Below are 143,462 nucleotides of genomic sequence, written 5' to 3' on the forward strand. Positions count from 1 at the left end.
GCGTGTTTATCTCAGTGAATCTGAGGTGAGATATAAAGACGCACTGTGGCTTGTATGTGTTGAACAGACGGTCTTAAAATCAGAGGGTGGTTAGTATGATGAAGCTGTTCATAAACAAGACAAGAGCTGGACAGTTTAAGACAAACGTACAGGGGAAAGGCAAGTTATTTTTAGCTAATGTCTCATGTGTGAAGATGAGTTAAGCATCACAAAGGGATTATTAAGTCGTTCCATTCTTCTCGGGTTAGATAACTTGAGGCAGTTAGAGGATTAAACATTAAAAAAAAAAAACTGCTTTGGTGTTGCATAAAAAATGAAAGGGAATAGAGGATCTGAGGATAAAAGAAAAAGGGAGGGTGGAGGAGCAGAGGGATAAGGAGGCTGGCACACTTTCATCATCAGGCCAAAGATGGAGGAAGCAGGATGATGCGAGGCGGAAGCGAGAATAGACACAGTTGAGGAAAAATGTGCAGGATACTGGAATAACTTTTTCCACCTCGCTGTGCTTGCTGACCTTATATACTACATACACTGAAACGAGAGAATTATTGGACCAACTTAAAAATTACACTCGAATGGATACGGTCAAACCAAATCAACAATTTAAAAGAAAACAACCGCTTTACTTAATAATCTTTCAAATCAACAGTTTACATTAATGCAGCTTAAATTTAAAGGATTGCACATCTAAAAAGGGAGTGCTACAGTCCAAAAAGCAAGCTGGAGCCAGAGATGGTATTTTAAATAGATTGAAATCATATTTAAAAATACTGTCTGTAGCTCCAGCTCACTATTTGGACTGCAGCACTAATTTTTGGACGTGCAATCATTGCATACTGCTCCATTAAACAACACAGTGCATTCAGTTCAGGTGGAACACATTATTTGATCACAAATTATAATCTTGTCTTTCATTAGCGTTAACTTCTTTCTGCGTCACCAAAAGAAAACCGTTGCTCAGTTGAGTCAGATGTGGACGTCATGACGTCGGCTGCAAGCCAAATTTACTGGTCAGAAATAAAAATAACAGGTTAAGGGAACAAGGTGTGATTTAAAGTTGTTTTAATCTGCAAAAGTGCATAAAGACTGCCATCACTGCCATCTCCTGATTGAGACTCATTCAAAACTTGACATAACTACTAATGAGATACACTTTTTAGAGTGTATAGGAGGAATATGTCACAGTGTTGTCTGTGCCCATGTGTGATCACTTGTCAGTCGCACTCACTTGGGTGTAACTGGGTCATGTTCACATGGCAAACCACGTTGATTCACACTGGAGATAAACACTGCCCAGTTGCTGTGGCAACCTCCTGTTATTCTGACCGCATCTTTACATGCCATGTATATGTATTTGCATCAGATCTGAAGAGATAAAGTGGTCCCGGACATAAGATGCACAGGTTTTTTTTTTCCCACTATCTGGCAAACGTGTGTAAAGTTCAGTGCTATCACTACTGATTTCATTACCAGGTCACGACTTGTCTTTTGTTTGATAATGTGCATTGACACCTTCAGCAAATTGAACCTCTAATTAAGGTTATATAATGCCTTACCTACATTGAGCTTTCATTACAGTGCATGTGTCAACAATGCAGAGGCTCTCCCTCTATTCAAATGTCTGTGGGTGTGGATGTTGAACCTGCTCTGACAGGAACAAAGGCAGAAGGACGTAGAAGGGAGAATGACGGAGGGAGAGATTTGTTCTTGATTGTGTTTGTCAAGACAAGTCTGGACACACTTTACAGATTTAAACACGTGTGTGTCAGCATGTCTTTTACATACGCAAACAGCCATGGAGAACATTTACAGGCTGAATTTAGCAACACGTCAGAAGGATACGTCCTGTTTAGGAGACATGTGGCGGAGATTTAGAGAAGTGGGCTCCTGGTCCGAGGGTTGCTAGTTTGATTCATGTGACTATTTGTACAGAGTAAACAGAGAAGAACCAATCTTCCTCTGTGCAGCACTTACTGTATTGTGGAGTGTCCTTGAACAGGCACCGAATGTTCAGCTGCATTAATAGTAAAATGCTGCGGTTCCACTGTGCAAATATGAGACCTCAGTGCCAGTAATTGTGTTTGCAGAAAGCAGGCTTGTGCTGACATAAATCTTTGATACATTATAATTAAACTGAAATGGTGTGTAAACATTCATGAACTCATGCAGTTGATTATATAACTGGAAGTAAAATAGCTAGTGTGCAAGATTTATGGGGATCTATTGTCAAACTATGGAAGAATCTTAATATTATATTCAAAAGTTAGCCAATTGGTTAGCATTTTAACTTAATTAGATATGTCTCAAACACAATACATAGATGTCTTTAATATAAATAACACCAAAACTGATATATTAATATAAATATTGTACCTTTAAAGGTCCAATTTAGAGGTAGCAATAGGCACAAAATGTCAGGAATGCAATATAATATTCAGAAGTATGTTTTCATTGGTTTAATCACCTGAAAATAACAATCGTTGTGTTTCGTTACCTTAGAATGAGCTGTTTACATCTACAGAGCGAGCAGGTCCTCCTCCATGTTGCACAGAACAGTCAAACCAAACTCTGGCTCTTGACAGGGCCTTTTGTGCTTTTCATGATTTTCTAAGTCACCTGGTCTATTTAATACATTTTTTTAGAGGAGCCAGATTTGAAAAAATCAAACGCCAAGAGCCGAGTATGCTTACATTTCCTATGTCTGACCTGTAAAGTTAGGAATTTAAATGTATAAAACAAAGCATATATTAATATATATCCTATATTAAAAGTAGCATATTGTTGTCTCTATGCTTAACAACAGACATGACCAATAAAATGGCTAACTAATAAAATGATCATCTTAATGATAAATGCCCATAAACTACTACTTATGAACATATTTTTTCATATTTTTAAAAAATCAAAGAGCTGGATTTGGTCCAGTGGTCGTCTGTTGCATGGGCCTGTTGCATAGGTGGAGAGGGTGAGGTGAGGTGTTTGCAATTTGCAAGCTCACCACTAGATACTCAATTTATCTCCTGCAAGAAAAATCTGGATGATGATGAATGGCCCTCTGACCTTTTTCTAATTCACGCTGCTGTGTTTCCCAGGAAGGAGAGGCAGTTGAATATGACAGGATAAATGAGGCTGTTAGTAACAGAGGAGGCTGATCTGTGTGTGGCGGCATTTCAGGCTGTGCAAAGTGCACCGGGATCTGACAGTGAGCAACGCAGGAGAAGACTATTAGCTGAAGAGGAGCAAAAGTTAAGCAGAAAGGAGGATGATTCCAATCACATAAATGGGTATTTAATACTAAAAGAGCTTAAGTAAGCTCTTTATTCTGTCCCTATCCCGTTTACTCATTTGATCATATAAATAACCTTAATTATTAATGTTTATGTATGTAATGTGGATGTGAATCTCCACTAAATCCTATGCACTGGTCCTTTAAAGTCTATGAAAACTAGATTTCAAATCTTCAAATCTTGTGTTTCTATTTAATATTAAACATTCATGACTAAAAAAGCTTTAAGTGATATTTCTGACAGATTTAAATACTTTAAAACTCAGTTCTCCATTATTAGTGTCTGTGCAGGTGTCCTTTTTTCATGTTTGAGTGACTGTAACCAAACAATTCACCAAATGTGAATGTCATCCTAATTCAAGGTTGCTAAATCCTGTTTGGTCCACAGAAATGTAAATCCCACCTCCTCAAACCAGTGAGAAAATAAAATACGGAAATTTCTCCTGTAAAATAAGCAAATTGCTCAGTAGGAATCTGATTGAGTTAATACATTTTTGGGGCCTTTAATGTTTAACAGCCATGAAGTGATCAGGGATTGAGTTCAGGTTAAAAAAACAAATATTAAGAATATGTTAAGATGTTGATGAAAATTATTAGCATTGTTGGTCTGTTCAGGTTTGGACGCTACGTTCAGGTTTTACTTCAGTTCAGGTTGTGCTCGACCTTCCTCTTCTTATTTTTGATGTTTGAATGTTCTGTAATAAAAAGCATAAGAACTGTTTCTAAACCCTTCACGATAGCTGTTTTTCAGCAGCATAACTGCGTGTAAGGCAGGCCAAGGACACTACAGGAGCATGCTGTATGCATGTGAGCTGGAGGAGTGTGAATGCTCTGTGAGATTAATCTGTACCTAATGACCTGTGATTGAACTCATATCTTATTTATTCTGCAGCCTTTATCAAACTCCAGAGTTGTACAATGTATGAAAAATGAAACTGATAAGGAGAAAACTGTGAGCGGGGAAAAAAAGAAACAGATGTGCTCGAGTGTGGAGCGGTAACGGGAGCTGGGGAGATAAAGTGAACGGGGAATGAAAAATAGAAAAGATGGAGATAGGAGGAGGAGGTAAAGTAGAGTCAAGTGAAGGAAGGGAACGTTGTTTGTGCGCTATCTGACACACTGACCCAGTGACGCAGCAAAGCTCACAGCTCACAGATTACAGAACCATGGCTGGAGGGGAGGGGCGGAGGGGAGGGAGAGGGATTAATGGTGCCTCCAGAGAGGAGAAAACAGGGAGATTAACTGAATGAGGGAAGAGGGAGCGAGGGATTACAGCTCTGTGGATGGCAGGAGCCAGAAATAATCCCAGCAAACTGACTGGCACAGTCCAGTACATGTGTATGAGCATGTGTGCCGCTGCCTTTTTGTGCGTGTGATGTACAAATTAGTACAAATTAGGAGATATAAAAGACTCGCTGTGGTGAATCTTATCTATGGTCGACGTAGATTAAATTACCCCATTCACATAAAAAATGCACGCCAGCAATTTACAATATGGCGTGTGAGAAGATGGACTGGAATGTAAGGAGTGGATGCAGCTAAGGCAGAGAGATTGGCCATGGGGCCCCAGTGAAACCATGTGCAGCCAATCAGTTACAGTTAGTCCCTCATCCCTACAAAGACTCTTTGATGTGAGCGAGGCCTTTAAATTCAACCCTGGGGAGTCACAAGGCTACACTGGCTTTGATCTGAGTCAGGAGAAACCTTATGCGATTCCTCACAACAAGACCTTCTGCACAACAGCAAAATGTCTGTTTGCCTGACATTAAAAGCGTTACGGATGATGTCTACATGTGTCTGCACAATGTTACGTGTCAAGGTAACAGCAGCGAGAGTCACTCTTCACCTGCTGAAGCTGTACTACACCTCCCATCCTCTGTTTTCTCATGCACATTAATGAGAGAGATTTCGTCCTTTCAAAAAGACTCTTCCAGTGTGTTTTGACTCAGAGAGCCTAAAATAACCCTGGCATGTCTGAACTGTAAATACATCAAGGTATCAAGGTCATTTATCATCATTACACAACACAGGGTTGTACAACAAAATAAGAGTTGAAGTTCGTTCGTGCTACACACAAATAATTACACACGTAGAAAAGGATAAAAACAAAATAAAATAAATCAATATATACAGTTATTTACATATATACATGTACGCGTATACAGCCTGTCCACTTGGGCTCAAAGGTGAACTGATTAGAGTTTGGTGGTCAAAGGTCAAAGGTCATTGTAACCTCTTGTGAACACAATATCTCAGGGATGCTTGTCGAGAATTTCTTCAAGTTTGATATAAATCAGCTTGGGCTCAAGGATGAACTGCTCATATTTTGGTGGTCAAAGATCGCTGTGAACTCAAAAAACATGTTTTTGGATTTAACTCAAGAATTCATCTTCTTATTATGACAAAATCAATCAATATGTTCGTGATGTTTGCATCTCAAATCAATCCTTTTCCTTGTATCAATTCATCTGGTTGCCTTTTCACTATACATTAGGTGTAATGGTTTTTGTGCGCTTTTGTACAGGTATGGTTACAGACTCTCTCCACCTCCCAACGCTCGTAATTTAGGTGCAAATGATTTGCCTAAAAAGAGACGAAACACACAATAAACAGAGATAAAAATGCATTTGAATGATAGCATTTTTCCCAGAGTCTCCCATACGTATCATAATAATATGGCTATCATGAATTCTTCTGGCCACAACAATCATGTAGTGAAAATCTGACATTGTGACAGCTCTGATACACAGCAGTCGAAGAGATTTTATCGAGAAAGACACTCTCTCCAGTGCATTTTATCTCAGAGAGTCTAAAATAACCCCTGCAGATGTGAACTGTTAATGCATCATAATGCTTCTCTGCTCAGAGATCTTTTCTGTCCATCACCGGCTCCACAGGGCTGTCAGTCTAAATGATTGTGTTGCTTCGGCAACGTTTTTCTTTACTCGAAAAGACTCGAGGCAAAGTGGACATGGGCTGTTTCACCTGTGTGTGTTTGCTGTCACACAGTCTATGATATAAATATCCGTCCATTTATGGATCATTTTTGTCGGCCTCCCCCATCTGCTCCCTCATCCTGTTATGCTGCTGCTGCTGCTGGCAGACTCCCAAAATCCTCCAGCTACTCCTGTCTCTAAGCTCCTCTTCTTCTTCCTTGCCTCTTCTTTCACCTCTTTTACTTTATCATCGGGCAACAAAATGTCTGCCACATACGAGCCAATGCTGAAGCCCTCCTCCTCCCACTCCCTCTCCCTCTCTGTCTCCTTCATCTGCTGTCTAACCGAGCTGCACAGCGGTTACGTAAGAGCTAAGGTCAAAGTGTCACTGCCGTTGTCAAGGGAGACATAGAACAGAGGGGCTTTAGAGGAGATTGTGCACTGGGCGAGAGAGGGAAAAACAGCACACACACAAACGGCTGAGAGGAACGGCTGTGCAGAAAAGGCGAGAAAAATAAGGATTTGAACGTGTGCATGAATAAAAACATCGAGCTGTTGGAATACGTTTCACCTAGGCTGCAACAAAGGAGACGAGGAAGTGTATAAATGTAAGAGATAAGCGATTACGTATGAAAAACAAGGAAGAGGAAAAGGGCTGGAGAGGAAAAAACAAAGAATGTGCGTGCCTGTGTCTATCTGTGGGTGTGTGTGTGTGCGTGTGTGTGTGAGGAACAGAAAAAGAATCTGTGACTGTAGGTGCTCTGTGCTCTGCTGCTCTACTAACCTAGTTTGAGTAATCTCTGCCTTCATGCTGTTTCATAACACTGCTGCCAGAACATTGCATCATAAGGCCACCCGCTACAGCAAACCCTCCACCCCCCCAGCACCCACCCACCGCTTCATCACAGTCACACACGCCGTCCCGAGCACACATTTACATCAGAATCTGAATGTGACAGTACAAACTGTCCAAAAGAAAGAAATGATTCACACAAGGCAAAAAAGAAAACAACGCATTTGCTGCTAAAATGTCCCCCGCTGCAGCTATCATACGAATACTTAAGTTAAAATAAATGAGGTACAAATGTCACAGCAGTGTTTAATATGTTCCTGCACAACTGAAACAGAAATATGAATTCGAAACAGGAACCAGACTGCTGTGAAACAAACTTCTGCAGGGTCACTGGGTGTAAACCGGTGAGTAATCACTGGGAGAACGGCCAAGGATATTCTTTTATGATACTCAGATCACTGCTAAGCAACAAAGCTTATTTGAAAACAACAGCTCATTCAGCAATGAATATTTTAGAGGTCCACAGAATGAGTCTCTGAGTTATTGTAATTTCTTCTTCTTTAAGAGCTGCTCATTTTCATATATAAAAAAGCATTACTGAAGGTGGCAGGTACATATACAGTCTCAACTGAGTGGAATTGTGCAGTTAGGAAAAAAGTCTTTGGAGTCCTTGTTCAGAGGTGTTGGGGATTCTGCTCTCTGACTTTTATTCTCTTAATCGATAAATCTACTGATTACTCTCTCAGTGCAAATGTCTCGTCCAACAAACTGTCCAAAACAATAAAGAAAAACTGACATTTTAGTAGCACTGAACGGATTTGAAATTGCAATTATTTTGACTAATATTGCAATTGTGATATTAGAGGAGATATTGTGATATTAATAATTATGTTGTGATTTTTGTGGGCATCTCTGCCAAACAACGATGTCATTGTGAGTCACTCTAGGGTCCCGTCTGCTTTCAGTCCAACAACACTGAGGTGGTTTTGTAGTTGGGTTTGGCTCCTGGCACCCCATGGATGATCGCCCTGCTCAGAGTGCTATCTACTGCCGGACTTCCCTCTTGCTCCTCTCCCACTTCCGCCTCTCCTGTCACCGCCCGAGCCCACCCTGTCTTCGTCAAACTATAAATCACCCCAGTACTGTATTTCCCGTCGTCAAGCTGATATGCGTCAGTCTCGGAAGCTGTGCTCGGTTCTGATTTGGCTGGGTTCACTGTGAGGCTGTTTCTGGTGCACACCCCAGAGCCACTCCCCTGCCAACATTTCCCGCTGGACCCCCCCCCCCCCCCCCCCTGCCCTGCCCTGCCCTGGGCCTGAAAACATCCTCTGCTAGTACGGGTCCAAAGCTCCCATGCTAGCGGTGTAGCCACCAACACTCCTCGGTGCTCCAGACCACCAGCTGCATGGCTACCTGAGCTAACTAGCTACAGTTTGCAGCAGGTACTCTGGTGGTATGTTTCCCTGAATTATTTTGGATTAAGAACTCAACAGCTGGCTGGTTCTTACATATTACACCTTTAAAAAAAGTTAGTGTTGTTTAAAAGTCCAGAGTGTAAGATTTACTGGGATTTATTGGTAGAATATGACAGAAATCTAAAATAATATTCAAAAGTATGTTTGCATTAGTGTATAATCGCCAGAAAATAAGAATTGTTGCTTTCGTTACCTTAGAATGAACCATTTATATTCAGGCTTCGGAAGTAACAGATTATATACAACAAGATTATGTAGTTGGGATTCAAAAAGAAAAGTAACTGTATTCCATTACAGTCACAGAAAACACGGTGCAATCAGGGATTATTAGCAGGACTGCAAATTTAAATACATTATGATGATATATTAACAATTACAACACTTCATAAGCATCATGACGCCACTGTGGTTTCAGTGAAACCAGCTAATCAGTTTATTATCATGTCCTCAAGTGAAGAAATGCTTCACTGGATGGAAATTTCAACACTGTTTTGTCTTTAAATCAGAAAAGAGGGACAACATCACAGTACAGTGACAGTTTCAGTACTGTCACCATCCAAGAACTCGACTTCTAATTTTAAGAAACATTCACAGGTGAGACCAACCGCTAACGTTAGCTATGCCGAAATCCAAACATAGACATAAAAATTAAACTTTATATTAGGCTGAACAATTTCACCATATGTGGTATTAAGGTAATCCAAGAGTAATGGAAGGTATTCATGTCACATTACTTTGATATTGTTGTACTCGTTACATTTGTAACAGGTAATTAGTGGCTGTATCAGCATACGTTTTTAAAGTAACCTTGCAAACCCTGTTTATATCTACGGTCCTCTTCCTCTTCACACTGGCTCTAGATATGGCCAGGGCCGTTCTGTGCAAGTTTCACGGCCACGGTCGGTTCTCCGACACATTTGGAAGGGGAGGGTGAGATGAGATGTTTGCAATCGGCAAGCTCATCGCTAGGTCCTACAGGCCGGTCCTTTAAAAACGAAGTTGATTAATCGATTATCAGCTCTACATTATGACACCTTCCCTACTTTCACTTCTGCAAACCAAATGTTTACATAAAGTCATTTAGGTCAACTGCAAAATGCAAATGCAATATATAACAAGGTTGACAGCAAACAAAAGAACCTGTTTGATCGCTTCATGCTTGTTTTGTAACAACATCTGATAACACAAGTATGGATCTCACTGACATACATTACACTCCCCACTGTTACAGTAACTGGTGTAAATTATATGAAGCGAGAGAGGAAGGGGGGAACAGCTTTACATTAACATCTGCTTTAAAGCAGAACTGGTTGTTGGGGCTAATTACCTTCCTAACTCTGACTGGAAGTAATAATCTTTATGTCTCACTGTGGAGAGTGAGTAAGTACTGAGCGCCTGTCAATGATTCGCCCAGCCACCTTAAACTCGCTCCCGACTGCGCGCCCCCGCGAGTGCTGCGAGAGGAGCTGTCGGCAGTGAGATCATGGGAGAGTCCACGCTTTGAGAAAGTAGGCTAGCAGGGTAGACTGAGAGGAAAGGAAAGCAAGCAGGAGAGTCAGAGCGCAGAGGGGGGGCACTGAACACCTCCCGTCCACCGTGGGACTATTCTGTCAGAGAAAAAGTTGAGCCAAATCTATTCGCCGACACCTTTACGATGCCATCCAAAGCGACTTTCTGTACTCTTTTATTCCGCTCGGACTTGACCGAGCGCTAGAGGAGTTTCGGGTAGTTTTTGCTCCCTGTTTTTGTTTTTTCCTGATCGTGCTTTGCGAGAGCTGTCTGCAGCCGGACGGGACGAAGTTGATATTTACGGAGCCAGCTCACTCTGGCTCCAGCGCTGTTATTTCTCCTCGATCCTCCTGTCACCTGCATTAACCACATGTAGCCGAGTTTTTATCGTCCACATTAAAGAAAGAACACATCAAAATGAGAGGTAAGTTGATTTTTTTTTTTAAATGTCACATTATATCCGTGCATGTTTAGTTTTTGAACTTGGTTGTGGGTTTTTTGAACGGGGTGGAACGACCACATGTGTGCGCACAGGGCACTTGAGTGCGCCTGTTTTCCTCCCAGTGCGCATTAATCCCTCATGACTGGATTATCTCTGCACAGAGAACCTGGCTGCATGCTTCACGCTCAACTTCAGCATGCAAGGATAACGAGCTGAAGGCATGCTGTCCACTCATGAAAACTAGATAAATTCAGTAGTTTTATGATTATAATTATGATCCCTGGTCTGTTTATGGGGAAATCAGTCCAAGACTGTCATTGCACACATGCGTAATTTTGCATTTGTGATTCGTGGCTGTGCCAAATGTCTCTGTTTTTGAAGATATATGAGTCATATCCCACCTGGGTGTCCTTCTGTAAATTTTGTCTGGGGATCCATGTTAGAGTTATGCAATGAGTAGAGGGAGGGGCATGAGAGGAGGTTGTTGTTAACCAAAACTAGAATTATGTAATCGAGATTATCAGGTTTCGAATCAGGTGAATAAAAACCACAAATAATGAACATTCTGCGCACATTTCCGTAAAAGAACACCTAATGTACTCAGCTGTTTTTCTGGCATTCATTGGTGTATAATCATCTAATTTGTGATATTTTATGTTTCTTGAAGATAAAACAGGTCCTGATATTTTTTTTCAGACTTTATGTTTTTGTATAATTTACTTTACAAGATGAGTCTGTGCAGTGTGGGTGTAGTTGTGATGTTGTTGTGATGTGATGGCTGTGCCAGCATGGCCGTCAGTGTGAGCGTACTGAGGCAGAGGGACTGGCTGTTCCACTGACCTAGTTATTTCACCCAACATTATACAGCATACGCAGCAGCGGAGGGAGGGGGAGTGGCTCTGGGAAGCGCCTTGCTGCCGGGCCGTGCAGCTCCATGTGCGGATACAGGCGGCCTTCAATGTGTCTCTCCACAACACAGACTGAGCCTGAACTTGGCCAGAGGCTGAGGGCAGCTGATAATTATTACCAGTGCAGGTGGTTTACATTCAGCATGAGTGTATTTTTATCCACAACATCCCAAATATTTGTAAATAAATTAGGCCTATGATTAAAAAAATGCAGAATATGATAACCTCAAATGTATTTCTTGTATAATGGAAAGACGTTTCTTTCCATGCACACATCACATCCTCCCCAAATTTTCATTGAAACTCATTTGTATGCAGATCATAATGTAAATCACCCTTGTTTTAGACTGGGTTTAGTATAAGATTAGTTCTAATCAGAATTTAGCAAAGCTAGGCTTAAAATGAGTGAATCAATTTTTAGCTCCATTGCACAACTAACAACTCAGTTTAGTAAATCCAAGTTAAGTGATTTAAACTGAAATGAAAGAGTTTAAATGATATGAGATGCTTAAATAAATAAGTAAATAATAAATCCAAGTGCTGTTTAGACAAAGCAAGAATAAAAGACAGGTGGGGAAGAGAGCTAACTTTTGGCTGATCTGTATTCCTTAACAAAATGTTGCATTCTTTGTTACCTGCCTAAAAAGTAAAAACAAAAAAAAAAGCTTTTGTTGTTTACTAGCCTGCTAAAAAGTTAGTTAGCCTACTCATGATGTTGGATTGAATCATGTACGTTAACTTTCTTAAACTTGATTATTTTCCCCAATACATCTAAAAAAGGCTCATCAAGTTTAACTTTACAGATAACACTGGATCACAGTTTAAACAGGAGTCTAAAGTTTTTGCAAGAAATTTGATCCTAATTTAGAGTAAACACTAAGCCGAGGTTTAATGAAAACCTCCTTAACGTAGTTTAAAAGTTTGGTTTAAAAATTAATCCTTGTTGGTGCAACCAAGCCTTAATGTTTACTAATGTTTGGTTCTATTCTTGTGTTGCCTTTCTTTGTCTTTTTTGGCTGCGAGCACAGCCAACGTTTACAATCCTTTGTTGTGCAGGTCAGGAGATAAGCTGTGAGGAGTTATTTTTTTCAGCAGGGGAGGAAAGTGATGAATTTTTGCACTAAAAAAGGGGAGGGAGGGAGGGAGGGAGGGGAGTAAGAAGCAGAGGGGGCCTCTGGTGGAGGGAGGTTCCATTTCTGGCAGGATATCCAAATGTAAACAAACCACGGCCAGTTCTTGGCCCACTCACTGCACTGAAAATGTAGGTTAGTCGCTCAACCTGCCGCTTCCTCGCTAGAAAAAACCCGTCAGCAGTTTCATCCCAGTTTGAACATTCGTATCTGCAATCATAATCATTTGTACTGTAAATTGTTTAGTCATTCCAGCAGCTTTTTGGCTCAGACGTTTAGAAGCCACGCTGTGATGTCTGGACCTCTGACATAAGATAGCAGAGTGCACTTGTGCAGAACGCATTAGTAATTATTACATACAGACATAGTGAAAGACTCACAGGACTCATGTCACACACTGACACCCAGTCGAAGAGGCCTATGGAATTCTTAGCTCTGTTGTAATCCTCCCTCTGTGGGCCTCGGCTCGGCCTCTGCTGGTATTTCCATCTTTTAAAATAGAGCCAGTTGATTTGAATGCACCGGCGGCCAGACAGCCAGATTTTTTATGTGCATTCAGACTTAAATCTCACCTGTTTTGTGTCCTCAGAGAGCAAAATACTAATATTTTGCAAGAGCTGCTGTATGTTAGAGAAGGAGGCTATGTGCTGCAGAGTGTCAAGTATAATCAGTATGACAGTTGCAGAAAGAGGGTGCGAAAACAAACAGGGTTTTGTTTTCATATCTGAGAATGTATCTGCTCTCCTTGGGCTTATCTCGGCAGGCCTTGAGGCTTTGCGAGCTCCTCGTCTTACGGGAACAGAGTGATGTGGAAAACACTGCCGTGCTCTAATAACACGATTTCAAAAGAGCCCACAAGGACGACCACAGCGGATTGTTGTGATACGGCTCTGCGCTGCTGCATTGTAAGCCTACACCCGACTGTGTGAGGCGTGACACAACAAGTGCTCCGGCATTATACTGATACGTATGGATCTCAAGTACAAGGCCCCCGCCTCCTATTGAGCGTTTCTTCTCATTCTGTCAGTCATTCTCGTGAAGAGGTCATGGAAAGAGTCAGCTTTCTTTGTGATCCTTGTGTCAATCTGTTGCTCAGGGGCATGTGGCATTGTGTATATTATTACAATTTGCATAATAAGAAAACAAGAACAACCTGTGCTTGTAAAAGACAACAAGGAAAAAGAGGTTGTACAAGAACTGATGTGTGTGTTTGCACTTACGTGTCAGTGAACATGTGGAAGGTCAAAATTCATCTTCGTCATGCTACTGACACACTGACATACTGACTGCCTGACACAGTTACTGGGGGGCACCTGTCAGAAAGTTATAGTTCCACGTTTGTTACCAAGATTGAACTGTTGGAAGCACACAGTCAGTGATTTTTCTCTGCCTGTCTGTACTCCACCTATACCGAATTAGCCTTTCCTAGAGATAACACTGACACATTTAAGTGGCTGATAAACACGCTGGGGCCAACGTGTTTGTAGCCAAACTGTTAAAGTGTCAGCTCTCAGTTTATTTTGTGAGAAGGCTTTGGGTGTGCCACGCGAATTAGCTGTCCCTATGCTCAAACACCAGCCTTTGTTTGCCTTTTGGCATAACTTCACCTTATTTATTGCTTCTTTTTTTTTTTTTGTGGCTTACTTGGTTAATGTGTTTGTGGGTGAGAAATGCACGCAGCCATCACGCGTCATGTTAGCGAAAAAGCAGGACTGTTATCGATCTTCTTGGAATGCCGGCGCTCTCCGGAGAGCTAAAGGTCAGATGCCTAAGACTTGTGTTTTAGCACAGGTCACCAATGATATTCAGGGTTAAAGGTAAATGTTGCTTTAACATTTGCGCGGCTACTGCTGCTGCGTCTCTGTCAGCATTCTTCGACAGCTCAATCTGTCATATCTGCTAATTAGGCTAAGCTCAGTTTCACCTGGGTGATTAATTGTTTGAGGCACATTTCAAGCAAAACATTTGGTGGTTCCAGCTTCTTAAATGTCAGAATTCATTGCTTTTCTTTGTCATTTATGATAGTAAATGAAGAGTCTTTTAGGGCTGGACAAACAATCTGAAGATATCACTCAGGGCTCCAGGAAATGTGATGAGCATTAATTATGGATATATTGTTGCAGCCTACATAACAGTAGTGTTATTTGTAGTAGAATTAAATCAATCAATAGGTATATAGAAAAGACGTTCTTTAGCAAATATAAGTCACTTCTCAAGCTCCTCAAACAAGACATTTGTGTTTTCCTTAATATTTTATGAGAGTTAAGAGAATACTGTTGGGTTGTGGACAGGTGGTCTAAAGTTTAAATAAGTCAGCTTGGTCTTTTAGAGCAAACGATTCATTGAACAGTCAAGAAAATAATGGCTAAGTAATAAATGATTAAAATAACTGTTACTTACATCTATTGCAAGACTTAGAGACATGTATAATTATGTTCAGTACTTAGTAATTATTCATTTACCAGCTTACGGACGAAAGAATCCCATTAAATAAGCAAACATTAAGTAGATGGATGTTTTACTGTGTCTGGTTTGTGTCTGGATATCTGCAGAGAGTCATAGAGGAGAAGTGAGAAAGCATGTACGTGTGTGGTGGTTGTAGCATGAGGGGCGGGTGGCTGGGCATTTGTGTAATTCTGGCTCTCAGCACAGGACAAGAATAGAACGGGGTTGAAGCAGAAGCTCAATGTCAAACACCGGGGAGAGGGGTGGGTGCTGAATGGCTGACATTCAACTTCAGAGTTTGTCTGGTTCAAGTGGACCGCAGCCACGTACAGTACGGGCTGTAACGGTCAAATCAAACGTGGTTCCTCATCATTAAAGAGTGAAAGGGTTTTATTATTGCATAATAATCGGTTGATACAGAAACTGACTCATGGGAAATAAGTGAATATCTGTGTTGGGTATTTACTGACAGAGGCTTTTTTTTTTGTCTCACATCCTCTGTTAGTTAATTTTGCTGTTACGTAACACAGCCAGTTTTCTGATGTATGCTACGAGCCTTCAGGGAAATGTTTTATGGGGAAGTCTGAGCATTGTTCAGCTCCACCTTAAAAGCGGTCTGCGGGAGAGCCGGGATCGCGCACGCCTCCCTCCTCCCTCTCCCCCTGCAGTGGGAAAGTGTGTCAGTAGGACAGAATGTCCACATGGGCTGACAGGCTACAGCGCCCGAGTGACGGATGACTCGGCCAATGCCGAGGAGGCTGCGAGCGCCGCCCAGCCAGTGGGAGAGAGGCAGTCTGAGGAGGGCGGGGTGTTGGTGTTGCTAGAGTGAGCCCTGCTGAATGAGTGTTGTGAGGAATGCTCACAGACGAGAGTTATATAACTGCGAGCTGAGGGAGGGGTGGAGGGGGAACCTGAGAGAAAGAGAGGAAGGGAGGGAGGGAGGGAGGGAGATATTTTTCCATTGCATGCCTGCAGCTGCCCTGATCAGTTGGAGTATTTTAGTCAACTGTTTTAGAGAAGAGACAGCCGACTGTGTCATTAAAGAAAAAGAAGTGGAAAGTTGTGTTTTCCAGTACCTAAGAGTGCAACAATTCCTCCTCAATCGCACAGTAGACTAAGTAGTTTTCCATACACCGACCTCAAAAGTCGTACAAAAGGGATTTAATAAATCAGTCAACAGGGAGGCTAAGAAACAACTTTATCTTATGACATATATCTGCTGTTGTTTTTCTCTTTGGTCAAGAAAGAAGGAGTCTTTGTGCATGTGTCATGTGCAAGTGTCATGTGATTGCCTATCTGTTTGTGTACTCTGTTCCCTCATGGGGGCCACATGCAGGGTGCAGACAAACAGTTCATGGCAAGTTATCTTCTCTAGAACAGTATGTGCTTATTGCATATAGTTTCTCGATGGATGCATTGCGAGATGTGGTTTTATCTTTGACTGTTATGCTCCGGTACAAAGTGCAGGACTGGTCTCTGTTTCGGTTTCTACAATGTGTTAATAATTACTCAGTAATAGTAGTGAAGCATGACGTAGAGCGTGCTTTTCAATTAATCACGTGTTTTACAAAACAAAGTAAATGTTAGAGGTCGTTAAGAATCAGAAAACATATGAATATAAGATCAGTTGAAAGTAAATAGTTATTTTGTGCAAACAGTGGATACGCTGGACACAGACGGGGAGTTTCAAAGACACATGAGGCATTTTTTAATCATAAACACTCAGACTCAAATATAACTGTGTATCTAAACTAAAGCATTCAAAATCTTAACTTAAAGGTTTCCTGGAGAAGGGAGGTAAGGACAGCAGTCATACAACAACTCAGTGAAAAGCCTCAGTATCAGTTGGAGGCAGGAGGCGGCCTTCTAATAGAGCTCAGAGCACAAAGAGTAACAGCAGTCTCACTGTGACAAGATAAAAGCAAAAGTGACCTTTTCAAGGTCTGCAGAAGATACAAAGGACCTAATTTAGGACAAGGTTTATAACTGGAAAAAACATGATAGCAAGCCATAAATGACCAGCGAAAGAGAGAGACAAAAATCATGCCTGAAATATAGCTGGCCTGTGTTATAGTGATGGGAGAGCTGCCAAGAATAAAATAACATTATGTGTCATAAGTCTGGAAGATGTTCTGTTAGGTCCAGGGAAAAAACACATGCAGCACAGGATAATTAGATATTAGATATTCTTGTTTGGTTTAAGTGGGACAAAAAGTGCAAGGGTGCTGCATGAATTAATCAAAAAGTCGATCAAAAGAAAAATAAAAACAAAGTGCTTGTTTCAGCCATTTGTCAGGCATAAATGTCGCAACTTTGCTGGTCCTTGTTCCTTCTGTGTATGTATATGTACCCCTTTAAACTTGTGCAATAATAAAAAAAGGAAGAGGCCCCTTCAAATTACAAAAAAAAACGTGTGCGATAAGAGCAAGACCAGTCAAAAAGCTTTTCAAGAACTGTCAAGAGTTCAAATCAAGGAGGATTAGAAAATCATCAAAGGAAGTGCTGTATAGAGCACAGACTTCCAAAAAATATTCAGACAGAAAGTCTTAAACCAAGTCTTTGTTTTCAGCCAGTGTAAAACAGCTGGTGCTGAATACACAGTGTGCCAGATGTGCACTGCTGTGGAGGGGTGTGTTATGTTTAAATTGATGCATCATGTTACTTAATGTTGTGTTAGTGTTTATGAATTAACTGTCTCTGGCAACAGTCTGTGGAGTTACACAACAGTGTCAAACCTGTCGAATATGTAACTGCTGCACTTCACTACGCAGATCTCATGTTCATGTGTTTTTATGTAAATTTGAGCCATTCTCATACAGCAGTATTCTGACCTCTCTCATCAATTGTTGTCCCTGTCCCTGCAGCTCAGATCGAGGTCATCCCCTGTAAGATCTGTGGGGACAAGTCCTCAGGAATCCACTATGGAGTCATCACCTGCGAAGGCTGCAAGGTGAGTAGGAAACACACACCAACCGAAACTTCAACCAACCTGTTTTGTCTCAAGTGTCATTTACGATATTTGTTTGTGCGCGCTTTGTGTTTTTCTAGGGTTTCTTCCGTCGCAGCCAGCAGAACAATGCCATGTACTCTTGTTCACGGCAGAGGAACTGCTTGATCGACCGAACTAACCGTAACCGCTGCCAGCACTGCCGCCTACAGAAGTGTCTGGCTTTGGGAATGAGCAGAGATGGTAAACACACACAAAGAACGCTCTGTCCTCTCTTTACACTCTACCTTTAACCATGAAATTCAGTGGTTGGGTTAGAAATTTACCACAAATGACTTTTGTTAAACTTTGAACACTTCGACTTGCGGGGCGGGGATCCAGCAGACGTGTTTGTCTTGTGAATCCCAGCATGCGTGTTCCTTTAATTTCAAGATGATACCTGGAAAGTTTAAAGTCCTCAGCTGTAAAGTTCCACACCAGCTGTCATGAGAGGGATCGCCACTTGTTGCTGTCTTCTATATGTTGAAAAAAATACAGTATACAGTTTGAAGAAGTGACGAGCTGTCATCATGCAAACTGGATATAGGCACGGGAACATGCAGTACTAATGGATAAGATGTCAGCAGTGATCTGTGTGGGCCAGAAATATCTTAACAGATATGAAACTTATTATGTTTCCCTAAATATGTCTGTTACTCTTTATCTGAAAGGGTGTGCATAAGTCATTACACTGTTATAACCATGTCATGACACCTGTACTGAACATAAAAGATGATGTTTATGACTGTTATCATTAAGTGTCATTTAGTCGACTGTGTCAATGACATTGTTTGAGATGTATTTTTATGAAAACCTGACATTAATCAAGACAAAAACATCTTTGTTATGACAATTTTACATCATCAAAATTAAAGAAGAAAGACTGCTTTATGTTCATGACAGGTGTCATGGCAGTCTAATGCACACCCCTTCAGTCAAAGTGTTAACAATATTAATTAGATATTGCATTTATTGACATCAATGTTCATTTAAAATATTCAGATACTTGTAAGATGTCTGTGAACTGATTTATTTGTCTCTTTGCCGACTATAATGAAATGTATTTTCTCTCTGCAGCGGTCAAGTTCGGTCGTATGTCGAAGAAGCAGCGCGACAGCCTCTACGCTGAGGTGCAAAAACACCAAAAGTCCCAGGAGTGTGTGGGCTCCGGAGGCGGAGTCCCCACCACTCTGTCCCTACCCAAGGAGGAGGGCGTTTGTGGCATTGGCGGGGAGGACGGCGAAGAGGGTCTGAGCCGGTCATACAGCACTGGGGGCTCCAGCTCCACCCTCAGCGACCTCGATGACATTGCGGCGCTGCCTGACCTCTTTGACCTGCCACTGACCCCCGAGGAGGCCAGCGAGTACTGCAGCCTGGAGCTGCTCGGCGGAGGGGCCAGCACTGGGAACACCTCCAACTCATCGTCCTCTTCTTCCTCTTCATCCTTGTCCAATCAGAATTCCCCACAGCAGACTATACTGGACGGGCCAGACAGCAACGGGATCCAGCTCCTGCATACACACTCTCACACACATCCGCTGCTGGGACACACGCATGCACTGCTGGACCATCTGCCTGATGACTGCTCAGTAACGGACCTCGGTGAGTACAGACAATCATAAATAACAAATGATATGTGTCGGAGAGTCTACGACAACACCTTAAAGCGACCGTTCAGATGTTCAGATGATTGGAAGTGGGGTTGTATGATGTAATTATCGATAGTCAGTGTAATACCTGCAGAAAGAGTAGCAGAGAGGAGTACCTGCATGGAAGCTAAGCATTGAACTGCTGTGGACAGGGTCAGCAACAAAAAGCATTTTAGCCACTTAAAAAAGGGCCACCTTAAAAAAATTCATATCAAGTTAAGTGTAAGTTATATTTTCACCGGTTTACTTTGCCTTCAGACAGGCTTTTTCTGACAGGAAACTGCTTTTATACAAGCAACAATATCTCTCTCTCCAAGCCAACCAAACTCCATAGGCAAATTCAGAAATTTTATCTCGCAGAACACACAAGCTGGTTAACTACCACTGCCTTGATCTGTTAGTTTGTTTGTGTTTTTGTATGATGTCGGTGAACCCGAACTAACATTTCAAAACACCAAAGTCACACAATAATGCAAACAAACTAACAGATCAAGGCAGTGGTACACCAGCATCTCCCATGCTGTGAGAGGTAAAAATTACTCGTTTTGCCTATGGAGTTTGGTTGGTTTGGAGAGAGTGGTTTATATAACATGGTTTCCCATCAGAAAAGGCTGTCTGTCAAAGTGAAGGAATGAAAATATTCTAAATATAGCGTACTCAACACTTCTTACAACTATGTCACATTAAAGCACACAGGTCTTTTCCTTGTGAGGCATTTGCCCTAAGTGTTGAGTTTCAGTAATACCACCTTACTTTGAGGAAACTACGGTAAATAGAAGAATCAATCGTAAATTAATGAGTATAGTGTTTCTGGTAAAAACAGCCTGGCCTGAGCATGTTTTACTGTTGGATATCATGCTATAAAACTGTAGTATTGTAACTGTTGTGGTAATTTTCCCTCTGGCCATCATCTGTTTTCATTTTAGAATTTACAGTAAACTATCAGCAATGCTGTCCTGGAAAGAGACAAAACGGGTGGAAAAATCAATGCGATGAGACTAAATGAAATAAGAGCAAATATCATTTGAAAAGCAAAACTGAGTCAATAAAAAAAAGCAAAGATGAAGCACGAAGATAAGAACAAGAATTATATGTGATAGAGAGGACAGCAAAACTGCATAAAATAGACGCAAGCTGCACAAATGTAAAATTCAATGGGTGAAATAAGCGGGAAACAAACAATATAAAGTAAAACAGGGATAGATAAAGGGATGATGGTGTGGTGGTATTTATAGAGGTAAGGAAGCACAGGCATTTTTAGAGAAGTGTCTCTGGAGACCTTGAGGAAGAATAAATTTGTACGTTATTTTACATCTTTGCGGTTACTGGCAATAATAAACTGTGAGCAGTCTTTGAACGAGGCTCTGGGGACTTTTAAAGGAAGCAGTGAGTAAATATTGTGACTGGGGGATATTATTAGTATAAGTGCATGAGGTGGAAAAGATCCTCACGGCTGCGGAGATCAGATGAGTAGATGAGCCATTAGCATTTAATCTCACCGAGGGCATCGGTGGCAAACTTAACAGCGGAGTGGTGCAAAGCATCTGGTGATTCAAGGTCACACCGCCGTGATCTGTGGATACACAAACAAGACACTCTGCTCCACTCTGTGTTAACCTGAATGAGAAAAAACACTCATGTTTATGTGTATCTGCTTTTTTTTTTTTGTTTTCACAGAGCGCATCACTCAGAGTATTGTTAAGTCTCACTTGGAGACGTGTCAGTACAGCGCCGAGGACATGAAGAGATTCACCTGGGTACAATACACACCTGAGGAAACACGGGCTTTTCAAAACAAGGTACGCGATGCACACTTTAAACCCCATACGTGTAAAATCCCCGAATGGCGTTTGGCGGTAGATGGCGGTTGACACGCCCCCAGTTTGGAGAAGCAGAGAGGAGCACCAACATGGAAGCTAAGCGATGAACTGCTGCTCTTTTTTTCTTTTTTTTTTTACGACTTTACTTTGCTGTTAGACAGCCTTTCCTGACAGGAAACCTCCGTGATCCAAGTCAAATATCACTCTCTCCAAACCAGCCAAACTCCATAGACAAAATCAGTAATTTTACCTCATAGAAAACAGGAGTTTCTGATCTACTGCTGCCTTGATTTGTTAGATTGTTTGCGGTATTGTGTGACTTCAGTGAATCCGAACTAACTAAATCACGCAATAACACAAACAAATGAACAGATCAAGGCCTAGGTAAGAAGGCAACTTCTGTGTTCTGTGAGGTAAAATTACTGATTTTGCCTATGGAGTTTGGTTGGTTTGGAGAAATAGTCTACACTGATTTAGATTTTTTTAGGTGGACCTTTTCTCAGTGGCTAAAATAACTTTTATTGCTGATTTTGTCCACAGTAGTTCATTCCTCAGCTTCTGTGCCGGTGCTCCTCTCTGCTCCTCCAATCCTCCGTCAGATAATCCAAACTATCACTTTAACAACAAAATATTGAAGATACAAAACTACTACTATGAAGGTTTATTGCAACTGACTTATCTTTTTTTTTGTGTCACTTTTTCAGTCAGCTGAGTGGATGTGGCAGCAGTGCGCACACCACATCACTAACGCCATTCAGTACGTGGTGGAGTTTGCCAAACGCATTGCTGGCTTCATGGACCTGTGCCAGAATGATCAGATTATACTGCTGAAAGCAGGTCAGTGCACAGTCTAAAAATACTCAAATACTTAATGCACTTAGTTTGATTCTTCAAAAGTAAACTTTCTGAAACTTGCTAACTTTAGTTTCTTCCTGTTTTTTTTGTCTCCAACTCTCTACCTTTGCCTTTTTTTTTTTATCTGTTTGTGTTTGAATAAATGGCACACACCTGGAACGAACATGGGGGAGAAAACCCAATTCTGAAAACAAAATTTTCACTTACTTTCTTTATCTGTTCAACACATATATATATAAATATGTATCTGTGACATAAAATGCATATATTTGACAACGTGTTTACTCTGTAAATCTTTTGAACATTTAAAAAAAATCTTTGTGGGTATCCATCGATCTTGATTTTTAAACTGTTCAAAAATGTCCTATATATGCTGTGCGCCAATCTGGGTCAAAATTATTTACATTTTTGTTGTTTTGTTCTGTGCATGTTGGAGTATCTTGGTCCCTCTCTGTCCCTCCCACCCCGTCCTCCTCTTTGTCCATCTCTCCATCTCTCCATATGTTTGCCTCTGTCTGTGGCTACCCTTTCAGGCTGCCTCGAGGTCCTGCTGATACGCATGGGCCGAGCGTTCAACGTCAACAACAGCACCATTTTCTTCAACGGGAAGTTTGCCCAGGCTCACTTCTTCAAAGCGCTCGGTGAGGATCAGATCTAAAGCATTTAAATAATTGACAGGGTCACACGTAAAAAGCTCAGTCCTTTCTCACATGCACTGTGCAGTAATTACTATTAATGCCTATGAAAATGCCTCTGCGCCTGCTGTTCTGAATTAATTACTGACAGACTCCAGAAATACCTCTGCATTGACTAACATAATTCATTATTTTAAATGACCTGACTGTGGTAATTGCTCTTTACATAAAACTGCGGGACATTCGTTTCAGATTCAATCTTGTCAACAGCAGTTTCTTAAAGCCAGAACTGGCTTTGAAGAGAAGTAATTGAAAGTCTCCCGCTGGATGTTACTTTCCAATCTCTGAAGCACCGTCTTGCCTCTTAAGCACCACCAGAACTGTGTAACAATGCAACCCTAATGGAAAACGTCAAGACAAACGCCATTAAACACAGCAGCAAACACTGTGACAAACTCGTTAAAGGGAAAATTACACAAGTTGTGTCATTTAAAAGATATGTCAGTCAGTGCAGCAGCGTTTCTCTTTGAGCTGTTTTTCATTGATTTTTTTTTTTTTTCAAACACTTGGATCGTATGACAGTAATTACCTCTGGTTAGAGCCGTCTGTTTGTTTGTCTGTCTGTCAGCAAGTTTACAGAAAAACTTCTGGCACGATTTTCATGAAACTTGGGAGGAAGGGTGTAACATGTGACATGGAAGAACACATTATGTTTTTGAGCAGATCTGAATTACAGGGTGGATATATGCTTAAATTAACTTGGTGCAATAGATCAACTGTAACACCAGTGTCTATGGCAAAATGAACAGATCTTGTGGCGCATGAACTCATCGTAATTAAAGTGAATGGTGTGCCGTAACTAAACACACAAACAAAACATAACAGCCACCTCAAAAATCATCCATTATTCTGGATCCTTTGCTGTGTTTGCACATGCAAACTTGCATATCTTACAAGACTGGGCTGTTGGCTTTGGCAAAACATACATCATTCAAAATAGTTTTGTATTAATTAAGGTGGAAATTCAACAATATATAATAAATAATAAATGAAAATAATAATAAGTCCAGTATTAATAAACCTTAACATGTAGCGTCATGTAAGTCAATCTTGAGGGTCTGTCAGTGGCATGATGTCAAGAAAAGGGCCTTTTTCTCCAGGCAGTACATACATCCACACAAGTTCATTGATCCAGTGTTTCTACACCTGGGATTTTTCACATTTCAAGCTGTTATTTATTTATTTTTTTTACATTTAATTTATCGATTTCCTGTGTTTATGCAGGTTGTGACGACCTGGTCAGTGCAGTGTTTGACCTGGGAAAAGGACTCTGCCGTCTCCAGCTGTCAGACGAAGAGATGGCTCTGTTCAGCGCTGCCGTCCTTCTATCTCCTGGTGATTATGTTTTCTTTTATCCTATTTATCTTTCTCACTTATCGAATATATACATAACCCCAAACATGCTCAAGTGCTCACATAGTAGTCTATTCAGTGCTGTTCTGTCCTTGGTAAAGAACGCCACACTTATATTCAAGAGTTATCTCTATTTTCAATACAGTACATTTATATTATACTTATTTAGCATATTTATCATATTGTAGATGTCTGACACATTTTTTACAGTACTATTGCAGATTATTTATCTACTTTAAGGGTTTTTCCACTATAAAACTGGTAACTTTTCACACCACATTTTGACTCACATTTCTCAATTGTCAGTTTTAGCATTACTAAGAATGGACTTAATGCACAATCATGTCATTGGTTTAATCGAGGCTTAACATCTTAAAAATTCTGCTGATCATTTTACCACGTGAAGCCAAACATTGTTTCAACTGACAAAATTTAATAGATAGGACATACATCAAAGGAAGAGTGTAAAAATGATGTGTGAGACAATTAATATATTCACATTTGATTGAATGATGCAGCCATAAAAAAAATTAAGTTTTGAATTTGAATATTTCACTCTGAATACATACTTCTGGAATGTGATTTTAATAACTTTAAAGCTACATGAGGAGAAACAAAACTTTATGTTAGGAGGCTAATATTTTCTTTTCTTTGCTGTAGATCGACCCTGGCTAACAGAAGGCCAAAAGGTTCAGAAACTCCAGGAGAAAGTCTACCTGGCTCTGCAGCACAGTCTACACAAGAGTGGTGCTTCTGACGAGAAACTGGACAAGGTAAAGAGACAAGCAGTTACAACTCTTCTTAAAGGTCCAGTGTGTAAGATTTAGTTGGATTCATTGGCAGAATATGGCAGAAGTATTCATAAGTATGTTTTCATTAGTGTGCATGTTGCACCGACATGCTTTTACAGTAGCCCAGAAGGGACAAACCAAACACTGGCAACTCTAGATACTGATTTTGTGCGAGTTTTATGGCCACCGTAGGTAGGTAGTCCTACACATTTGAAAGGAGAGGGTGAGAGAAAGTGTTTGCAATCTGCAGCTTCATCACTAGAGGTCACTAAATCCGACACACAAATGTACTTGCATACATAAATTTACCTTTGTATAATTTTCTGTCCCTGCAGATGGTGTCTAAGCTGCCCATAATGAAGTCTATCTGTAACCTCCACATCGACAAACTGGAGTTTTTCCGTTTGGTCCACCCTGAGACCGCCTACAGTTTCCCACCACTGTACCGGGAAGTGTTTGGCAGCGAGATGTCTCTGCCGGACTCCACCGACAGCTAGACAGACAGAGAGCCAGACAGACAAACAAACAAGAGAGATGGAGAGAGTGTATTAAGAGGTAGGGAAGCAAAAAGGAGAGACAGAGTAGGATAGAGATGTTGAAGCTCAACAACCAGCAGTTTAAGAGACAATCCAGGACTTTAAATACGTCTCCCATGATCCCAAAGTAGTCCTCCACTTTCCCAGCAGGCAAAAGCACCTTACACTACAGACCGCACATGCTCATGGTCCTCTGCATATTGTAGCATTAACAACAAGCTGATAACGGGCATCGTAATATTAACACAGCAGCCCACTAAAGCACGAGACGTCTCCAAGCTCTAACACCTTGCTGAACATCAGATCCACTGCGGATCACCCAAACCAGTTATGAATGTACCTCATCGATAAAGCACCAGTGCACAAACCAGAACCTAACAGTGAATGTACAACCCTGCTCTACACATAGTATTACAATGAAGTCGTGCTGATCAACAGGTCTCACTATTAATACAGCTCGCGGTCAATATTTCTCTCTATATTAAGACATCTCAGTATGATACGTAATCATACAGACAATATCTTTGTACTGACCATCACTTAGGGACCAAGATCATGAGTCATTTTCTCTCATATATAAAAGGTAACACGCAGGTCCGACATGACTCACGGCTCATAAGCTGACCTGAACCAGTTTCACACACATTTATTAGACAGTGTTCGGTGCTGCCTCTTTGTAGGCTCTTGTAATGCAATGAGAAACCTCAGTCCCACACACCCCTTTCCTTGTAAATGCCACTTAGAGACAGGACAAGATGAAATTATCTTTAATTTATATACACATTTATAAACAAATATTTTAAATAAGAATGTAAATAGATAACTATATATATAAGTATATGGAGAGAGAGTTAGAATGTGTGAGAGAAAGGGAGAGAAGACTGGATAGTAAGATGTAGAGAGGGAGGAGAAAAAGAAAAGATGGATACCGCGATGAAAATTTTGGACTCAGATCCTTTTCTGGACTATTTCCTCTCTTGACAGTTCTCTCAGGTTTCCGTGGCAACAGCCCCAAACTGACCCAGCTGCTGGGTTAGGCGCGGTCATCACGCAAGCGACGGGGTGGACACTTGTTGCCGACGCGACACAGCAGGGGAGGCAGTGTACTCGAACAAAAGGCGAAATGACTTTTTTTTTTTTTTTTTTTTTGCCTTTTCGTCCCGCATTTAAACTGAAAGCTTTCAGACTGCACTGTTGCTGCCTTCCCCCCGCCGCCCCCCTCTGCCCTGCGCAAAGAGACAAGAGGACACTAAGGAAAAGACAAAGCAAGGCAAAAGATGACTTCATGAACTGTATAATAACAAGGGGACACACAGGGTCTCCCCACCTGTTTCTAACCAGCAGTCAGTACAGTAGTTGTGGTTATAATAATTGTCTTTCACTCATGATGTTTCAGTTGGCCGGAACGACGATGATCCATGATATGTATCATAAACCCTCCTCGCTGGTTGGAGCAACTGTATTATTTTGTACATTTACTGTTCCTCTCTCCTTTAGTCCCAAACCCAACACTTGTCCGAACACCAAGCACTTATACTTATCCTCTTTCTCACTGGACACTAGTCTAAGGCCAGACAGAGCTACCAGCTGCCCCCTGAGTTGGGCCTCGATGCCAGTAAGACTTAATAGTATTCAGTCAATCTGTTCTTTTATTTTTTTGTTTTTTACTTCCATATCTATCACACAAGTTAACCCGTAACTGTTTACATTGTTTGTGTACATAAATAACACGCTTTCTGAAGGTTGAGATGACGATGACGATGATAAATGTCTTACTTGGGGAGCTGTGAAGTTTTTCGAGCAGAGTCTGAGGACCTGCCGCTCAGGGAGCTAGCTGTGATCTCTTGTCCCTTTATTACCAGTGTCGTCTTTTTAGCCTTGTGCTCCTCACACCTTTGCACCTAAGATGATGAGACCCATAACCATAATCACTGTGGACGTAAGTTCTATTTTTGTGAATGTTACTCACAAAGTGTCAAAGCCCTTCCCGTTTGTCCTAATATTGTAACATTAAATTTATGAGACATAGGAATTAAAAGAAAAAAAATAAATAAATCAGTTAGAGTTAATGATGAATTTCATTATTGGGGTTTAATGTTTCTTTTGCTGTGATTTTCATTTATTTGTCAGTCTTTTATCCACCTTTTTCTTTATGTGTCTCCACTTTTGTCTTGTAAAGTCAGTGATCTTTTTTTTTAAATTCAAGAAAGATTAGGAAAAGTACAAACAAAAAAGAATAGTTTGTCTCCCTTCTCTTTCCCTGTATGACAAAATGTACAAGAGGTATATTACTAGTCCAAGAGTAACTGAGTCACACAGCGCGATATATATTGTTGTCCAATGGGATACATTATATGTGGTTTTAAGAATGTAATAAATGGTTTCTTTTTCTTTTGAAATGTTTTGTTGAGTCTTACTTGAACTTGGAGTTGGCTTTCATGGAGTAGAGGCATAAAGCAGCATGAAATGGAAATACTCAAGTAAAGCACAAGTACCTCAAAATTATACTTAAGTATAGTACTTGAGTACTTAGTTACATCCCATCACTATTAGTGAATTGACAATATATTAATTGGAAACAATTTTACTAAATAATAAATCATTAAGTCACTTAAAAAATCTAACCATTGTCTGGTTGCAGCTTCTCCGATATGAGGATTTTCTCTGTTATGTAGCTGATCAAAAATTAAATATCTCTGTCTGTGAAGCTGAAACAATGTGCAAAAAGTCTCAACCAAAGATCTACTTAAAAGCTTTTTTGGGGGGGGGGCTTTCAACCACCTCTCAAAGTCTTCCTCAGGAGAAGGATTTTGCTAAGACTGAGAACCTTGAGTAAAGATGTCACCTTTGGCATAAGAGAATTGGGATGGGCCTTTCTTAAAACTATTTTCTGACATTTCTTGAACCAAATTATCAATCATTTTAAAAGAAAATAATAAGAAAGCTCACTGATGAACTCAAGCGGTGTTGGGGGGACAGTTGAACCCCTGCTGCCTCTGTGTTTGAAAAAAATGCAATTTTAGATGCCCCTGTGGCAGATAAAACAAGATTACATGCCCTCATATGGCCCAATGTGGAAGACATAGGGATAAAGTGACCTATGGGATGCCCTTTGTGGATAAAATGTGATTTAGTGCCTCTCAGTTGAGAAAATGTGACGAAGGGCCCTCTATTGTGCCCTTCAACTGGAGAAAATGTGATGCAGTGCCACATAAACTTTCTTACATGCCAGAAAATGAGTCGGCCTCTACATGCCTGTAAATGGTTAAATAGTTAATAGTTCAGTTTTAATCTGAACCAGCGATTCAAACTGTTAAACCATAAATGCATCACAATTTTTAGCATGCTGGTGGCTAACCACATGCAGCTGCTGCCCTTTTTATTTATTTTTTTTATCTTTATTTATTTTTTATTTTGTTGTATCCATACGTGAACTTAAAAAACAGTTATTATAAACAGATAAAAATGTTTTTTAAATAATATTTTGTCATTAGTTTACTACAAGCCAAAAGCAGGCAGCAGCAATACACAATGAAATAAAGTTCAATGAATGTCATGTCAGCTAAAGTCAAACAAAGTCATCAAAGCAATTTATTCATCCTGACATTTTGCTGAGAAAGAGGGATGTCTGGATGCATGATTGTGTGTGTGTGTGTGTGTGTGTGTGTGTGTTTGACCCACTTTATCCAGCAGGATGGAGCCTCCCACATGAAGCTGAGGCCAGGAAATTGTGGTTGCCTAGCAAGTTTCACATTTACGGTGCAAAGTTTGAAGACGTGTTGTCCGGGCTGCTGTCTGTCTGTGCTGTAAACTACAAACTCACAGCAACTATTTTCACACACATTTTCCCTCGTCGAAGCCCTGGTGGTAATACTGACGGTGCAAGATGTCCGTCGCGGGATTTAAGAAGCAATTTTACAAAGCGAGTCAGGTAAACGCGCGACTTTTCTTTTTGTAAATAGCTACATTAGCCGGTTAGCTTAGCTAGCTAAGTTAGCTAACACTGTCGTTACTTTGAAGCGAGTTACGCTAGCTTCAAGCTATCTGGTTAACCGAAACTTTATGGGTAACGTAACTATAAAGTATGCCTTCTTAGTGAAATACCACCAAAGTTTTAGGAAACGTTTTAACGTGTTGAAAAATATGACTAGTTGTGTTGCTATTAAACTAAACAACAACTGTCAAAGTGTTGTGGCTCGCAGGTAACGTCAACACGTAACGTCAAATTAGCGAATGCTAATCTCCAGAGTTAACGTTGTTAGTTAATGCTAACTTAAACAACGATAACGGTAAACTTGGCTACCTGAGCACTTACTTTCCCAAAGGTTAATAAAGTGGTTTAACTTTGTCGTCGGTAGATGAGTTTACAGCCAAGGTGTTGGCTACGTGGACTGGACCTCTGAATGTTCTAAAATTACATTAACGTTAAAGAACAAGATCAACGCTACTTGTCCGAAGTTTTGGCCATTTAAAAAGTAGTTAAGGGATGAGTTTCCTGTTTGATGGACTGTATGTGATAGTTATGCTTCGTTTTGTTCTGTTGTTATTGTAAACACCACTTAGAGTCAACACTTCATACTCTCAAGTGACATGTCGTTCATGTTTGTTATCTTTCTCTCACTGGATTACACAATATCGCAAAACAAATTGGCCAATGTGTTAAGGATATAACATCATTTAAATCACACTACACATGATTGTTGGATGATTCATAAAAAATGCTGTCATCTCTCAGCTGTAAGGATCTGCCAGGCCTATCAACTTATCACTACAGTGAAGTTTCTTATCTGCTAATATTGATCATTGAAATTGAGATAGGTGACATGTATACCACATGAATACTCCAACTGGTTGAAGTGACTAAAGTGAGAAAATAAATTTGTTGTCAGATCAAATATAACAATATATTTGACCAAATACAAAAATATTTTTGGGATGACTATTGGTGCTTTCACAAACTATGAACAGAATAAGATTTTTTTTTGATAAATAATTGATCACTAGTTATGTGGATATAATGACTGAGTGAGTAAAGACAAATAATAGAACATCTGGAACAGTCTTATGAGTTCAGAAAATGACATCAGCTTCCTGTAATGCAGCCTTTAAAACCAGGAACACTGTGGACATATAATGATATAATGATATCCAAAATCTATCATGATATCTAGTCTCATATCACAACACGATATACTATGAATATATTGCTTAGCCCCAGTAGTATCTACTGTATTTGCAACTATACAACAGAAGGTACTAAATATAGCCTGTATATATTTAATGAGTGCTCTTATTGTGGTCTAAATTCACTCCAAACATTAGAGTTGAATGTGATGCTTCTGGGTTGTTGTTTTGTTTTGTTTTTTTTACTAGTGCTGCATTATAAAGTAAAAAAAAAAAAAAAAGATCATATTTCAGTTGATATGAATCATGATTAGTGGAAATGATAATTTTTCCATCACCATTTTTATTTTCACTATAAAACTCTTAAAATCATGATGATGTGATATTTGTTCCAGAGAAACAGATTCTTATATCTGGAGTGCAAGATGTGTGAGCTAGGGCATCTCTGTAGCACTACAGTTCTTCATTATGATGCTGTTTTGTCACACATTTTTCTTTTATAAAACAACTGCAGGCTCTGCGATTTGGATATTGCATTTCAACGTATTGTGATTTTGATAATATTTCAAACTGACAAATGTTCATTAATTCAACCAGTTATTGTCATTTTGCCTTACTTATCAGTTTGAACTGACAAAATATGTATTTAGACAAAAGAGCATGTCTTGATTTTCACATTTGATGTTTAGTTTTGTTGCAACATTAAATTTAATTAAACAGTACCATTAAAAAGTCTTCATCATCTGGAGTCAGTTGTTAATCTCTAACATATAAAGGATCCATAATATCAAGCAGGGATTGAGATTATTTAGTGCTATATAGACTATTAATTACATGCTCTTGTTTTTATCTTTAGTGAGCCTTTTTCCATTTCTGAACATCCCATTTTGGATCATAACATAAAACAATATCTCCATTCAATCCTTTTTAAGCCCACTTGTATAAGTAAAATGACTATTTATTGTATGTTGTATGTTTTTTCTTGCAGTCAATCACTGCAAGCATCCTTCAGTTTAATCTGACTTGTGATTGGCCCACCACCGCGTCTACATGCAGTCTGTGGTGATGAGGTTGAGTGTGGTGTATTTGATAGATTTGGCAGTTCAGCGTGCTGAGAGACCACCAAATTGTTTGCCTTACAAGTTGACACTGACACAAGATGGATCTGGAAGCTTAGAGAAGCAAGTCAAATGTTTAAACAAGTGGAAGTGTCCAAATCAGTCAAATTTTCTGACTGCCAGATCGTGTCCAGACATCCACAGTAGTCTGTGCGTCAGTCAGTCATAGCTTTGCATTTGTTGCTTTCAAAAATCTGGGATTTACTGAGGCAGGTTTGTCTTATGATTTGAAACTTAAAATAGTGCTCATCCATCTGGGAGAGAAATATAACTTGTTGGCTCTTGAGGCAGTTAAAGTTAAACCCGCCACCACAAACATGAAGCTCAGCAAGACATGGCTTGCAAAACTGGTGGCCTGTGTTTTGATGACACCTGTCTTGCTACAGGTCCTTGCTTTGGCCTAACATAGAGTGATATGCGAGTGACGGCTCCTTCCCCAGTGGGTGTGTAATGGAATCCTAGTTATGTGAATACTCTGGCCAAACCAGCTTCTTAAGTAGACATAGATTTAGCCAGTACATTCACAATATATTAATAACAATAAACAGGTTTTATATTCCGTTAAAGTTTTGCAAAACTTAAGCAGTGCGTCTGGATTGCTAATATCACAGTATAATGGTACAGGCCAACTCCCACTGTTAAAGCCTCAACTATTGGGACATACAGTTTAGGTGTAAACATGTAAGTCCTTTATTGAACATCCTCTACTAGTACAGACAAACAAGTGCCATTCAGGCTGTGAAAAGCAAGCATACAGGGTGGAGGAGAGTAGTCAGGTCTGTTCGGTACTTACCAAGCAAGATCTAAATCATACCACCTTGAAATTATACTTGTGTAATAATATAATAATGTGCAAACTGATAATTACAATTATTTCAATCAATATTTAGGTCATGATTCTTTGTCACGATTATTCGTTGATTTGTAGGGACAAAATATTTTTATTGTACCATCACATTTAAAACAGAGCAACCACTGCTTTGTCTTACATGCTGTTTTACAGTGCTGCTAATGTGCAAATGTGTACATCTGGTGCTTGTTCACTGTGCATGTCCTAGAGGGAAAATATTGGTTAAATAAAATTGTATCAATACTTTTTACACAAAATTAAATAAAGGGAGCACTGTTTTCACTTTCATGTGCTACATTCATACGATAACGTGCTGCACAGCATCACTGTTATGGGTGTCTGAGTTGATGCTGACAGAGACAGGGATTCAGCGAGGTAACATGAACAGTGTTACTCTTTGGCCTTAATGCATTCATCATACTGCAGTTTGTTGCTTTGAGATGCAGACATAAGTCTCATGCACTCTTTGCTTATGATTTGTTCTTGCATGGCATTACCCACCCTAAATCCGAAGTATTTTCCAAAAAATGGATGATTCTTTGTTTCAAGGGAGTAGCTCTTCACCTTCTGCTCCAGACACGGTTTCTGCAGGTTTGCAAGTCTTGAAAAGTATAAAATCCAAAAATCAGCCTCAAAATGTCAAAAAAAAGATTGAAAAATGAAGTAAACATTGCTTTTATTAAGTTGCATTAACTATTGTGTTTTTATGGGAAAATGTGTATTGGCCACACTATAACAACTACAAAACAAACCCAATATTGACCCAGTTACCACTAATGTAAACTGCTCTGGTAGATTTTTGCCAGTACAGATGTGAAATAGGCCTCAACTTGCATTCATAATGGTCTTTAAAGATCTTCAAAAGTCCTAAATTTAACTTGTTGAAACCTGCAGAAATCCCGCAGACATGTGATTTTTGTTTTGCCCATCTGCTATCTATTGTCTTCTACTCTGGACTGCAGCTGCAACATCCAGGAAATTTTCCACAGGCTGCCACCACAGGGTAGCTGTCTGTTTTTGATATGCAGCAGAGCACACAATTTAAAGTGTCAGTATCACATATAATCATGTTCATTTGATTTGGGGAGACTGAAATCATGATCAAGATTAGTTGTCCAGCCCCAGCTAATTGCTGACAAAACATATATAGCTGTCATTGTTCACATGGTGTTTGTTATTTTGTACCTGCTGTTTCATTTTAGTCCACATCTTGTTTTTTTTTTTCCTTGTCTTTGATATTGACCAACAAGGCTCAACTAACATGCACTTCTTGTCGAGGCAACACCCCCAGCTCCACCTCTACAACAGCTCTATACCAAATCTAACCTGCTTATGAATCTGTGTCTTTTGAAACCCTTATTTATTTTACTACTTCAGAAAATTCTCAAGTAACAAAAGGAATGAATCATTTAAAGCTAAATGTCTAGCTAAATGAAGTTTTTCGAGCTAGATTACAGACCATACTCTGACTGGGATGGGCAGGTTTATTAGTCATGGGGGACAAAAACTTGCAATGTCAATTATGAAGCCAGATGGTGTGCTGAAAGTGTGTTTGTGTTTGAATTTCACACATCGACTTGCTAAAACTTCGCATCTGGTATCAAAGATTCATTAATTGCGATTAAAATGGTGTCTATTAGACTTCATAATTAGGGAACATGTGGGGCTGAGTTGTAGTCCATGAACCAGTTGGCAAGTAGTGCTTAGGGCATGTTCAGAGCCACAGAGTGTTGCACACAAAATAACTTTGCCTGGCCTGTATATTATATAAACTAGAGAGATTGATTGATCCATCTGCTCATAGAGTTTTATGTGCAGTGTGGTGCAGACAGCTGCACAGAGTTGAACCAAATGAGAAAACGCACACACACACACACACAATGAGTCTCTGTTTGGCCTGCCAGCCAACTGTGCAGGAGTTTGGAGTTTGTTGCGCTGGATGAGAAATGGAGAATGCATGTGGATGTGAATAAGTGAGCGAGAGCAAGATGAATTTAGCATGTGTGTTTAGTAAAAGCATCCATGGATGTGGCGGCAGTGAAGGAAACTGCAATGTGTGTGCTGACCCGGTGGAAAAAAGGAAAACCCTTGGTATAATTCTTTATGGAACAGAGGCTCTCAGTTGAGAGGAAAGTCCAGGTTTCAGAACTCACTCCCTCATGCAGACAGGAGGAGGTTCCTCCACTAACGGAAAACATGGACATGTCTCGGAATTTGAGAATTGTGTTAACCAGGCCCGGAAAAAAAAAAAAAAAAAACATGGTGGAAGATATTAAATATCCATTAATATCTGGAAGCAGGACTGCGTGGTTTGTGAATGTCTAGGTCAAGCCCATTTGAAAACAAAAGTCCTTTAACAAACCTCTGATCCCTTGTGAGTTCCAGAAATTCTGGTCTGTAGTTGACCTCCTTGTGGAGGAGGAGTGCTGGAAAGAGTACTGAAAATCTGTACTCAAGCACTGTTACATTACTAAAATATTAACTAATTACAGAAAAAACTACTGCTGTTTAAAAAATATAAGTAAAAGTACAGAATTTTCTTCCTAGTATTAGCAATGGAGTATTAGTTACTTTTTAACACTTGGTATTTAATGTATTATCAATAGCAGCATTCAGTGAAAGGGGTTTCTGTTTCTCTAAATCTTCAGGCTTTAAATTACTCCCAGCTCCTGTGCTGCTTTGCTCAGTGGTCACAGTCATCTCTCTGAACCTGTGCCTGCTGCAGGCTGCTTTTTTGGTCTGATGTCACAGTTTTCATTGGTCCGTTTGCAATTGAATAGCCTTATTGGCTACAGTAATGCATATGAAAGGTTTGGATATGAATTCAAATTGTCTCAGTACTCAGTTATAATTTTTGAAAGTAATTAAGTAGTTTATGCAGTGTAATGCATACATAAGTATGAATAAAGATTTGAAAACATACTCATAACAGTACAGAATGTGTTGATTGATTGAACCCTATAGTAATTGTCCATGAGAGACCAGTGAATAATCTGATTGCTTTGTGCCCACAGATGGTGAGTGAGAAGGTTGGAGGTGCAGAGGGAACCAAACTGGATGAAGACTTCAAGGACCTTGAGAGGGTAACTTACATCCATTTTAAAGTCCACCTCCAGCCATCTTTTAAACAGCATGACATGCTCTGCAAAAAGTCATGTTTTTTTTTTCTTTTTGCCCAAAAACTCCATATCACTTTACACCTTGCCTTCATTCATTTCACTCTGCTCTGGTCTTTTCATACCTAAACTACATCCGCGTGACAGAAGATACCCCTGTATTACAGATATACAAAATATATAGCTCTAAAGTGTGTTTTGTAATGCAACAAAATAAACAATTGAGCATAATATGGCACAATAGACGTTTTTCCTTTGTCACACAATAAATGTTGTCATATCCTACAGCTCTAGTTAAATGTTTTCATCACTCACTTAAACCCCCTCAAAGGCAAACAACTTAGCACATACACATGTATCAGTTATTGTCTCTTTCTAACTTGTACCACCAGAGAGCAGATGTTACCAGCAAAGCAGTGGTGGAAGTCATCAACAAAACATCAGAGTACCTCCAGCCCAACCCGGCAACAAGAGCTAAGCTTTCCATGCTCAACACGGTATCCAAAATCCGCGGGCAGGTGAACAGTCCGGGCTACCCGCAGCCTGAAGGCCTCCTAGGAGAGTGCATGACTAAGTACGGACGGGATATGGGCGAGCACACCAACTTTGGTAAGAACAGCGTAGACATTTAGAGGATGAGATATGTATTTGATGGGGCATGTTCGGAGAACATGAAATTAGAGAAGTAGGATATGGTAGAGGGGAGTTTGATGTTTTAACCTTCCTTAGTGTAGTGCTAATAGTCCTCACATTGTCCCACACTCACTAATGTTAGTGTTTTGCATGTGTGTGTATGTGTGCTGCAGGTGGGGCTCTAATAGACATTGGAGAGTCAATGAAGAGACTGGCCGAGGTCAAGGACTCTCTGGATATTGATGTGAAGCAGAACTTTATTGACCCACTGCAGGCAGTCGCTGAGAAGGATATCAAAGACATTCAGGTAGGATCAGAGAGGTAGTATGCTTCTGCACGCACAGGCCGGGCATTGACTAATGAGCCCTGCGGTCTGTGTGTCAGCTGCATTCGTATGTGTGCAGCCCAGATGCTTAACGGTGGAATTACACGCAAATGTTTAAATCACACAAATTTATCAATATACATCATCCGTCTCGCAATCCCGAATCCTTTCACCCCCTCAGCATCACCTGAAGAAGCTGGAGGGCCGTCGTCTGGACTACGATTACAAGAAGAAGCGTCAAGGTAAAATCCCAGATGAAGAGATCAGACAGGCCCTGGAGAAGTTCCACGAGTCCAAAGAGATGTCTGAAAGCTCCATGCACAACCTGCTGGAAACAGATGTGAGTAGCCTGGAGACTAAACTTAAATCACTTTGCGTTGCAGATGGCACATGTAAACCTGCCAGACTTGTTTTGCTAATAAAATGTGTTAATAACAGCTTCAGGTTCTCAGTTTACCTCCATTTGATTGACGTGATGTGTTGGCCCATTTGGAACCAGGAAGAGTGTCAATCTTCAAATTCGATTTTTTTCAAAATATGTTTGTTTTTATCAGAGTAACTTCAGACAGAATTGTATATGCGTAAAAGTTGCATCTGCTATGGTGCAAGTGATACTGTTCTTGTTGTTCTACAAAGTGAAATATAATAAACATTGTTAAATGTAAAGATATTTAACAGTATAATCGGGAAGACAAGCCAAGCATTCCAAAAAATGAACTTTAATGTAAAAATTAACAGATCTGTTTAAATTGTCCAGAAAGTTTATTTTCTAAGAGTACCCAACACACTGATCATCTACAGTTGATTATATGGTATTTGATTTAAAAATCTCAAATTAAGGTCTTAAAAGTCTTAATTAACAACGTCTGGAATTTTGCGAACAAGTTACATGTTATGTTGTTGTTATTTTTCTTGTCATCAGACAAACAGAATCAACAAAAAAAGCCAATACTTTATCAATGTACATCTGCGATGTGTCAGCCTGCTCTGTCTCTCATCCATCCACTTTGTTTTACTTGAGCACAGCGCTATAGCTCAGCTAATAGAAAATCATTACAAACAAGCTAAAACAAAAGCTATTTGAATTTTGTCTCACTGTTTCGTCACAAATCTTAAAATCTGCCAGGTAAACTGAGCTGCTTGCTGAGATAAAGCGGCCTCTCCTCTCCTTATCAGCACTTCCTGTATGTAGTGAAGGAGGAGGACAAAGGACAGGATGAACATGGTGTCTGTGTTCTTCATTATGTCTTCACTCAATATTGTGATGTCATAAATATGATTTACTTTACTGACATTTTAGATTTGTTTCCTACGTTAAATAGAAAACACTTTTCAACTGTAGCTTTCAATGTTTGTTTCCAAACATTACAGAAACAACGTTTAGTGTTTTTGGAAATGATATACATTTTTAAAAGCCATTATTTATTAATGAAAAAGAACCTGTGATGTTTTTAAAGTGGCATTAGAATCCAGAATATCAGTGGGTTAAGCCTGTTCCAGTATAATGATATACTAAATTCAAGTACTTGTTAAATAATTGTTTTTTCGGGCTTAAAATCCATATTGGCTTGGTCTTAAAATGTCTTTAAAAGGCTTATTTAAGTAAATGTCATTTGGAGAACCCTGGAGGAACCCTGACAGAGCAACCAGTCATCTCTCATTTTCTATGTTGAACAATATTTTGAGTGAGACAAAGCATACTGTTACTTCAGATTGTCTTTTATGTCTCAGAATCCATCTTTCGCGCTGTAAGGGAATAAAACCACGCACAAATATTTTGCAAAAGCACACGTTTACAGCTGTAACAGTTTATTTTGACTACTAGTTGATTTAGCAACCTTTATTTTCACTGAATCATCTTGTCAATAAAGGAGGCTAAGTGACGTCAACATGTTCAAAGTCAAAAGACAATATAATCGTCCATAATCGTAAAGTAATAAATAAGTCATCTGATTCAGTCGGTGCCAGCGGAAAAACTGCATCAACTGAATAAGTGGTTTGATAGATGAGTAGAGTTCACAGAAGGCAGAAGCTTTATAATCCTGTTTGGTTTTCTTTGGGGAGCCAAGATGTATCAATACTTAAGTCTTAAAGATTTTGGAGGAGCTCTGAAGAACTCATGGTTGCCAAGATGCTTCCTGTGTGCCAAGATTAAGAGGCAAGCCTTAAAATATTAGTTTTCAGTATAGTGACAGGAGAAATTCGATTAATACATTCTGATACATTTTTTGTGGTTTAATTAAAGTTATTTGTGCCTGAAGCAGATGGAATCAGATTAATTTTATGCCCTTAAAAGTGTGTAAGACAAACTCAAAACAGAAAAACCTTCTGACTCCAGATAAACACCATTAGAGCTTTATGAGACATGGTAGCCAAACAAACTCAAACATGTAGAAATCTTTTTAATGTGCCTTTAGAATACTTGATAATGTATATTCTAGCTGGTATTTCTGTGTCATTGGAAATGCTTTTTGCTTCCTGCTCACAGCCTCTCAGCTAGCAGGCCACATGTAACGTTTTTAAGGACGATACACATTTTTTTCTCCACAGTGACTTGCAGTAGCGTGAGCTTGTCAAACCTGTTTTGTTTGCTATCTATAGTTTTCATGCCTGCTATTGTGAGATCTTTCAGATGTGTTTGAGTGAAGTGACAAAACGTACTGACGTTACGATGAGAGACAGACATGCAAACATTAACCAGTAAAGGGTGCTCTGACGGGGCACTGCTGTTTCTGTGTTTTGTCTCATTCTAAAATAGTTCTCGTGTGCATGTTCGTGTAGGTGGAGCAGGTGAGTCAGCTGTCTTCTTTTGTGGAGTCTCTGCTGCAATACCACAGACAGGCCTCGCAGGTCCTGGAGGAGCTTTCTGATAAACTGAGAGAAAGGTCAGTGACGTGGCTATTTGTGGAAGATGGCATGCCTTTTGTATGTTGAGGCTGCGTCCTCTGGCTCGTGACAAGGGATGACTCAGCAGCACCATATTTTCTTTGACCCATGTGATTGCATGCAATGAATGTCAGCTACCAGCTGATGCTCAGCACAGGTCACTTATTTTAACTAAACAAAATAGATTTACTTAATTATCTTTGAGTTTATAAGCACAGATGATTCTAATATAATCTGTTTTTTGCTCTGATACACAAGTTACTCTATCAGATGATAGATATTCTCACTTGCCATTTTTTTAAAGAAATGTTGTCATGACATTCATCAAACACATTTCCATAAAGATAATTTGTTTGTCTGAAATGCCCAAGTTTGACAAATTTAACAAACACATGGGAAAATAACAAAAACAGTGAAACCTATGTACAGCTAGGGAGCGATCTTTTCCTTGCCATACAGTAAAAGCATAGAAATGTAAAAAGTAAGTCTGGTCTACAGGGTGTTAAACTATTTTTTTCCAGTGTGACACAAGTAATTTACATTTTATGGTTAACTTATGCTGTTACCTTCTCCATTTTGTAAATATCCCTTGTAATGTGTAACTGTTTTCCATATAGTTGCTTGTGTTTGCGTTACTGCAGCTCAGAGAGGTGACGCTCTCTCTTCTGATTGTGTGCAGGGTGAATGATGCTCAGTCTCGTCCGAGGCGCGAATACACGCCCAAACCCAGACCAGTCTTTGACTTTGGAGAGGTAGAGAACTCAAACGGAGGATATTCACCAGCTGCATCGAGCCCTCCAGCTTACTCTCCTGGTAAACTTTTTTTGTATTTTGTGAGAACTGTGCAAGCGTGCTTGGATGTCTGTGAATGTGTCCGAGGCCTGCTCCCGAGAGGGCGTGTGTGCGAGTCAATCTCATTCTCAAGACTGATGTGTTTTTCCCTCTGTGACGTTAACCAGCCCCAGCACAATATCCAGTTCCATCCTTCAAAAGATCCTCCACCAAGAGCAAACCCTGTGAGTGAGACAGACAAAGATAACGTGCCACTTACATGGAACTAGAAAGTTTCACTACTTTCACTCACTCTGTTGCACGCCTGTGCAGCAGAGAGGTGTATGCATGTCCGTGTGATGGTAAAGTATTTGACTAACATTGTTGAATGGTGTTTTGTTGGGTCCACTGTGTCCAGTCTGTCAGGATCCCAGAACAAGACGGGGCCTGTCAGAGTGTGAATATTACTCTGTCTGACCAAGGCTGCAGATACATAGAATTGTCAGCAAACTGTGTTCTGTCTTTTAAAGGGATAGTTTGGATTGTTTGAAGTGGCATTGTGTGAGGTACTTAGTGATAGTCAGTATATTAGCTACAGCAGGTCGGCACGCCCCCGATTTGGAGAAGCAGAGAGGAGCACCAGCATGAATGCAGAGGAATGAGCAAAAGGTATTTTAGCCACTTAAAGGAGGTCCACTTAAAAAAAAACAGTTTAAGTGTATGCTACATTTAAAATATTTTCAGCTCTTTACTTTGCCATCAGAGCCCTTTTGCTGTGGTTATATAAGCTAAATCCCTGTCTCCTAATCAACCAAACTCCATGGGCGAAATCAATAATTTTACTTTGCAGAACACAAGAGTCGCTGGTCTACTGCTACCTCAGTCTGTTTGTTTGTTTGTGTTATTGAGTGACTTTGTTATTTTGGATTCAACATAGTTGCACAATTACATAAACAAATTCATAGATAGAGGCAGCGGCAGATCAGAAACACTTTTCTTCTCCAAGGTAGAATTACTGATTTCACCTGTGGAATTTGGTTGGTTTGAAGAAAGCAAGATTTGGCTTATAGAAGGTCAGTTTCCTGTCAGAAAAAGTGGTTTAACAACAAGGTGAAGTGGTGAAACTATTCCAAATATAATGTACACTTATATTTATTTATTTATTTATTTAGGCAGACCGGCATCCACTGTTGGTAATACATTGACTCTGGATAAGTACCTCATACAACCGTACACCAAACAATCCAAACTAACCCTTTAAGTGATCAGTAACTGTGGTATTTTTAATTTAAAGTTGTAAAACAAATCTAAAATAAAAAAACAAAAAAACAAAAAGGAGTTTAGTGGCAGTTCTGGTATTGATGGGTTGTATGTATCTGACAGCCTGTAGAGTTCTCTGACTGATGAAGCTTCTGAACCTCAAGAAAAATCACTGTGTGCCACATGGGTCATTTTACAGATGTAGTCAGAGAGTGAATCTAAGGATATTCTCCTCTTCATTCAAAAACAAGAGAAAGTAAGTGTGCTGAGTCTTAGGACCCAAAGCGTGAATATGGTCATTACAGTTGAAATGAAATATCTTTGTCACATAACTAGTGAGGGTAGATTGATTTTGATCTTGAGCTTCAGAAGGATCCTCCCTTACCACACTGATGACTAATTCAAAAACATGTCCTGTTTTATTGACTTTCCTTTTATGGTTTATTCCAGAGTCCTATTGGAGAACATCCGGGTGACACACTCGCTCTAATGAAATCCTTTTAAAGGAGAACGTACTAATCTTGTTGAAGGGAAACTGTCAAATGCTCTTTTCACAAAATGACTGTATTTGTTCTTTCTCCCCCTCCTCCATCTCTCTACGACTACTTTTGTGTCTCTTTGTGCAGCTGAGCCCTGCTGTAAAGCCTTGTATGACTTTGAGCCAGAGAACGACGGCGAGCTGGGCTTCCACGAGGGCGACATCATCACCTTGGTCAGTCGAATCGATGAGAACTGGTACGAGGGGAGCCTTCACGGCAGATCGGGATACTTCCCCAACAATTATGTTGAAGTGGTGGTGCCTCTGTCACACTGAAAACAGCCAGGCAGGAGGCGGGCAGCAGGATGGCGAGGGTGAAAAGGGGGGGAATGATGGAAGATTATACGCTCATTAACCAAAAGATATCTTTTCTTTATCGTAATTAAAGGGTAAACATCTCAAGACAGGGACCTAATTTTTGTATCTAGGAGTTATTTGAGTAAAAAGCTTTTTTATATTCTGTCAGTTTATGTCAAGATTTAATGGATTTAAAAAAAAAAGAGTAAGGACAGTGGGAAGTTCAGTGAAAAAAAAAGGGGTGCATTTACAATATCTGGAGTCCTTACATTCATTCTCTATGCACCTGCGCACTTTGTACACTACACCTCCATCACCGGGACTGATGAAGAAAAGACAAAGAGAGAGTGACATCTGTCATGACATGTCCAGCAGTATCCTCAAACACTAAGAGGTGCAACTACTTTATTCTGATAATCTGAACCTATTTTATATTCACAAGAGGACATCTTGAACGGTGTGTCGTTCACATTGGTACTGCACACATGCATGTTAACGCATGTTTTCTTCCAAGTGCTGTTTTCTACACTCCCAGTTTTCACTCCTGTGCCTTCAGGCTTTAGTACTGTTGTCTTCATGGACTAGTTAAGAGTCAACATGGAGGACTGTCTGCCTGTTGTCGACGTTTGAAACTATCCTCCACTGCCACCTGGTGGTACCAGAGCTCATTCTTAGGTAGTGGTTTGAGCAGTTCTGTCATGTTGCCTCCATTATCTCTTTACTAAATCACTGTCGGGTGGCTCGTCTTATGTTTTTGTGTGGACAAACTGTGAGGCAGTTTTAAGAACATTAACAAAATTCATTTGAGACAGAAATACTTGATTCCTAAAGAGCTGGGGTGCTTAGTTTTGTAGCATTCATCACACTAATTGTTGACCAAGCTGTCAATTATTTAATTTACCTACAAACTTTCTCACTATACTCAACTCTCTTCTTGTAGAGCTGATGCCAAAGAAAGGTTGCACAAATTCCTCAACTGGGTCGGTTTGTCATTAAAGGGATAGTTTGGATTATTTCGTTTATAGTTTGTCTAAGTTATTGTTTAACGTTGGTGACAGTTTGGATTAATCAAAGTCACATAATAACACAAACAAATTAACAGATTGAGGCAGCGGTAGACTAGAAACTCCTGTGCTCTACAACATAAAATTACTGATTTTGCTATAAAGTTTAGTTTGTTTGGATAGAGTGATATTTGGCTTATGTAATTACGGTTTCCCTTCAGAAAAGGCTGTCTGACATTGAGGTGAAACGATGAAAATATTCTAAATATATAGGTGGACTTTTTTAAGAGACTTAGAGACTTTGTCCACAGTAGTACATTGCTTAACTTCCATGCTGGCGCCCCTCTCTGCATCTCCAAACTGGGGGTGTGCCAACCAGCATCTATTACAGGTAACACACTGATTATCAATAAGTACCTCATACAACCTGACATCAAATAATCTGAACGATCCCTTTAACCAAATCCCCATTGGCTTATGTTTTAGTGTAAATAAACTGTGAGGCAGTTATATTAACATTAGCTAAGTTTATTAGAGACAAAAGAGTTGTTTAATAATTGATTTCTAAAAAGCTGGCGGGCGTCCATAAGCATGCTTATTTTTATAACCTTTATTACACTAATTGTGACCGAGTTGTCAGTGATTTAATTTACCTACAGCTCTTTCTACACTACATACTAATGCCAAAGAAAGGTTGCACAAATTCCCAAATCTGACGAGGGTGCTGTTTGTCATTGAAAGGAAAAGCATCTCTCACAGCCTGACGCGCACAAAGCTGCTAAATTAAGTATTTGCGATGACTGTATGCAAACATCTTGCTTAAAAGAAGAAATGCAGACATTTGTTTCCATCACAGTGTAACCTACAACAATACAACAAACACCATCTTACCCCCACTACAAATATTTTGCAGCATCACTCCAAAGCCATAAGCATACATCCTTGAGTTCTATTTTCTCAGGCTCTATTGATACTGCTGGCAGTGTCACTCACATTTTGTGGGCTTCTTCTTCTTCTTTTTTTTTTTTTTTTTTTTCTACCAACTGTTTGTCAATGAATTTTCAGTCTGTGATTTGTTTTGCTGGGATAAGCTTGGCTTTAGTACTCTAACCTGTAATTCGGAGCATGGAAATTAATCTGATGTGTGATAGGGTGTGTTTGTACCTGGCTCAGTTTTCAGGCTTGAAACTGTGCACCAGACCTGACAGAAAATGCTATCTCCAAACTATTGTGTACAGAATTTAGTAATAATGAGGAAGGGCCTGCGCACAATAGCCGGTTTCAGTTTCAATTAAGCCTATTACGAGCTGACTGTGAACTGTGAGGGTTTGTGCTGTTCACTAAAATGCCAACTTTCTCCTCTTGTCATGATCCCCTTGTTAGACCGCCCCCCACCCCACTCATCCCTCCCATCGCTGTTTAAACTGGGAGCGGAACAGACAGGTCTTTTCAGCGGGGAAGGGCGCACAGCAGTGGATTATGCCCCCGCCCTCCCCCTACTGGTCTTTATTCACCACCTGCCCCTGTACCCCTACCCCCTTCTTTCTCATTATCTGCCCCATCCCAATCCCATGGTGCCTCTGGAGCTCAGTCTCCCGGTCCATCCCCTGGAATAATCTCCTCATTGTTACCGTAGTATGTGCCTCTTAAATGTTATGTTTGCATGTGTCCTATGTTATTCATGTTATGTATAAGGGCCAGGGGCTTGGGCTGTGCTGAGTGATAACTGTGTGGTTCAGGTGTGCGTTTACACGCCTCATTACACTAAATCAAAAGCTCGGAGTTTGAGAGGGGAGAGGAGGGTCAGGAGTTCAGGTTGAGCTATTATGCAGCTTGTGTAATATTGATGATGAATAATGTCGCGGAACAAAGAGAGCTGAGATCAATTTTATTTTTTGCTTTTCGCTGCTGTCACAGCTGAAATAGTTGTCTAAATGCTGTGTGGCTGACATTGATTGCAACACTACATTCTGTGATGACTCCTATTGCACCCGTACCTATGAGTGCCTCAACTAGAGCTGCAACCATTAATCGATTAGTTGGCAACTGTTAAGTTAATTGCCAGCTGTTTTGATAATCAGTTAATTTTTTGAAGAAATTCTGTGATTTCAGCTCCTCAGATGTGACCGTTGTCTGGTTTCTTTAGCTCTCTGAGACAGTAAACTGAAAGTCTCTGGGTTGTGGGAAAAAAAAAAACAAGACATTTGAGGACGTTACTCTGGGCTTTTTTGACATTTTAAGGACCAAACAAGTAATTGATTAATCAAGAAAACGATAGATTAATCAGTAATGACAATAATCCTTAGTTGCAGCCCTCGTCTAAACTTTGCAATATTGATGAATGAAGTATTATCAGACTTAAAAGCTTTATTTTATTATGTTAATGGAATTTTCCGTGTTAAAATGTAACCGCTTTGCATGTGTCTTCCATTACAGCTTCTGTGTCTTGAACACAATGCCTTATTTTTATAACTGTGACACTGTGGGGAGGCTAAAAGTGGGATTATCCTGGATTATCTTTAGGATATATGGATTACCTCTATATTAAGTGTAATCTTCTGTGTATTGTATATTTTTGTTACTATGTAAAGGGGAATGAATGCTGTTTGTTCGCTTCTTTAAATAAATATTAAGTAATTAGATTTGAATCCCAGCGTGTCTTCATAGATAATTACAGCATTACAACTGAATTGGTCGTTTTGATACAATTTAATAAGGTATATGAACTAGGGATGTAAAAATATACAATATCAATACTGTACCAGACTGACGATATGTATTGTAATATTGTATTGGTAGTTATTTCATTTTATTATTTTTGTTATTTTATTAAAAGGACTGCTAGTGACTGGTGCATTGTTTTAGTTTTGCAGTTGTACATACATAATTAAAACATTAATTTCCAAAGACAGTTCACGCCAGTTATTTGCACTCCACTCATTTTTATTTTATTTTTGTCAAAGAAGGAAAGCAGAAGCAGTTTAAGTTAAAAATAAACAAATTTTATACGGAAAAAGAAAATGCTGTTCACATTAGATTTATTATTTTTATTTGGTATCGCAATAAATATTGTAGCATGGACTTTTTAGTGTGGTATTTTCACCCCTTTGGTTTTTTGTATTGTTACGTCCCTAATGCAGAACTGTATTGTCTTTGTCTGACATGTTTTATCCCACTAACTACAAATAAGAACATCCAACTCTTACTGGCAGCCGTTGGTTTTACCTCACATAGATCAATATACTAATGAAACTCAAGTCGTCATTTTTCTTTGTTTTTTTAGTATCGCGATAAATATAGTATTGTGAATTTTTTTTGTGATATTATGATATCGTGAATTTTTGGTGTTATTACTTAGTAAATAACTGTACTGTCGTTGTTTGTCATGTTTTAACCCATTAACTAATGGCCATAATATCCTACTTTTACAGGCAGCCATTGTTTTTGTCTCACATTTATCAATATACTTATGATATTCATTTTTTCTTTTTCAATATCACGATAAATATCGTATTATGGACTTTTATCAGTATCATTATAATCCTAATATACACTGATGGAGAAAATATCATAGAGATGCAGGTTTATTTTTTTGCTCTTGATTCTTACTGACATTTTGACAGTTGCTCCTCTTTGCTAAATAAACATCCTTATAATTTAGACATTTATCCCCCAACCATCCGGTTTAAATCTGCACATCCACCCGTCTGCATGATCCCCAGACACGGCAGGCTGTAGCAGCCAGCTGTTGGATTATTGCCACAGCACTATCTCATCGGGGAAGGCGTGTCACTCCCCGAATTACTCAGCGCCCCCTTTGTCCTCGCTCGGTGCCCAGCCAGCGACACTCATGGCGGCTGCACCCGTCAGGCAGCGCTCCGGGCCGGGGGGACCCCGGGCGCAGCTCCCGCCCTGCTACTACGAAGGATACCTGGAGAAGCGAGGACCGAAAGAAAAGGTAGGCGCACACCCGGTGCAGATGGAGTGCCATGTTGTTTCTGATGCATGCCGCGGATGGCGGTGGTCAGTCTGCGTGTCAGTGCACCGCACACCGGCTTGGTCTCCCATTCCCAGAAAGCTGTCAACTTCCTTATTGTGTTAGAATGGGCGAGGCGACACTGTGCACATTATTTCACGGGTGTGTTGCGCTGTTGAAGTCTGCTTTAGCCACAATCTGACAGGACAAGCATGCAACAATTTATGAACGAATCACGACGTATGAATCGCGGAGATCGGATTGCTGTCAAAACACTGTCATCTAAATCACATCACGGGAAGGATTTGCGGCTGTATATCCCTTATCTCTTCAACTAGACATCCGTGTCACATGCAGAATATCTGCCAAGCGTTTTCATCTCACAGACATCAATGCTGACTCAGAAATATTCTCCTCTGTTGACATATTTGCTCTGACAGCCTGATCCCTGAAGTGCACATCCAATATTTCAAATACCAACTGGCTTTCAGTGAAATTCACAATATCCTCAGTTATTATTTTGCATATTTTTTTAAAATTTACCTTCAAAAATACAAACAGCGCAAGATCTCAGACTTATATGCATTTAAAATGTTTATTTCTCAAATTCTGTTCACAAATTTGTTAAAAATGTTTGTGAGCACTTCTCCTCTGCTAAAATAATCCGTCCACCTGACAGATGTGGCATCTAGAGATGCTGACAAACCGCAGGATTATTGCACATGTGTGCCTTTGACTGGTCACAATAAAAATGAAAAACTATTATATAAAAAAACTGAACTAAGGCTATTTCACAGATGGCTACAGATGGTCAAGTAAAGACTTGACCACTTTATCTTATCTTATTTTAACCCTAACCAACCAAACCAACAAGGGCAATGAGCACTGGCCAATCAGAGGTCATGACTTTGCCCTCCTTGGGGAAAAAAATGGTTATCTGTAGCCTTGGAAAAAAAAAAAAAACATTTATTAGGCACTGAACTATGACTATTTCACATAAAGCTACAGATACAGACTTTTTTTCGCAGGAGGGCAAAGCCATGAGCTGTCCTACTCTGCCTCTGATTGGCCTGTGCTCGTTGGATTTGTTGGTTGGGTTGGTTAGGTTTAGTTAAGATGGGTCATGACTTTGCCCTCCTGGGGAAAAAAATGTTATCTGTAGGCTGCAGTGAAATAGCCATAGTTCAGTGCCTAATAAATATCTTTAGAGTGAGCAGCTCAAGGCACACCTGTGCAACAATCATTAAACAGCATCTGTACGTGCCACACCAGTCAGGAGGATGGATCATCTTGGCACGGGAGAATTGCTCATGAACAAAGAGATTTTAACAGATTTTTGAGCAAAATTTGAGACGAATAAACCTTTTGTGTGCACAGGAATGAGTCTTAGATCTTTCACTTCAACATCCAGCTAACCAAAAAATGGGAACAAAAACCAAAGTGTTGCTTTTGTATTTTTGTTAAGTGTACATATATGAGGTGACAAAGAATGGGATACCCTCCCCCCAGGCCCACCCCCCCATCTCATTAGGCTCATTTTAAAGCAATATAGACATGTAATGTGAGCCTGGCTCAGGTGCAGGGTATTGCACTGATCCATGGCCACAGACCGACAGCAGCTGAGGCTCACTCTCTATCCCTCTCTTGGGACAGGAAATGTGGAAGTGATAAAAAAAAAAAAAAAAAAAGGAAATATCCATTACACAGATGTGAGCAGCACAGCAGTGAATCCCCTTGTTTTATATGTGTGTTTATGTCTGTGTGTGACAGGCATCCAGACGACTGTGGACGTGTCTGTGCGGGAATTCTTTGTATTTCTTTAATAATGCCAAGGACGCTCATGTAAGTTCAACACTGTGTACGTTTTGTTTTTTTGTACACCATAGTGTGCTGAAGCATGTTTGTGGGTGGCGGGCCTCCCCAGGGGGGATCCAAACAGTTTCAAGGGAAACTCAGTGCATGGAAGTGAAATAAAGTGACATTAGTTACATCAGTTATCAAAAGTAATATGTATGATTTGATTAAAGAGAGTTCAGAGATACAGTGTTGGGAAATTTTACTGTTTTTCCCAAAGTCTGTGTGCTCATTCAAGACTCCAGTTCAGTTCTTTATTGCCCTGCCTGAAATTTGCCTTGCAGCAAAACCAGTGTTCAGGGACTTTTTCTGTACCAGCACCGTGTGAAAGTTAATTAAAAAACATCCTATTGTGTGTACTTTTTTCCACCCTTTTTGCTGTGGTATCGAGTATTAGGGCTGCACAATTATTCGCTATATTATCAAAATTGCAATATGGCCAAGTGCAATATCCAAAATGCAAAACCCAGCCAAACCAAGGTGTGAAAAAAGAGCATTAAGCATAAAGAAGTACTGTAGTGCTGCATAGATGCCCCGGCCTAAAAATCTTCTTTAAATGAAAGAAAACCTGTTTGTTTGGTACCTGACCCCATCAAATATCACACCATCATGATTTCAAGGGTTTTCCTTTCAGTATTGTCCCACTAATCTTATTGCATAACATAACCATAATTTCAGTAAAAAAAAAATCGCAATATGTCTTTTTACCACATCATGCAGCCCAATTGAGTGTCTTATTTTAATACTTGAATCATCTTGAAGTTTGAAATTCTGGTATGGTGACAACTCTGGTCTGAGGCCCACAGTCTCCGACTTTGAAAACCCCTGTGTTACAGTATGTGGAGAAGCTGGACCTCGGCGGGTTTGTGTCCTTAAAGGACGACTGCAGCCGGGACAGAAACCTGGAGGCAGCCAGGCTCATCCTGCGCATGAAGGATGGAGAGACCAAACTCACAGTAATGCCACTCAACACACACACACACACACACACACACACACAATGTTAAAAATAACACTTTTTGCTTGTTGTTAAAGTGCTGTTGTCTTTTCCAGGCTCCTAACTTGGAATCGAGGGAGCTGTGGAAGGGTTTCCTCTACTCCGTTATAGATGTAAATATTCATCTTTTGCACACCTGCATCCTTTTATCAATCTGTCTCATTCTTGTGCCGTCTCATAAATCTTCTCCCATCTGTCCCGATCGCAGCTGAATGTCCCGTCCTGCCTCACGTTGCTGCCGGGCCAGCTGCAGATGCTGAAGGAGGTGGTGGACAAAGAGAGGTCCAGGAGGAGAACTCGCACTCCTACACGTGCTCCTCCCTCGCCCCTCTCTGTGCCTTTAGTGGGGGAGATCCCACCGTGAGTTCTCCTAGCCTGACTTTAGCCTGGGTTGCATAACAGGGGCTATTTTTTAAACCAGATTAAATCGTGGTTTAACTTTAAAACTATCTTAAAATTAGGAAAGATTACATTTTAACCTCTCTATTAAATTTGTGTTGCACCAAAACTCAGAACTCCAATTTAAACTGTGATCCAGTATAAACTTTAAACTTAGACTTGAGGAGGTTTAACTTTTAAGAGGGATGCCTTGAGATGGATTGAGCAAAATAATCAAGTTCCTCAAAGAAAGTTAAGAGACAAATTGATTCCAGTTGAGTCTTCTTTATTTCACTGCAGTTGATAATTTGATGAGTAGGTTAACTAAGCTAACTAGTTTTTAGCTAACAAAATAACATTTTTTCTTAAAAATATAACTTTTTTGTTGTTGACTTTTTAGATAGATAGCAAACAATGCACCATTTAGTTCACTATTTAGCTAACTAGCAAACAATTTAATATTTGGTTACCTTTTTTGCTAGCAAACAATGCAATGTTTTATTAAGGAATTCACAACAAAAGTTAATGGGTTTTCCCCCTTTTTTTAGACTTACCTGGTCCCACATGCATTCAAATAAATTTTTTATAAGTTAGTTATAAAGCAAGCCTCTCCATGCGGATTAAACTCTATTTAATTTTAGTTTGCGTCACTAAACTTGGATTTAGTGAACTGAAATACGTTTTTAATTGTGCAGCAGAGCTCTGCTTAGTTTTAACTCTGGATTTACTCATGTTTGCGTGCCGTGCAGGTGTTTTCGCCCTGTGTCCCGAACAGAGGCTGAAGTCCTTTTAGAGCGGCACCCAGATTGCGGCAACATGTTGCTGCGTCCGGGCAGAGACGGCTGCTCGCTGGCTGTCACCACTCGGCAGGACCTCAATGGGTAAAAACGCCTGCTGAACTCCTGCACACCACAGCTGCAAATCTCAGTCAGACGCAGCGTTCACCGCAAATGTTACAAGGTTTCTGTTTCTCCTTTTTGCTCCAGGTCGGTGTTCAGACATTACCGTGTGACGCAGAGGGACCAAGGTGGTTACGTTATTGATGTAGAAAACCCTGTAAGTTCATAATATTTGAAGATCAATTCTTAATATGTTTGATTACCTCATATATTAACAGCTTTAATGTTGATCAAGATTGTGTTATTACAGAGGAAACTTCCGATTTGGGATGCATCCATCCTACTTTTTCTCAGTACAGATCCCGCTACTTTAATCCATGATATCTGCTGATAACATGTGCTGATCCAATACCGGGGATACCAGTAGATTTAGTATCTGTATACTAGAGCTGCACTAATTCACATTTTTTTTTGACACGCAACACACAACAGATTTGTTCAGTGAGGAATCAACCATTTGATGCTGCAAATCTCCAAACAGCTCTCTGTCTTGTTTGCTGTCAGATAAAAGCACAGTTTCATGAGTGACAACTTGTCAGATTTAAACATAGCTGTATCTGTATAGACTGTGGGACCAATGCACTAAAGTCCCAAGTCAAGTCCCAAGTCCTAAACAAGTCATAATGTGCTCTTCATCAAATGTAATGCCATTTTAACAACAGAGCCTTGACATGACGTTCTTAGTGAAACTTCAAATGTAGAACAAAGTTAGAAATTGTTGCATCTGCATCTGTAATTTTCAACCCACATGATTTCATACTTTCATCTTTTGTTGGTGAACTAAATTATCTTTGCATCATTTTTTTCCAACTGGAGCTCAGAGCTTAATGGTTCTCTCCCACAACTTGATTGTTGGATTGGTTCAAACAAAGTGTTGACTCTCTGAGAATGAACGTCACCGTTAGTTGATTCAGCAAACGACAGTTTATATGTGGAGTCACCTTTTTTTATGTGGAAGTATCAAGTATTTTCAAGTCAAAAGGCTCAGGTCCAAGTGAAGTCACAAGTCATTAGTGTTAAAGTCCAAGTCTTTTTTGATTTTGACAAAGTCATCAAATTCGTGACTCAAATCTGACTCGAGTCCACACCTTTTTCAGGATTTGTTCGGACACGACAACAGCTCAGCACACAGAGGGTTTTGTAATGGTTCGAGATGACACAGTGAATGTCTCAGGCTCAGTGTGAACACCATTAACAAACCAGCAGTGTTGGGCACATATTAGAGCAGGTTTCCTCTTCTTCCAGATCCCCTGTGCTGACCTTCACGAGGTCATCGACGCTCTGGTAGAGAAGACAGCAGGAACTCTGCAGCCGTTCCTCCTGGAGGAGCCTTACGAAGAGAACATCAGTGAGGCGACCACGCAGCACACACGTATTATCAGCATTCTTGTATTTTGTCTATCCATGCATTTTCTTCAATTCTCTTTCTGTCATCAGCATACGTTTCTGCCAATGATGAGAATGGCGAGAGGATCCTCCACACTGCCCCTTCCAGCCCCCTGCCAAAGGCTCCCGCCCTGCCTCCAAAACAAGGTTGGTCTTAACCTCACTGACAAACCACATGCAGACAGTGTCAGGCACACGGTGTTAATGATCACTGCTTTCACTCTGGCGCAGACCGTTGGCCCAGCAGCCCCCTGTCCAGGTCTCCCGCCCCCGACCGGCGTATCCTGACCTCACCAGTGCCGGCCTCACCCACCAACCCGATGAGACGACTCATCCTCTCCCCTTCACCTCTCTCACAGAGTGAGTAGACCATGCAGATCTCGCCTGCTGCAGTCGATCATGAGTTATTACCACTTCTGTGTCAACTCAGTGGGTCCATCCTAATAAACACTTGCTGTATTTATGAATAGTTAGCACCTACTTGTTTGACATGAGCTGCATTTCTGCCCAAAGTACCCCAAACTTTTAGTCCTAAGAATTCATTTTCAAGGAACTGAAAAGTTCATTAAGTCTGCTGTTGTCTGTGTTTCCACTGCGGTCAAAAGATGCCATATAAAGTAACGGTCAGGCACTGACCTCGGCATGACAGCTCAATGAAGATGGGAATCCATCATCAGCCCATCTATCATATGCTTTTTTTTTTCCTTTTTTACTTCGTGTTGAGGTGTGAAACATAAGTTGCAAAACAACTGTTTTGTGGCTGCAGATGTTTAAAAAGTGTGGCTGAAATAAAAGGCTATATTTCCATTAATTTTGACAGTGCCTGAGTTTATCAGAGCTCACAGGGACACTCTTGATTAATAGGGACATCAATTTACTTCCGCAAATACAAATACTGTACATCGTGCACTCGAGCTCAGATGATTTGTTGGAACAGCATTAAAAAAGACACATTTGGGAGAGAGGAGGAATGCAATTAATAAACCAATTAAATCAAGTTATGTAGAAACATATACCGTACTTAAGAGACATAAGTGGTTTATGTCTGATAGAACATTAAAGAACAGACCATATTTCTTAAAATGTCTGATAAAGGATATATTATATAATACTAGCAAACCTGCGCCCCTTACATTTTTTCAAGGACGCGCCTTTCCGGTCACAATGCTCTCCTCCAATTTTCCTCAGTAGTAGTACATCATGTCACCGTTCCAGTATGAATGGCCGCCCTAAAGACTGTGGATTGGTTCAGCAATGGCGAACTGGTTTCCGGCAAGTGAACGTACACTTAAGTGCTCAAGTAAGTGTAGGTATTCAAAACAGACCTGGTTTGTTTCTTCTGTGTTTCCACAGCACTCAACGAGGAGCTCAAAATGAAGCTGGAGAAGAGGCGAGCCAGTCAGGAGTGACTTCCTCATAAAGGAACGACCTCCTGTCACAGCATACTCAATCTTCAGTGCCAAACCCCTTCTCACCGCAGCTATGTACTCATCCTGTGCCTTCTAGGTGGAAGACAAGGGACTACAAATGCCGCCACTTTCTTGTAGGGAGACACACAATTCTCCGAGTTTCATTCTTGTAGTCTTTGCTACGTGGGTGTTGGATGTTTAAATTGACTCTGATTAGACTGATAAACACTGGATTAGGTTCATAAAACCTCATATGAAATGCTGCCTGCCTTTGTCTACATGCATTAATCTGTTTACAAACCAAGTCTGAGCAAAAAAAAAAAACCCACAACAACAGTGAATCTATGTGACTGGCAGCTACGATCTATCGGTGAAGCACTGGTACATGCCGGACCACCAACTGAGCCTGATGTTTTCCTGTCTGAGCCCCTGAGCTGCTGATGTTAGCGCTGCAACACTGGAGACTAAGAACAAACAAACCACAGACTTCCAGGATCAACACCTGAGACCCGAGACACTTTATCTGCTCTGAAAGTGAAATAAGCTCAAGTTTCGGCTCAGAAATTCTCCCATGAACATGTAACATGACTGAAAAAAAAGAAAAAAAAAGAAAGGAAAATACAGTCGAACTGGCTGGAAACTGAAACCCGCACAATCTCTGCCTGCTGCTCCCGAGTACTGTTTGTGATTGATAAGCAACCTTTAAGTGTATCGTTGATTCAACGACTCAACTGTTGTGACTCATTTATGACTCAACTTTAACTGTACTGTCGGTGCTTATTTGAAAGTGTTTACTCATTCTCTGCTACGGTGTACGTGTTGGTGCTCAGACCTGCCTGGAAAACTCCAGGTGCTTTCTGTTCCTCTTCTAAGAAAATCAGTCTACTGTATTCATGTGTGACGGTGCCCTCTAGTGGAAAGAGACAGAACAATTAGCAGCACACAGTCTTTACTTGGCAAAGAACAACCCTTTTATGTTTCAGACTGAACCCTGGCAAAGACTTTTGGCTTTATCACAGCATTACACCACGCCCTACCTCTCTACCTTTAATAACATAAGTATAATGTGTTACAGACCTGAAGGTGTTTAATCAACACCATGTACTGTATTTCTACGTGGGAAACTCATCAAGTGATATTTATGTCAATTGGCCAGTCCTTGCGGCAGATTTGAAGTGTCTGAGTACTAGTGGCAAACTGTGATCAAGTGTCTTCTTACAATGAACAGTTTCTTGTATATAATGTGTTGTGTCTACTTGATCACTATCACAGAATAGTGTTTGTTAGATATCAAGGGCATTAAATTGTTTTTGCATGGATGTGATTTGTCCTGGTTGTGAATTGATAGATTGTGATTTCTCAGAAGTGCACTATTTATTTTTTTTTTTTCCCCTTTTAGGACCCAGTCATTGACTAAATGAAATTGAATGAGGACATTAGATAATCAATACTGAGCAGATGATCGGAGAGAATTCTGGACAATCTGCCCATAATCAAGTTAATAATCACAGTAAGATAAAAAGAGAAAATGTTTCAGCAATTCCTTTTATTTTCTACAGATTATTTACTCACACCCTTCAGTAAATGCAGTTATATTGGAAATCAAAATGTTTCTCCATGTTTTAAAAAACATTGTTTAATTCTGAAACAAGGAGAAGCACTTCTACTTTGGTGACCTTTCCACTACTGCCAAGTGGGAACTGGAATCCAGTTTCGATTCAGAACAAATACACATTTCTCTTTCTTATTTGTTAGTATATGGGGAGATTCAATCTACTTTTTTCTTTTTTGTGTGTGATCCTTTTTTTTTAAGTTTATTTATTGTTCATTTTTTCTTCTCTTGATTTTTATTGAAAACTGGAAGTAATTTAAATAAAAACAAACAAACAAAAAATAGTTGAAATGTCAATAATGTAAGATGAAGTACAGGGGAGGAACACCATAGGTGTTATCCAGTTGAATCTAACACTATTTTATTGTAATAAATACTTTTCGTGGAGCTCATAGAGATTGTTTTCTTGCTGGTATCCTGCCAAAGAGGTATGGATTTGGATTTTTATTTGTTCATCATTTTTGGATGAGGCAACTTTTTGTTATTCGACTTTGCTGCACCATACCATAAACCTGTGCTGTGGACAAAACAACAGAAACAACCTTGGATTGCATATTTTGTGTTGTATGATACAGAAGCATCAATTCTAATGACAAACTTATCCCAAAACAATAACTTAGTATCTCACAAATAATGACTAACTTATTGCAAAATCTTAAAGTAATGACTTCCTTATCTCAAATATAATAAGTTAGTATCTCAAAATAATGTCTGAGAATCTAACTCATTATTGAAAAAAAAAAAGTTTTTAATTATTTTGAAAAGGTTTCTCATTGTTTTGAAATACTAAGTTATTATTTTCAAGACATAAGTGGCTTCCCATAGTACCACATATAATCTCTAAAATGTTTCATAAATAAGTATTAATATGAGTATAATTTGTTATGCTGCTATAAATGTAAAATATTATATTTTTCTGTGCAGGTCCAGCAATATTTAGACTGATATTGTGACAACATGAGAACAGTTAAAGCATCCGTTCTCATGCAGGACAACAGAGAACACCACACACCACTAGATAAAGGACACGGGAACAACGAGACGTTAATCAGCTCACGCATCAACGTCTTCCGCCGCCTCCACGTCAGGTTTGAAGGTGGTGCGCGCGGCGGCCGCGGGGCCAACGGGAGCGACAGCGAGCCAGCCATTCAACGCGCACAGAGCGCGCGGAGCCCCACTTCTACAATAACGGATAACCGCTGTGACTTTGAGAGGACCGAGACGGAGACAGAAGACGGAGCTGCTGAGCCGTTGAAGAAGCGCCCGTTTTTTTTGTTTTTTTTTTCCTTTTGCGGTTTTAACACGTGAACCTGCAGAACGAGCAGCATTAAAGGAAGTTGGGAGCAGCTCGCGCGAATCAAAGCCTAACGTCTCAGCGCACGTTAGGCACGTTTGTGAGCGATTTACTCCACTTCTCAAACGTTTGTAAATACTGCGACTTAGTTTTACTACAAACCTGTTAACTAGTTAATGAAGAAATTTGCGCTTAAACAGGTGTTTGGATTGTTTGTTTTAATGGCAGCGTCCGGAGTCTTGGGCGTGTCAGTGAGCAGGTAAGTGATAAACTTTGATTGTTGACGGTTACGCTAACCTGCTTGAGTGAGCTGCTGCTCTTTGATCGTAAAGTTTGTCGTTAGTTTGAAGCTTAATTTCACGTTTAAAAAAAAACATATTCTACTATAAACTAACCAAGACGACTAGTTAACTAGCCTACTCTCATTTTGCTCCGGGCTGTTTTTATTAACTCAACCACTAATTTAAAACTTCTTCGCTGCTTCATGCTGAACTGCCGACGGGCTTGTTCTTTGCTAGGAGTCATTTGGCGCATATATATGTGAAAGCCAAGGTGCAGTGAGTGTGCGGCTGTGTGCGCAGATGGGTGTTGAGTGAGTCTGGCTTTGGCCCCGGGGACAAATATGTGAAACATCTTATCGGGGCTGCATTCTCTGACATGCCACAACTCACACACACCTCTGTTGGGAAAGAAGCGCCCACAGCACACACACCCACTCTGCAGGTTGTAGTAACGCTGCTGGGCAAACTCACACAAAAACAACAGCTGGTACTGTTACAGCAGACAGAGGAGCAAAGCCCCGGCTAATTGTCACTCTGTTGGTAGACTTAAAGGGACAGTTCACCCCCTCCCCCAAAAGCAAAAATACATATTTTTCTCTCTGACGTGCAGTGCTATGTATGTATTTTTATGTAGGAACTACTTTTTTCCACCATAGAAAGAAAGTAGTTCCTACATGAAACTGCTCAAAACAAGGTAACTTGAACGTTTCATATATTTCTTTGGATTTTTTGGGGATTCTTGGAGCAGCTGCAACTGTATCAATCAATGAAGGGAAGCAAGGTGGATGAACTACAAAAGTTTGGCTGTTTACCCGCCTGTATTTACCAGCATGCCACCTGACCACCACAACCTATCTAGTTTAATTATAGGGCTGCAACTAATGATCTTTTTCACTATTGAATAACCGGTCAAACATTTTCTCAATTAAAGCTATAACATGTACCATTTCTGTATTAGAATGTCAGAAGAACACTAGACCAGTTGTTCCCAAACACTGGGTCGGGCCCCACAGGTGGGTCACAGGAGATTTTATTTGGGTCACCAAATAAATAAAATACTAAGGAAGAAATTAAAACAATGAGATGGGCTGTTAGCTGAGCCTAAATGAATTTATTTCTCATTTATAAAGTTTTAACATGTATATGTTTAAAATAAAGCGTCAAGATCACATTAATTGATGCAAAAATGTCAGTAAAAATTGTCAGGAACGTTCATTTAAGTACCAGAATTTATTAATGAGGGTTATTGGGACTTGGGCCATGATGTTTTGTCATTTCAAAAAATTTTGGGAAAATGTTTGGGAAACACTGCACTAGACGTATGTTACATATTTTGTTTGGGTTTAACTGTTGTTGGAAACATTTGGGATAATGTAAGCAAACAACCAGAGAAAGCTGTAATTTATTAAAGGTATCAAGGTGTGTTTCCTTGCAAGCTGCTAGTTAGTATAACTTCTGGGAAAACACAGGATATGTCAGATACATCAGAAGGTAGGGAAGGCAGTCAGTGACTGTTACTAAATGTAACATGAATGAAACTTAAATATTACCTTGTCCATGAGCATGATTTCTGTCTGCGTCATGTCAGATTTTCATCTGCAGTGGTGGTTGTTGAACTGAGAAGATAACAGCTCCCATGATGCAACACCACCTCATGACAACATCAAACTATGCTGCAGCAGAACTTGCATATTGTGCATTTAATTGATTAGTTGCTTGGACCATAAAATGTCAGAAAATTGGAAAAAAAAAAAAAAAAAAGAAAAAAAAGTCAGTTACAGTTTCTCAAAGCCCAAGATGATGCCTTCACTTGTTTTGTTTTCAAAACTCACATCAGAGCAATCTAGATGGATGAATAGTGCAAAAGGCCAGGGAAACGTGTGCAGTGTGAACTGTCTTTTTAACTGGGTGATGTGGTAATGTTGAGTCAAACCACCATGTTTCCTGTTCGTGTATGTATGAAACCGCTTTTTGCAACAAAGTTCTTGCAAGAGCTCCTCTCTCCTGTGCACCAGCCTTTGGCACTCGCTGCGACTCTCTCATTGTGTGCTTGTGTTTGGTGCTGCAGGAGAGCTGAAGTTGACATCCCTGCACCCTGCTGAATGCCTTTCATGGCCCTGCATTAACATCACTATGGCACTGACAGAATTACTGCCGCGCTGACTTTAGCTCACTCTAGCCCTTTTCTGGCCATTCCTCTACTCTTTTGCTTTATTTCTCTCACTTTGTTTTAAACACACATATTAAATGTTTCTCCTCACATCGCCCTTTTTTTTTCATTTCTCTATTTAATGTTTTGCAATACATATTTAAAGCTTCTTTCCTATCAGGTCTCATGTCTGGTGAATTGATTGTGATATCCATACAACCTTGTCTCTTTCAGGCCTTCTCGGCTTTGTTTCTTTGGTCTTTGCCATCTATCTCACCATGGACAGCCTGCTGAGCGGGGCCAGTAAAGGGGCCAGTGCCCCTCAGTCAGCACAGACCTCATCACGTCATAGATGCCACTCGCTGTCTTCGCCCCTTGTATGACTGACTGTTTCAGAAACAATAAAGCTTAAATTCCTCTTAGCCTGAACAAAAGAGCCATGCATCCGCTGCTGTCCCTCAGTGTCTTTTGGCTGCTGCGCCTGGCCTTGACGCTTGAAGAAGACTCACCGCTGGACTGTCTCCCCCGTAGATCTGTGCCCTATCATAGTGAGTGTTGCTGTCCGTGTTGTGTAACCTTGGCTTACAATGTGTCAACCTGTCTTGGCTCGCATGGTTTAAGTTGGGAAACAGGGTTTAATCACTGGTGGTCACTGAGTTAATCAGTCATATCCTGTCTATAGGGGACAATGTTCATCTATTTCGTGAGGAGGGAGTGTTCAACTACTCCACCATGCTGTTGAGAGAAGATCTGGACCTGCTGGTGCTGGGTGCCAGGGAGGCAGTGTATGCTCTTGACCTCAACGACATCTCCAAGAAACTAGCTTCAGTAAGAGCACCTTTGTTAACAACACAGTTAAGGCCAATTCAACCTTGGAGCAGAGCCCATTAATTGTTAGCATTAGTCCACTTTTTGGAATTTCTTATCAGAGCTTTCTTGGCCCAGGGCTAAGAAAATTTTAAGAGCACATTTGTGTAACCTTCCAGATTCTTTGCCCTGAACAGACCCTTACAGGCAGAGCTTGCTTTGAGCTCACTGTGCTTGAGTAAATGCCACCTGAAAGACAACCAGCTTTGCAAAAAGACGCTATGTTTAAAACCAGTTTACACAGGCACTATAAATTCACTTAAAACACATGCTAAAACCAACCAGCTTTATTGAAGGTTATTTGCTGATTTCAGATGTTATACCTCCACTTCAGTTCTGATTCTCGGCACAAATTATCTTCCTAACCACTGCTTTGTTTCCTTGCTGAAGTGTACAAAGTGCTGCTTTGGGTCCCCTGGAAGTCTACTGGTTAGGGTGAATACCACATGTCAAAAAATGTCCACAGTTGAATCCCCCATGTTTCCTGTCTGTCTGTACCAGGGGTGAAAGCAGATTTAAGCTTTTGCTGGTTCTGCTGCTTTAACCTTCATCACTACACATTGATTTTCTCCCATAGGCCCCAGCTTTCATGCATCCCTGAACACACGCATTCAATTTTTTATCACCTGTATGGTGAAGAAAGAACATCATGTATAGCAAATGATTTATTTAAATGGTGGTGCCACACAATTTCTGAATGTTGACAAAACCTTCAAAATCCTAAAAATTTGGTGAACTGTTTACATCTCTGTCTGAATCTTGAATTTTCAGAACACTGGGCACATAAATAAAAGAAGAGATGAGAATGTCTAAAATCTCTCAAAATATCTCTTATATGCACATTAAAATGGAAGATACTGCAAAGCCCTGTTGCCATCCAAGCAATAAATCAAACGCACCTTCTGGCACTTTGTGTGTTTAGGAAATAAAGATGCACCCCCACTGTTATTATACCAAAGTTACCATGGAAATCACATGGATTGTTTGATCTACTGTCCATGTTGTTTGAATAAAACTGAACATCATCAAATATTATGAAGGATTTTGCTTATTTTGTTTGGAAGATTTTTGCAAGCAAACTACTGCCTGCCAAAAATCCACAGTCTCAATATCAGACAATCAGCTGCAGCTGAAGTCGACATTCAGCAGTAACTAATCTGTTTGGAAAGGCAGGGGTTCCCCTCAGCACAGATTAAAAACCCACAGGTCTGTGCTGGACACAATCACACTGGAACAATTTAGAAGCAGTTTATGAGAAAACTAACTGTTGTTTCTATTGACCTAACATTATCAGATGTATTTTCTTGGAAATGCGATCGTGACGGGTTGTTGCATATGGGTTTTAGAAAAACCATTTTCTTTGTGCGCTACAACAGAAAACTTTTTAAAAACCGAATGTGACGAAAGCTGTTTTTCACTCTTTTAGGTTAAGTGGGAAGTGACACAAAAGCAACAAGATGAATGTGGAAACAAAGGAAAAGATCCTGAGGTGGGTCCCTTAAGCTCTTGCTTTTTTTTTTTATATGTATTGCATAGTGAATAGATGTGATCCTTGCTTTTTAAAATGCATTTACAGATGGACTGCAAGAACTACATCAGGATCCTGCATAAGACAGAGGATGATAAGATGTATGTTTGTGGAACCAACGCTTTTGATCCTGAATGTGATTACATGGTGAGACAAATTCAGAACCACACTGCTCCCTCATCTCATTTCATATTCCATACTGTATACATTGATACTGTACAGTTTGTTACATCAAAATCTAGAGATGGAAGATAGGGATTTTTTTCAGCCAATACAGATAATAGATACCTGCATCTAAGGGACGATACTGATAAGATAACTGATAATTTCACATTTTTGTATTTTCTGCACACCTAAGGGTAAGAAAGGTTGTTTTCATAGAGCATTTTACCTAAGAAGTTGAATTAAATGTTTTGACATAATTTGTAAAATCAGATATTATTTTTGTCTGAGATTTATTGGCAATAATTTATTTATCATAATCATAAATAATATCGATCTCCCTTTATGGCCCTGAAATAGCTGTGGGATATAAAGATGTGTGTCTGTGCAGTCCTATGCAGATGGAAAGCTGACTCTTGAGAAGAAAGCAGAGGACGGCAAAGGGAAGTGTCCCTTTGATCCTTTCCAGAGATACGCTTCCATCATGTCAGGTGAGTAGCAAGTGTACAACAGATAAGAAAATGAGAAGGATCAGTTAAAACAGCAGAATGTTTTCATTCGTATCTCTGTGTCTGCTCCCGTGTCTTGCCAGAAAACAACCTGTACTCAGCCACATCAATGAACTTCCTGGGCTCTGAACCTGTCCTGATGCGGAGCTCTCCTGTCTCCATACGCACTGAGTTCAAGAGCTCCTGGCTTCACGGTAAGACGTGATTGAATGGAACGTGTTAAGGTGGGGCTGCAGAGGTGCTTCTCAGTAGTCTGTGTATTACCTACAGTAGATGCTGGTTGACACACCCCCATTTAAGAGAGCACAGCACAATCAAATCATTATAAGTGTCCACTGTATTTAGAATATTTTCACTGCTTTACCTTGCTGTTGGACGGCCTTTTCTGATGGGAAACCACTATTATATAAGCCAAAAATCACTCTCTCCAAACCAACCAAACTTCTTAGGTGAAATCAATAACTTTACCCTGCAGAACACAGATGTTGCTAATGTACATAGTTGAGATTCACTGAAGTCACTCAATAACACAAACAAAGTTGCACAATCACACAAACTAAGAGACAGAAGCAGCGGTCTACTAGCAACTCTGATATTTGGCCTATATAACGGTGGTTTCCTGTCTGCTGCTGTCTGATGTCAAGGTAAAGGGGGAAAAATATTCTAAATACAGTGTACACTGGTATAGATTTTTTTTAGGTGAGTAAAATGCCTTTTATTGCTGACCATATCCACATCGGTGCATTGCCATAGCTAATGCACTGACTATCAGTAAATACCTCACACACCCCATTTCAAATAATATCAACTATCCTTTTTATGATTTTCTCAGTAGCTGAGTCATAATTCACATTTCTTCTTTCTCTGCCAGAGCCCAACTTTGTCTCCATGGCTCAGATGCCAGAGAGCGATCTGAGCGAGGTGGGAGATGACGACAAGGTTTACCTGTTCTTCAGTGAGACAGCTGTGGAGTGCGACTGCTACAACAAACTGGTGGTCTCCCGTGTGGCCCGCGTCTGCAAGGTGACAGAGTTCATCATGCATGTACCTATTTGTTGCAGCATTTCCCAAAACGTCTAAGCACTTCCTCAGTTGCGCTCATTCCACCCTTTCCGCTGCTTGATTGTGCATCCCGTTTGTATTTGTGTTTTTCCACTTGTCATTGTGGCATTATGGTGTCTGTCTGTGCTCTCAGGGGGATCTTGGAGGTGAGAGGACCTTGCAGAAGAAATGGACATCCTTCCTGAAGGCCAGAATGGACTGCCCAGTGCTGGAGTCTCAGCTGCCGTACATTATCCAGGACACTTACCGCTGGTGTGACCCCCAGCAGCACTGGAAGAACTGTGTGTTCTACGCCGTCTTCACACCACAGTCGTACGTTTGAATTTACAAACATGTTTGTGTTAGAGGGGGGAGGGTGTCTTTCTCTTTAATAGTCTTTGGCACGCCACTTGGCTCACATTTTCTTTCTCTGTGTGTGTGTGTGTGTGTGTGTGTGTGTGTGTGTGTGTGTGTGTGTGTGTGTGTGTGTGTGTTTCAGGGACACATCTGACTTGTCTGCAGTGTGTGCGTACCGCGTGTCTGACATCAGCAGAGTGTTTGCGGAGGGGAAGTACAAGACCCCAGTCCCCGTAGAAACCTCTTTTGTTAAGTGGGTGATGTATAGCGGAGATGTCCCTGTCCCTCGGCCCGGAGCTGTGAGTTTGCCCACTGTTGAACGTGTGTGTGCGTGTGCGTGTGTCAGAAACAAAGACAAAACTCAAAAGGCAACTCTTTCTAACGAGCAGCCCAGCAGGAAGCTGATTCTTTTTGTCCTCTGACTCTGTTGTTCTCTCTCTCTCTTTTCTTTCCTTCCCCTCTTCCCCCTGCCAGTGTATAGACAATGAGGCTCGTAAAGCGGGCATAAATCAAAGTCTGGACCTCCCAGACCGGACCCTTCAATTTATCAAAGATAGGCCCCTCATGGACCAAGCTATCCAGCCAATAGGACACAAGCCTGTACTGGTGCGAAGAGGAGCTACATTCACGCGTATCATAGTCAACGAAGTGCAGGCTGCAGATGGCAACAAGTACCGCGTGATGTTCGTGGGCACAGGTGTGTGTGTCCAGGACTGTATCTGTGCAGGACACTACTACTTTCTTTTATACATACTGTGTTGCTGGTAAGTATTTGAGCAACATGTAATATAACATGTTTCTGTGTTTTTATATGAAAACAGAGGAAGGCACAATTCTGAAAGCAGTGAACTACGATGGAGAGATGTTCATCATAGAGGAAGTACAACTCTTCCAGCCCCCAGAGTCAATCAAGATTCTGAAATTCTCCAATGTCACGGTAATTTAAAACTCTTTTACAGCACCATTAAATGGTACCTTTGATATTTTACCACCTGGACAGGATTATCCTTTGTTTTTGTGTCTTGGGCCCTGTTAAGACCCTGTTTAACTTGTCAGTTTAGACCAGCATACATAGGCAAGATGGAGTACCAGCTCCATCACAACAACTGGCATGTTTGCTATCTTGTGCTCAGCGCATTGGAGTAAAACGTGCTTGCGCTTTAGACCAGCCAAAACCTGGTCAAAGCGCAAAGTCTGTTGTCTTTCTGCACAAGATAACAGACCCAGCACAAGCGCGTTTGCTATCTTACGCACATGGCAAAAATGGCACTTGCGCTGGCATAAGATAGCAAAATCACTTGTGCTGGCGGCACAGTGGCTTTGTGCCAGGCATAAGATAGGGCCCTAAAAGTCACACAAACAAAGTAACAGACTGAGGCAGTGGTGGACCAGAGATAAAATTACTGTTTGTCAATTAATTCTGGTCACTTTGAACAGAGTGATATAATGTCTGTTTCTGGCTAAACAAAAAGGATCTCACTTTGTAGCGATCTTTTCCATAATGTTGTGAGACATTTGTATTAACAGCAAAACAAGCTTGTGGACTCCGACTGCACAGTTTCCCAGAGGGATTACAGTACAGCCCAGTTTCGCTTCTGCTAGCTGCTGGCCTCTTGCTCAATACTGGACCAGTTTCAAAAACTGTTGTCCTCATTAGTCAAGACACAGAAACATGGAAAATGGTGTTCAAGATGGCTTATTACAGCTGAATCAAAGCTCAAGCATATGTTCATTGTATTTAACAGTAAGGCACCTACATCAGTATAATTTCTGTTTGTGTGATCCATTGTGTGCAGGGTCAGCTGTATGCAGGCTCAGACTACGGAGCAGCACAGATACCGCTGGCCACCTGTGGGAGGTCCTCATCCTGTATGGACTGTGTGCTAACCAGAGACCCGTACTGTGGCTGGGACAAAGTTGATGGGAAATGTATTCTCCTTTCTAGTTCACAGAGGTAGGCAGCTGTCCTGACATGCTGAGCAAGAAGTGTTGTTCATATCTGTTCTATCCAAACTTCAATTATTCTATCTTCTGCTTTAGAGAACTAATCCAAAGTGTGAAAGATGGAGATGCCTCTCTTTGCCCAGAAGCTGGTGAGTTAGCACACACTATTACCTGAAGAACCTTAAAGGGATAGTTCACCCAAAAATGAAAATTCAGTCATTATCTCCTCCCCCTCATGCTGATTTAGGTCAGGTTTATTTTGTTAGTCTGCAAAATGCTGCTGGAGTTTCATTGGAAAACAGTGATGCAGAATCTCCCAAACAACTGAAGTGACCAGTTTTCAAATGCAATAAAACTGGGGAACAAAACATAAAATGCCTCCATACTGCTTGTCCAAGTGTCCTTAAGTCCCGATATGCTGTTTTCACACCGTCACACTACACACACCCTGTTCACAAAGTGTGCACATGAATGTGGCTCCAAGCTAAGGATCTACAGTGAAGATTTAGACTAAAAACATGGTGTGAATTCTGTATTTTCTAGTCAGTTTGGCATGTTGGGGCTTTAGGAGACACATTTCATCAGACTAGCAGTATGGAGACATTTTATGTTTTAGTCTGTTTTTTTTTTGTTTGTTTTGTTTTTTTTACATTTGAAAAGTAGTCACCATTCACTTCCACTGTTTGGGAGATTCTGCAACACAGTTTTCCTGTAAAACTCCAGCTCTCCAACTCCAGTGTTTTGTGGACTAAAAACCTAAACCCGACCTTCAGTCGATATAAAGGTGAGCAGATAATGACTGAATTTTCATTTTTGGGTGAACTGTTCCTTTAATGTTTATTTTTTTGAGATTCAAAATAGAAATAATTTTCTACCGTTTAACCATAATGGAAGCTGTTTGTGGGTTGTTGAATAATACATCTGTGCGGGATCTGTTGTGTTTTCAGATCCTGCTAAGCCTCTGAATCAGTCCATCTGGCCTGGAGGAAACCTGAAGCTCCGTTGCCATTCGCCTTCCAACCTGGCAAAAATCACCTGGGAGCGGGACGGCAGCCCTCTGACCCCTACCACTCGCCTTCAGCTTCTCCGTGACGGAGTGCTCATTCTCAACGCCACATACTCTGACGCCGGTCGGTACCGCTGCCTGTCTGTGGAGCGCTCCAAATCAGATGAGTACACAACCACTGTGGCCGACTACCAAGTCAGCATACGTCCAGCAGGCCCTGATGATGGGACTAGAATTTCTCCCCATCCTCAGACGGACTGCCCCTCTGTGGCTGGACTGCAGGCTGTCATCGGGCTCCTTCTAGTTGCTCTTCTTGCCCTTTTGGCTTGGAACTTTTACAAAGGCCACATACCGCTGCCCTGGAACCTGGGAAAGAAGAATAAAGAACAATGCCAGGAGCAGGGAGGTCTGAACTCCACCGTATCCTACCACGAACCCCCGGGGCCTGCGCTGGCAGAGGACAAGCCCCTGGTGTTGGGGACAGACAACGGCACCAGTAATAACAACCACACTGGAGAGGAGGCAGCATTCAGTGCTGCAGAGGATGAGAATGATGCACCAAAATTTAATGTTCCATCTTTGCAGTTTATTGATGACGAGTCAGAAATTTGAAAATGACAAGCTCATTACTATTTCCAGTTTCCCACTCGGGTTGGGCGATATGTTAAAATTTTCTAACTGGACACCATCTGATATATCCATGTAGATGTGTGTGGGGGTCTGCTTTGCTCTCGTTCATCCTCTGGCTCAGTGTCTGTGTGCTATGGAGCAACAAATGAACGGGAATGCTCCAAAGTATCTGTTTCAAGGCAGAACTAATGAAGTTGAAATCTCAACTCAACTTAGGCGGCATTTACAATAAGTTGGAGAAAAAAAAATCTTCCAAGTGTTTGGAACCTTGTTTTCAGAGACTATAAAACTGTTTAGCCCAGTTGGACACACCAAAAGTATGAGAGACACTTGAATTTCTGCTTTATTTTTTGTTTTAATACAATTGTGTGTACATTTAAAAGTATATTTTAGTTTCCTACAGTTTGTTGTAAATCCTATTTTAGATTGAAATATCTTGTAATGACTGGTATGATTTTCACAGGGAATGTACAATAATTGAAATTGAGCCATGTCTTCTAACCACTAGATGTAAAGATTTAGTTTTATTGTATTAAACCTTTTCTACCTGGGTGGTGTGTTCCGGTGTTTCCAAATACAGCGAACAGGGTTTACTATTTTTCAGCAAGATTGGACTTGCAAAGAATGTGAAGAACAAATGTGGAAGTCAGGTGCTGTTATGAATCAGCTTTGTTCTTTGCATTTGACAGCTCAGTTTTTGAAGATACTGTCTCTTGTGTCTTATCGTCTCTTTCTGCAGACTAAGTTTCAGATGTTCAGTGTTTAAACTCTAAAATTACATGTTTTAAATAGGAGTTGACAACAGAAAAACATCAACCAGACAGACAACAGTACAGAGTGATTTGTAGCTTTAAGAAACTGCTTTTTGCTGTGAGAGCAGCTAAAAATAATGCAACAAGCACACTGACCGCATGTCTAATATGCTGTATATGGTTAAAACCCAGTGACTGGGCTCTTGGTCCATCCTGGTATGTGGCCTCTATCTCCTGTAGCGGTACCTCTTGAAGTGGAACCACAGCTGGAAGATTCCGTTGGCGAACTGACAGCGGAAGCCGTGTCGGTGCGAGTACTCCCACTCCCTGTTCACAATCTTAAAGGCGATGTCCTCGTACGGAGGGCCCGCATGGAACCTTAAAATCCCAAAGTCCTTGTTGTCGGGACTGGGCTCGAGGAAGTACTGCGGGGTGGAGCGCTTGTCGATCAGGTCTGGATAAAAGATGTTGAACTTGTAACCCTGGACGATCTTGGGCGGAGGGTTGTCGAAGTCGTAATGCGTCTGGTTGTACTTGTTCCACTCGAATCCTGTGTGGACCCTGTTGAAGAAGCGGGGCTTCCTGGGACGGTATTTGTCCGCCCACAAGTACATCTTCCCCGTGACGGGAAACTCCACGCTGAACTGGGCCTCGTCGTTGCCCATGCCCTCTCTGGCACGACGAACGAAAGCATCCTCGGCGTTCTCGTTGGCATCACCTGACACAGATGTCAAAGAAGCAAGAGTGAGCGTCTTGAGGGAAAAATACACATATGTATAAATCAACATATTTCATACATCATACGCCATGTTTTCATCTCATTGGTGAGTTTGAAGCAAATTTTTAAAATGTCAAAAAAAGAAAAATAGACATGTTTCAGTCAGCTGCTTTGGAGTGAGTAAAGTAAGCTAGGTGTCAGAAATTAGTAGTATAGGCTACATTATGTATGGTTGTAACAATATGTAGAGTTAAAGTATGTGGAAAAGTGGAGAAGGGTCTATCTGTCCTCAATGTATAAGATACACCCACCTTAATGGATTAATGTACATATTTGAACCTAAATCTACCCAAGTATTTCTTGCTCCTAACCCTATTCCAGTATTTCTTGGTTCCAAACACTAAACAAACCTACCAAAATATTTTTGTGTTATTTTGCTGGCTAAATGTAACCAAACTGTAACTATTACAGGTTATTTTTTTCCCCATTGGACACGTTGCAATAATGAATTCATGTTAGCTATATTCATGACAGCAGAAAGAGTTTCTTGTCTCAGAGTGGAAACGGCTGATCAGTCAGAACACTTTCAAAAAAGGTGTTTCCATCCTCCATTAAGCGCATTAATGCTTTCTCAACAAAAGACAAAAACAACCCCAAGCAGGCGTTTTTTTTTTTTTGTTTGTTTGTGAAACAGAGGAAGTGTTTTTGAATTTTGCAATTTCCATCAAGGTTTTCTAATGCAATACTTCAAAATATGTACTTTACTGTTGGGTTTCATTTTACAAAATGCTGTATTTATGTCATAATTTTCTTCTCCCACTGGTTGCATCATACCAAGATGTATTTTCTGTATGTACTAAAAATACATAAATAATAGATGTAAAAACATTTATTAATAATTTTTTTAAGCTCTCAACATATTCAATTTCACATTCCATTCCATGAGGTTTGCAGCACTATGGCATGCAAAGGGTAGATATATATTTTTTAATATATATCACATAGTACTTCATCACTTAAATGTGGCAGATGTGGTCTGTTTTTTTTCTTGCTGTCAGGCAGCCTTTTCTGACAGGAGACCAACATTATATATAAGATATTGCTCTCGCCAAACCAACCAAAGTCTACTGCCAAAAACAGTAATTAACAGACACCGCAGAACACAGGAGCTGCGATCAGTTACCGCGATCTATTATTACTGGGGATGCGTCTACTGCCATCTATAATGATGACCAATAAGTACATCATACAAAATCACTTCAAATAATTCAAACTATTACTTTAAGAATTTTCTTCAACAAAACACAATTATAATGGTAGAAGTTTAACTTCCAGTTATGGTAGTTAATCCTTAAATAAAATGTCTATCTTCTGCCCTTTCCAATCAGAATACTGCTCAGGACTGAGGCATTATGGGGACATGAGGTACTGTACCTCAGGTACTGCGTACGCAGGCCGAACAGTAGCCGGGCGAACTACATTGAGGACTTTTCCACTTCCTCCAGAAGAAGTGCCGATGTTGCTGACACGGCAGCGCTGTGGGGGGGCCACGGCTTCCTGGACAACACAGTCTCTGCAGGAAAGCACCCAGTCCTGGGGAAATAGAAAGCAGCACAATGAAGAAGAAAATGCTCTCTATGACACGCTTTTCTATTAAGAATAAGTGGCAAAGAGGCAATGCTTCTTACTGTTACCCCTAACCAGTGCTCTCTTTTTAGCCAATTGTTCAACAATGACTCACAACAATGTGTATTTTATTTTATTCTATGTATAGTGTGAGCCACATTGAAGACTACAGATGAGCTCAAGCTTCACCAAGAAGAACTGCATTTGGTAAGAGGACTCAGTGTGTGTCACTAGCAGTTCGGGCTAAATGTTTATGATTTGTGATATTAGACAGAATGATACTTTTAACATCATTACTCTCATTTAAATTGGAAAACCTATTCAAATGTTTGTGATGTGATTATAAGGAACCCTGTGGTAAAATCTAGTTTTAAGACTTTAATTCATTTTATAAAACCTGGGGAAAGTATTTTTATTCCAGCACAGGTGTGCTGGTCTGGTTTGGGTGAAGTCATGTGCAACATACACCTTAATAAGCACATCTGTACAACCTAAAACAACTTTTCTACCATCAAGTCTACTTTTGTAATGCATATAATGTTTAGTTTTTGTTGATGCTGCTAATTAAATGTTGTGTTTTAGCAGTGAGGTCGTTGTCAGTGGGGTTATATTGGACTGCATTATATTCAGGGCTGTTTCTGACTCCCTTATGCCAGTAAATAAGGGGGACATAAAAATAGAAACACCTCAAAAGAACGTAGTCCGACTCATCACCACTTTTAGTATGGCCTCAGAATAGACTAAACTGAAGTCACACGTGTTGTCAAAGTGGACTGAGCTACGGTTGTGAATCACACCTGAGTCTGTCCACCACCAACTGCTGGATGTGAGATCAGTCCATAAACGAACGCCGGGAGGCTAGCAGCTAGCATGTGTTAGCAAAAACACCGCCCCTTTATTTAGAAAATATCACGACTGCTGCCATGTTTTAATGTATTTGTTAAATAAGTCGTTTGTTACGCAGGAGCACAGGTGGTCGGAGCAGCCGCTAAGGCTACCTGCTTACAGGAGTCCGAGCAGTGTCTTAGCACTGTACCTGATCTTGTAGCGAATCCAGCAGAGCAGGGCGCCGCCATCTTTATTGGTGGTCACGTGGTGCATGAGTCACGTGGTGCATGACTCGCGCTCAGAATACCAAACCAAGTTATAATTTTTTTTTATGCAATGCAAAACTATTCCACTGTGTAAAAGTTAATATCATCATCATTCAGTATTTTCAGGTTTTCATCATCAGTAATTTATATTACTTGTGAAGACCATTTCTGTTTATTACACAACTTTATTAAATACTCAATTCTGATTGGTCAATTAAAGCATTCTAAGGTCTGTTATTTCTGGATAGCAGACCACTGTCATGAATAACAGGCTGTTGATATGAACACAGTTCTGATCATAACCTCCGGATAAGCAAAAAAAAAAAAAGCATTTTTAAATCTATAAGAAATATAAATATATATTTTTTTAATTTTCAGTATTCAGGAATGATTGCATCATCTTTATATGCACAAAACAAAGGCCACATCTGAAGTTACCGCTGTAGTGCCATAAAAATTAAATAGAAGGGAACATTTAAATAAAATACCAGTTTACTTAAAATGCTAATATTGTGCAGGAAAAAAAAAAAACTTTTAATTTGAATCTCTGGCCTGAAATTTATGGCGTATCCACTGGTCAGTTGTAATTTGATAAATTGCAAAAGACTTTAGGATATGCATCCCCAAATCACACAAGAGATAAAGGGCTCTCAGGTTCAAGAAAGATTAGGCATTATTGCCCATCTTGGCTACCTGTGCCAAAGTTTAAATGGTGTATAGTCTAGTTAACTTTAGGTTTAATTAAATAACCACAAGGGGTCGGCACCACAGATCACTTTCCCCCACCAGGGTTATGCTTGTGTTTACATACATTAATAATATTTCACTACACTGAATTGTGCCGTTCTGCACAATGATTTAACCTTTTCTATCTACCTTTGTCAGAATTTATTGTGACTTTTTGCTTCATAAATTGTAAATGTTTTGTTTGTTTGACCACAGCCAAAATGATAAGGACACCTTTGACTGGTGAAGTTTATCATTTCATTCACATCATTCAGTATAATTTCTTACAGTTAAAGCAGAAAAGCTGTCAAAACACACACACACACACACACACACACACACACACACACACACACACACACAAATTAATGTTATTTTTCAGTTGATTCAATGTTTTTATTTAAAAATATACTATAATGTACATTAAGTACATTATGATTATTATTGTTGTTGTCTTTTTTTGGGGGGCGGTGGGGAAAACTGGAGCACCCAGAGAAAACCCACTTAGAAAAGGGGAGGACATGCTGAACAAGAGAGGCAGGTGAAAGCTGCACAATCAGCATGTCAGGGAATGTTTGGGCTGTAATACCTGGATGAAATTAATGGTGTTTGTGGCTCAGAGGAAATATGGAGTGTGAAATGCTGCATCCTCTGGACCGGAGCTGCCTCTGGCCTTTTGGGTTTACTGACTGTCAAGTAAGGAGGGGATGATCTTCTCATAGAAGTAAATGATCCCATCTTTTCATCAGTTTTCAGTTGATACAATGTTTTCATTTAAAAGTATACTATAATGTACATTAAGTACATTATAATATGATTATTATTATTGTTGTTGTCTTTTTGGGGCGGTGGGGAAAACTGGAGCACCCAGAGAAAACCCACTTAGAAAAGGGGAGGACATGCTGAACAAGAGAGGCAGGTGAAAGCTGCACAGTCAGCATGTCAGGGAATGTTTGGGCTGTAATATGTACATTATAATATGATTATTATTGTTGTTGTCTTTTTTGGGGGGCGGTGGGGAAAACTGGAGCACCCAGAGAAAACCCACTTAGAAAAGGGGAGGACATGCTGAACAAGAGAGGCAGGTGAAAGCTGCACAATCAGCATGTCAGGGAATGTTTGGGCTGTAATACCTGGATGAAATTAATGGTGTTTGTGGCTCAGAGGAAATATGGAGTGTGAAATGCTGCATCCTCTGGACCGGAGCTGCCTCTGGCCTTTTGGGTTTATTGATTGTCAAGTAAGGAGGGGATGATCTTCTCATAGAAGTAAATGATGATGTCTTCACATTGGTATAACAAGTAAAGGTCATGCATTGAAGTTTTAGATGTGGACACATGACATGTTTCACATCTGTAGTTTCGTGTTATCTCCATGGTCGTTTTCACTCCACACGCATTAAACCATTAAAACCAGTTGAAATATTTTGCTCTTATTTTGTCTGTTGTGTCAGCACTGCACTGCGCTGGCAGCATTTGCTCGATTTCTTCACTCATTCTTGTTGTCATGCGTGGGGGGATCAATAATCTGATTCACTTTGTTGGATAAAACAATCGTTTTTGTTCTGTGCAGGTTCTGGAGTGTTTTCTGAAAGTTCGCATTCGTCTGTGTCTTTGGGAGGACAGCATGACTCCACGAGTTTAACACCTTTGGTCTCATCGTACTGATCCTGTCCGGGCTCTGTTGTGGATTCTCCATCTGCAACTTTGTCCGTGTCTTCGGAAGACAAGTGTGTCTCCACGAGTTCTTTAATACCGTTGGTCTCATCGCACTGAACCTTCTCATAGAAGTAAATGATCCCATTTTCTAATAGCTCCTCTGTAACGTGTTCAATGACTGACGCTGACAAGCCGTCCGCTCTGATGATAGTGCCATTATCCAAAAACAGGTACGACCAGATGTGTCCACCGACTGGACAGTGACTGTGACAAATAGCAGAGGACAGTCTGTAGAGCAGCATTCTGTCCTCAGCCACCGGAATTTCCACAAACTCAGACGGATGTACCGGCAGCCGACCATCTACGGCAGGTCGAGCCAGGTGAAAAATTAACACGTCTGGACTGTTCCACACTTCTGTCCCCTGGAGTCTGGATCCGCATCTTGCGTGTACGACGCAGTGGTCCTCAGTGATGGAGAACCAAACAAGCAAATTTATGCTGTCGTAGTAGTCTTCACATTGGTATAACAAGTAAAGGTCATGCATTGAAGTGGTAGACATGGACTCATAACATATTTCACATCTGTAGTTTCGTGTTATCTCCATGGTCGTTTTCACTCCACACGCATTAAACCAGTCCAATAAAGGCTTCAGTAGATCCACTGGGTCATTACACTGCGTCAGAGGTAATGATGGTATTACCTCACTTAATTCTACTAAAGGTGCGTGTATTTCTGCGAGTGTGAAAATCCTTCCTGGGTTCTTGAGGGCTGTTAGAAACAGCTCAGCAAACCTTGGTGTAGCAGACAGCTGTGTCAGGGACTCTGAGGGCTGGTGCGCGAGTTTGTCCTGCACAGCTTTCAGTTTTATCGTCGCCTGCAATGTTGCGTTCATCCAACAGTTGTTATATCCGCTGGGAAACCTGCAAATGGATTTACACATTCTGTTGAAATATTCTGTTCTTATTTTGTCTGTTGTGTCAGCACTGCACTGCGCTGGCAGCATTTGCTCGATTTCTTTGCTCATCCTTGTTGTTATGCCTGAGGGGATCAATAATGTTTTGATTCTCTTTGTTGGATAAAAACAATCGTTTTTGTTCTGTGCAGGTTCTGGAGTGTTTTCTGAAAGTTCGCGTTCATCTGTGTCTTTGGGAGGACAGCATGACTCCACGAGTTTAACACCTTTGGTCTCATCGCACTGAACCTTCTCATAGAAGTAAATGATCCCATTTTCTAATAGCTCCTCTGTAACGTGTTCAATGACTGACGCTGACAAGCCGTCCACTCTGATGACAGTGCCATTATCCAAAAACAGGTACGACCAGATGTGTCCACCGACTGGATGGTGACTGTGACAAATAGCAGAGGACAGTCTGTAGAGCAGCATTCTGTCCTCAGCCACCGGAATTTCCAAAAACTCAGACGGATGTACCGGCAGCCGACCATCTACGGCAGGTCGAGCCAGGTGAAAAATTAACACGTCCGGACTGTTCCACACTTCTGTCCCCTGGAGTCTGGATCCGCATCTCGCGTGTACGACGCAGTGGTCCTCAGTGATGGAGAACCAAACAAGCAAATTTATGCTGTCGTAGTAGTCTTCACATTGGTATAACAAGTAAAGGTCATGCATTGAAGTTTTAGATATGGTCACATGACATGTTTCACATCTGTAGTTTTGTGTTATCTCCATGGTCGTTTTCACTCCACACGCATTAAACCAGTCCAATAAAGGCTTCAGTAGATCCACTGGGTCATTACACTGCTTTAGAAGTAATGATGGTATTACCTCACTTAATTCTACTAAAGGTGTGTGTATTTCTGCGAGTGTGAAAATCCTTCCTGGGTTCTTGAGGGCTGTTAGAAACAGCTCAGCAAACCTTGGTGTAGCAGACAGCTGTGTCAGAGACTCTGAGGGCTGGTGCACGAGTTTGTCTCGCACAGCTTTCAGTTTTATCGTCGCCTGCAATGTTGCGTTCATCCAACAGTTGTTATATCCACTGGGAAACCTGCAAATGGATTTACACATTCTGTTGAAATATTCTGTTCTTATTTTGTCTGTTGTGTCAGCACTGCACTGCGCTGGCAGCATTTGCTCGATTTCTTCGCTCATTCCTGTTGTCATGCGTGGGGGGATCAATAATCTGACTCTCTTTGTTGGACAAAAACAATCGTTTTTGTTCTGTGCAGGTTTTGGAGTGTTTTCTGAAAGTTCGCATTCGTCTGTGTCTTTGGGAGGACAGCAGGTCTCCACGAGTTTAACACCTTTTTTCTCATTGCACTGATCCTCTCTGGGCTCTGATGTGTATTCTTCATCTGCAACTTTGTCTGTTGCTTCGGAAGACAAGTGTGTCTCCACAAGTTCTTTAACACCTTTGGTCTCATCGTACTGATCCTCTCTGGGCTCTGTTGTGGATTCTCCATCTGCAACTTTGTCCATTTCTTCGGAAGACAAGTGTGTCTCCACGAGTTCTTTAACACCGTTGGTCTCATCGCACTGAACCTTCTCATAGAAGTAAATGATCCCATTTTCTAATAGCTCCTCTGTAACGTGTTCAATGACTGACGCTGACAAGTCGTCCGCTCTGATGATAGTGCCATTATCCAAAAACAGGTACGACCGGATGTGTCCACCGACTGGACCGTGACTGTGACAAATAGCAGAGGACAGTCTGTAGAGCAGCATTCTGTCCTCAGCCACCGGAATTTCCACAAACTCAGACGGATGTACAGGCAGCCGACCATCTACGGCAGGTCGAGCCAGGTGAAAAATTAACACGTCCGGACTGTTCCACACTTCTGTCCCCTGGAGTCTGGATCCGCATCTCGCGTGTACGACGCAGTCGTCCTCAGTGATGGAGTGCCAAAGAAGCAAATTTATGTTGGCGTAGTAGTCTTCACATTGGTATAACAAGTAAAGGTCATGCATTGAAGTTTTAGATGTGGTCACATGACATGTTTCACATCTGTAGTTTCGTGTTATCTCCATGGTCGTTTTCACTCCACACGCATTAAACCAGTCCAATAAAGGCTTCAGTAGATCCACTGGGTCATTACACTGCGTCAGAGGTAATGATGGTATTACCTCACTTAATTCTACTAAAGGTGCGTGTATTTCTGCGAGTGTGAAAATCCTTCCTGGGTTCTTGAGGGCTGTTAGAAACAGCTCAGCAAACCTTGGTGTAGCAGACAGCTGTGTCAGAGACTCTGAGGGCTGGTGCGCGAGTTTGTCCTGCACAGCTTTCAGTTTTATCGTCGCCTGCAATGTTGCGTTCATCCAACAGTTGTTATATCCGTTGGGAAACCTGCAAATGGATTTACACATTCTGTTGAAATATTCTGCTCTCTTTTTATCTGCTGTGTCTGCACTGCACTGCGCTGGCAGCATTTGCTCATTTGTCTCAACGCACTGATCCTCTCTGGACTCTGATGTGGATTCTCCATCTGCAACTTTGGCCGTTTCTTCGGAAGACAAGTATGTCTCCACGAGTTTTCTAACACCTTTTGTTACTACAGCTCCGAGAATGAAACCAAACGCCAACATGATGCTGATAGTGTCTGAATTGGAAGTTTAAATTAAATTAAAAATTAAAAAATGTCTGTTGCTGTTTTTAATGTGACTTCACAAATGAATTTGTACTGTTTCCTACACAATTTGACGAAAAAATGTACTTAGAGCTCTTTAAGGCTTATATAGAGAGACGGAGTGACGCAATCAAAGCCCTGCCGCTCTGACGTCACTATGACGTCATAGCACCAGCGCGACAACGTTCAACAACAACAACTTTATTTCATTTTTTTTCATTTACAAACACGACCATGTACACACACAGACCACATCTATAAACATCAGTCAAAAATAACTGTACTTGACTGTCTTTCTGATCAGACACTCTACTTTTCTGATCTAGATCCTTGTATTTTTATGCATTCTAAGCCTTTTGGTTTTTTGATAGTCAGCAGTACGTTGGGGACGTGTTCCGATGCAGAACACGCTAATTTTCCTGATAATTTTGTGATTCTGATCGAGAGGCTCTTCGTGTCCGTGTGTGGTCTCTTACCGGTGACTTGTAGCTGTCTGCGTGCTAACTGCAGCCTGTGCAGGTCCTCCTCCGGCGTGATCGTGTGCGAGTCCAGCGGCAGCTCGGAGGACGTGAGCAACGTGGGGCCGTAGCGACCGGAGTCGTACTCCGCCTGGCTCTGCTGGATCAAGTTTCTTGCAGGGACAAGTTGAGGCAAATATTGACCCACTGTACTATAATACACATCCTCCAAAGAAACACAGAAGTGAGAATTGACATAGTGTGATGTGAAATTTGAACCCCAGGTCACTGCTACTGAAAATATGGATGTAAACAGACTGAGCCACCATTTCCCCACATTTTCAGGATGTATGTGGTTTCTAGGTAACTTACACATCATCGTCACTTGTTTGCTCCTCTTTGATGATGGGGAACAAGGGGTCATTTGGGACTCCTTGTTCCTGTTTCAGCTTAAACAGCTTCTGACGCAGCACGTCCTGGTGTCGCTCTCTCAGCCTGGAACAGAAAATTGTAGTTTAACACACATTTCTAGTGTCTATCCATGTAACTTCAAACTTTATATTTATGTTGGGTACATGTGTTCAAAACAGGAATTTAAAGGGATAATTTGGATTATTTAATGTGTGATTGTATGAGGGGTTTTATTCATAGTGTATTAGCTACAGTAGATGGCCTTCAGCACAGAAGCTAAGCAATGTCCTGCTGTGGACAGGTTCAGCAACAAAAGGTGTTTTAGCCACCTAAGAAACAATATCAGTGGAAGTGTACGCTACATTTATATTTTCACTGCTTTACTTTGCTGTCAGACAGCCTTTTCTGATGCAAAACTGCAGTTATCAAAGCAAAATTTCACCTTCTAAACCAACCAAACTCTATAGGCGAAATCAATAATTTTACGTCACAGAACACCAGAGTTTCTGGTCCACAATCACTTCATTTGTGTTATTGTGTGACTTCAGTTAATCCAAACTATCATTTTACAACATCACAGTCACTCAATAACATAAACAAACAAACCAATCAATAGATTCTGCCTATGGAGTTTGGTTGATTTGAAGAGAGTGATATTTGGCTTTTATAACAGCAGTCTCCCGTCAAAGTATTCTAAATATAGTGTACACTTAAACTGATATTGATTGTTTTTTTTGTTTTGTTTTTTTTGGTGGATAATTTTAAGTGGCTAAAATATATTTTGTTGCTGACCCTGTCCACAGTAGTTTATTGCTCAGCTTCCATGCTCTTCTTCTCCAAACTGGGGTTGTTTAAACAGCCATCTACTGTAGGAACTATCCCTTTATATTATTACAACAGCTCTGGTCATGTAGACTCTGACTTGAGACAGGTGTGAGACAAATTGTTGCATGACTCGTATGTAAAAAAAACAAAAAAACACGTCAACACAAACTGTTTAACAGGAAAATTATGTACCCGGTCCTTTCCCAGAGGCCTCCAGTTTTCTCAGTTTGCTGATCTCGTCCTCGGTGATGGTCGTCATGTCTCTCCAGAAGTCCATGTTCTTCCCTTGCTCCAGCTCCATGTACACCTGCCAGCACAACAACACTCATACAGTAAACCATAAACCGATGGAGTTCATTTTAACACAAGGCCTCGCACATGTTTAGGATCAATCTGCAGGAGATAAAACATTTATAATCAGTTTACACTTTGGGCTTGAGGCATCACTGTTCACAGGTTTCATGTCCAAGTTATATTGTACACATCTTAGTTTTGAGATTTGGCGCCCCTCAGTGACAGAAAAAGACAATGGCAGACAGATGTGACTCAGACACAGAGGCTTTGTTCAGACTTGAGGGAAATCAGATTTTTCTCTACGTCAGGTCTTTAAGACAGACTGTCTCCACTGTTAATTGAACATGATCAGATCTGATTTGTGTGTCCCGACATCACCTACCTATCTGCATGGGTTGCTGTGGTAACAACGTAGGCGTTAAGTAAATACATATGTTGGTGGTGCGGCTTTTACAGTGTGGATATTTTACAAGAGTTAAAAGAGGCTGCAGTGTTTATAGCAGTTCTTATAGCCATGTGTGATTCGAGCTGTTCTAATTTTACATCTGAATGGAACAGAGCCACACACCTTAATGTCCTCCAGCAGGTCGTCCATGTCGGTGACCGTTAGCCTGTTGAGAAACGTATACGGCTCATGCATCTCCACAGCGAGCCTCATGCAAGAACATTTTCGTATTCTTGTCTCAAATTTCTCTAACTCTTTTTCATATGAAGGGCTCATACGAACACGCCATGTCAAATTCAACAAACGCTCATATTTTAAGAAAACCGTGTAAATTATCCACCTGTGCATATTTGACTACAAGGGCATGAAACTTGTAAATCAGCATAATTAACGCTTTCTGCTCTATATGTCATCAGCCATGAGGTTATGGGGACATTGTAGGGTAGAACTGCTTTAAAAAAAAAAATAAACAATATATATTTTTTTCATTTACAAACACACATACAGACCACATCTACAAACCTCAGTCAAAATTAAAAATAAATAAATAATAGATGTAAAAACTATTAATACATTTTTTTAAGCTTGCAGCACTATGGCATGCAAAAGGTATATATATATATTTTAATATATATCACATAGTACTTCATCACTTAAATGTGGCAGATGTGGTCTGTTTTTTTTTTTTTTCTCTCGTCCATGAGTTTGGAAACAAAGCAAATAAAAAGTTTAAATGTTTGGGGACTCAGAGAGTGAGGTCTTACCCCAAGTGTTTCAGGGTCTTGTTCTTGAGTGAGGGGACAATGGAGGTGTTGCTGGTGTTGTTGACAGCTGTGTCAGGGACTCTGAGGGCTGGTGCGTTAATTTGTCCTGCACAGCCTTCAGCTTTAGTGTCGCCTGCACAGTTGCGTTCATCCAACAGTTGTTATGTCTGTTGGGAAACCTGCAAATGTACTTGGAGCAGTTCTTCAAATATTCTGCTCTTAGTTTGTCCTCTGTGCTGCCATTGCACCCTAAAACTTGTGGTGCAGTTTCACTGATTTCTACATCTATCGTTGTCAAGTGTCCAGTTTTGTCTGCTATTTCAGAGCTCTCTGTCAAAAACAAAAAGCAGCTGTAGGCTCTGGCTCCCACGGTGGACAAGCGGGCCGATGGTGTGGTGAGTCGGACGAGTGTGAATATGAAGAAGTTCAGAGAGATGCAATGGGGCTAGGTTATGGAGGGCCCTAAAGGTGAGGAGCAGAATCTTGAAGTCCATGCTTGGTGGAAAGGTAGAGCTGGGTGTCATCAGCGTAACAATGGAATTGGATGCAGAATTTCCTGAAGATCTTACCACACGGTAAAATATGAATATGATTATATATTTACAATGACCAGGGGACATGAGGTATTTTAATGAGGGAAGCTTTCAGCATATTCTATGAATGGTTGCACTAAATTTTTCATGACTATTAAACCCTTTTCAAGGCAGCCATTTTGACATGAATTAGTCAATATTAAATAAATAATTAAAAATGGCTATAAAAAAAATTAATGATTGAATTAACATTTTTATTTATTTCAGCGGCGTTTATTTCCTAATACCACATTTATTTATTTATTTCTCCTTTGTTATGCAAATGAAAGGGCGTGGTTATCCCACAGATTTAGACCAAAGCAGCAGCAACCAGAACTATTTTATTAGACTCAAATATTAGATGTGTTCAACATGAGCCGGGCCTGCACAGACTCGATCACTGCCGATTGCCACGCAATACATGCCGGTTATATTTGTAGCCGACTCGATCCTGACGATAACCTGATGAGATCAAGGTGGCTGCAGTTTTTAGAGCCAGGCCCTGCTGCCCAAGTACATAAGTCTGTAAGAATTAGAAATAAAAAGAGCAGGGAAATCAATAAATGTGACATTTGAAAATAAAAACCTGAAAGAAATAAATCTTTATTTTGTTTATTTATAGCCATATTTATTTATTCATGTATTTATTTGATTCATATCCATATTTATTTATTTACTTATGTAATTAATATTTAAATATGATATTTATATCATTTAATATTATAAAATGGCTTGCTGTGCTCTACCTCTGGGCTGCATCATCTATGTATGGTTTATAACACACTGTGTCTAGATGGTAACTCCAGACCCGCGAAAGATCTCGCGAGACTGATCATTTTATTCCAATCCAAGACCTTCCCAAATCTTTCCTTAAGTAAGTGTTTATGTCCCTAAACCTACCCAAATCATAACCAGACCGTTCTTGTCATATTACAAAACATGATTCGTTTATACAATGTGTAAAATGAGGTAGCAATCAGTACAAATCTCGCGAGAGTTTCTCAAATGAGGCGACGACCTCTGTTCTCCTAGTTTGAACCTCGCCGACCACCGTACTACAGTATCAGCAGTGAGGCGTGTCCGCTGCCAACAACAGGAGTGTGTTCGGTGTGTGGCATGAAGGAGAAGTCTGACACCGCTGAAATGATCAAACACTCTCCGTCATATCTGGAGAAGAGCAGACAGCGACGCAGCGACGTTTAGTCGACGGTTCAGACATCACTGTTACTACTTTTCACTGCTGTTACCTCACGCCATTACTATGTCCTCGGCCGTGGGAAGAACGGCTCGGCCGTAGTGTAAGTCTTCCCGTGGACAACCTGTGTTTTACTACGTCAGTGACCGTGATGCGTTTCAACGAGAAGGAGCTGGTGTCCCTGAGCCGACAGCCCTCGGAGAAGGCGGCCGAGCTGGGCATGAGAGGACCCAAGAAAGGAGACGGTAACACGGTTCATGTATTTCACGCGCACTTCCGCTTCGTGTTGTTTCGGTTGTAGGTAATGTTTGGATCAGAAACCATCAGGCTGTGGTGGGAACAGTGCTGTGTGTCTGTGTTGTGAAGCATGTTCTCAGTTCCCTTTCGTTATCACGCAGTTGTGAAGAAGAGGCTGGTGAAACTCGTTGTTAACTTCCTGTTTTATTTCCGGACTGATGAGGAAGAGGTCAGTTGAATAAATGCTTCAATACCTGTTCGTACAGCATTTGCTGTCACAGCATGTTACCTGTACCTCATGATGCATTGAGTCAACTTCCTGTAAATGACAACCTCGAGGGACAAAATCACAAATAAATACTTTATTCTCTGGCCTGTAGTGTTGTTAATCCATCTAGTTTTTTTGGTGTGGGTTGCAGAGTTATTAAGTTATTGGGCATAGAGATTTCTGCCTTCTTTACAAGATAAAGAGACACTGGTTTTGGAGTTCTCGGCTGTAGAGATGTCTGTCTTCTCTCCAGTACAATGGGACTAAGTGGCACTTGGCTCATGGTGTTGAAAGCATCAATAAAGTACATTTGAAAAATTCAAAACCAGTGTCTCTTTCCAGATATCATGACCTATTGTGTCAGGTTAATCCACAGACCTTGTTGTGAGCAGTTTCATGTGGGAACTGTTTTCTTCCAGTAGAAAAGAAAGTGGTTTCAGTAGGTTTTAAAGTAGTTCTGCTAGATTCTACTGCAGAAAGAAAGTAGTTCCTACATGAAAGCACTCACAATATTTATACATTTAGTATTTTTCGTCACTTGGTGCACCACAAGCCGAGTGCCATTAAGCCACATTATAGTGGAGAGAAAGCACGCATCTCTATGTCCAATAACTCCAAAACTCTGCAACTCACACTAAAAAAATCTAGCTGGATAAATAGCACTACAGGTCAGGGGGAAAATGTGTATTTCTGATTTTGGGGTGAACTGTCCCTTTAAATCATAATTAAGTCATTGTTATTTCTTTGTCAGCCAATTGGAGCTTTGCTGCTGGAGCAGTGTCGAGTGGAGAAAGAGGACAGCCAGTCCTTCTCTATTGGTGAGCTACAGTGACCTCGGCGTTACATTTCCCATTACGCATTAAAGGCGTGGTTTACATTATTGGAAGTGGGGTCGTATGAGATATTATCAATGGTCAGTGTATTGGCTACAGCAGATGGTGGTTTGGAGAACCAGAGAGGAGCACCAGTGAAGACCGCTAACCAATGAACTGCTGTGGATGGGGGCAGCTGTTAAACATATTTATCCATCTAAAAAAAGCCCACCCAAAACAAATGTGTCTGTTCAAGCTTTTGCTATATTTGAAATATTTTCACTGCGTTACTTTGCTGTCAGGCTGCCTTTTTCTGATAGGAAACCGCCGTTATCTAAGCCAAACATCACTCTCTCCAAACCAACAAAACTCCTTTGGCAAAATCAGTAATTTTACCTTGCAGAACGCTGGAGCTGTTGGTCTACCGCTACTTCAATCTGTCAGTTTGTTGGTGATTTTGTGTTACTTGGATGAATCCAAATCCTTTTAAAACAATTAAGTTACATAATAACACAAATAAACTGATCACGGCAGTGGTTGGTCACCAACTCCTGTGTCATATAAAGTAAAAATCCTGATTTCACTAATGAAGTCCGGTTGGTTTGGAAAGGTCGATATTTGGATTTTGGCGATATTTTGACGACAAGGTGAAAAAGTGAAAATGTTCTAAATATAGCATACACTTACCCAGATATTGATTTTCTTTTTAAGTGGCTAAAATATGTTTTGTTGCTGACCCTGTCCACAGCAGTACTCTCTGCTTCTCCATGCTGGGGTTGTACAAACTGCTTTCTACTGTAGGTAACACACTGACTGTGGATAAGTACCTCATGCAACCCCACTTCAAATAACCTGAACTATGCCTTTAATAATCTACACTTTCTCACTTGCTGACTGGTTATACAATCTTTTGTTTTTAATGTGACTCACCTGCAATAAAGAAATATATTATGGCTCCTTGTGAGTGTCAGTTACTGTTTAACAGTTGCGTCATGTATTTCTAAGTACTTCTATGTGTTTCTCTTCGTAGCGTTTCTGGATGAAGCAGAGAGGAAGTATCTGTTTGAGTGTGACTCTGAGGAGCAGTGTGGGGAGTGGATAGATGCCATTATCAAGGCCAGGTAAGACTGAATCTTTTCCTGCTGATTCTGCCTCTGACACCAAGGTCTTAATCAGACGTTTGGTGACCTGACGGTAACTGATATCTTACTGATAATTTGACTCAAAAAATATTGATTACAGATCTGATGATCAGTCGTTTCCGCCAGCCTTTTTAAGTGTTTTACTTGTGTCTTGCTGCATAACCTATTGCCCCCCAGGGACAAAAATAAAATATCTCCCATTCTTCTCATATTCACACACGTGCTGCATGATGGACACATCATGCACGCAGCAGACACACTGACCCAGTGTTAACACCCACAAAAGCGCTGATCACAGCTACACGCACTCAGACACGTTTGCATGAAGTCGGTGTTAGCGATAGATCCCAAGAACAGGATAAAGAGAAGACAGACAGTCGACAAGGAGATGCAACAGCTGATGATGTTGCAGAACAGCTGTAAACTTTCTAGCCCTTCATGCTAATGTTAGCCAGCAGCAGACTGCTGTTCACGGACTGACACTTAAAATCTCACCTCCTGTTCTGGCTGAAGAATAAACAACCTGTGTTGATGCGACTCCTCAAACATTTTCTCATCCAGATTCTGTTTTTCTCACTGCAAAGCTTTACTACAGCAGACTGTTGCACTGCATCACTCTCTGGTTTGTTTACATCTGCTTCCACGTGAGATCACATGAAATCACATCCTGCAAAATCCCAGGAGATCTCGTGAGATTGCGTTCCCCCTAGTACATCATTTTAACATAATAATATAATAAGGACTGCCTGTAACCTGGAGGAGCTTTGGAGAAAATGTGAAATAGTTTTTAACGACTATTTAACAGTCTGTGTTATATTGTGAGTATCCAGTTTAATTTTACAAGAAAGGTTGTAAAAATGTTTGTGAATGCTGTCAATTATAGTTCTTAGACTGAAAATCTGCATTTCTACTATGTTCATGTGAATGAACATTACAGACTTAAGAGCTCTGTTCTTCACCACTGATTATAGTCACATGTCTGCAGTGATAAGCGTCGCTCTGGTGTTGGTCGAGGCTTTGGCAGGTCTCCATGTGCAGTGGGATGTTATTTGAACAACTCGCACCTCAGTGTGTTTTAGCCTCGAGCAACAGACTCACATGAGTGAGATGGTCACAAATGAATGATGTAGCTGTTTCCAGAGATACAATGTCAACATTTGTGTTAAACATTGTCCAATTGAGCCATCACTATTTGACCTTGTGTTAAAGTGAACTGGCAAACCTACAAGCAGTGCATGATCTTAATGTTTATTTCAACTTTCTTGGTGTTTTCTGGGTGGAACTTGGACTTTTATTTTCTGCACATGACGAGGTCTGCTGTATTACGACTAATTGAGCTGGCATTATTTGGATTATAGGATGTACTGAACTGAAACAGGATGTGTACTGAACATATAATCAGTTCATCATGGATATGTTACAAGCCGAGCTGCAGCCCTAATCAATACTGGATTTGTTTGAACACTGTTTCCCCTCAAATGTCAAATTAATTTGTCATCTCATCTCTTGCAGTTACGAGTTCATGAGGAAGAATCTGATATTCTATCGAACTGAGATCCACAGGCTCACTGGCAAGGTGAGACCTTTCAAAGCAGCATATTAATGCACTAAATGCCACACAGATGGTGTTTCTCTCCAACACACTGGGAAGAATTTAAGAGTGACAAGTTAGACGGTGGGTCAGTGGAGGAGGATCTGGTAGTGGGATGAGGCGCAGAGGAAGGTTGAGCGATGTCGCCCAAAGTGGCGCGTGATGATGTCCACAGTGAAACATCGTGACGATCGTCCGGACCCCACCACAGACTCAGAAAACAGTTCTCAGTGACAACTGTCCACTATAAAGTCTATACAGAGATGTGATTTTTGAGGTTGTTGTCAGTGTATCTGTTGGTCATTCGATTTTCCTTTCAGAAATTATATTAAAAGCTGATTGATTTTCGTTTTAAAATAGAAAAAATAAGATTTATGTTTGATTTTCAATATCTATTTAGTACAACAACAAAAAAAGAAACCACTTGTAAGCATAAGGGGATGTGGTCAGAATATCTATCAAATAACCACTTGTTTTTTGTTTGGTTGTTTGATTTTTAATACCGTTTCTGAAAGAAAACACCGACCATTATCAGATGTAATTTTTAGGATGCTTTAAGAACCGCCAATTTAATTCCACTCACGTACACAGTGGTTTAGTGGATGCAGAGATGTTACAGATCTCAAAATCTCACCAAACAAGCCCAAACTATCTACCTGACAGTACACCTCTCAGAGTAAAACATGTTTTTATGTTTGTGTGATTTTGGTGCAAGTTTATTAAAATTAACTAAAACTAAAATCTAAAACTTGGTGTGAAACACTGTTTCAGTTAACTTAAAATAAAAACTAGACTTTAGATATTTTGTATACTTTGATATATTGTATACTTACAAAACGAACTAAAATGAAAATATACAGAAAACGTCTGATGTCTGAGCTATTTGATCAAATTTGTCAACACAATGAGCACGAGGAGCCATTTCTGCGTTATGTTTATATGTTTATTGAGACTGAGATGTCTACATCAGTGTCCTTCACAAAGTGTTGTTTGTTAGTTTAAAATAAACACTAAACTGAAACAAGCAAACTCACTCTGGAAACTAACTTAAACTAATTTGAATTGAAAACATAAATTAAAAATGAAATAAAAGTAAAAACTAAAGAAAAATACAAAACTATAATACCCCTGTTTCGATTAACTAACATTTTCTAATGTAAAGTTTTCCTTTTAATTCAATAACAGTGAATTTGCACGCTGAACTTTTATTTTCTGCCATTTTTCTCTCTCTCCACAGGACCCCTTGGAGCAGTACGGTATATCAGATGAAACTCGCTTCCAGGTCAACAACGGCCTGCAACTCATGGCTAGAGATTCCTCCTCCCTGTAGACCAGCGTCCTGAGTCCAGATGTTCTTCATTTTCAATTTAGTTCATCCTGCCATTCCAACATTCACTCCACACTGGTTTGAACGGCATTACCATAAGCAGACAAGCTTTTTAGATGTTCACTCCACTGAATGTATATTGGAGTCACTCCAGACTCAGAGAGGTTCTTATGCAGAGGTTATAACAGGGTATCTGAAGCCATGGGAAGTGATCAATCTGATTAGTTTTGTTTTTGTTTTTTTATGTCGGTCTCAATCGTTACAGGACTGTGGAAAACTCGACACTGTCTTATTTTTGGCTTATGGGATTTTCCACGCCATTTTCTCCGTCATTTTCTTTGCCTTTGCTGATTGATTGTCTGTATGAAACATCTTTTAGTGTGTTTTCTACTAGACATACTGTCCTTTTAGACAATGTGATTTTTAGAGCCTTTAATTGTGCTGTAGAGCTGCAGCTATGACTTTCTTTCAGGACTATTAATAACATGAACATGACTTTGATTAACAAGAATCAGTCAAGGATGTATGAACATTTGCTGTAAAACAGTGTTAATCAAGTGGTTTGAAGAAGATGATTATCAGATATCCTGCCCAATACAAAAAAACCCCACAGACATTTGGCAGTATTTACTGTCCTGATTTCAACTGCATGGGCCCTTTGATCTGCTGAGTTGAGCCGCACATTTTACTTCATTTTTCCTTATGTGAAAGAAAATGTTTATCTAGCTTAAGTTAATGTATGCATCATCTAGCCCATTTATACCTTTAGTTTTTAAAACTATAGTTTTGCACATTACTGGGTGTTGAGGGGTTTTTAAAATTAGAATTTCAATAATTTACTTGAACCTACTGTACCTTTTCTGTGGCACTTTGAATCAGATTCCTTTAGCTAAGCTGTTGGACCATGTTGGGATACCCCAGTTCTTTACATGATTTTTTCTTTTTTTTTCTAAATAACACACAGACATCTTTGTCAGTGTGGCTACAACAGAGTTGCAGCTAATGGTGAGATGAAACTTTGCTCTCAGCTACATTACACTAGTGGCATTGCTGTATCCTGTAAATTAGTAATATGTCATTTCAGCAGTCAGGACTCCACAGAAATAGGGTTGAATGTGTCTTTATTTTAAACTGTTGCACATGAAATGTCTTTAGTCTGTTTTTACATCATGTTAGGTTATATTTGTTTCACTGGCATCTCTCTCTATTTTTTTTTTTTTTTTTTACTAATAAAGCCATTTGAAAGATACTGTAAATTCACAGTGTGCCATCTTTTAATTAGAATGAAAATTGTTGTCAGTCAGTCAAATGATGCTGTAACTTATGTCCCTCGCATGCACTGATTATTCAGTCATCTTCAATATCTTTGCGGTGTCTAGTTTATCGTGAATGACATGCATATCTGACAAAACAGTAGAGAATCATCAACATGGACGCTCAGAAATGAATGAATGACATGTCCAAGTTCAGCTTTACTTGTCATATGAGGTTGACACAGGGTCAGTGATACGGTGAAGTGGGATGGGACTGTGGGATGAGAAGAATAGAACAGCTCAGACTTAAGAGCAGTAAATAGAGATAAAAAAAAAAATAGATAAGATAATTAAATGGAAAAATTAATTTGGTAAATAAATTACAACTGCAATGCCAGCTCCTACAAAGTTGGGATGGTGTGTAAATGTAAATAAACCCAGAATGCAATGATTTGAGCTATATTCAATTGAGTAAAGTACTAAGACAAGATTTATCATTTAAAGTTCAAACTGCAAATCTTTACTGCTTTTTGTAAAGATACACTCAGGGGCGTGTTTATCACCTTGATACATCACCGTTTCTTTTAAACGCCACTCCGTAAGTGTTTGGAAACTGAGGACACTAATTGTGGATGTGAACTGTTTCTCATTCTTGCTTGATATATGACTTCAGCAGGCTGCAGTCTGCGGTCTGTGTCATATTTTTGTGTTCTGTAATGCACCACACATTTTCAGTGGGAGTGCAGGCAGGTCAGCCTAGTACCTGAACTCTTTCATTATGAACCTCACCTCATCTGTGCTTGCCTTTCAATGCAGGCATCAAATTCAGAATGAGAGTATATTTACCAAAAATAATAAAGCTGAACAGTCTGAACATTAAATATCTTGACTTTCTTATCGTATTCAGTTTAATACAGGTGGAAAAGTATTTGCAAATCATTTCATTCTGTTTTATTCATGTTTCAGTGTCCCAACCTTTTTGGAATTAGGTTTGTATACTGAAACCAAAATAATACTAACATCAACGCTATAAAAAAATATTAAAATGAGCATTTTTACGAGACTTATAAATGTGTGAGTATTACACTTTATGTATCAACACAAACTACGAAACACAACTAATGAAAAGGAAATAAATAAATCTACATTTTTATAATATCACGTCGAAGAAGTGACTTATAACTAACTATATGTTTGATTTAGAGGTCTACTGAATGTGTAGGAGGCAGTCTTGTCGAGGCACTGTGTGAGTGTGACACGTTTCCTTAGCAACGCGAAATGTGTGATTCAAAAACAGCGACGTCACAGCGTACCCGTGATGCTTTGCGAGCCGAAATTGAACCTACTCGGCAGAGGAAAACATTTGTGTTTTACAACCTCTGTTTTTAAGAGTAAGACGCATAAAACAAGACATTTCAACTGGAATTGGCACGGATAAGAGAAACAAGTCAACGGCGCGTAGCGGGAAGAGGTTTTCGGGGCACGGTAGGTGTTAATACAAGTGAAGATTGTGAACAAACAATGTTGCTAACGAGTTAGCCCGACGGCTAGCGTATCTTACGTTAGGTCAGCCAGCTGAGCTAGCGTTAGCATTAGCATAGATGATCGAATAATTTGGTTTCTGAATCGTTTTGGTGCTACAATTACAGATAAGCGGTAACCACCACAAAGACGTGTCATTTCTCCTGCTTTCAGCAAGCGAATACATGCAGTTTGAGTGGTTTTACAGCTATAAATTGGTGGTTTTCACAAAGATAATGTAACAGTGTTGTTAGCCGAAGACTGAACCCACCCGCAGCTGATAATGTGTACTGTAACTGATGTCATTGTCATTTACCAACACATCTGCCCCACGTTATCTAGTTTGAGTGGGGTTTAAATTAAAGATCGAGACCTTGGTTTGTCTTTGTAATCCTATAGATGGATTCTTTGTGCTTTTAACTGTAATACACATTTTGTTGCTTATCTATCACCACAAAGCCAAGGGTCCTCCTAAGATTATCTTCAGAAATGCTTCCGAAGGGTGACTGTAAAATTAGTCTTTTCATTATCAACCAGTTCAAAATGTTTTCTTTGCCAAATATCAAATGCGTTGATATCGGAGGAAAGTCTGCTGATTAGTGTGATTGTCCCATGAGTTTCACAATTCACATATGAGATTACACGGTTCGTCTTAAGTAGTGATTGGATTTAGCAAAGTGTAAAACTATACCTGACAGCATTGCTGAAGCAATCGGTCTAGTGATCGATTAGTTATTTACAGAAGTGTTGATTAATGTATGTTGTTCTCATAGATAAAATAAGTGAAATGGAATCAATAAATAAAAGTCAATAACAGCGCTCTGATGATCCGTTCATGTCTTAAGTAACCAACAGTTGCAGGTTCCAGCTTCTTAAATGTGAAAAGTTGCTGCTTTTCTCTGTTTTACATTGTTAAAAGTTGAATATCTTACGGTTTTGGAAAGTCTGTTGGGCAAAACCTGATGGATGCGCCCCCCCCCACAGTTTCATTTACATTTTATATACTGAACAAATTAGCAGATCATGAAAACATAAAAAAGATGATTCATTCATTAGTTGGACATTAAAAAATAAGAACTGTTTGTCACTGTTACAGTGATCAGCCATGTATATGGATCCAAAAGCTGCAAGGATAGAACCATTTCTAAGCAAATGCTAATTAAATAATGGGCTCATAGTAGTCAAGCAGTCCACTTACAGTTTTCATTTAGGGTGTTTTCATACATGACAATATATGGAAAACTATTTAAAAAAAAAAAAAAAAAAGGTAATTCTATTTATTTTTTATTTATTTTTACTTTACTCCTATTAAACTTTCCCGTGTGATAACCCTCCTGTTTCCAGCTGTCTGTCTGCAGCTGCTGATGTTTGCACATTAAAATCATGACAGGAAAACAAAGTCAGTTTTTCTCAGTGAAAACCTTTCCTTGAGGCATATGACAGACTGCCATAGGCTAGACGAGTCAATGAGATGCAGCAGCTAAACTTGGTTTTCCTGTGCCACATACTGGCCCCTTGAGCTTGCCCTTTGCAAAGGAAAAATAACAAAGCTCTCTGTTTATTACTTTATATTCATGCAATAAATATACAAAACTCAGTTAGATGGTAATCAGCATGAGAAGTTTGGTTATAATAATCACCTGCTTATAGTGATACATTTTACAGATATGATCACTTATAAGGGGTTTTCACTGTAATTAATGAGTTAAATGGGCTTGAGCTCTCATTAGAATACAGTTGTTAATTACAGAAGTGTATATTTTGCCACATTACTGGTAGACATCTGCCCTCTTTTCAGACAAATTAGTAGTAAGTCAGGCAAAATTACCAGAAGTCAGAAACTCATGAGAGTAGCAGCGCCTCTCACCAGCCTGTCCACTGCGGATTCATGAGCACTCAGGAAACTGTGGTGTGATTTTATGATTGTATTGATCAGTCTTATCTTCTTTCCAGGCATCATGGATCAGGACTATGAGTGCAGGCTTCTCAGGCAGATCAATATCCAGAATGAGAATGCAAGCCCCATAGTAAGTAAAAAAATAAATAAATAAATGAATAAAGCATGCACTTGTTTTTGTTTATGTCCCTTTGCTTGTACATATTTGAACACATACACATTTGAACCAGTACTTCTTAAAAATAATCAATATAAATGACCTCATCTAGCCAATTCTCACAGTGTTGAATTGGTACGACTAATTTTTATGATTAAGTCAGTATTTTGACCAATGCATGATGGTCCCTGAGCCCTCCCTCCCAAAGAGGATTGTTAACTAGCAGACTAGACTGAAGATGGGCAGAGAGGGTGTTGCTCTCGATGTGTTGGGAGAATTAGCGGTTTAACAGGCCAGTTGCTTCCATTTGACGGTGTCACGAGTGTTGAGTGATAACAAGACCCCACCGGCCAAATGACTGGGTTTTGTGAATGTAGCCGTCTGTTGTTAACACCTCAGACAAATGCACCATCTGCCTCCTAAATTATCATCCTGTTTTGTTATCAAGTTTTCAAATGACTGTCCAAAGCCTGTTTGTGCTTGGCCTCCAGTCAGAAAAGGCTCTCTCATCTCCTCTCCTCTTCTCTTGTGTAGAAAGCTGTAGGAGCGGTGCGAGCTCTGACACCCACCAGCTCCCCCCTGTCGTCCCCTAGCAAGCATGGTGATCGCTTTATTCCCTCCCGGGCTGGGGCCAACTGGAGTGTCAACTTCCACCGCATCAATGTGAGTCTGTTGCGGAAATACACCCAGGACTTCAGTCTTTCCTATCAAAAGAACAGTGTTCTCAAGATCAAAGTGTTGATTATGGCTTATAGGGAAACATATTATCTATTATCATTTTCTTTCATTTGCCTGTAGATAGTCGTACAGAGCAAGTTCAAAGATTTGGTTGAGAATGGTCATTTATTTATTTCATTTTCTGGCACAGGAAATTGAAAAGTCGCACAATCAAAACAGGAAAACCAAAGATGGCACAACAGACAGCAACAAAGGTAATCAATCCACATTTACACCCTTTGTACAATCTATTGTGTACGATATTGTGTACAAAATGTACAATTTATTGATTGTTTGGTCTATAAAACATCAGAAAACACATGATTTATTCAAATTGCTCAAACCCAAAGGTGGTTCACTGTTTACCAGTTTACTCTTATATATAACAAATGCTCATCATGAGCTGGATCCATTGAAAAAGGACTAAAACAGTTAATTGTAAAAACAGTTGCTGATTTACTTTTAGACAATCGACTAATTGATTATTTGACTAGATCTACAATGACTAGTCAAATAATCAGTCGACACACTGGCACCAATTTCATTAATCATTCAGTTCTAATCTTCAGTTTCATAGGCATTTTGATTGCCTTGCGATTTATTGTATATAGCGGAATCACCTGTGTTATGATGACACTTAAGTTATCATAAGGAAATTCTTATGATCTTACACTGTATTGTGAGAGAAGATCTGCACACCAAAAGAGCTCCCGTATGATTTATTAGCGTGACGTTTCGAGCTGAGCTGTATTTTTTGTGATCCAGCACCTAACCCACTGGGCCTCTGGTATGTGCATGTCCTCCTTTCATAGTGTCTTATACTGTATTGTCTCACATCCACGTCCCATTCACTATTCAACTCACCACTTCAGGCTGCATCTGATAGTACAGATGTTCTCCCATTTGTTCATGAAAATCTTGGAATTTATTTAGGTAAAATGATATGGCTGTATAGCTGGCTAGTCTTGTTGTGAAACACATCGTCAAATTATGTTTACTGCTAGCATAATGTTAGCTTTCTGGCTCGTAGCTGAGAGGACAAGAAGTCATGTCCCGTGGGTTGTGACTTTTCCATCCAGGGGAAAAAAAATGCACCCTCTGTGTTGCCAGATGCTTCTCCTATTTACACACAAACATGTGTATCGAAGCCTAGTTAAGGGTTGTGTCAGATTTTGATTGCAAAACTCAAGAAAATATAAATTAATAGTCATATTTTTGTCTCTGGCCAGTGACTGTGATGGTCTAAATGGTTTAATGCCCCACTAGGTGTCCATGAGTTGGGCATAATCCCTTACTTGATGTATTATGTATTCTGTGATGATTATCAGCCCCAAAGATAGATGTCCCCTCTGTGTTTTAGCTGTAACATTTAGTGTGAGTTTTATCCCTTTCTCAGCTTGTTTCCACAGTGATCTGTCTGCTCCGGTCAAACTGGATAATTTGACCTCCTGTTTACTAAGCCTGGGCAGGCTCATGGAAGCTGCAGATAAGGACTAAACAAAGCTCAGTGAAAAATTCTCCCTGATCTTTACAGATGTGAGGGAGAGATAAGAAATTGCAGAGGGGGGACAGTGTTTGAATTTAATCATGTCGACAGCCTGGTTTGATTTCCCCTCTGTCTCTTCCTCTGCTTTCAGCGGACGGCCTGGCGTACTCGGCTCTGCTGAAGAACGAGCTGCTGGGAGCGGGCATCGAGAAGGTCCAGGACCCCCAGTCAGAAGACCGCCGTCTGCAGCCGTCCACTCCTGCCAAGAGGAGCCTTTTTAGTGTAAGAACAGTTAACACTGCCCTAACCTTTTAACATGCTAGTTTCATTGTTTTCCTTGTATCACAAGTCACCTGTTTGTTTTCTGTAGTATTCTGTTAGCACTAAGAGGGCTCTGCCAGAAGAGGATGGAAACACAGTCTCTCCGTATTCTCTATCACCCGTCAGCAGCAACAGGTAACATTTCCCTTTTGTCATTCCTCAAATGTTGTCTCATCCATTTGGGGAAATGCAGCACTCATTGTGTTCCTTACCAAACCGTGTTGCTCTTTGCAGCCAAAAACTGCTGCGGTCGCCAAGGAAACCTACACGCAAAATATCCAAAATTCCTTTCAAAGTTCTGGACGCTCCAGAGCTTCAGGACGACTTCTACCTCAACTTAGTGGACTGGTCCTCTCTGAATGTGCTCAGTGTTGGACTGGGTACCTGTGTCTACCTGTGGAGTGCCTGCACCAGCCAGGTAGGTGTGTGTGCGTGTGCGTGTGCGTGTGCGTGTGTGTGTGTGTGTGTGTGTGTGAGAGCTTTTAGCTGAGTGCAGTGAGACATCTGGCAGAGGTCTTCACTGTAGTTAAGAACAATCTTAAGTGTACATATGTATTTCTCTCTTAAACATCGGGCCTCGTGCATGAATATTTCTAACTTTTCTCGAATATTTGTTCCTGCACAAAGCTGTTAGAGGAAAATAATAGAATCCTACTTGTGATTCATGAAATCTGAACTGTCTGTTCTTACCAACCTGAGTATGTTGATGTGTTGCATTAGATCTTAAATTGGATGTGTGCCAGGAAATTTGCAATTAGCTGATGGAAACCCTCCATTTAATCCATAGAAGGGCAGCAGAATTAAGTGCCATGTGCAAACCACAAAGCAGCAAGCCACTGACGCTTGACAGGTGACATTAAAGTCAGAAAAACATTTATTTAATTGCTTTTACCCTTTTAAAGGAAGAGCAACGATTGTGGAGATGGTGCCTTCATGCACACATAAGTTCGGTGCATTTATCTGGTCTGTTGAGCAGCGATATATGTAAACTGAATGTACTGTCATATTAATTTGACAATTTTGAGGTCCGCAAGATACATCTGTGGTGTCTGTAGGTGTAGGTATACTAAAGGGTGACACGGGAGTGGCTTCTCACTCCTTTCACCTACTCCCACAAAAGTACTCACTCAATGCCATGACAGATTTTTAAAAAATCCTGTCACATCCCATTCTCAGAAGAGGGTTTCCTGTCCCACCCTGTTCCTGTCAACCCACAGTCCACACACGACGTTACACAGGTTTTTATGTATGATGAGCTGACCTATTGTTATTATGATTCCCACTCCTGTTGACATTTTTCTCCGCTCCGTCCCAGTCCCTTGACGAAAACCAAAATTGAGTCCCATCCCGTGAGAACCCCATGGGATGTCCTGTAGCCTGTGGGATTCCCCAGAAAATGTCAGCCCCTACTTTCTGTATGTCTGTTTGGCTGTAACTTATTCCAGCCTCAATACCAGTGTAACAGTGGACTGGGATATGCCAGACCCATCACCAAACTCTCTCTGGAAGGTCCCAGTAGCCGCAAAACCGATAGCAGTGAGAAGGCCGAGTAACAGTTGAGGTGGATGACAGTTTTGTTGAGGCTCCAGAACAGTATACAGATTTCAAAACACAAGTTGGCTTTTGTTGTGTATTGGCTCACGAGTGGTCCGAGACACTCTTTACTTCTGATCGTCTCTAAGAACAAACAGGAAGAACACGAGTATTGAAATTGTTCACATGCACAGATTAAAATCAAGTATGTGCGTATGAACGGTTCATGCATGAGGCCCAATGTTTCTAAACATATTGAATCTGTCAGTTAAAGGTTTCATTGGTTGTGTGTATCAAACATACACACGCATTGAATTGAACTGCCTCTTTGATGTCTGTGTTAATCTGTCTTTGCTTCCTCTCCATCTTTTTAGGTGACACGTCTGTGTGACCTTTCTGTAGAAGGAGATTCTGTAACGTCAGTGGGCTGGTCAGAGAGGGTGGGTTTCTCTGTCAACTACTATCATTTATTCAAATTGTTGGCAGGTTACAAGATTAGCAAAACTTCATGTTTTTACTTATCAAGCACAGAATAAATTGACAGTTTGACTTGATAGAGCTCCATCATGGAAACAGCCTGTTATTTGATGTTAGTGAAGATACAAATGGAGTTTTGGTGTGCAGGCTCTGGTGCAACCTTTAAAAAGTCTGTTCGTTCCTGTTTGAAGTAATTTCAGACTCTTCATATGTCAGTGTGATATTCAAAGTGCACCGTCTATTTTTAGGGTAACCTGGTGGCGGTGGGGACTCATAAAGGCTATGTTCAGATCTGGGATGCAGCTGCAGGGAAGAAGCTCTCTGTACTAGAAGGACACACAGCCAGAGTGGGTGAGTAGCGAGGCTGGATGGAGATGGACCCAGGAGTAAATTATTACAACCTTCGCTCATTTTCACACAGTTGTTTAGCAACATAATTCATTCACGGTCAGTGAATCACCATCTCTTCGTCCTGTGCTGCCAGGTGCGTTGGCATGGAATGCAGACCAGCTGTCGTCTGGGAGCCGCGATCGGGTGATCCTGCAGCGCGACATCAGAGCCCCGCCTCTCCAGTCAGAGCGCCGTCTCCAGGGACACAGACAGGAAGTGTGCGGGCTCAAGTGGAGCACAGACCACCAGCTGCTGGCCTCAGGGGGAAACGATAACAAGGTGTGTAGACGGAGAATCTCACTTGTGTGTCTGTGAGCTGCACATAAGTGTCAGGAGCACAAACTCATCTCTTCCCCTTGTTTCAACCTGCTCCTGCAGCTACTTGTGTGGAACCACTCAAGCGTCCTCCCAGTGCAGCAGTACACGGAGCACTTGGCTGCAGTGAAGGCCATCGCCTGGTCTCCACACCAGCACGGCCTGCTGGCCTCGGGAGGCGGCACTGCGGACCGCTGCATCCGCTTCTGGAACACACTGACCGGCCAACCCCTACAGTGCACAGACACCGGCTCTCAGGTCTGCAACCTGGCCTGGTCCAAGCACACCAACGAACTGGTGAGTCACCTGAAGGTGTAGGAAGATAGATTACTAGTTTCTGTTTTTAGATGCAGGCAAAGGTGGAATACAGTTATGTACAGGAGCTGTTTTTTAGCTGTGTGCATGGCTGAATGTTGCCGTTTGCACACTGTAGTAACTGAACAGACAAAAACTGAAATGACTCTTGGATGTGTTGGTGAGCCAACAAGATACAAACAAAGCCTTGTCAAGTTTAGAAAATGCTTATTTTTAACTGTTGCATTTTCAAGGATAGGAACAGGCTTGAATCTGAATATACTCCTTGATAAATGCTTGAATTTCAACATCATCTATGCAGCCACTCCTGTAAACCAAAAATCTTTTCATATTTGAAATTAAACAACCCTGTCATCATGTTGCATCTTCTCCTGGTGTCGCTCACCAGACGCTTCTCTGTTGTGGCATTTTTCCTTTTTTTTTCTGTTTCACCTGGCATGACAATTTAGATGAGGCTTTGAGAGTCTGCATTTGAACAACACAAATTTAGTATTTTTGTATGAACACAAATATTTGTATGGACATACACAGTCATGATTGATTTAAAATTTTTAAAAAACACATGAATAAAAACAAAATGCTGAGGCACATTTCAGTGTTGTCAGGTGGATTATTTTACTTTTGACTGAAGAAAACTTTTGAGCTAAGCTAGACTAAACATTCCTTGGCGCTGGAAGCAGACAGATGAAGTTGTGACTGATTTCAGTTGACAGTATGCAAACACACATGTCCTGAACTAACAGTGTTCCCTTAAGTCTGAGATAAATTTTAAATAAAATTTTATGTGTTTTTTCTTGTGTTGCAGGTCAGCACACACGGTTACTCCCAGAACCAGATCCTGGTGTGGAAGTATCCCTCTCTCACTCAAGTAGCCAAACTTACTGGACATTCCTACAGAGTACTCTACCTGGTCAGTATATACGCAGTGTTTTTATATGCGTTTGTCTGCAGACTGTTGTCCCAGTAGCCCCAGGGTTACAACAGCAAACTCAAACTGGAGCAAAATGCAAGTTACTTAAACATTGCTGGGGGAAAAAATGCTTTTACAGGGTGGCTACAGGTCCTCAAGAAAGTCTTAGGCCTTACAAAGTATTAAATAGTCCTCATTTCTGTTCAGTAAATTCCTACATATTCATTTATTTAATGCTGTAACAGTTGAATTTGCTAATAATTATACTTTACTGATGCATTTGCAAGTTATTTTCATTTGGCCTTACTAATAATTTTTAACTGACAATATATATGGCATAAAAAAGTCTTACATTTAACTTGCTGATAACACGTAGCCTCCCTTTTTTAGTATTAGAAGTATTGTGATTCCTCATCTTTATTTATATGCACAGTTTCAGCTCTGACCATAGCATTTCTGGATGTTTTTAGTGAAGTGTTGCCCTGTAGAGCAAATTACTCAACATCCACCATCACCTCCTGCTCTCTAAACAACTGACAGCAAAGCCACCCACACTGAAGGGAACTAAAACAACAAAACTCTTGCACACCCCTGATTACTCTGATTACATACTGCTAAAATATTCTATATCCAGTGTGTAATAACGAGTTTGTGTGCAGGCCATGTCCCCCGACGGAGAGGCCATCGTGACGGGAGCTGGAGATGAAACACTTCGGTTCTGGAACGTCTTTAGCAAGATGAGATCCACTAAGGTATTAAATCTTTGCATTTCTCACTTGTAGTTACGTCCTAAAGGGAGAGGTTGGATTATTCGAAGTGGATTTGTATGAAGTACTGAAAAATCTCACATTCCCTTATCTGTCTTACCTCTTTCCATCCCGTCCTCTTTCAGGAATCCGTATCGGTGCTGAACCTCTTCACCAGGATCCGGTAGTGAGCACACCTCTGTACTACGAGGGAATAAATCCAGGAAGGGACCTCATCTTTGCATGCGTCGAGCTGTAAACGGGGCCCCCTCCTTCTTTGAGTACCTCAGTAGTCCACAGAGGGCCGCCTCGATTGCCCTTAGTTATTTAGCAGAGTTGTAGCGGGAGGTGGGAGGGAGCTGGAGAGCCTGAGCGTCGAGGGCAGAGGTGACACATGCAGACAGTATTCCACTTCCTCCTGAATGACGGAGCCACTGCCTCCTCCGACAGAACAGTGATCTCTGACGAAGAGAATTCTGGGGGGGCATTTCTCTCCCCGTGTGATTACGTTTTGTTTACAGACTGATTTGTGCTTACCTGCCAAATATTGAGTTTGTCCTTTTGATTGTCTATTTATTTTATTTCTTTTTTTTTTTTCTTACATATTTTTAACAATTCTTACTAGTGTGTTTGTTTCGAAGGCTGGTAGATTTCCTTTAATGTGTGTAACTGCAGGTTTTGGTCTTATCTGTGGAGTTTTGTTTGGGGCAGCAGAAGAGAGACAAGCTGGTCTTCTTGTACACTGATAACACAACACATAATCCTGTGCCTGTGCTGTTAATAATCAACAACGATTGGATCCTGATCTCTCTCTCTTTTTTTTTTTTAATCTGACTAAGTTCATTTTAGTGTAATGATAGATGACTAATAATATTCTGCAATATTGGCTCATTGTTTCCTAATCTCTAAAAAAAAAGAAACAGATCTTATAATGGCATACAGCACATAAGTAATTCACATGAAAACTAGAAGATTTTAATGTGTTTTGTATTGAAGCTTTTCATTCATCTTGTTTCTCTGCTTTCTTAAATGGAAAATCAGGCAAGTTAAAGGATGATAAAATAAAAAAAAAAACACTTTGGTTTATCAGTGTAGCAGCTACAGCACAGAGTTTAAAAAAAACAAAAAAACATTTGGGATTAAATCGGAGTGAAATGCTGCTCTGTGCTTTGTGCTGCGTCTGCTAACATATTCAAGCTCGGGGCACTTGTCTTTTGCTACTTCAGACCATTTCTCTTTTTGTGCTGTTGTACTTTTGTTTTTTTTTAACTAATTTCATATCATCTGCAACATTTTCTCCCAATTCTGATTTTCGTTTTTCCCTCTGTTTGAATGTTCGAGCCAACTGGCGTGCCACGCTTAAATGAATGCTATTTATTTGTGTTCTTGTACAGAAATGGCATGTTTGTTTACTAATGTTCTCCAAGGGAAGCTGATGGGCAGTTTCACTGCTAAACTCTATGGAAATTTTCTTTTAATGCCACTTCAAAATCAAGACGATGCTGCCAACTTGAATTACAGAAAGAATGTTAAAAAGAAAAATATTTCTGTACTGAGAGATGATCAACAATTAAACGATCATATCTTGTACCATATGTTGTCGCTGTTTTATTGTCCAATAACTTGAGAATAGACGTCATAAAATCAGTGTGCCACTGTGAAATAAGAGGCAATATAACAATAAGGTTATTCTATATGTGACTGCAGTAAAAGTATTTGCTGCGGAGACAAAGCCTGGTATCTTTTTCTTTGGAGCCACAGAGCTTCACTGGGTGACACGTTCCTTCATTATCATAAATACAGGCACTTTAGCTCGCATTAAAGGTGCCGTTATTTTGCTCACTTTCATTTATACTTTTATTTGTTAATTTTAGATACGTTTTAGCTCCCGTCTTCTTAAGGCCCAGTTCAGACCAAACTCCACAGGTGAAATCGGTAATTTTACCTCACAGGACAACGGATGTTGCTGGTCTTCCGCAGCATCGACCTGTTAGTTTGTTTGTGTTATTGTGTGACTTCGGTGCTCTAAAAGAATAGTCCAGATTCACCAAAGTCACAAAAATTTCACAAACAAACTACCAGCCTTAGACAGAACTGACTGGTCTGCAAGTGTTTTAATTGCTGATTTTGGCTATGGAGTTTGGTTGGTTTGGAGAGGGTGATATTTGGCTTATATAACGGTGGTTTCCTGTCAGAAAAGGCTGTCTGACAGCAAAGTAAAGTGGTGTAAATATTCTAAATATAGCTTACATTTAAACTGATAATTAATTTTTTAGGTTGACCTGCTTTTAGGACGCTTGTTGCATTATTTCTTTGCTGGTACTCCTCTCTGCTTCTGGTGTTCTACAGTATTTTATTCTGTTTTTTTCCTTTAATTTGTCACCTTTCTGGACCCTCTGAGGTACATGTGGCCCCCTGTGTTGTCCAGACTCACAGTGAACAGCAGAGGGCGCTATGAGCATCTCTAAATTCAGTGCTACACTGCTGCTGCCACCACACCCATACAACCAGCCTTAACCATGTTACCTTGAAGGTGAGAATCAGATCTAAAACACTCACTATAGAGGAACATCCTGCCAATAACGTTGAGCTGTCTTTATGACAATCTGTGAGGAAGGCTCAACACTGTTTCTGGTTTTATCTCATCTTCAGTTCGCGCACCGCATTTGTCAGAACGAGAGGTTTGAACGGCCAGAAAACACCCTGTGGCCTCACCTTGTTCCCTGGAAGTCTGCAAATTTTCATCATATTACCAGTCCAGCCCACACACGCATAGTTCTGACCCAGAGCATGAAAAATAATGAATGTTCACCGCCTCCCAAAGCTCCCACACCTCTGCTTGTGCCCTGTGGCCTTTCCAAACTCACTCATACACATTTAAACAGCAAATGGATTTTTATCAGTGTAAACAACAGCTGGAGGGTCTGAATACATGAAGGAAAAAAGGATCTTACATGATTCTCTGCTCCTGTGCTTTATAATTTACAGATAGAAATCAGAAAATGGCTAATATTCAACACGCTCATATTTGAATAGTAAGATGGACAAAATAATGAAAAAAACATTTTTAATCAACATTTTTCTGTCGCACTGATATGAAACAGTAGGGTAAACAAAACCAAATGTATTTAAATAAAATACAAAATACTGGTATGGAGCATGTATTTCATTAAAATACAAGTCATTTGGAAATGTTGCTATGACCTTAACTCAATTTTCCACATCTTAGATTTGAAGTGGCCAATCAGGATGTCTTGGAGGTGGGAGGCTGTGAATTCAGAGGTGCATGATGGGCGGTTTCAGTCCGTCCTCACCAGACAAAAGGTCGTATATAGGTTGTCTGTGAGAAAGCAGTTTATTTATGTTTATTGTTAGGCGGTGACCATAGTAATTATGAAGGGAGCAGTAAGAAGAGTAAGAAAACCTGCATACCCAAGAGAACAAGGTTTTTGTTCAAGTATGAACCCAAAAATCAGTGTTGACTTATTTAAAGTTTAAGTTACTTACAGCTACTTTAAGGAACTTTCATATTTTATTGATTTTGGAGGCCCTTGTGGTTTCCACAATGTGCTACTCACTGTAACTTCACCTGTGAAAATGTAAACAGACTTATTTAATCTGATTTAAAAGAGAATCCGGCGTTAAGAATAACTGCATAGAAACAGCCGATCTTCACGCGGACAGTCTCGTTTGCTTATGTAGCTCACAAAGGCATCGGTATTAAGACTTTCATGTCCAGTTAAAAACTCTTTGTAGTAGCTTCAAGTTATGCAAGTTATCCATAACGTCACTTCCATACTTCTTTGAACCCAAACCATGATCTGTTCCTAAACCTAACCACGTAGTTTTGGTGCCTAAACCAGACCAAACTACGGCAGTTATTTACAGTTGAAACTTGGAATAATTTTATAATTGGAATAAAATATGTATGATATTTTATTTGTAAATAAAATTACATTTACAGTAATGGATTTGAAATATTTCAAATGTACAAGCCCAAGCTCTTAAAGTGTTTTGTTACAAATTATTATTTTTTAATTATTTTTTCTTCTCAGCAAAACACAAATGACAAAATACTCAAAAGCAATTTAAAGGCATAGTGCTGAATGACCTGAATGGAACGAGACATTTAAGTTCGTGTCGAGCAAAAATAAATGTGTGTTCTGAGTTTGTCATGTCACAGTAACCTGTTATGATCCATCCAGCCACATTTGAATGTTTAAAAAAATTGCTAAGTGTATAACATTAGGTCTCAAAATCATGAGAAATTGGTGGGTGTGACCGCTCTGAAGTCTCGGTGTCAAACACCACTACGACCCGAAAATAACCTGAAACATGGACGCCGCTCCCACCAGCTTTACTGGACATGTCTAGACGACAAGTTTGAGCCACAAGAGCCAGAGGACGGTGACAGGGTGGTATGTTTTTTTCTTCTATTTCGGGTTGTTGGAACTGAAGTGAACTGTTTAGGCTGATTTGGACTGAGAGAGTCGCTGAAGGTACGTTCATAACTTACCGTTAAGGAGGGTGAAGGGGAGGGGGAGGTGGCGTCGTTTGTGTGTTGGTTTGTGGGGCGGACCGTGGCTCCGGCAATTCACCAAGCCCTGTTTGAGGTCTGCAAAAAAACAACAAAAAAAAATGTGAGCAACAGTTTCATGGTGTGGACTCCAGAATTCAGTACTACATAGTTCTCAGTCTTTTCACGTTTTCACAACTGTTCTGTAACACATATAATGTGTGAAGAGGAAAAACTCGTTTCTTCAACACAAACTTTAATTAATATAATTTATTAGTATCATCGGTAACCCCTGTGTTTACCCTTTTTCATGTTTAAACAGCAGCTGTGAAAAGGTTCTTTTCAGTGACTTTAGTGTTTTTTCTGTGTGATGAAGATCAGGTAGTGCAGCTTACAGCTTCTACCAACACCAGAGAGCCCGAGCCTTTCTCCCCATTCAGACTCCATTATAATGTCATCTAAATAACATGCATATAGTCCATTACAGTGATCAGATAAATCATGTGAATGGAAGACATTCAGCACGGTCCTCCAGCTCGTCTGTGGCTCAGGGTGTGCAGATGTTAACATTAAGCCCTGAAAGCAGAGGGGAGAACGGAGGGGGACCGCTAATATGCGTAATCCTGCCTCCTGATGTTTCTATCAAGAGAGTCTGATGCTCATTATACAACTAAAGCCTAACAACACAGCGAGCAGGATCTTCCCCCAGGTTCCACCCTAAGCCTGACTCTTGAGCTGCATTGACGACCGGCCTGCGGGGATATCAAAGGAACACGGCTTTTGTGACGACTAATAGCTGCAGCCACACGGGCTTCTTACTGGTCATTTTGTCAGAGGGAACAACGGAGCTCAGAGAGGGTCACCCATGAGCCTGATTTACAAAAAGACACCACACTCTCAGAAATAAGGGTTCCAAAAGGGTTCTTTCTGAAGGGCAGATGTTCTACCCAGAAATATTTGCTTCTGAAGAACCCTTTTTTGAAGAAAGGGTTTGTCAAGGGTTCCTTGTAAGACTAAGGGTTGAATTAAGAACACTTTTTTGGAAGAAAGAGTTCATCAAGGATTGTTGAAATCTTTTTTTTTTGTCAAGGGTTCTTCGTATCATAATATAATGAGAATCCCAGCAGAACCCCCTGAGTGTGTTCTAAATAAATCCCTTGGAAAATAAAAAGGTTCTCCATAGAACACCCTTTGTGTGCTTTAGATGAAACTCTTGGAATATAAAAGAGTCCTTGGTAGAACCTCCTGGGTGTGTTCTAGATAAAAGCTTTGGAATATAACAATACTCCCTGTAGAACCTTCCTGAGTGTGTTACAGATAAAACTCTTGGAATATGTTCTTGGTAGAACCCCCGGGTGGTATCCAGACAAAACCCTCAGAATTGAAAAAGATTATGAATAGAATCCGCTCATTGGTTTCTAGACAAAACCTTTGGAACATAAGAAGGTTCTTAATAGAACCGCCTGAGTGTGTTCTAAATAAAATCCTAGAAATTATAAGGTTCCCAATGGAACCTTCTGAGTGTCTTCTGGACAAAACCTTTAAGATTTCAAATGATTCTCAATATAATCCTCTTAGTGGGTTCAAGATAAAACCCTCAGAATATAAAAAGGTTCTCAATAGAACCCTGTGGATGGGCTCTGGTTAGCACCCTTAGAAGGTGGAACTGGTCTGGACAGAACCCTCAGAGGTTTCTGGTTGAAACCATTACACTATAGAAGGGTTCTCTGTAGAACCTCTCATAGGTGGTTTTAGGTATAACCATTGATGTTGGGTTCTAGCAGGGGTGGAAGTAACTAATTACAAATACCCAAGTTACTGTAATTAAGTAGAATTTTTTGGGGGGTGGGGGCTTGTACTTTTATAGGTAGATTTTCAAGTTTGTACTTTGACTTGTACTTAAGTATTTATTAAACCATGTAATCTACTTAGTTACTTTAAAAATCTAAATTAGGTACAAGTTGAATTAATGTCCAAACCGTTCATCTGCATTTTTGCAGGATCATTTCCATGCAGTTAGTGGGAAGCAAACATATTTGAAATCTCTCTGAATTCGTCCCCACATTTCATGGTAAATATGTGATAATTCACAAGTGTCATTTCAGTGCAAGTAGGTGGTAATCACCTTGCTTTGAAATTAACCACAAATTCAATATTTTACTTTCTAATTACACCCACTACATGAAAAGAGCACTTGCTAATCATAAAATAATTAACCATGAAATTGGTGGGTAATTTCTAAGAAAATTCAAATATATTACTTGGTAATTACCACCTATTTAACATGAAATTGTGGTGCCAAAGTAAAGAACACACCGAGTAGCTCTTGAGACAAGCACTTTGTACTTTTACTTAAGCAGTTTTCTAACACCAGTACTTTTACTTGTGAAATATTTTAGTAATGTAACAGTACTTGTACTTGAGTACAGATTTCCAGTACTCTTGTAAAAGGAACTAAACAGTGGTGAAGCCAAAGAACCCTTTCTGGTTCTAGTTAGCGCCTTTATTTCTCAGAGTGCGTCGTCACCCACCCAGCAGCACCTTTGCATTCAGAAAGCGGGGGGGATGGTGAATCAGTGAGCGTAGCTGCTTGTAAACTGTGACGAGCTGTCAAACTGCAGGTGTCACCGAGGAGGTTATGATTTAAATAACTTGCCGAAAGAAGGAAAAAAAAAAAAAAGAAGAAATGAACAACATAAAGATTCAGTCGTGGCTGATTGTCTGGAGGCTTTTGAAGATTTTGGTAAAATGTCAGACAGCGGCCCTGAAAGCAGCAGGAGACGTCCCTGTCACAGTGTCCTTGTTATTTAGTGTCTTCCTCAGAGATGAAATGACAGTTAGATTGTCCTTAATTTGAGCCCTGCTGTGATCACTGCTCACATTAATTGATTCATATTAAATAAGTGGGCTCCAGTTTTATGCCTGGGCAAATAAAAATACTCAGTGCAGCTCTGCAAATATGAAGAGTCACTTCTTTTTTCTCTGCATGTCACTATAAACTGAATACTCACAACATGATTTTAAAACATCGCAGAGGAATCTGGTGACTTTTGACGAGAATTTGGGAATCATATTTTAGACATTTTATAGACAAAGTGAAAATAGCAGCTGGATGGAGCCCTGAAATATAGATTTTTGCTTTGTTTGCTCCAATAACAGTTGAGCAGAACCTTGGTCAACTTTCTCCTGGTTGTGTCTAGGAAGGGAACCCTCGAACCACGACAGATCCTTTCCTAACTCTCACCACATGGATTGTGACCCTAAACATCCCCAGATCTCAACCACAGAGCTGTCACATTATAAAACGCAATTTGTTTGTACAAAGTGCACAATGAACAAACAACACTCAGAAATCTTGCAGGAGTTTTGCAAATCAAAGGTTACCTTCTAGCTACGACCACTTCCTCTTTCCTATGTGCTAGGCTCGTCTCTGCTGGAGAGAAAACCAAATTTTGTTAGCAAAACTCTAGCTAACTAGCTAGCTAGCGAGTGGTGTAGATTAGCTAGCTGATTAGGTGGCTTTTTGCTACATGAAATATTTCCAGATCTGTGGTCTATGTATCATTCAAATAGCCAGTGTTATTATCAATGAAATAAAAAAAATGGGGACAATTCTAGTTTCTTGTATTTTGGCCACATTAACTGTTTTACTGTAATAAACGTTGGTGCAGGCTGACTGATAAAACTGGGTACTAAATAAAAAAAACTTTTAAAACTATCTCAGAGAGTCACAGTTTACAGTAGTGAAGCTTTGATAAACTATGGAGCATTGATTGCAGTTATAGTGCAGCCACATTAAGTGTAATTTTCAAAATAGAAAATTCAACTTTAGGATCAAACTGAAGCTTATGAACCTGGGAAGTTTTCAATACAAGCGAGGCACTGATTTTCATGCTAGAATATTGTCATTTTTGATGAGAATTTGTCAAGTGGACAGTTATTATTTTTTGTCTTTTTGGACATGTTGTGGGTGATATTTTAAAACAGAATGGCAGCAATCCCCAGAATCTTGTTTGTCCTACTTTCCCCTTTGTTTCAGGATCCTTCATACTGAATTTCATACTTCATATGACTATTATAAGCAATTGCAGTATCTTAATGTTTGAATTTTGCCAGAAACATGTCCCAAAATGGGGGGGTTTGGTTCCCCTGTGACCAAACAACGCTGAAGTGTGGGTGCTCGTTATCAATGTGTGATGATCCAAGGTGTAGGCAAACAGAAAATAAAAATGAAAAAGTGTAGCAGAAAACATCCTACAAGTCGCTGAGGGAAAGAGTGATTTGAAGCTGCTATATAGTGAGCAGCTCCCTCAAAACAAGCCCTAATTTCAGATGTGTATAACTATATATATATATATATATATATATATATATATATATATATATATATATATAAACCATCTTTAAAATCTGTTTTTCTCTTCAACAAGCCGAGCCTAGCATGTGAGAGATCTGTACAGGAAACAGGAAAAGAGAAAGTTGTCAAAGTCAACTGTTATTGGAGCGCAGAGCAAAAAGGGGCAGGACTTATTATAATTTTCAATTTGAGTTCAATTTACAGGGAGGTAAAATTCAATTCTTACATACAGCAAAAAGTCAGATTTCCTTTTCTTTTTAAAAAATTCTCTGTAAGTCAACACTCACTTGTGATGGGTCATTGTTTGTCAGTTTCCCTCTGGCTCAGATAGGAGGAGTGAGCAGTAGGCAGACAGGCAGAGTCATGAAGCAGCACAGACACCTCTGCTGACTGTGATAATACTGCTCGCTGTTACATTCATTATTAAACCACAAATATATTTAAAAAAAAACCCAAACTGTACAGTAATTGTGCATTTAAATCGCTCCCTTGTGCCGTACCTTCAGCCTACAACTGCTGCTAAACTGTCAAGGGGGTCAAAAACAATGAGTAACCGTATAATTTGGCTATTATGTCATTTGAAGATAGCACTAATGCAGAAATGACTTGTGATTATTATCTCCCAACCCTCTTAGATTTGGGAATGTCAGTTTTTAACTGCCATCCCCTGCTGAAATTTACACCATTCGGATTTGAAAAAAAAAGAAAAAGAAAAGACATTTAAGATTCTTCTGAATCCAGATCGTACCAACACGTCTAACACACGACCGACTGGGGTCCCTGAGAATAAACTATTGTAAGAAACAGCCATCATAGCAAAATGTTATTTTTTTGTCTTATTATTTATGTAATTAATGTCATCCATAGAACAAAAAACATATTATTATTATTATTACTCCTTCAGCATGACTGACAGAGCGGCCCGACCCCCCTGATGATGTGTGATACTTTAAATTAAGACCCACGGCAAACATGAACTGAATAAATACTTCCATCTATTAAAACTGCAGGGGGGGATTTGGTGTTTTTGACTGGCATCCTAACATATTAGTATTTTTTAAAAAAGCACTGATTAAAACATAAACAGGAAACAATGACATAAACAAACTGTTTGAAAGGGCATGAAAAATCAGCAGAATAAAGCACCGGTGAGATATGACAAAAAAGTCTGTGGGATTATGGTTAAAGGAACAGTTCACCCCAAAATGAACCCCCGATTGAAGGTCGGATTTAGTTTTTTTAGTCCACAAAACACTGTTGGAGTTTCACAGGAAAACAGTGTTGCAGAATCTCTCAAACAATGTGAATGGTGATCAGTTTTAAAACGTAAAATACAACAGAGAAATCCTGTCATGCTGTTCGCACACCGTCACAACACACACTCGCACAGTTCAGACAGTGTGCATGTGAACGTGGCTCCAAGATAAAGATCTACAGCGAAGATTCAGGCCTTAGCTACATGGTGTAGGGGCTTTAGGGGACTTGGATTACACCAGATGAGAAGTATGGAGGCATGTTCTGATTTTATTCTGTTGTTTTTTTTTATGTTTGAAAACTGGTCACCATTCACTTCCATTGTTTGAGAGTTTCTCCAACACTGTTTTCCTGTGAAACTCCAGCAGTGTTTTGTAGACTAAAAAACTAAACCTGACCTTCAATCCACATGAGGGTGAGTAGATAATGACTCAGTTTTCATTTTTGGATGAACTATCCCTTTAAAATCCTGCTGTAATTGTCCAAAAAACACTGGCATGGTTTGAACAGTCAACAAAGATATAAGCACTTTTGTTTCTGGTCCCATTTTTCATGAGCTGGAGGAAACAAAAAACTAAGACTCCTCCTGTGCACACAAGAGGTTTGTTTCCGGAAATTGTTTTCACAAATTTCACAAAATCTGTGTTCATGAGCGCTTCTTTTTTGGTAAAATAATCCATCTACCTGACAGGTGTGGGAAATAGAGGTGATGATTAAACAGCATGATTATTGTACAGGTGTGTTTTGAACTGGTCACAATAAACGATTACTCTAAAGTGAGCATTTTTATCCTGAACAAAGACATTTATATGGCTATTTCACATTAGGAGGGCAAAGTCATGACCCGCCTTACTCTGCCTCTGATTGGTTAGTGTTTGTTGCCTTCATTGGTTGGTTTGGTTAGGTTTAGGCATGAAGAGTGATTGGATAAGGTTAGGGTAGGATTATCAGAGTAAGAAAATCAGAGGCAGAATAGGTCGGGTCATGACTTTGCCCTCCTGAAAAAAAAAAAGAAAAAAAAAAAATCAGTCTCTGTGTCCCTGTGTGAAACAATCACACTTCAGTACCCAATAAACGTCTTTATTCAAGATAAAAATGTACATTTTAGAGAGGCTTTTTATTAGTCCAAGGCACACCTGTCAGGTGGATGGATTATACTGACAGAGGAGAAGCACTCACAAATTTATGAACAAAATTTGAGAGAAATAAAACTTGTAAAACTTGTGCAAACAAAGTAAATCTGAGATTTTTTTACTTGAACTCAACTCAAACAAAGCAACAGTTGTGTTTATATTTTTGTTGAGAGTAACGGTATACATCAGAGCTTGTGGAGGTGATAACATCCTCATGGGAACACTTGTTTTTCTTTATTTTTTACAAGCATTTTTGGTTTTATTGTTGACTATGGCCATTTGATCTTTCTGTCGTGTGCGTGCACGAGTGTGTGTGTGTGTGAAATGCATACAAGTAAATTGTATTCAGACCAGTTGTATTGCAAAGCAATTAATTTTACCATTTTGCAATTTCCACAGCCCTGAGGTATGTAACATTTCCCATGTGTTGTTTCCATTATAAATTAATTGGATGCATAATCTTGATCTCACAGTTCAGGTTTAATTCAATTACACGTGAGCTCCTCATCACCACAGTCAGTCAGGCACAAACAGGTGCTCAGCTGGAATCTTCTGCGCTCCCGAGACTCGTGATTTCAATTTAGATTTATGGGTTAGGAAACCAAACAATCAAGCTTTCCTCAACCCTGCAACGCCATTTCATGACTTCCCTGAAAAACCTGTTGTTTGCAGTCTGAGACGTGCGTTCTGCCCCCTGCTGGATCATCAGTGCGCTGCAGGCAGCAGCCGACCTGCGAGTCAAAATCCAACATGGCGGCCTCCACGCAGTAACTCGCATAGTTGAAAAAGTTCCCGTATGAATAACAGTTATTGTTACTAATTTTTCAGAAAGAATATTTACTGTATTGAAACCACTTAATCAAAATCAGAAATACTTTATTGATCCATGAGGGGAAATTGTTCACGTTACAGGTGCTCCTTTCAAGAAGAGAGGAGATATATTGTATAGATAATAAAACATATAATATATACAAGTAAAGATTTGTGCTTTGTTTTCTGAGCAATAATATACTGATATTATACATATATACTGTAATAGATTAGAAGTAGAGATATAGAATGGAAATAAGAAAAATTAACATTAACATTAACATTTATGTACATAATGTGCATCGCGATATGAAAATATAAGTTAATATAACAGAGTAAAAAGAAGAAATGCTGTTGTTGCACAAGTTGAATTACTGCACAGAGTAATTACACTGGAAGTTATTGCACAATCAGTGCAAATTTACTTAATTAATAATGTTAATCTAAATTAAATTTTTGGTAATTAGACGTAGTAGAATTATCTTCTACTTCCCAAATTAGAAACAAAATGGGAACCAAATCTACAAAGTAAAAGCCAAAATGATAAAGGTAGAGAAATAATTTGTCTTTGGGAAATAATACATTTTAGTTCACAGTACAGTTCTGTTGTCTTCTGTGTCCTTAATTACCCTCTAATAAAGGGTCTAATAGAGAACATTTTATATCCAGTTTTTGTCTAATCTGATACAAACTAAGCTTATTATGTCTTAATAGTGTCCTGTAAAATAAAGTGCCACCATAATTTCTTGTTTATCATAATCTTTATGTTTTATTGACCCATTCAGATTATATTGATCAAGCTGTTTTTACCTAAATTAAATAAAAAAAAAAAAAGGTTCTGTTTAAAATAAAAATAACCAAACCAACTGAAATTTGCTTTTACAATGATTGTTTCTAAAATAGAAATTATTCTGATCAGTGAATGATACAAATAAAATATATATATGTACATAGTATAGAATTTTCTGGTGATTATTTGATGTATCAGGCTTTACAGGGTCATTTTCTACTTTTTTCCCCTCCATATGCTTTATTCATATGCATCCTTAACCTTCATATAATGTAATTTAGCTGCTGCTTTGGGCCGCACCCTTAACAAGCCCTGGAAAAAAAGCGCACGTCCATTGGCCTCCTGCGCGCAGTCGTCACTCGTCGTGACCCCGCCCTCCTCTCCCTCCTTGTCTTCTCCGGGAGCAGCAGACGTATATAAACACGCTGATCCATCTTCCTCCAGCTTACCCAGTAACACATCATGATAACCATTACGTGGAGCTCGGATGGGGAGGGCGCAGGCACACAGGCTCCAGATCGTGGCTGATTTCAATAGAAAAAAAAAAAGAGAGAGAGAGAGAGAGACGCAGCCTTGGCTACTCATCCTGCACATTATGTCGGCATCACCTGTTGTTCCCGTCGACGCACGGTGAGTCCAGCGCTTAATAGCCTTTAGTCTCTTTATTTTGCAAGGTATTGATGTGTTTGCAGTGTTTTTCGCTCCACAAAAAGCTGCCTCTCCTTTCCTTTACCCCCTTTTTTTTCTGCACTTCAGGATTGGAAAACAAATATATTGAAGCAAAAAAAAAAAAAAAAAAAAAGGCTTCGAGCCATTTTAAAAAGGAAAACAGCTGCTCAAACCTCGACTGACAACCCGTTTTCTTCCTCTTCCTGCCTCGCCTTGGGGAAAATGTTTATCATGTCGTCATGTTGCCGTGATTTGAGGAAGAAGAGGAGAAAAAAAAAGAGGAAAATTGACCTGACTTTTAGATCAGGAGCAGCTGGGTGGCTGCAGATTATTAGATGTCAGATATCAGAGGTCTTTTTTTTTCGGCTCCTGAGAGAAAACTTCGGTGCAGCAACAGGTGGCATGTGTTTTTTTTTTTTTCTTCCTTCTTCCCGGGCCGGAATCGAGGCGAGATGCTGAGGAAGGAGACGGACGTGGAGGAAAAAGTAGGGCGTCATTCAGCACCGAGACACTGGACAGCTCCCACTGTCGAGGAGCCACTCATTTCTAGGTTTTTAGCTGCGATCTGGAGGGAAAAACTGCTTTATTTGTCGCTTTTATGGCTTATTTATTAATCATGTTGACATGCGTGGCGAATATTAACACAACCCGAGCTGTTTGGGAACTGATTGGACGATATTTGAGCGGCAGATGTTGAATATCAGCCTGCAAGATGAAGTAATTTGCTTATAATCGATATTATATTAGAATGACTTCAGTGCACGTTATTGATTATCTCTTCTGGGGTCTCCTCGTTTTTTTCTTCTCTTTTCTCCAGTTTGCACTCAAGGACCCCTCTTCTTTTCCCTCCCTCCCTCCCCCCATCCCTCCTTCTTCGCTCCCTTCCTTCCTTTCTTCCTTGCTTCCTCTCAACTAAACTGTCCCCATCTTCCCATCCCCCCTCTTCCACTGACTCCCAGTCCTGTTGCATAGCTACCAGCTCAGAAACATACTGGAGATGCAGGACAATCTGTCTGTCTCCTTTCAGTGCAAATGTGACTTATTGGAAAGAGAGAAAACACACAAATCACTGAGTTCACTGGGTTCGCATTTCCATTTTTGTCAGTCTAAATAGGGCGTAATTGCAATTTTCTTCTTCTTCTTTTCTGTTTCATTGCATATGGTGAGCAGCGTTTATTCTAAGTGCAGTGCTGTGATCCTCTCTGTTCCTCCCCTCCTCCTCCTCCTCCTCCTCCTCCTGTCTCCCTCTTTTGAGAGGAGCTGAAAGGTTGGCATTACAACAACAAAGGAAGGATGGAATGTCAACAGGCTTCAGAGAGAAATGGGTTGAGGGAAACACAGAGATGGGAATTGCATGTAGTGTTTTCCATCTACCGACATCTAAAGTTCACAAGCTATCAACACACGCCTGCAGCCTATAGTGGTCGGACGCTCTGCAACACCTGTGACACGTCCTGAAATGCTGTGCAGCTCTGGTGACAAACGTAAAATCGATATGTTTAACACGAGTGCAGCGGAGGGAAGATTCTAACTTAAGTGCTGCAAGGCCCTGTGGTGTTTCAAGGTTGTCTCTGTTTTTCTTTTTGTTTTTTTGTTTTTATTACAGATTGAAGCAGCGGGTGTGGAGCTCCTAACAGATATCAGAGGATGTGATTGTAGGAAGTGTTTGGTGGTGCTGGGTGGAAGACTAGTGATTTTGTTGTGACGCTGATCCAAGAACAACAAGTCCCAGTCTGCCTCTCAGCACAAGCAGTGCTCCTCGGTCCACGTCAGCTTTCACCTGCGCCGGCTCCTCAAGTCAGAATCCGCTAACGTTTCAGTGTTGGTATTGTGACAGAGTTATCCTGTTGATTCAGCTGCAACAATATGTAAACTGCCCTCAAAAAAATGCACTGAAGATGTGATTCATCCCTGCCTACATGCCCCTGTGTGGCTTAATGCTCAGCAGTGTTAATTGCTAGTAAATTTGCAATCAAAAGCATCATTTAAGCAGAGATTGATTCATGGAGGTGAATCATGTACAATGAAAACTGCTTCAGTGAATGAAAACTGCGGGAAAATATTGCAATAATGGGTCAAAGCGGTACACTTTATACAAAATGCCCTGATGTATTCTATTATTGCTTATTCAATCATTTATTTTACACATAAATGTAATTGTTAACTTTTTTTTTTTTTATCATTTTTATCACAACTGCAAAAAGGACAACAGTCTACTGCTAGAAATACACTTTACTGTTTGCCTGTTAAAGGTTTGATACAATAATTCATATTATTGTCAATAAAATTATACATTTGCAATGTTTTTATTTCTAAGCCCTAATCCATTTCCTCCATTTTTCTTTAAACTCATCTTCTTTCGCTGTTTGACTGGGTTCCACCAAGAAAGATTAATTTAATCTAAGACTAGTTCCAATTCCCAGAGTTTAGCAAAACCAGCCTTAAAATGAGTAAATGCAGATTTAAAATTAAGCAGAGGTCTGTTGAACAATGAAGGCTAATCTCTGTTTACTAAATCCAAGTTTAGTGATTTAAAGCAAAATGAAGAGTTTAACCACCATGGAGATGCTCCAAATTAGAATAAAATTAAAACAAATAAAATACTAAATAAATTTGAGTGCTGTCTGTGCCTACTAAGAATAAAAGAGGGGAGAAAATGGTTCAGTCTCAAATACTCAGTATTACTTAACAAAATGTTGCATTGTTTGCTAGCTGAAAAGTCAACAACTTAAATGTATTTATTAGTTAACTAAAGAGTAAAAAACAAAAACGCTGAGACTCAGAAACTCAGCTGAGTTGAGTTTGTCCCTTAACTTTCTTCAAGGAACTTGATTATTTTGCCTAATCCATCTTAAAAAGCAGCGTAAATTTAAAGTTAATACTGGATCACAACATGCAGCAGAATTATATTTAATCTAGGTTTACAGTAAAAACCAAACTGAGGTTTGAAGAGAGCATCTTTCTTAATTTTAAGATAGTTTAAAAGTTAAACCATGATTTAATCGGGTTAGAAATTAATTCTTGTTGGTGCAACCCAGAATAAGTAATTCTTTCCATCAAAGATCGAACCTCTTGTCTATTTCTGAGCGGGTCTGTTTCTGTGTAACAGCCTTCCTGTCAGCTGTAAGTAGAATTTTGACAAAGTCAGTCACCCTCATTGTTAAACTAAATGTTCATTGTTCATTAATTGATCTAATTTCAAACCTTTATGGTGAAATAAAGCCTGAATATAAACCTCTTACACGTGTATCTCTGCATTTTCTCACCGCAGCACCGACATGACAATCTGAAACCACCACACGCTCACGCACACACACTGCATAACACACACCAGTTATGCAGGAGATCCCAAAGCACTCTGGTATATCCTGCTCTTCTTGTGTTCTCCACTAACTACACTCCATTCTGCGCTCCAACATATTACTCCTCTTAGAAGAGATGGCCTGCTGCCAGAAAGCCTCACTTTAATGCTCTACCATGTGCAACACCTTGAGTACTTAGAGGACTAAATACACGTCATCCATCAATAAGAGCTCTGAGTCCCTCTGTGGAGTTAAATGACTGCCTCAGTCACTGTAATGGACAGTGGACAGCGCTTAGTCTCTGTAGGGTTTTATTAGCAGTTTCTTCAGTATGTGTCAGAGTTTTGAGTGAACAGGGGTTGTATTACAGAAACGTATTAACTCGCAGATCTTATCTTAAAGACCCCTCTGGTGAAAATCACATTTCTAACCTTGTTATCGTGTCCATGTGGTGTTTTTTTAAGTGTTACAAGACATATCAGGAGCGAAATAAGCAGTAAAACCATGTCTGAGCGTTGCAATGCAATGAGCAGTCTTAAAAAAACGGATACAGTCCGGCTGAGTATCTAACATCATAAACCTTAGGAACCAACCCAAGGGGGCAGCCCTGTACATATTATTAGAAGCAATGCTCAGCCCACGGGAGAAGCTACATGTAGCTGGTTAACCTGATTAGCTTGCAAAACAGAGGAGAAGCCAGGTGCAGCAGCTACTACAGTTGTGGTTTAAGGTTTGTGGAGAGGGTGGATACTATTTGAATATTTATTAATTCTTGAGTGCTAAATGAAGGCAAGGTGCAGGGATATATGTAGGCCATTATAACAAGGTATTTGAACTTAATTATGCAAAACAAAACAAACAAAATAACACAGACACAGTTTAGTTCACAATTTAGTTTGCTTGTTGCTGAGCCTTTTATACTGTTTAAAACATGACTGGAGGTGGACTGACAATAATAAAAAAAAACATTACATATAACCAGTTCTTAAGTCAATGTTTTTATCCTAAATTAAGATAAGTAATCTGTACTAAGCACCTTCCCATATCTTAAATAAACCTTCCTAACTTAAGGATAACTGTTAAAACGGTCCTAATTTACCCTTTTTATCTGTAAGAGTTGCTAACAGTGGCTAACAGTAGTTTTAGGTAACAGCAGTGTTGGTTAACAGTAGTTAATGTTAGAATTAGTTGTTTAAAATGTACGCCTGAGATTTACATAATGGCTGCCAGGTACGGTGGAGACTGTCTGCTATCTTAGCTCACTCTCTTTCTTTTAACTTTAGCTTAGCAGCATTAGCTGCAGCTGTAGCAACAGGTATTCTTCCTGAGGTCCACACCAAACACAATACTATATATATATATATAACAGTTCATCACCATCACAAAATCTCTGGCGTTCTCTACAGATGTTACCAACACCTCAAGTCCTCATGGTTGTATTTTTCCAGTGTGTTTCAATGACAAAAATCAACGGTGACAGAGTTGTTTAGCTCACCAAGAAGAGAAAAGTGATGTTGGTTGCTAAGTAACAGACACTGAAGATGATAAGTGATGTTGCATTGATTACTTAGGATTTCCTAACCTGAGATAAGGTAGGATTAAATAAGATAAGACAGGCTTCCTAAACTTTGTTGGGATTTGCCTCTGCAATAACAAATTAGTAAAAATCTGATCTTCCTGTCTGAACTTAAGACTTAAGATAGGAAGTTTGTGTAACACGGCTCCTGGTGAACGAAAGTGTGGAGGCAGATTCCCAACTTTGGGGAGGCAAGTGGCGAAGATATCACAAAAACAAAAATGAAGGAAATCATCCTAATTATTAAAAGAAGTGTTGGGAGGCTGACCTGACTTTCTGCATGGTGACTAACACATTACTATGCTGCATGGCAACAAAGAAAGCTCCCAGTGTGAACTCTCAGTAGAAATAATTAGTGAACAAGCCTCATACACGCAGTTTCAATCCCCCTTTTTAAAAGTTTTTTTTTTCTTTTTTTTTTTGCTTTTTATGACACCTCACCTGTGTGCGTTTCTGAGCTTCGATTAATATCAGCAGACAGACCTGAGCAAATATAAGATGTCTACAGTCACTAAGAAGTCTGAGATGCACGCTCACACACCAGAGAAGACGAGGGTCCAACAGATCCAGAGCTGGTGTAACAGCTGATGCCTGGCAATTCTTTTGTCAACAATTTAGTTTACTGTCAAATAAGACTAAAGAAACCAGAAAATGTAGACAGTTTAGGAGCTGACATCAGAGAATTTGGACAGTTTTTTCTTTAAAAAAATGACTCAAAAAGATGAATCGGTTTTCAAGATAGTTAATGATAATAGTTAAAAGACTTCAGTCACTTCACATCATTAAGATGCTTCAGAAAATTCTACCTGCTGTGCTTAAAAGTATAAAAAAAAAACAGTGGCACCAATATTATTCTGAACATAAAAAAGGGAATGCAAAAGTATTTGGTGAAAATTATGGACGAGGCTTGAGGCTTCAGATAACAACAATTTGAAAACACACCACATATGCTCAATTTTTTCTGTTGTTACCAGGATACGTGTATGAGTGACCTGACGGGATCCCTATTTTATTTATGCATTGACAAACAGAAAAGTCAACCCCGCCTCGAGTGAAAAACAAAAAAAAAAAAAAAGGTATTAAATGTTATCAGATTATTAGATTAATGACATGAAACGAACAACATGTAAGTTACATTTTGAATGATGAATCGTTTTTATCTCTGCTGACACTGAGTGCAAAAATAAAAAAATCAATCATGTCACCATCTCTGGTTAATAATGATCCCAGACAATGCTCACAGCCCCTTTCACCCAGGAAAGCTTGCAACGTTTTAATTAAAAATGCATCGGGGGCTGGTCTCTTTCACACTGCTCTCCCTGTAAGTCTCCAGATTGGCAGCATGCTGGTTTTTCATATATAAAAACCAGGGACTGGCTGCCGTTGCTAAGCAACACAAAAGAGTCAAGTGCATTTGTTTATTGGCCAATAAGAATGCAGACAAAGTTTCAAGGTTTTAGACGAGGTCCTCTAATAATGTAACTCACAGAAAAAAAACAGAGCCCAGGATTCTCTAATAACCAGCTTTTATATATCTGAGTGAGCGTATAAATAATAGAGTTATTATGAATAAAGAAGTCTCCCTTCATGGAGCTCATAAACAGCTCTCAGTCTGTTTTAATGTTGCTTTTACAAAAAAATATTGCTTAATCCCTTTTCTCTTATGTGGTAAAAAAAAAAATTACAAACTTTTTTGGATAACCAATTAATGTTTTCAGTTATTTTTCATGCCAAAAATCTCAAAACATTTGCTGGTTTTAGCTTCTTCTTTGTAAGGATTTGTGCTTCACTTTTTCATTTATGGGTTTTGGACTGTTGGTTGGACAAAAGAAGCAATTTTGGGATGACATGTTGAGCGCTGGGAAACTGTGATGAGCATTTTTCACTTTATTAGAATACATTTTTATAGACTAAATAATTTATCGATTAATCATGAATTAATCTGTGTATTAATCAACAGTGAAAATAACTGTTAGTTGCAGCTCTACACTTGTAAGAGGCTCTATAAATTATTAAGAAAACAAAAATTAACCTGACTATTTATGTAGCACACTCTGGGTATATCCATGGTGCAATTAAGTGCGGTGAAATCTTTGTGACTTATCAATGTGCCATAATGTCTGCAATTAACGCAGCAGCCCAAGAACATTTCACACATGAATAGACAAAGTATAGACAACATTAGTTAAGCCATAAATCAACAAACACGCCTGCTTGAGGTGGTTGTTCTCCATTAGCGACCAAAGCACCTTTTTCTTCATAAGACCATGTTGAAAATGTGTTTAAGTGTGAAATATCCACACTGAATGCTGCTGTTAAACTATATGTGCTAGAAAGAGCTAGCACTCAAACTGTCAGGGGAAAAAAAGCTTTTAAAACTGTAGATAATATCCATATGGTGTTAATATGTCCTTTCAATAGACACAAAATATATTTTAGGCTAGTCTGTAGCGTTAGACTAGACTTAATTTTGCTCAAAAATTAGTCTATTGCAAGTTAGACCATTTTATAAAAATTTAAATTTCAGGTCTGGTGCAAAACAGAGCAAGATGACATTTAAGTTTGATTACATGATCTATTACTTTGCCTCCAGTTGTGCCTTTGTTTTGCCTCCAGCTAACACCTTTACCTAATCATGACGCCAGAAATGGTCTATACACTGTGAGCACCGACAGATCTATGAAAACATCGGCCTTCATGCAGACAGTGGCACACATCTGCCTCGGCTCAGTTTTTAAAGGCAAGCTGTGGCAAAAGGAGCGTGCTCCATTTAAAACAACAATTCTGACTATTTTTTACTGGAGCATGTGTAATCCTGAGGCAAATTATGAATAATTAACATTTAAAATAAAATAATTAAATGCAACTAATAAAATTATGAATTATAAATATGAAGAAATTATCCAAAGACACCACTATCATCATTGCTTTTTAGCTCTGGCACTGCCTACCCTGACAGCTCATCACTGCAGATCAGTTTTGTTTGTACATTTTGTTCTGTCAGTAAAGAAAGGGAACAAAACAACCCCCCCCCCCCAGTTACATGTGTCCAGTCTTTTGGTCCCCCCAATTCTGCCACCCACAGGACCGGGACAGAATGACACATCACAGACATAACCAGACACATATGGTCCTCAATTAAAAATCAAAGCTACTCCGACCTTGTGGGAAACAATTTACTGACAGTCAAAGATGCACTCTGAGAAATAAGGCTTCCAACACGGTTCCTCCTGACGGGTTGAGGTTCCACTCAAAACCAACCAACCCTCTTTTGAAGGAATGATTTGTCAAGGGTTCTTTGTAAGACTAAGGGGTCCAGTAAAAACCCTTTTCATCACAGTAGAAACCCCTGAATGGGTTCAAAATAAAACCCTTGAAATATAAAAGGGTTCTTGGTAGAACCCCCTGGCTGTGTTCTTAAAAAAGATAAAGGGTTCTCAGCAGAAGCCCATGGGTATGCTCTAGGTGAAACCCTTGCAGAACACCATATGTGGGTTCTAAATAAAACCCTTGGAATGTAAAAGGGTGCTCAGTAGAACCCCCTGGATGGACTCAAGATAAAAACCTTGAAGTATAAAAGGATTCTTGGTAGCAAAAAAACCCTTGGAAGGTAAAGGGTTCTCAGCATAACACCTTGGATATGTTCTAGAGGAAACCCTTGGACTATAAAAATGTTCTCAGTAGAACCCCCTTGGTGGGTAGTAATTAAACCCCTTGGAATATAAGAGGCTCCTTGGTAGAACCCCCTAGGGTGGGTTCTTGTTAGCACCCTTCTAAGGTGAAAAGATCTGGATAAAACATCCAGAGAGGGTTCTGGGTGGAACCATTATACCATAGAAATGTTCTCCTTTAGAGACTCTCTTAGGGCACTCTTGGTTGGACCCTTTGACAGATGGTTCTAGGCAAAACCCTTTATGTTGGACTCTAGGCAGAACTCTGTGGAAGGGATCCAAGTGGATCATTTATAAAAGGTTCTACTGGAAGCTAAAAGGGGGACAAGCCAAAGAACCCTTTATGGTTCTAGTGAGCACCTTTATTTCTAAGAGTGTGTGAGTTTATAATCATTATGTCTGGACAGTAAAAGCTGCTGCTGAGAGTCGAGGCAGACGGTTTCACCAAAACAAAGAAAATAGTAAAACAGTGTAAAACAAAGTGGACAACAGGTGACAAACTCCATCAGACACACTGTCAGGAGAACAGACCTCGTGGAACGCATGTACTCCCTCCTCGCTGTTATTACTATCTGGGCGCCCAGCCTGGCGTGATGGTATGCCAACTGTTCCCCCGCTGTCTGTACTGGCACCCGTCAGCAGCACCCTGGCACCTCAGAGGGGCTCTGGGGGAGGGAGAGGCCGTCAGCAGTCAGCCTGTGGCTACACGTGTGGTCAGGAGGAGCAGGAGGAGCAGGAGGAGCAGGAGAGAGGAGCGAACGCTTCTGCTCGTCATCAAAGCAGGGCTGACATTTGATGCACAGACACAGATCAACCCTGTTATCAGACATAAGCTCCCCCTCATGGCAGATTGTGCTTGGCATTAAATAATTACAAATATCTACACAGGGTCACCTCTGATATCATTTTGTTTATGATAAATAATTTACAGCGCTGTAGGGGAAATAACTGCTGCTGTCATCTGAATATTTACAGACAGTAGGGGAAAGTACACCGCATCTTTAATGGCCCGCTTTATGGAACAAGTAATCAATACGGATAATGATCATGTTTAGCTTATACAGAGTGCATACTGCTGTATAAATAGACATTTATTTGGTTCTGAAATTATCTGCTGTGTGAGTTAATAGTCTTTTTTCTCCTGATTTCACTGGCATTTAAATACAGAGGCTACTTAACAGCTTTGGTCTGACTGAAACATTCATGCCCTGTAGATGATTTGAGGGTGGATACCATCTCTCTTGTTGGCAAAATGACCAAAGTGAATTCCCCTTGTTAACCTGCAATCACCTTTTTCCAGCCCCTACGTTCAGGGTCGGGGGGGGGGGGGGGGGGGGGGGGGCTTGTTTAGTTAAATACGTTGGTGCAGTTTGTGTGACTCAGTGATCCGTTATCTGACTGAGGTTTGTGCAAAATAGATGGCTCTGAAATATCAGTAACTTCACTGTGCTGTGTGCTGATAAATCCATGGAGCTGAAGTGGGAGGCAGATTTGACCTTCGGAAAGAATACTGAAAATCTGTACAAGTACTGTTACATCGCTAAAATATTACTCAATTAGAAGTAAAAGTACTGGTGTTCGAAATGTACTTAAGCAAAAGTACAAAGTATTGATCAAAAAACTACTCAGAGTATTAGTTACTTATAATCAAGATGTCACAGTCAGACATACATTCATGCCAGGGTGAATTTTAATCACTCCTGATTCCATCAACCTTAACTGTGCTTCATGTTTACTGCTTATTACCAAAAACGTTAGCATGCTAGCACACTTATGGTATTATTGTGTGCATGTTCCCAGGGTTCTATGTTCTATGCTAACCCTCGTGATTGCCAGTGGGCTTCCTAACATTGTGAAGGGATGTATTTTAACTAGGGACGCACCGATACAGATACCAGCATCGGGTATCGGTCCGATACTGTCCTCACGTACAAGTTAACATCTAAAGAACCGCCATGATGCAGAGTTCAAGTCGTTCGTTGATGCTTACCTTGTTTCTTTGGACGCGTCTTCATCATCAGAGACTCGCTGTCCTCAACATCGTCCTCTAATGACCGCAGAGACTTTGGACACTGTCCGTAAAACTCCATGTAAGTCCATGTAAAACTGAAATAAACGCACAGAGTGCAGCTGTAGGCCGCAGCCAGCCGCTGTTCAGTAAATCCCGGCGGGTGTAAACTAGTTGAATGTCTCGACTAATTAATCCGAAGACGAAGAAGAAACACCGCCGCCACCGTCTGTAACCATCTTTTCTTCGTACAACTTCTCTTTGTGTATTAAATCTCAACTTAAACGTCCTGACAGCTCAGGACACATAACTTCACCGTTTGGGGTTCACAGCCGGGTAAACAAAACTGTTACACACATGGCCCCACACTCATACCTGTCCCCCCCTAAACAACGACAGGTAGGAACTAATTAGCTCTTAGACAACAGGGACACGAAGAAGAAACTAAACAATGACAGGTGGGAACTAATTAGCTCTTAGACATGAGTGACATGAAGAAGAAACTTAAATACTACACGTGTAAATTTGAAATTAAAATACCAGTTAAAATTCTGTAAATGATAACGAAATAATTACCACCATTTATAACAGTAAACTTAATTCTGCAAGCCCATAACAATGTTGTTAAATCATTATACTGAAATATATCACGTACACAGTAATCTACAACTTAATAAGGAACACAAAATCAGTAAAGTAACTTACTACAAATAACCCAAAAATGTAATGTGTATAGTAACTATGGTTACACTTGTAGCAGGAAACAGTAACAATGAATTGTTACTTTCGGAAAGTGACCATTTAATGAAATAAAAAACATGTTTTTAAAACGATTGTAAGAACTTTAATGGCATTATTAAGTACTCATATCGGTACTTGGTATCGGCAAGTATCCAAATATAAGTACTTGTACTTGTACTTGGTCTGAAAAAGGTGGTATCCCTAATTTTAACAATAATCCATGATCTTTTCCAAACCTTACTCAAATATCTTTTATGCCTAAACGGTGACTGAAAATTTAAATAAACAAACAAAAACTTAAATTAAGTCAGCTAGATCTAGAAAAAAAAAAAAAAAAAAAAAACAGTGAACAGTGACATTAACACCCAGTTTACACCTGGTATGAAAGTGTGATCTGTATCTGGGTATATTATCCAGTTAAGGGAAAACATGTTAGTGCAAGGTGTAAATGCTACATGATCAAAATGAGATCTGCTTGACCACATCTGGAAGTAGTTTGACTTGCATTGTGTTTAAATTTTAGGTAGGTGTAAACACAATCCATATAACAATCTGGACAACATATGCAGATACAGATCACATTTTAATCCCAGGTGTAAATGGGCTGTTAGCTTCATACAAGACAAGACGCCCAGTCCTCTGGGACTAAAAGTCCTGTGTTTGATCCATTCATCAACCATGACCTCCTCGCTAAATTTCTCCCAGCTGCCAGAAGCTACACTTACACTCAGAGCCAATCAGAGTACAGCAGTGGTAGCCAATCACAGCACAGCAGGACAAGACTCTGCACAGCAGTCTCGGGGAAAAGAAATAATGCACCCTGACCCATTATGTGCTATACAGAGATGGGGAACACAGGAGTATGGGAACCCAGGGAGAGCACATATTTTGTAGACCTGAGGAACACAGGACCTTCTGTCATGTTGCCTGTATGTGCAACATAAATCTGGGGAACATAGGAATGACCCTTGTTTTCATTTAGTACCACTGTGTCAAAGTACAGCCTCACAGAGACGCTAGCATGGCCGTCTTGTTAAAGCATGACACGAATCACTGTAAACTTTTTGATAGACTGAATTTAATATCCAATAGCCTGTTTTTGACCATTATCGTGTTGTTTTCTGAGCACTTCAAAATGTGTAATAGCTGTCGCCTTACTGGTAAACACAGAACACTGAAGTGTCAATGTCAGAAATCTGGGTCTTTAATAAGCTAAATGAGAGAGACAGGTGACTTCACTGAGTTTCTGACCTGGTGAGAGAAATTCATCCACCACACTGAAGAGCAGAAATGACAACTAAAACGCCTCTGAGGCATCCGAGACACCTCACCTCTTGCAAGTTCAACCTTAATTTTATATCTCTTTCACATTTATTTATACAGACAAGTTGGCTGAACTGTTCCTCAGCAATTAAAGGCATTTTTACACAAAAAAAACCCACCTGAGCTGAACTCATTTATGATTAATGACCTTTTTCCTTCAATGATCAAAGGTGATTTGCAAATTTATTTAATGCTGTACTATAAAAATGTCTATGCTATATGTGTATTATCAAAATCCAATCTATTTCAAAAATTCATATTTTACTCGTGTAAAGTTACTTGACCCACTGAGTTTGAATGATGCTTTGAAAAAAATAGTTTTGAATTCCAGCGACGTTTTGACACGTTGAGTATTTGAGTCCATTCACTGTTTTGTGAACTGAATTCAGAGAGGTCAAGGAGAGACGTCTCTCAGCTCATGTATCTGTATAAAGAGGGGGATCTCACATTCAGCTGCGTGTTTAATACGCACAGGACCTGCATTTAATTCTGAAAATATTCACTTTCTGAATAGCTCAATTGTGCCATAAGCAATGTATAGATAAAGACATAAAACTGGAGGTCATGTGGTCAAAACCTTGGAGTATGAATTATAGGTTGATAGTGTTGAAATCACCACAGACAGCCCAAACAAAGAGGCAAAGATATGCGTATATTCAGACCAGATTAAAAGCCTTTTCAGGTGACTATGCTAAAAACAGGACCCAACTTTCTATCACAGAATTTATAGCTTGATGTGCTTCATTTATAGGGAGTCACTCATGTGCCAAAATCTAATAAAATTAAGTTTACTATCTTCCTGTATTCTACTTTTTACAATCATGACGGAACCACTGATTTAAGATTTAATAATTACTAAAATGCATGGCCCCTCATCAGAAAGAACAAGTTTTTGCAGTGAGAGGTGTCATTTTCCATTTCCTTTCAAGTGGCTAGCTGGCAGTTATAGTTGGCTAATGTACATGAACAGTGGTTAAATTAACCGAAATGAGCCACAATTAAAGTGTGCATGTATGTGCCCATCATGGGTGCTGAACTTAAATGGCACTACACCTTTGATCATGTTTGGTTCTAATTAGTTATTTGATTCTATAAAAAGGGGGGTTTCACGTCATGATTGACAGCTGAGCTCTGCTCGCAGTTGAGTTGCGATCAGTCACTGTGCAGACTCCAAACGACTCCAGCGCAGGATGGCGGAGTTTGTATCCAGGATATTTTGGCTTCATTTTTTGCACAGTAGGAACAAGTGGAAACACGGCGTCCACCTTTATATCCAGTCTATGGACAGAATTCACACAAATGAACCAAAGACCCACTGCAGCAAAACAGCATTTCACAAAAATGGGACGAGAAATTAATTTTCAAGCAGCTTTGTTTTACGTTCATAAAAATGTCTCAGGTTATATTTACAGAACAAAACATATTTAGGGTCACAATGAACAATATTTTGAGGCCTGAATATGTCCTATCACATCATTCATTTTTGGCAAAGTAATAATGAAGACTTCAGTCTGTAAATACTAAACAATGTTGGTGGCCAATTTGAACTACATAAACAGTGTGTAGCACAAACACAGTTGAAACAACTTGACATCAACATTAGTCTTTTTCATATATTATTATAATGTAGAAAACTTGCAGTTTACATGATGAAAACAGAACAGAAATATGATACATGATTTTTTTTTTTTTTAAGAATAATCTGTGATTTTTTTTTGTTTTGTTTTATTCATGATGTGAGACAGCGAAGTCTCACTGATGCCTGCACACTTCAACTGAAATCAGTTCACTGTGATGGTAAAAGGAGCTCATGGGTCAAACGAATATTACTTCTATATTCCACACACTGAGACCTACCCAGTGACGCACGTAAAGCACAGCAGACGAAGATTTGCCAAAATGTTACCAGCTGCACAGCCAGATATTCCAGATGAAATAAATAGCACAGGCGTATAAAAAGTGAAATGAAATACGATTAAAACACGGAGGTATAGGTAAGAAAGCTGGATTCTTTCAGTTTGATGTGTTGCTTACAAAAAGTATGAATTTGGAGTTTGAAAGTTGCACTATACAAGAGTGATTTAACCAAAACAAACGTCTAGCTCCATTTCATCTGCTGGGCTATACAACCGGTCTCAGACCTGCTTTATTTACACTGAAGACGACCTAATAGTCATATATTAAGGGTCAACTTAAAATTGAGAATCAAAAACCAACGCGTGAGAATGAAAGAAGCCTCTGTAGGACAAAAAAAAAAAAAAAATTAAAACAAACAAACAAAAAGAAGAGGGCTTTTGATCTTCGGCACGTCGCCTCCCACCGGAGGAAAACTGAAATCTGTAACACTTGAACAGGTAACAACTGGTCGAGTCAGAGATGAGCCATCAGCTGAGGAAGAAACCAGACAGTCAGTATTAGGTGGTCTTCACCAGATCGTAGACGTGGATGTGGACGTCATCGTCATATTTGATGTAGTACACCGTGGGCTTTGCTGGGACCTGGTAGATGACCAAGCCCGTCCTCTTCAGGCCGTTATCTGTGACGTACTCCACCTGTTTACCCACAAGGCTCTCTGGCTCCTCACCCGGCTTCCTGTCTGCTGGCAGCAGGTGTTTGTTCTCTGGACGACGGAGAGAAACACAACAGCCAAGATGAGACCAAAATAACAGGAGTGTGTGATTTCTTCTTTTATGGTTATTATTCAACCAGCCAGTTCAACTTCAAGGTTAATATAGTAAATAATCTGAAGTCTGAAGATGAACCCTAACCCTCATCAAACAAGCTTATTTATACACTTCTCCTCTAATTCCATGTCATATCTTCATGATAAGACACAAGTGCTGATAACAAAACTTAGTCTCTTACTACTTAGTAGGGATGTAATGATACCAAAACCTCAAGGTACGATAACACAATAATAAAAAGGCCATGATACAATATTTATATTTACAATATTAAAACAACTAAAATAACAACATGAAAAAACATTCATTATTAAACAATAATGTGTTCAGCATTGTTTATTTGTAGAAAATTTCTCCTGCTTTCCTTCTTTAATTACATAAATTGCATTAATTGTCTTCGCAATGAATGCTTGAATTATGCAACTGCAAAACAAAATGAACAAAGTAGTAAGTGGCAGTCCTTTTCTAAAACAAGATTAAAATAATAAAATAAAATAACTAACCATGTGCAACCCAAATCGCAAAAAAGTAAAGTACAAAGACCAGTTCAAAAGGCAGCATCTGTGACGGTATGGGGGTGTTAGTGTTCATGGAATCATGGGTAACTGTCACATCTGTGAAGGTCCCACTAATCCTGAAAGGTACATGCAGGTTTTGGAGCAACATATGTTGCCATCCGGACGTCTTTTTCAGAGACGTCTTTGCTTACTTCAGCAAGCATTAAATATATTGTCTTTGCATGGTATTCCACTGAATCCACATCGAAAAGGATTTGCAAAGCATTGCATTCTGCTTTTACACAGCATCCCAACTTATTTGTGATTGGGGTTGTAATATCAAGGGCGATATCGTCAGAGTCCGGTACTGTAGAGACAGTTTTTTAATCGTGATATTCAATATATTATTTTATCCCTACTACTTATTGCTTTCTCTTGGTGGTTGGTTCTCTCTAAATATGTAGTCTAGACCTGCTCTATATGAAAAGTGCCCTGAGTAACTTCTGTCATGATTTGGTGCAATATAAATAAAATTTACCTGATTTAACTACTGAATCAAGCAGAAACTCTGCATAAACTGTTCAGTAAAACAAAGACAGCACAGAGATCGGAGTGTTTTGTAATGCTGACTATGTAAATTAGTCCTGTCCTTTTCCTCCCACCTTTCCGGGTGCATCTGAAATATGAAACATTGCCAGTTTTATGAACACGAACAATAAAGCTCTCATTACTGTACCCGATTCAGGCAGGACGCGTAGATCTCCGTCCTTATAGTCGTCCCACAGCTGGTACATGTACAGCACCGGGTCCTTCTCGTAAGTGATGTAATACCAGTGGGTCATGATGGGGGCTCGGGACAGCACCATTCCCCGCCACTCGTTTTTCTCACCATCCTCCTTTTCGAACAGATGCTCAACAGCTCGGCCCACCAGCTCCTCCGCCCCGGGAGGCACCTTGATCTTATTGTTCACTGCAGGAAGGAGACACTTTGATAAGCCTGTTAACTGGAAAACTTTATAGATCCCTCATGAAACATTATAGTAGAACATTAAAATATTATTATATTATCTTACCATGCTGACAAAGCACCAATATAATCTGTAAAACCCTTGACAGACTATCAGTTTTGCCTAATATCAGTTTTATATTAGCTTGCTGATGAAATCCGACAGAATAAAAATTATTTCACCATAGTCAGGGTGAATACTTCATTCTCACAGGCTAAAGAGTATCCATTAATTCCTGATAATGGACATCTACTGAATGGTACCAGTGAAACTATCTGTTTTAAATTCTAAATTAATGCACAACCTCTTTCTAAAATGAATAATCATCGCAACAGGGACACAGTCAAAGCCTCCATTTACAATTTATTGCAACACATTAACAAGCTACCATCTAATTACAGCACTGAGTGCTCATCCTCTGAACACCACAGGATGGCGACTGTAACACACAAGCTGCAAGAAGTTCACTGCCCCTCACATAACTGATCATCTCTCGTCACGTTTGCTATTCAACTCGCTATTTCAGGCTGCAGACGGGGGTTCACGTGGCATCATATGTTCGTGAAGATCTTAATGCTGATTTGGGGAAAATGACGTGGCTGCATAGCTAGCTAGTTTTGTTGTTAAGCATACTGTCAAATTATATTTACTGTCTGTCAACTGTGCACAATGTTATTGACCTGAATCTTGGTAGCATAATGTTAGCTTTCTGGCTAATAGCTGCGCTAAAAAAGTTCTATGAGTTGAGTGGACTAGAAATATGTGAGATGGTAATGACTGATCCAGGTATTAGTCAAACCCTCGGGTGGTAGCCAAGGAGGAGGAGCTATGACTTGTGAAAACCTTTAGATTTTGTTTGCAAAATGCATGAAAATTAATAATATTTTTTCCTATGTCAAGTGACATGGTGTAAGCAGGATAATGTCCCTTTGAGATGTCCATAATCAGGAATTATGGGTCTCTGCTGCACATTGTCCATTTATTACTGATAAGGGACACCTCATTGGGCAAATATTACCTGACTGATGTTAAATATTTAACCAGATCTTCTCACTAAAAAAGTCCAGCATCAATTGAACAAAAATGTTCATACTAAGAGTGTTTCATTTCAAGTTATAGGCCTAATTCATCACATTCTTAAATGGAAGATTTGGCACTTTTCATGTGAATGCTCTCAGTGTCGATGGTAAATGTAGTAAACTGCAATGCAATAAATTCCTCAGTTCTGCTGTATTGAACGAGAAAACAAAGTTATTCTGCTGCAAAATCTGTTATTCTTCCTGCAACGAGTGATGTCATAGTGATGTCACTGCATGTAAGGAAGAACTACAGGCTATTTCAGCTGGATTTATAGTCTCTGGTGAGTATTTTGGTCACCTAATGTTATGTTTGGCCAACAAAGTAATACGTATAGGCTAGGCTGATAATAACAGAATAACACAGACGTCAGGATCAGAAGCTCGCTCGCAATGCATCCTGGTACATGTAGGCACTGCTGCAAAGAACTCAGCTTTCCACCCCATAAAGTGCCTGGTTTTCTCTTTAAGTGAATGAATTTCTACAGTATTTGTCTCCTTTCTAAAACCCATTAATTTATAAGAGACAAGTTTAATGACTCTGTCAGCTACAAGAGCGGTTTATTTAGAATAAACAAAATAAGAACTGTGGTCAGATTTAGCAATAACCGTCACCACTATCGCATCACGAGAAAAAACAAGCTTCAAACTGAAAACCCTAAGAGCCACAATAAAATGCTGTTTAATTGCAAAGTGTTCCCCGAGGGACAGATAAACACACTGCATAAATGATGAAGTGTGACCAGAGTATTTACCAAAAAAATAAAAGCTAAAAAGCACACTCAAGCAAAGCAAAAGCAAGCCCGCGTTTAGAGACAGATGCTGTCGCACTCACCGACTTTCTCTGTCAGCACCTGCAGGTTGGACACCCGGTTATCTTTGAAGAGCTCGATGCCGTACACGCAGTCAAAGCCGTCATATTTGACCATGTAGAGGGAGCTGTTCACAGTTAGGCGCTCCAGAACGGTGCCTTTCCACTTGGTCACGTTGCCCTTCTCCCTCCAGGTGTGCTGAATCCTGCGGCCCAGCAGGTTGTCAGGGTCTGGGCTCAGGGTCGACGCCGAGCTCTCACTCAGCTCGCCACTGCTACGCTTCCTGTGAACAAGGCCGGAAAAAGATCCACATTACTATTAATATATGAGCTGTAGGTCTAAAGTAGGATTAACTTTTGTGAGCTATTCAATCAATATTATAGATGGGTTATTTGTTTAGACTGTGGAGGTCTTTATTAATGAAATGAACTGATACAGCGGCTTTACCAAACATCCAGGGTGCTAATCGAATGCTGTTGCCCTGAACAGTGAAGACCCAATACTATCATGACATTCATCTTCCCACTGATGAAAAACATGCCATTACAAATATGAACATGACAGGGTGAGTAGTAAACAATCACTGTGAGGATTTATCTGAGCCAATAGTACTGTAAAATGACTAATTTAGCTTATTAATAGTATCTGTAGTGCTTATGATGTGCCAAAGCCTTAGACCCCACAGATGCTTGGCAGGTTTATCATTACAAACACAGCCTAATCACACATAACATTATTTCTAATTATCATCCAAGTACGGAAGCCAAATATACCAGACTGAATCACAAAGGCCGGATCACAAACAAAATGATGCATTATTAAAAAAAAACTATTCAGTGTAATCTACTCAATCTATATTTCATTCAGCTTTTAAAGGGACAGTTCACCCCAGAATCAAAAAAGCATATTATCTCTTGTGTTAATATTTTGTGAAAACACCAACAGTCATCCCTACAATATTGCTGCAATATCAATGGCAGTATTTAGTCAAAAATATTGTGCCAAGTAGTGTTTTTTCCATATTGCCCAGCGCTAATGTATCCTGTTCTATAATACCATCATAATATTTGCACAATCTGAGAATTTTTTGTAAGTTTTTTGAGAGAAAATGTGTATATTGAGATATATTTTGTATATCATGGAGTAGCCTAAAAATATCAAGATATTACCTCTAAGCTATAACACCTAGCCCTAGCATTGTGCCATACTGTATGGCAAAAAATATGAAGCAAAAGCAAAATTATGAATATGTAATTTGTATTTACCTACCAAAACTAAATGACCCAAAGTAGTAAACTACTGAAAATGCTTCTGGGATTTGAACGTATTAAACTACGACTCAACTAGTAATAAACTAAACTTAAACTTAGTAATCAAACAACAAATAATTAAAGGACCAGTGTTTCGGATTTAGTGGCATCTACAGGTGAGCTTGCAGATTGCAAACACCTCGTCTGATTCTCCCCTTTCAAACGTGTAGGAGAACCTATGGTTGCCTTTGTGCTTCATGAACTAATGTATGACATAATTAATGTGTTGTTAGAATTGCTTTGAGTTATGCCAAGATTGAAAAGTAGCTGATATACCACTACTGCTTCAGTGGCACATGCCAGTCCGTGGAGTTGTATTCCACTTGTTCAGTGGCACATGCCGGTGTCTATAATGGTATGCCGCTGGTTGAGTGGCATATGCTGGAGTCTACAATAGTCGTATGCTACTTGTGTTCCAGTGGCATATGTCATTTCCTAATGGCAGGTGCCACTCTGACTGTCAGACCGTCAGCTCAGGATATATACAAATTTAATTATACGAGCAACCAAAAACTAATAGTGGAGTAAGTCTTAGCTTGCTCAGGGATACATGAACTTAATTTGTACATTTTGCATCAGGATTGCCTGACTTTCAAGTCGCACCTGCCATTAGGAAATAACATGTGCCAGTGGAACAGGAGTGGTATACCACCACTGTAGACTCTGACATATGGCACTGAATGAGCAGCATACCATCATAGAAAGTGGCATACTACTGTAAAAATGAGGGGCATACCATCACAGACACCAGCGTATACCACTGAAACAGTGGCATATCATCATAGACACTGATATACAACACTGAGCCAGCGCAACACTACTGTTAAAACATGTGACATACTATCATATGCCACTGAAACAGAGGCATACCACTGTAGAGCAAGCAGCGTACCAGTATACACACTGGTATATGCTACTGAACCGGCAGCATACCACTGTAGAGGGAGTGGCATACCATTACACACAAACTGAACCAGTGGCATACTATTATACAGACTGGCATATGCCACTGAACCAGCGACATTCCACAGTAGAACAAGTGGCATACCATCATAGACACTAGCATATTCCTCTGAAACAGGAGCAAACCACTCTACAGACTGGTGTATGCGGCTGAAGCAGTAGTGGTATACCATCAGCCACTTTTCAATCTCATCACTGCTGATAATTGTTTAAATAAAACTTAAACTGAGAAATAGACATGCATTTTTTATTTTTACTAATCATAACTGATTACATGATTATCAATTGTTAACATTTTCAAACTATCGGTTGAGAAAAATGCACCAAATTTGCAACCCTAGAACATGTTGTTTCTTCATTATGCATGAACTAATTATGTTTTATTGTGTGACAACGCTGTGGTTCAAACCTGGGCATGTTTAGAGCAAAAAACACTTGGCTAGGGTCAGGAAAAGACCATGGTTTGGTTTAAAATGATCACTCTCGCAAGATCTTTTGTGGGTCTGAGGTTCCCATCTAGACACAACCACTGAAGCGGACCAGATTCCTCTGTAGATAATAGGTGAGGAGATATAAGATTATGAAAACACAACAGTTCTTGTTTTCAGATAATTAAACACCAATGAAAACATACCTATTAATATAATAGTCCATGTTTGTCATATTTTAACATTAAAGCCCCGTAAATGTTGCACACTGGACCTTGAACTACACTCTAACACCGAGAGTTAAGTATACTGTCATAAAGTGTAATAAAAAAATAAAAAAGTTTATTAAGATTTGATCCTACCTGCCCCGTTTCTTTGACATGTTTCCATAAATCCACACAACCCTGTGAGACACAAGACAGTCCAGTTAGTGAATATGACAAGAGCAGCTGACGCTTAGTTACATTCATCACTAACATAACAACTTAATTCAGATTAATTAAAACATATTTTTGTTGTTAATGTGCAGCACACAGGCTCTTGTTATTCAGCAAGTCTGAACTCTGTCAACCACAGCCATGCAAATTAGCCAACAGAGCCGCATTACCGGATGTAAACAACAAAACTGCGACAAGCTTAATGCTAATGCTAACTAACGTAGCTAAATGCTAATAAAGCCCACAGGTTATATATTTACAGCTAACCATATGGCAGATAAATGTGTAACTTCGCCGAGACTAGCTGAATAAACGCCGACGTGTCGAGTGCCGTCTGAAATGTGTAGCTGCAGGGAGTCTAAAATTGGAAACAGCTCGGTCGCCAACATTAATGAATCCTTTCAGTCACTGTTTATTTTTAATGAGTAACATTCCTGAGAATTTGGCTCCTGTATTTCTACACATAAGCTAGCTGAACAAAAGGAAATGCATCGCCATGTAAGCGCTGATTTTGCACACTGGTTGTTGCCACTGCATTAACGTTAAAAAATAAGCACTGACCAGAATAAATTAATTGTTATTTTTAATGCGATCGACAAGTTGAATAGGCGGGAACCGGCGGAATACGCTGTTTGCCCTACCTGATCAATATTTTCACATGTGTTCAAGTCTTTGCAGAGCAGATTCCACCACCTAACCAAAGCTAGATACACGGAAACGACCCTGTGTGGACTACAACTACCGAAAGGGACTTTCAGCGCTCAAAGCACTGTGGGACTTGAAGTGGTCGTGCCTAGAATTGCGAAAGATCTCGCGAGAGTGATCATATTTACCCAGGAGATGCGTATTTCCCTCAATCTAAACAGGTATTTTTGTCCATAAACGTAGCCAGACCTTAACCACATTGTCATCACGTTACAAAAACGTTTGCACAACGTAACCAAAGAAGAAACCATGCGTACAAATCTCGCGAGAGTTGCGCTTAACTTGGTTTTTGGGTTCCCTTCTAGGCATGACGAGTTGTAGTCAGTTTTTGTACTTCCTTTTGGATCAACGGGAACACTTATAGCTCTCGAGACAAAGTAATTAGCTTTTAACAGTTTAAATATTCTGACCATTAATAGTATATTAACATTTTGTTTTCTTTTCGAAGTTTAGGATAGGTCTGCCGCTCCGGAACTACATTTCCCATGATTCCGTACAGTCTACATTTTTCCCTCACTCTGCTACACATTTTCCAAGACTTTTTTCCCCCCTCAACACCTCTCCAGCACCAAGTGAGTAATAATTATAGTCTCTGACACAGCTAGAGGCTTTTAAAGGCAAATAAATGAAAGCTATTAAAAATACAATGGCAGAGTTTCACAGGCAGTAATTTTTAGGCTTGGCTTATATTCTTTTCATGCGCATAATTGATTCTTTATTTGTAATTTAATTTGATACCCTCCGTGTACATATTTGATGCTATTATTTGGATTTTTTTGTGTAAGCCTATAAATATGGTTAGAATAGCTGAATTGTTAGAGATTATGAGTGAGATTCAAAATTTGCTTGATTGGCAAATTGTGCACATGATGATTTAAAGGGTTATTAAATCTGTGTGACTGCTTGAGCTGTTTATAATAGAAAGGAGTAAAGGAATCTTCTGTAATTACAGAGCTGCCTGAGATTTTGAAGAGATGAGGGTTACATTCATAAATAAAAGCAAACCTAAATTTATCTGATTGTCAATTAATCATCAGTTAGGTATTTGGAGCATTAGTCTTAGCACTATGTCCAACCATTTCACATATCATAAAACATCCCACAAAAAGTGCTTTGTTACCTGAAATACTGAGGGGAAATGTTTTCTTGTTTGCTGAAATTCTAATTTCCACCACAAGATGTCATACTAAACACAAACTCTCTGCCACAGGCTCTTTTAACAGACTTCAGATGATGGACTGAGCAGTGTGGAGAGTGGATGATGCAGTACCCTTGGGTGCCTGCTTTCAGGGTGAAAGCTTTTGGTTTTATCTTGTGCCAAACCACCTGTATGTGCATGACTCACCTGTGATGTGGAGGTGAGTAAAAAAATAGTGAGTAAACCGTTGCCTCCTGTTTATGAAATGACAAGATATAATTAGTAATTATACACATAAATTAATAAATGTGTCCATTTCCCCCCAGAAAACTTGTGTCACACTGCCTGTTATCCATCCATTTATTCATATGATTATGTTTATGTCTGTCATCTTCATGTAATATGCAAGCACTTTGACACACAAATGACATCACACACACACGCACACATTTTATCACCAAACGGACAAAAAAAAAAAGGCAAAATACAAAAAACAGCTAAGAGACCTTTTTCATGGCAGCCATTTGACATGAAATAGTGGTGTAAACACAGGTGTTACTAATGATACTAATTAAGGTTGTGTTCAGGTCAAACAGAGTCAGAGTGCTTGGCTCGTTGGAAAAGCTCTGCTGTACTGCATTGAATGGGACTTTAATTAGCTTCATTGGTAAGACCTGTGTTTACTCTACTATATATCTTAAATATATGGCTGTCATGAAAAAGGTCTGTTCAGTGACATGAACGTAGGTGGCAAGCCAGACAAATAACTGTCAGAATGACCTCTGTTGACGTGTACCAGGTCCTGTTCTTGTGGCAATGTGGAAATTTACATTTTGCAACTAAAACCTTTTTAGACTTGTTATATTTAAACTGGAAAATGTTTAAACTAAAAAAGAAAATCAGTGATTCAGTACCACAAATCTGTGTAAAAGCCCTCCAACAGCTTTTACACCTTAGTTTTGGGGAATAAAATTTACAGAAATTGTATGCTAACAGAATAAATGAAACATGATAAATCCAAATAAATTGAGAAAATTTAAGACCTTAGGATGGGAGCCATGTTGGCCCTTCGTGCTGCACTGATGCTGCTATATGACCTACACTACTTTTCTCATCTTGCTGAAACAACTTTGTTGCAGTTGTTTTGTTGATCATACTGGAATATAAACGAAAATATATAAAACAACACAAGCAAAAAGCCAAACAAACAATGGGAACTTAACAGGTGACAGATGAGTTAGCTAGTTACTGCTAGTGAACACTACATTAGCTGTTGTTAGTGAACACTGCTGTTAGCTACTGTTGGTTAAAACTACCATCAGCTACTGTTAGCAAAAACTATTGTTAGTTACTGTGAGCTAAAACTACGGGTAGCTACTGTTAATTAACACTGTCGTTAGCTACAGCTAGTGAACACTTCCATTAGCTACCGTTAGCGAGCACTACGCTAAAAATACTGTTAGCTACTTTTAGCTAAAATTAGCATTAGCTACTGTTAGTGAACACTACGTTAGCTACTGTTAGCTAATGCCTCTGCTAGCTATTGTTAGCGAACACTACTGTTAGTTACTCTTGGCTAAAACTATCATTAGCTACTGTTAACTAAAGCTACTGTCAGCTAACATTACTATAAGTTAGCTACCCCTACAGGTGGAAAAGTGAAAGTACAGCTTAAAGATTATCCTACAGTTAAGAGAGTTGATTTAAGATTTTGGGATGTTAGAATGCTTCTGTTCAGATATCCTAGATGAACTGTTCATCTGTTATGGTTTTTCTCTCAAATCAGGTCCTAACCCTTATTACCAAATAGTTAATACAGGATCCCCAAGTTAGAAAGTTTATGCAATATAGTGTGATGTGCTTATGTCTCCCAAACCTCTCTGCAAAATCAGACAGGTAAATGTATTTTTGTTCAGTTTAACCTCACCTACACGTCTCTGTTTAGCAACTTAACTTCAGTCAGCTACTGTGAACTCCACTGTGGTATTTCAGAAACCGTTAGCTCTCAACTGGACCAATTAATCACAGAGAAATGTGCTGTGTGTCATTAGCAGCTATGCCTAATGGCGTGGTTGCAGCCTGATTTCGCCCTTGTTGATAATCAAACACTGATTCTGTATTTAAACAGTTTGACCACAGATATTTCAGATCAGTCCACTACAGACAGACGGAATTGCTGCGAGGTGTGAGTCAGTGCTGTAGGGCTGACAGCCGTCGTGAGGAAGCCAGTGTTGTATCGACACAAAGCTGTCCGGCGTCCAAGGTTGCCTCCTCTTGTCCTTGTTGTTGTCACAGCAACAGAAAAGGCCTGGATGTTGGAGAAAAAGGGCTGGCTTCTTCTTTTTTTTTTTTCTTTTTTTTATTTGTTACATTTGGTCCCATGATGCTCTGCAGCAGGCATTCAGAGAATCAGTGGAGGTCACTTAGTTTTCAGGGAAAAAAAGGGAGTATGGAGTGAGACTGCAACTCAGCAAATTCCTAAAACCAGTTTAAAGGACCAGTGTGTCGGATTTAGTGGCAATCTTGCAAATTGCAAACACCTTGCCTCAGTCTCCCCTTCCAAGAGTGAAGGACAACCTACAATGGCTACAAAGGCACAAACACCCACATCTAGAGTGAGTGTTTGGTAGGACCGACACCTTCTAGTCGGCTGATCAATTGGTTGGTTATCAATTGGTCAATTGGTATAGCAATGTCTGAAAAATAAATGGTCAAACTACAGGAATTAATTAGCTTGTCAACACTCCGTAACTTTGATTAGCACCATTTATGTTACCAAGTAGAGTCACTTACACTGTGGCTGATTTAATTAATCGAGAGAAAGCATGCATTTTTTTCCCCACGTCGATCAATCGATAGGTTGAAGAGTAGGTAGAGTTTCAGTCAACAAAGATTTTTACTTGCCCACAGCCCTAGTGATTGGTTTGTCCATTCTCGGCTGCTGTAGACGATGTTAATTCAACGTATGTACACAGATGCTGCATTGGCCTTTGGATTGTCCATCAATGTTGCCGCCATATTGGACAGGTCAACAGATTTCAATAATATTCAAGACTTCAGGATCTACATGGAGTAAGTTGGGGAAAAAAACAACCTAATTTTCTCACCTCATGTGGATCATAAATCTTTGAATACAACACAACGGATTATAATCATACATGTATTTGTTTACAGACCAGTCTCGACCTGTCCAGTATGGTGGCGACATTGAGGTAACACAGTAAAAAGCCAGAACGATCAATATGGCGTCTCTGTATGTCTGTGGTTCAACATGTTTGACCACATGGAAGAGGACTTGCACTCTTTGTAGATATAAGCAGCTCATTCTAAGGTAACAAAAACAGAACGATTCTTGTTTTCAGGTGATCACTCACAAATGAAAACATACTTATGAATATTAAATTCAATTTCTGCTATATTCTGCCAATAAATCCCTGTAAATCTTTCACATTGGACCGTTAACATCTCCTCCACTTGCATTTGTTGATCATCCTGAATGTTCTGCAGTTGCAAAGCCCCAAAATATGAATCCTCGTGTTTACTCGTCTGTGACTGACTGACTGACATCCTCTGCTGCTCGTCTCTTGCAGGTTTCTCCTGCGCTGCCATCTGAGGAGGGGAGCCCACAGCGGCCCTCTCCCCTGGGACACCATGAGAATACCGTCTCCAAAAATAGAGGTCTCCTCCTCTTCTTCCAACTCTTCCGCTCTTCCAGGTATCTGTCGCTTCCATTTGCATTACTGGATGGAGGACACACTCTCAGATCATCGTGCTCACGCTCCCGCGCAGACATGATCTGCACCCCGCCGAGGAGTGCTGTTGATGCTTTTAGTCAAGTATTGCAGGAAGATTGCGTAGCCGACTCATAAAGTCAATCCAAGGTGAAGCGTGTGAGTGTGTGTGATGTCTTCATTGATTAGATACCTCTATTATTAGCAACATCCCTATGCAACCTGAACTATGGCAGCTTTAAAGGGATGGCATATCACAGCTGTATCATGCATGTCTGGAGCTGAATCGAACTTGACTGTGATGTTTGTGTGTGTGTGTGTGTGTGTGTGTGTATGTGTGAGAGTGTGTGCAGGGTGTTGGAGCTAAAAGAGAGGCGTGCTGCTGATGATGACTGTTTTCAGCTTTAATTAACAGGTTTCTGTTTCTGTCTGGATCACAGCTCACCTTTCCTCTCTGAGGACGAAATGGCAGATATGAACACGTTCGACAAAACCCTGGGAGCTGAATCAAGACCAAGCATGAAGAAACAGTATCTGGAGTATTACGATTTGGATTATAAAGAGTTTAAAGAGAGACTGTGGGCTCACGAGACGCAGGACAACACATGAGCACATGTACACAGCTGTATTCCTGCGTTTTCTTTCATGTTTAGAGCTAATTATCCTTCAGTACTGAAACAGATTCCAAGGGGGGCTCAAGTTTTCTTAGACAGAAGTAGTCAGGGCTCCATGGAAAAAAACAGGTTTGCAAGAGTAAGGCCCCGTGTCCAACAATGTGTGTGTTCCCAGCTGAAAGCGACAGGCACTCTTCTAAAAACATTCAGCTGCGAGCTCATGACGGCGATTGGAGACGCATCGCTATTTCAGCTGAGATATTCTGGTTCCTATGATATCAAATATCCACAGAAGTAACTCTTAATTTATGTTTTTTGTGCTATCAGCAGATATTGAGTGTAAAAATGTTAGCACAAGGTAGAGTGGCCTACTTGCTCTGGTCTTTGCTCTGGAAGCATGTAGAAAAAGACAAGAAGCCAGTTGACGTGAGATTTTGTGGCAGAGGAAACATCTCGGCGAGTACCGTCATTTGGCTCAAGAGCTGAAGTTGGACAGAGCTCTGTTCAAGGAGTGAGAGCAAGACACAGTTTGTCCCGCCCCTCCTCCACTGTGATTGGACAGCCGGGTAAACAGTGACAGTTTGAACGAAGCGTTTTATCCAAAGTTGAATATTTTTCAACTCTTGGCAACCAGAAATGCTCAGTGCTCAGGGCAGAAGAAAGACTCTCAGTGCCTCATCATGCTGCGGGCATTTGTAGCAGAGTGTAAATACACAACGTTCCCATTGGAAACAATTAAGAAATACAGTGGCCTCAGGAAAAAATGGTTTGATTTACACAGCCCCTCAGGGTAGGAATATCGGGATAAGCCAATCAGAGGCAGAGTGGGGCAGGTCATGACTTCTGGGAAAAGGGAAAGTAAGTTAAGGTAAAGTGAGGTAAACTTTGTTGTCACACAGGGAAGTTTGTTTTGGACTCAAAGCTACTGCATCACACAGCCACATAAACACAGATACTACGCACAAACAGTTTCCTTCAAATAATATAAAGACAATACTTTCAAGTAATCTAACCATGTAAAATCAGCCAGTTTCCAACAGTAGAATCAAGTCTAAACAGCAAGTTAATGAATTGTGAGGCTGCAGTATTCTAGTCCCTAAATCAAAGTCATATATATATGTATATATATATATATATATATATATATATATATATATATATATATATATATATATATATATATATGTATATTTATATATGTATTCTTACAGCCATTCAATGTTTTTATAGCAGATGAGATGAATTAGCTTTTCTACCACTTAAACCTAAAGTATGGCTCTCGGAGCAGCACCTGAAATTCAGGGTTCAGAGTGTGTCTTAGGGTCTTCTGTGCCTCCCTGAGCACAGATTCCTCATATAAAGGCTGAAGACAGTGTTGATTGTGCAAATTTAGACTTTAACTGTGCTGGTTACCATACCATACTTGCATGCCATATCGAATTACACTACTAAGCACTTCTCAACATTAAAAGCTGCACTCCAGTCGAGGAGTCAGTCAAATGATATTCGACACAAACAGACAATGCAGCAGACCGTGAGTTGGGGTTGCAAGCAGAGCAGCGCCACT

At 40.0% G+C, this 143,462-nt stretch overlaps 8 protein-coding genes across 13 annotated transcripts; 6 read left to right on the forward strand and 2 right to left on the reverse strand.

The window, feature by feature from the left end:
* Window positions 1–9,942: 9,942 nt before the first annotated feature.
* Window positions 9,943–28,008, forward strand: LOC146317527 (nuclear receptor ROR-beta-like). Of its 2 annotated transcripts, none has more exons than XM_084731484.1 (10): window positions 9,943–10,423; window positions 17,789–17,874; window positions 17,973–18,114; window positions 18,988–19,512; window positions 21,237–21,358; window positions 22,084–22,216; window positions 22,768–22,875; window positions 24,154–24,264; window positions 24,943–25,055; window positions 25,409–28,008. In XM_084731484.1, the coding sequence occupies exons 1-10, from the start codon at window positions 10,417–10,419 to the stop codon at window positions 25,568–25,570; spliced, it is 1,509 nt and encodes a 502-aa protein (XP_084587610.1). In that variant the 5' UTR covers window positions 9,943–10,416; the 3' UTR covers window positions 25,571–28,008. The 2 variants fall into 2 exon arrangements, with proteins under 2 accessions (XP_084587610.1, XP_084587609.1); XM_084731483.1 differs by lacking the exon at window positions 9,943–10,423 and adding an exon at window positions 14,069–14,238.
* Window positions 28,009–29,351: 1,343 nt separating this feature from the next.
* On the forward strand, window positions 29,352–42,822 carry LOC146317528 (endophilin-A2-like). Of its 2 annotated transcripts, XM_084733208.1 has the most exons (9): window positions 29,352–29,540; window positions 35,716–35,784; window positions 36,210–36,426; window positions 36,624–36,757; window positions 36,957–37,115; window positions 39,557–39,660; window positions 40,341–40,474; window positions 40,621–40,677; window positions 42,319–42,822. In XM_084733208.1, the coding sequence occupies exons 1-9, from the start codon at window positions 29,496–29,498 to the stop codon at window positions 42,504–42,506; spliced, it is 1,107 nt and encodes a 368-aa protein (XP_084589334.1). In that variant the 5' UTR covers window positions 29,352–29,495; the 3' UTR covers window positions 42,507–42,822. The 2 variants fall into 2 exon arrangements, with proteins under 2 accessions (XP_084589334.1, XP_084589333.1); XM_084733207.1 differs by having other exon boundaries at window positions 40,341–40,677.
* A 3,786-nt stretch (window positions 42,823–46,608) lies between these two features.
* stap2a (signal transducing adaptor family member 2a) lies at window positions 46,609–56,432 on the forward strand. The gene is made up of 11 exons (XM_084733209.1): window positions 46,609–47,489; window positions 49,278–49,349; window positions 50,198–50,317; window positions 50,415–50,471; window positions 50,567–50,718; window positions 51,486–51,617; window positions 51,723–51,792; window positions 52,881–52,983; window positions 53,073–53,168; window positions 53,253–53,381; window positions 54,375–56,432. The coding sequence occupies exons 1-11, from the start codon at window positions 47,382–47,384 to the stop codon at window positions 54,428–54,430; spliced, it is 1,095 nt and encodes a 364-aa protein (XP_084589335.1). The 5' UTR covers window positions 46,609–47,381; the 3' UTR covers window positions 54,431–56,432.
* Window positions 56,433–57,508: 1,076 nt separating this feature from the next.
* LOC146317530 (semaphorin-4E-like) lies at window positions 57,509–68,361 on the forward strand. Of its 2 annotated transcripts, XM_084732556.1 has the most exons (15): window positions 57,509–57,595; window positions 60,001–60,314; window positions 60,449–60,594; window positions 62,060–62,122; window positions 62,210–62,308; window positions 62,715–62,814; window positions 62,916–63,026; window positions 63,704–63,855; window positions 64,028–64,206; window positions 64,373–64,529; window positions 64,705–64,927; window positions 65,052–65,167; window positions 66,027–66,184; window positions 66,271–66,323; window positions 67,122–68,361. In XM_084732556.1, exons 2-15 carry the CDS (start codon window positions 60,206–60,208, stop codon window positions 67,790–67,792), a joined length of 2,337 nt encoding a protein of 778 aa, XP_084588682.1. In that variant the 5' UTR covers window positions 57,509–57,595; window positions 60,001–60,205; the 3' UTR covers window positions 67,793–68,361. The 2 variants fall into 2 exon arrangements, with proteins under 2 accessions (XP_084588682.1, XP_084588683.1); XM_084732557.1 differs by lacking the exon at window positions 60,449–60,594.
* Window positions 68,362–68,678: 317 nt separating this feature from the next.
* Window positions 68,679–79,218, reverse strand: LOC146317531 (splicing factor Cactin-like). The gene is made up of 2 exons (XM_084732596.1): window positions 78,441–79,218; window positions 68,679–69,280 (listed from the first exon to the last, which is right to left on the reverse strand). Exons 1-2 carry the CDS (start codon window positions 78,844–78,846, stop codon window positions 68,790–68,792), a joined length of 897 nt encoding a protein of 298 aa, XP_084588722.1. The 5' UTR covers window positions 78,847–79,218; the 3' UTR covers window positions 68,679–68,789.
* A 3,581-nt stretch (window positions 79,219–82,799) lies between these two features.
* Window positions 82,800–88,615, forward strand: plekhj1 (pleckstrin homology domain containing, family J member 1). The gene is made up of 6 exons (XM_084732790.1): window positions 82,800–83,173; window positions 83,327–83,394; window positions 84,185–84,251; window positions 85,276–85,366; window positions 86,900–86,963; window positions 88,216–88,615. The coding sequence occupies exons 1-6, from the start codon at window positions 83,080–83,082 to the stop codon at window positions 88,306–88,308; spliced, it is 477 nt and encodes a 158-aa protein (XP_084588916.1). The 5' UTR covers window positions 82,800–83,079; the 3' UTR covers window positions 88,309–88,615.
* Window positions 88,616–90,865: 2,250 nt separating this feature from the next.
* On the forward strand, window positions 90,866–100,679 carry LOC146317533 (fizzy-related protein homolog). The gene is made up of 14 exons (XM_084732127.1): window positions 90,866–91,043; window positions 93,033–93,106; window positions 93,668–93,796; window positions 94,002–94,065; window positions 95,488–95,618; window positions 95,707–95,792; window positions 95,892–96,075; window positions 97,565–97,630; window positions 97,916–98,018; window positions 98,152–98,336; window positions 98,436–98,669; window positions 99,493–99,597; window positions 100,257–100,349; window positions 100,490–100,679. Exons 2-14 carry the CDS (start codon window positions 93,038–93,040, stop codon window positions 100,529–100,531), a joined length of 1,491 nt encoding a protein of 496 aa, XP_084588253.1. The 5' UTR covers window positions 90,866–91,043; window positions 93,033–93,037; the 3' UTR covers window positions 100,532–100,679.
* Window positions 100,680–127,847: 27,168 nt separating this feature from the next.
* Window positions 127,848–136,621, reverse strand: LOC146317534 (spindlin-Z-like). 3 transcript variants are annotated; one of them, XM_084732627.1, is made up of 5 exons: window positions 136,541–136,621; window positions 135,633–135,674; window positions 132,593–132,852; window positions 130,411–130,644; window positions 127,848–129,113 (listed from the first exon to the last, which is right to left on the reverse strand). In XM_084732627.1, exons 2-5 carry the CDS (start codon window positions 135,650–135,652, stop codon window positions 128,908–128,910), a joined length of 720 nt encoding a protein of 239 aa, XP_084588753.1. In that variant the 5' UTR covers window positions 135,653–135,674; window positions 136,541–136,621; the 3' UTR covers window positions 127,848–128,907. The 3 variants fall into 3 exon arrangements, with proteins under 3 accessions (XP_084588753.1, XP_084588752.1, XP_084588754.1); XM_084732626.1 differs by lacking the exon at window positions 136,541–136,621 and adding an exon at window positions 136,349–136,497; XM_084732628.1 differs by lacking the exon at window positions 136,541–136,621 and adding an exon at window positions 136,269–136,290.
* Between the last annotated feature and the right edge of the window lie 6,841 nt (window positions 136,622–143,462).

Source organism: Lutjanus erythropterus, chromosome 12 (genome assembly GCF_056507025.1).
Source record: "Lutjanus erythropterus isolate fLutEry1 chromosome 12, fLutEry1.hap2, whole genome shotgun sequence".
NCBI classification, from domain to species: domain Eukaryota; kingdom Metazoa; phylum Chordata; class Actinopteri; order Lutjaniformes; family Lutjanidae; genus Lutjanus; species Lutjanus erythropterus.

Bases quoted from the DNA above. Each gene is read 5' to 3' on its own strand.
- stap2a (XM_084733209.1), top strand. From the start codon at position 47,382: ATGGCGGCTGCACCCGTCAGGCAGCGCTCCGGGCCGGGGGGACCCCGG. The intron at 49,350-50,197 runs GTAAGTTCAACA...CCTGTGTTACAG, and splicing joins ATAATGCCAAGGACGCTCAT to TATGTGGAGAAGCTGGACCT. The intron at 50,472-50,566 runs GTAAATATTCAT...TCCCGATCGCAG, and splicing joins TCCTCTACTCCGTTATAGAT to CTGAATGTCCCGTCCTGCCT.
- plekhj1 (XM_084732790.1), top strand. From the start codon at position 83,080: ATGCGTTTCAACGAGAAGGAGCTGGTGTCCCTGAGCCGACAGCCCTCG. The intron at 84,252-85,275 runs GTGAGCTACAGT...TTCTCTTCGTAG, and splicing joins CAGCCAGTCCTTCTCTATTG to CGTTTCTGGATGAAGCAGAG. The intron at 85,367-86,899 runs GTAAGACTGAAT...CATCTCTTGCAG, and splicing joins GATGCCATTATCAAGGCCAG to TTACGAGTTCATGAGGAAGA.
- LOC146317531 (XM_084732596.1), bottom strand. From the start codon at position 78,846: ATGACCCCTTGTTCCCCATCATCAAAGAGGAGCAAACAAGTGACGATG. The intron at 69,281-78,440 runs GTAAGAGACCAC...CATCTGTGTCAG, and splicing joins CAGACAGCTACAAGTCACCG to GTGATGCCAACGAGAACGCC.
- LOC146317530 (XM_084732556.1), top strand. From the start codon at position 60,206: ATGCATCCGCTGCTGTCCCTCAGTGTCTTTTGGCTGCTGCGCCTGGCC. The intron at 62,123-62,209 runs GTGGGTCCCTTA...ATGCATTTACAG, and splicing joins ACAAAGGAAAAGATCCTGAG to ATGGACTGCAAGAACTACAT. The intron at 64,928-65,051 runs GTGTGTGTGTCC...ATATGAAAACAG, and splicing joins CGTGATGTTCGTGGGCACAG to AGGAAGGCACAATTCTGAAA.
- LOC146317534 (XM_084732627.1), bottom strand. From the start codon at position 135,652: ATGTCAAAGAAACGGGGCAG. The intron at 132,853-135,632 runs GTAGGATCAAAT...CCTTGTTCACAG, and splicing joins ATGTCAAAGAAACGGGGCAG to GAAGCGTAGCAGTGGCGAGC. The intron at 130,645-132,592 runs GTGAGTGCGACA...TCCTTCCTGCAG, and splicing joins GGTGCTGACAGAGAAAGTCG to TGAACAATAAGATCAAGGTG.
- LOC146317528 (XM_084733207.1), top strand. From the start codon at position 29,496: ATGTCCGTCGCGGGATTTAAGAAGCAATTTTACAAAGCGAGTCAG. The intron at 35,785-36,209 runs GTAACTTACATC...TTGTACCACCAG, and splicing joins ACTTCAAGGACCTTGAGAGG to AGAGCAGATGTTACCAGCAA. The intron at 37,116-39,556 runs GTGAGTAGCCTG...ATGTTCGTGTAG, and splicing joins ACAACCTGCTGGAAACAGAT to GTGGAGCAGGTGAGTCAGCT.
- LOC146317527 (XM_084731483.1), top strand. From the start codon at position 14,172: ATGTTAGCGAAAAAGCAGGACTGTTATCGATCTTCTTGGAATGCCGGC. The intron at 14,239-17,788 runs GTCAGATGCCTA...CTGTCCCTGCAG, and splicing joins CGCTCTCCGGAGAGCTAAAG to CTCAGATCGAGGTCATCCCC. The intron at 22,876-24,153 runs GTGAGGATCAGA...GTGTTTATGCAG, and splicing joins TCACTTCTTCAAAGCGCTCG to GTTGTGACGACCTGGTCAGT.
- LOC146317533 (XM_084732127.1), top strand. From the start codon at position 93,038: ATGGATCAGGACTATGAGTGCAGGCTTCTCAGGCAGATCAATATCCAG. The intron at 95,793-95,891 runs GTAACATTTCCC...TGCTCTTTGCAG, and splicing joins TCACCCGTCAGCAGCAACAG to CCAAAAACTGCTGCGGTCGC. The intron at 97,631-97,915 runs GTGGGTTTCTCT...GTCTATTTTTAG, and splicing joins CAGTGGGCTGGTCAGAGAGG to GGTAACCTGGTGGCGGTGGG.